At 40.2% G+C, this 144,179-nt stretch overlaps 4 protein-coding genes and 2 pseudogenes across 11 annotated transcripts; 3 read left to right on the plus strand and 3 right to left on the minus strand.

Moving 5' to 3' along the window:
* Positions 1-1,837: 1,837 nt before the first annotated feature.
* STAMBP (STAM binding protein) lies at positions 1,838-35,996 on the minus strand. Of its 2 annotated transcripts, XM_022563043.2 has the most exons (10): positions 35,906-35,996; positions 33,812-34,029; positions 14,347-14,422; positions 13,939-14,034; positions 12,439-12,802; positions 11,269-11,393; positions 10,249-10,386; positions 4,751-4,863; positions 4,059-4,158; positions 1,838-2,499 (listed from the first exon to the last, which is right to left on the minus strand). In XM_022563043.2, the coding sequence occupies exons 2-10, from the start codon at positions 34,012-34,014 to the stop codon at positions 2,443-2,445; spliced, it is 1,272 nt and encodes a 423-aa protein (XP_022418751.2). In that variant the 5' UTR covers positions 34,015-34,029; positions 35,906-35,996; the 3' UTR covers positions 1,838-2,442. The 2 variants fall into 2 exon arrangements, with proteins under 2 accessions (XP_022418751.2, XP_089779087.1); XM_089922961.1 differs by lacking the exon at positions 10,249-10,386.
* Positions 35,997-46,701: 10,705 nt separating this feature from the next.
* Positions 46,702-54,774, minus strand: LOC111169113 (uncharacterized protein C2orf78). The gene is given in 6 exon segments (XM_022563091.3): positions 46,702-47,506; positions 47,509-48,283; positions 48,285-48,652; positions 49,938-50,294; positions 50,297-50,683; positions 53,549-54,774. Coding segments are annotated over 6 exon segments (2,745 nt in total). The 5' UTR covers positions 53,649-54,774; the 3' UTR covers positions 46,702-46,748.
* Positions 54,775-58,208: 3,434 nt separating this feature from the next.
* On the plus strand, positions 58,209-86,039 carry DUSP11 (dual specificity phosphatase 11). Its single transcript, XM_089922962.1, has 9 exons — positions 58,209-58,437; positions 59,843-59,918; positions 60,900-61,031; positions 64,264-64,387; positions 67,724-67,784; positions 74,041-74,087; positions 74,703-74,778; positions 75,007-75,189; positions 85,548-86,039. The coding sequence occupies exons 1-9, from the start codon at positions 58,337-58,339 to the stop codon at positions 85,741-85,743; spliced, it is 996 nt and encodes a 331-aa protein (XP_089779088.1). The 5' UTR covers positions 58,209-58,336; the 3' UTR covers positions 85,744-86,039.
* LOC149747707 (RING finger protein 11-like) lies at positions 70,721-71,498 on the minus strand (annotated as a pseudogene).
* Positions 86,040-94,643: 8,604 nt separating the features above from the next.
* On the plus strand, positions 94,644-103,808 carry TPRKB (TP53RK binding protein). Of its 7 annotated transcripts, none has more exons than XM_022563095.3 (5): positions 94,644-94,855; positions 97,023-97,182; positions 98,090-98,212; positions 99,558-99,734; positions 100,645-103,738. In XM_022563095.3, the coding sequence occupies exons 2-5, from the start codon at positions 97,042-97,044 to the stop codon at positions 100,729-100,731; spliced, it is 528 nt and encodes a 175-aa protein (XP_022418803.1). In that variant the 5' UTR covers positions 94,644-94,855; positions 97,023-97,041; the 3' UTR covers positions 100,732-103,738. The 7 variants fall into 7 exon arrangements, with proteins under 7 accessions (XP_022418803.1, XP_089779091.1, XP_022418800.1 ...); XM_089922965.1 differs by having other exon boundaries at positions 94,652-94,855; positions 97,083-97,182; positions 100,645-103,808; XM_022563092.3 differs by lacking the exon at positions 94,644-94,855 and adding an exon at positions 94,902-95,126 and having other exon boundaries at positions 100,645-103,737.
* Positions 103,809-109,411: 5,603 nt separating this feature from the next.
* On the plus strand, positions 109,412-110,411 carry LOC111169117 (N-acetyltransferase 8-like; annotated as a pseudogene).
* The last annotated feature ends 33,768 nt before the right edge of the window (positions 110,412-144,179 follow it).

The following is a 144,179-nucleotide window of genomic DNA, read 5'->3' on the forward strand; positions in this document are numbered from 1 at the left end:
AGTTGTTACCCTTTCAATACAAGCTTCTTTCCTCAGGTTTTGTGGTCTGACTTCCTTTTATTCACAATATTCCTTTCCTCCTTTCCCTACAGTTCTGGCTCCTTTTCTCTCACTGCCCTATCCAGTCTCCCTGCTTCCTTGTGAGCTGGCTTGATAGCATGTCTCTTCCACAGATGTAGGGTGAAGTGAGACACTAAAGCTGGCCTGTGCAAAGTACCACTTTCGTGGCTAGACTGTAGCAGGTCTGAAGAGGACAACTGCAGACTGATTTCCCGCACCCATCCATTTACTGAGATTTCTTCTGCGCAGGTGTGGAGGCAAGAAAATGTGGCGATCTGGTAAACAGTAAATGATCAATGTGGTTGCAATCTATGATACAGTGCACTTTGGTTCAACAAACATTTGCTGAATGTCTATGATGTGCAGAGACTGACGGATCAGCTCAAAACTCCCCAGTATAAATGACTAATACAGTGGTTTTCAACCCTGGCTGCACTTGAGAATCCTAGCAGCTTAAAAGACAAAAACAGAAACAAACAATGTCTGGGGTCCCTCTCCAGAGACTTGGATTTCACTGGTTGGGGGGTGGTGGAGTGTGAGTATCAGTATTTTTTAAAAAGCTCCCCAGGTGTTTGAATGCGTAGTCCGGGGTAAGAGCTTTATGTGGCCATATGTAGAAAGTTTGGAATAAGGGCTAAATTTAGATTTTAAGCAGTGGAAAGCTATTGTAGGTTTTTGAGCGAGTGAGGAAACATGAGGATGGCCGTAATGTGGGAAACTTCTCCTGACTGTACTGGGCAGAAAAGACTGGAGTCAAGAAACACTAAAAACAAAGAGACCTGGTAAAAAGTCTACTGCAATAGTTCAAGTAAGGGGTAATAAGATCCTAAACTAAGCAGCAGCCTTGAGAATGGAAAGAAGGGGTGAATTTCCTGGAAAGTGCAGGGCCAGGCAATTGTAGGACTGTTAAGGGCAAAAGGGAGCAGTCCAGGCTGCCTCTGGGGCTACGGCAGGAAAGGAGGGCAGTGACCAGAGAGGTTCTCTTTCCCTTGCCCAGACCCACCTACCTCCACATTCCCACCTACTCTGAAACTGCAGAAGAAAGAACTTCTAGTATCTTTGGAGTTAAGAACTTATGAGAGGAACAAGAATACAGACACTTGGCTTTCAGGGGAAAAGTTCAAGGGCTGCTAACCTAAGCAATAAAGACTGAATATATTCGGGACACAAAATTTTAAGATGAAGCAAAACTTCATATATTTGCAAATTTTCTTTACCACAGAATTTTGATACAAAAAGAAATCATTCTCCTATCCAAGGCACTTACTCTCCTGCCCTGACCAGAGAGGACACAAACAATACCATTAATTTCTGGGCCACCTTATAACACTAGGCTCAGCTCATAGAAAAAATACAGAATCAACTGCAGCTTCAAACATCTTCCTAGATGTTGCCTAAGTCAGAAAGGAAGAGCCAACACAATAAAACTAGTAGGGTGGGGTGGCATGGGAATATAATCATTTATTTGGAGTGTAACCTGGTACTCCAAACAAAGGCTCTATTATCCTCAGCTGAAAGCTTTTAGGGCGTAAGGAGGAAGTGAATGGGGTGACCGACTTGAGATAGCACCAAAAGAACAGAGATGACTTCACAGTCCTGGAAGATGGCAAAAGGCAGAGAGAAAAGACTGAACAATTAAAAGTGAACTGGGACATACCTTCAATGTTGGTACATCTCAAATTCCATTTTCCCCTCACCTTTCCCCAAATAACCAGACCATTTAGTTAACCTCTCTAGACAATGCTTGATCCAACAGATCATTCTAGAGCACAAAAAATATATATAGTTGTTATTTTATTGTAGAAGAAAAAATATTCCTAAATATTTGTTAAATAACAATAACTCCTGACAAAATCATTCTTCAGGGTTCTTGGGCCTCACCATCTGGTCAAACACAGCAAGCTCTCCCTCAGCTTTATGATAAGCTTCATTAATAATGCCATAAACCACAGAAAAACCCAAAGATTTTCTAAATGGCTTCCAAATGTCTGCATAGATGCCCTTAATTAGTCCAAAGGTAAACAATAAACAAGTTGGCAGAGAAATCAGAAGGATCTCTGAGAGGGGAAAAAATGTTAACACTTGGTGAGTCTAGAACAAAGGGTATATAGGTGTTCATTACAACATTTTTTCGACTTAATTTTTTAGTTACAGGCAGACTGAAAAGTTGCTTTAGCATGATCATGCTATTTGCCAGATGTGCCTAAAAAACATATTCAATTATTTCTTTTCAAACCAGAAATAGAAAATCAGTTCTCCCCAAGGTGATACATTCTATTCTGTTTAAAAAAGCTTCCAGAGCTTTCTGGAAAGTTTAAATTAAGGGGCTACCAGTACACCGATATGGTTTTATAGTTCTTGGGAAGTGTCTGAGTCAAACTCTCATCGAAGGTCTGTGATGGTCACTGCTCTGTCCACAACAGTCACGTGGCTGCAGCTCTGCAACAGGGAAAAAGAAAGAAAGGGAAAGTCCTGGAAAATTCTGGAAAGTCATCTTTAAAACTCCTTACTTGTTGAAGTCATGGAAGATATCTTTTACTTAACTTCCTGTGTGTTTTCTTATCTTTGAAAAGCAAGTTTAAAAGCTATTTACAATAAGCAGTTCACTGCCTAACTTCTTATATCTTTTGTATATTGTCATGATATATAAATATATATGTTTTAAAAAACCCCAAACAAACAAAACTCCTATTTACAATGCTTATTCTGGCTAGTGGTTCCCAGGCTGGCAGCCAGACTGCTACTTAAATGGCTGTTATGGTACGGGGTCTGGGAATTATTACTTCCACCAACCCAGAATCAATAGGCTGTAGCCTGAATCAATGTGGGCCCATATACCTTCATTTATTTTTCAAATGTATGTATATTCTAGAGTCATTCATTAAATATACATTTATTTTAAATAACTGCTGGATTCATTGCAGTTTTTTGGGTTATTATGTCAACCAGATAATAAAGTACACCTACTCTCACATGGGGAATACTCCCTCTTGGCATGCATAAGGGTTCATCCTAACTGAAAGCCTAGGCATTTCTGGGGGATCGTATAGCCTCTGTTTCAACATCCTGGTACCTAGACATTTATTACAGTCCAAGGCAGGCTAACCTATTTGTGAACAAGTCTGTCAGAAAGTTCTTTCTCATACTCAGCTGAAAACTGTCATCCCACAGGGTCTTAAGTTTTAGTTCTGGGAGTCACACCCCGTACCTTTTTATACAACAATTCTTCTAACATTTACAGTCAGTTCTCAGATGCTCCCTGGGGTTCTCTCCCAAACATCCCCAGTTTCTTTTATGTGACAAGGGTCTGACTCCCTTTTCCATATTGGTCACTTTTCAGGGAACCCAAAAGAAATAATAACACTCCATGGCCAGCGCGGAGTGAAGCAATACTATCACATTAGATGTGAGGGGAAAAACTGAAACCTACTTATCAGCAACTGAAACTTTTTACTCACGGAATACCACTTGGGGAAAAAAACTTTCTATTAAGGTCATAAAAGTCCCTGTTATCTAAAATCAAATGAAAAGCAAAATTCCACAATTAAATATACTTAAGTGGCTTTTTCTTTTGAATTCAAACCTCTTACTGAAGTGCAGGCGTAGCAAGTGATGACGATGAAGGAAAAAACCTGACATTTAATAAGCAAGCTACTGCACTTGGTACTTTCTGTGCATCACTTCATTTAATCCTGTCAATAACCATATTCAAGTATGTATTACTATTATTGTCATCTGCATTTACAGATGAGAAAGCTGAGGCCCAGGAAGGCTAAGTAACTTGATCAAAGGCACACAGTCCTTAAGTAGCAGAGCTAAGACTCAAACTCCTTCCTATCCCACACCGCTTCCCATGTATGTTTTTATTAGGAAGATTTGGAAAAATAAGTGACAAGGCTGATCTTCTATGTGTGTCACAAAGGACAATGTGCCTCAGCAGCTCTTCCTGTCCTCCCTGGTTAAAGCACAGCTCCGATTTCTTCTACATAGATACATACACAGAAGAGAGGTGGATCCTTGCTGTGTGGATGAAATCCTTTCTGGCGACAGGAAGAAATCTCCTCTAGTCCGTGGTCAGTTAGTCTAAAGAATCCAGTTCTGAAATAAGAAAAAGCAGGTCTAGAATCAAGCAAAGGTGTCCCCTCAATCACACACATACACACACACACACACACACACACACACACACACACACACAGAGCAGTGAAGAGCTCACTTTGAGACAGCTTCAAAAGTATGCTGGCTCATAGGTCTCTTCTCTGGTGAATGAATCAGTTAGAGAATGACTCATCACCGCCACCACGCTACTTTTACTGGGAGAATTCATAGTAAATAACAGGATTTAGAATGAAAAAGAAGTTAACTTTTGGAGATAATCTGTTGGATTTTGAAATTTTCTAATCTGATATCAATCTCTTGAAATTCCTACTGCTTCAAGTCAAACACTTCAAATTTTTTATGTCCTTTTCTTAGAAAAGCATCTAGGTTGTTGCTTGGATACTTTTGTAAACAAGTTAGAGTAGGTTTATCAGGATATAGGACTTAAAAGGAAGCCTTTTTAAAAAGCCAATCAATACCACAATCTATATATTTTATAGAGAACAAGGTCTTAAGAATGGAGAACGTTTCCTCTGAGGCTTTTCCCCGGCTATCTCCTTGCAAAACCCTGAACCACACCCTATGTACTTACTCCTGGAACTTGGGGGAACAAACAATGGCTATCGACTCTGGCAACATCATCTGGTAGGAGCAGTGAGTGTGTAGGTCAACACTGGAGAGGAAGGCGGTCTGCGTGGGATGAGTCTGAGAAGAGAAAAAAAGGCAGGGACCCCTTCAGCAAGAATACACAGTCAAGCCTGGCCCATGAAGGAAGGTAGAGCCAAGTAATTCTCAATAACTTGCCATGATCTCCTTACATACAAAGCCATTAGCAGCCATGAGGAATATGCCTGAAGTTCATAATAAGTAATGAACCTCCTTCCCAGCACTGTAAACGAGTATAGTGTAACATGGGTATGTGAAGAGACTCAATTTCTAATTGACCATCAAGACTTATCTGGCTACTCACAAGCTCTCTCAACACAATGGCGTCTCCCATACTGGATCAGACAGTACATGCTGCCCAATACAACAACCTAGTAGAAGTCAAGGACTTAACAAAGCACAGTTAGATGAATGATTCTTCTTCCTGATGGAGGGGTTAAAAGGTCAAGCATGAGTCTGGGGCTCTATAGGCAAAAGTAGCAAAAGCTGTCCTGTGGTTAAAGCATATCTTTCAAGGATATGAGAGGCAGAGGGTTACTGGGATTTCAGAAGGGTAGTTAAATCACACAAAGGACCCTGTCTTATTTGAGAAAAAGACCAAGATATTGAATTTTGAGGGTAATCAGTTAAAGCACCATCTAAATTACATTCAGTTTATCTCATCTGTTTTCAGTTACTTAATGGTTTTTTTTTTTTTTTTTGGCCACGCCTCGTGGCTTGTGGCATCTTAGTTCCCCAACCAGGTATTGAACCTAGGCCACAGCAGTGAAAGCACTGAGTCCTAACCACTGGAATCCCACAGTTATTTAATGTTTCACTGATCACACTCTCTGTACACAAATGGACCATATAATGACTTACGTTCATCTCAGAGGGGGTGTGAGATAACAAGGATGGAAAAAGAAAGACCCAATATGACTCAAAAAGACCACCAATCTTTACTGACAGAAAATCACAGAAAATAAATATGTGCCCTTGACCAGTGTTTCCAACCCTGTTGTGCAAAAAATGAAGCTTCTGAGGAACTTGTCAAAAGCACAGGCTCCTGCACCCCACCCTGGAAATATCCATCCTGAGAAGGAAATTTTTTTCTTTAAAGCTCATTAAATGATTCTTATGTGCAGCCTCATCTGAGAAGCACAACTGCAAAGAATGCTGCGACCAGCTCATTGTGGAAGAGGCCTGCAATACAGGGACATGCTAGCTGAGTGCTGACAGTAAATCTACACGCAGGTCTGCATGGGGAAGGAAAGAACTTTCATGACCACAAGGGAGAAACAGTTTCTACCTAATAAGAATATGATCCTATAGACTGTTAGGGACAAACGGCCTGTGCCAACACCCTACACCCCATGGTTACAGCCTGAAATTTTAACTGAGAACAGATAAGACCTACACAAGCTGATGAAGGCCTCCAATCTAAAGTTGGGTTAGCTAGAAAGATGATATACAGATACATAGCAGGGGATCAATAAATAATTGTTAAACTAAACCAAAAAAATCTTGTTTGAGCCTCTGCTCCCCACTAACTACTGCACCTTCTCTCCTTCCCTTTACAGTCAAGTTTCTTGAAAGAACAGTTATGCTCACTGTGTCCACCATGCTGGTGACAGAGGCAGGCATTTTTATGAAGAGAAAACAATACACCAAAGGAGCAGAAATAAGTGAGGAGAGTGAATGTTCAGGGCAGCCTGGGTGCCTGGATGAGTAGGGCAGCCACAGGAGAGCAATGCCAGGTAAGACAAGGTGAAGGAGTGCCTTGAATACTGAGTTGGGGGTTACACAATAGTTGGTGATAAACATGACCATACAAAGTTTTTGACCAGGGAACCTGATTTATAGCTGGCAAGGTACAGAAGGAAGAACTGACCTTTTGCCTTCTCCTCTTGCCAATTTTAAGATCTGAGCAAACGTTATGGTCTGCTTTTGTTTGCTTTCAATCCCAAGTTAGGAAGGAATGCTACAGAAATATCATGGGGAAAAAAAAGCTGGAATACTATCAATTTAGGCTCTAAATTTCTTCCTAGCTAGGCCCCCACTGATATTAAAAATCCTTTTACTCATTTGTGGCTAAGATCTACCTGAAGTCTAAAGAGAAATTATTCCAAACTTTCCCCATCTTCTCCAGTTTTTAAACTTACCTGTCTCCTCCTGCTGGGCAGTGGATCTAGACTTCAACCTTGTTGATAGCAAGATCACCTAAAATGAGTTCCCTCAACCCCTCCAATTATAACCTCAAAAATCTCTCGGTATCTTTCTTTCTTCCTTCAATTCTGTCTCAGAGGAGTGAGTGTTTTCTCCCCCATATGAAGATGACTCCCTTTTTGTACTTCTGATTTAATACTTTCCTATCTTCCATTACCTTGTCTCTCCTGACCTCTGACATCTGCTGCACAGGCTCCACTATACTCCACCAGCTCACTGGGTTTAAAAACATGTTCAGGGACTTCCCTGGTGGCGCAGTAGTTAAGAATCCGCCTGCCAATGCAGGCGACACGGGTTTGAGCCCTGGTCCAGGAAGATCCCACATGCCGCGGAGCAACTAAGCCCGCCTGTGTGCCACAACTACTGAGCCTGCGCACCTAGAGCCCGTGCTCTGCAACAAGAGAAGCCAGTGCAATAAGACCATGCACTGCAACGAAGAGTAGCCCCCGCTCGCTGCAACTAGAGAAAGCCTGCGCTCAGCAACGAAGACCCAACGCAGCCAAAAATAAATAAATAAATAAATATATTTTTTTAAAAAAATGTTCAGACAACTATACACAAGAATGCAGATGAACCTTAAAAACTGAGTAAAAGGGCTTCCCTGGTGGCGCAGTGGTTGAGAGTCCGCCTGCCGATGCAGGGGACACGGGTTCGTGCCCCGGTCCGGGAAGATCCCACATGCCGCGTAGCGGCTGGGCCCGTGAGCCATGGCCGCTGAGCCTGCACTCCGCAATGGGAGAGGCCACAACAGTGAGAGGTTCGCGTACCGCAAAAAAAAAAAAAAAAAAAAAAAAAAAAATTGAGCAAAAGAAGCCAAGTACAAAAAAATACATATTATATAATTCTATTTACATAAAGTTCAAAACCAGGCAAAACTAAACTATTGAGTTTAGGGATACACACTTAGGTGGTAAAGCTATAAAGAAAAGCAAAGAATTTCCAGAAATGTCAAGTGAGGGACTATCTATACCAGAGAAGAAGGGTAACTGGGCAGGATATGGAGGTGGGAGTGTGCTTCTGGCAACGCTCTATTTCTTGACCTAGGTAATGTGTGCGCACAGATGTTTGTTTAATGATTCATTAAAGTGCACATTTATTTTATGTACTTTCTTATACACATTTCAAATATAAAGGTTTAAAAAAAAACCAAAATAAAAACAGAACTAAACCATAGTTTAGTTTTCACACTAAACCATAAATCAAGCAAACTCTCTCAACCTGGCTATTCCTTAAGCCACCATTCCATCTCTTTCCTTTCCTTTAGTCAGTGCTAAGCTCTTCAAAAAATCAGTATATATTTCACTATCACCACAACCTCAATACTCATTACTTCTTAAACCTTTTTAATCTGCATAAAACCCACTAAATTGAGGTCATCAATGACCTCATCAAATCCAAAGGGCTCATACAAGTCTTCATCTCTCTGCAGCATGTGACATAGTTAACATCCTGAAGCTTCTTCTTAAGATGTTCCTCCTCCTTTGGTATCTGTGCCTTAACACTCCCCTCACCTTTCTCTGACGTCTCCTCGCTTCATGACTGACTACTCCCTACGCTCCCCTAAGTGGCCTGTCCTTCAAGCTGCCAGTGAATCTCTTCCTGTTCTCCACCCTCCTCCAGTTCCAAGGCTTCCAAGGTCAGCTGTATGCAGAGGTCTCCCGGTTCTCTTTCCCACCTAGACCGTGTTCCCAAGTTCCAACTGCCTGATAATTACCTCCACCAATATAATGTCAAATCCTCACAACGGAAGACACCATTTGCCCCACTTCCAAGTAAGTTCTCCTGCTGGAGCCTCTGTTTCTGCTTTTATGGGATGATTAATCATTGCCACCCCCATGAGTCAGGCCTGAAATCTCTAAGTCATCACTTACTCATCATCCTCTCTTACTCATTCCCCACATCCTCTGAAATCCTACATTTATCTCTTCCTTCCCAAATGCACTGCCATCACCGTAGCTCTCATCATTATTAGATTTTATCATCACATTAACCTCTTAAATGATCTCCCTGCTTCAACCTCCTCACTAAAAAGCAGAACTATCCTGCCTGTCCACCCAAAACCCTCCAGAACACTGCTCCTAAAGTATCATGTGAAAGCTTACCTACAACTGTTTCCTGATATGAACCATAAGCCCCAGAAAACTGGACCACTCAATGCTGCAGGATCACAGTCTGCCTATTCCAGTGTTGTCCCCTCCATATGGAACTCTCCCTTGGCTCACCTTGTCAAAATTCTAGAAAATCACCCCAGGTGTGATCCTTCCCTCCTCTGAATTCCACAGGGCTGTTTGCACCTCTTGAGGCACCTGACACATTCTGCCTCACATGAAGAGTTATGACTTGTCTATATGTCAGTCTCCTTTGTGAGACTAAAATCATATCTTACTCAAATTTGTATCCCCTGGCGGATAAGGTACAAGTTTTCTACTCCCCATGTACGATAATGGGGGACACACAATAAAAGGCAAATATTTATGAAAGGACAGAGGCACACTGACTGCCTCACAGGTCAGTATTTCCCAAATTCTAACATACAAGTGTGTGCAATCTTCCCAAATCCAGAAATGAGCTGCCTTGTTTTTACGTAACCCTGTCACACAATATGGAAAACAGCTTGGTCTATGAGAATGAGGGGTTGAGAAGGAATAGAAAGAAAAATTAAGAAGTAATCTTTAGGGATGGAATTATATTTTACCTGAATATTACCAGAAGACTGTTAAGACATGCAGACACTTGAAAATCTCCAATATTCGTGGCCCTTCTGATTTATGTAAAAGTATAGGCTGCTTTAAGAAAGACCAGATGGAGGCATCTGAATTAATTTCCTTGGCTCATTTAAAGTATTTTGATTTATATACCTTTCAGGAACATCATTTGTACGAAGTAAGGCATAGCCTCTACCGTCAAGGTCCACATATACTCTAGGCTAGCATCCTATCACTGTTCATGCTTACAGGGGAATTGGGACTTTAGGGAAACAAGTTCATTTCCATTAAAAAATTTTAAGTTAAAAAGCCCTAAGTAATGCCCGGAAATCAATACTGGGGTGCAAGCAGTTTCGTATGCTAGGGAAGTCAAGTCTGCATCCAACAGAGGGAAATACAACCATCTAAATAGTCTGGATACAATTCACTCTGCTCCAAGAAAAAAATAAGCAGTGTGTTTATAATATCATGTGAGAAGAGGAGACGAACCCCTGGAGAGCTCGGAATTGCTTACGTGAATCCAGCCCAGTGTGATGAGACCCTGCTGATCCTGTATGAGGAAAAGCTCTTCTTCGTTCTCGGTGTTGCAATAATCAGACCCAGCACTTTGCTTGGGGATGAGGACATGGGTAATGGTAAATTCATTCCTCATCTGTCAAATGAGAAAACAGCTCATCACAATTCCCTGGCACTTAGGCAACCCCACTCTGTCACAGCAGTGGAAAGTTAAACATGTATACAAGCGAAGGCCCGTCCCCCCAGCATGTGTCTTCTAAGTGAGGTGAGTTCCTTATGTCAGTCATGTTCACAACCCTGACTGCCCAAGTACATTGCTTGGGGCCCTCTGCAAAGCCACAGATGCCCACAGCCCTGTGGGAATTCCCTGCTGCAGCCAAACAGGTCTACTCATGATTCTTAAGAAGCTCTGGGTATAGTACCATTTCTCTTCCTTTGTTCATGTCTAGAGTAGTTTCCTTTTACTATTTCTCTAAGCCCTTCCCATCCTTTAAAGCTCAGTTTAAGTCTATTCCACCTTATGTGTTTATTTATTCAGCAGTTAGTAATGGGTTCTTTAAGCACCTCCATTTAATGATCCTTCTTTCCTCATAATTCCTAGTGCTTTTATTGTACATACTAGTCAGCACACTATCTATCTTTTGGTGTATATCTCCCATCTCTCCAAAGTGCTTGGGTACTTTTTGCGGACACATGCTCCGTGCCTTACATATTTCATATTCCCAGGTCCTGCCATAAAGTCGGTGTCCAAAAGCTAATATACAGGATCTTCCTACCAAGTTTAGAATTAGGTATTTCTTACCACTGGCATTAAAATAATCAGTTCAGTTCAAGGGACTTTGAAAATCAATCAAATACAGGGTCACTAAAATCAAGGTGACATTGCATTACGCTGCCCATGGCTCTTTGGCAGAAGGATTGGCACAAAGAGTAACTGACCCTGGATATCTTCTCTGAGAGTCACAGGAGGCCAAGGGGGAAGAAACAGTCTCAGCTCAGGAAAGCATTTGTCTTTTACCAGTTTTCCACAGAGAATTCCACATGTCTCTACTCCCCGGGCAGTGTTGGCACTGGCCAACTGGAGAAACCGTGGGCAGAGCTTCCCAGGCACCACCACGTGGCGCAGTCCATCGATTGTAGGAGCTGTAATGGAGAAAGAAGAAACGTCTGAGATCATGGGGCACAGCCTCCCCAAGCAGACCTCAGAGTTGGCAGCCCTGGGAGAGCAATGCTAAATCACTGGGGTCCCGCAACTGTAGGTAGCGCATGGGGATCTCATCCTTATGGTGGAAGAAAAAGGGCTGTAAAGTCTCTTCTCCAACCTCTTGCTACAGCCATTGGGAGTATGTTATTTCAAGAAAAGAAAAGAGGCTTTAATCATTCAAGTTAACACAAAGGTAAACTACTGCTTAAAAGAAGTTTCTGAGCTATTCAGGAATAATAGTGAGACAATCCTGCCTAGTACATGGGGAGAAACCCTGAAGGCCAGGCTTCAAGAGTCCAGCACCCCTTGCCCACTCTTACCTTGTCCTTTTAAGTGGATCTTCTGCGAAGCTGAACTCCTTACATGACTACTTGAAAGACAATTCCTAACAAAAAGATCTATTCTAATAATCAAGGCATACTCATCATTTTGCCGCTATTGTTATTTTCTCAGATAGCCATACATTGGTGAGAGGAGGAAAGACTCAACAGTTTTTTATGGCTAGACTGAATTATCACTGACTACATACAATACTTACCTTGACTAAACTCCTTACCAATTAGGAACATTTGCAGGGCAAGCACAATTCAGTAGCTCTTTTTTATTATTTAAAGGTCAGTGGTTGAATTGTAAAGTGGTACTATAAATGTCAAATTTCCTTTACAAAAGGTCAACAGTGGTCTCTAGTTCACTGAACATTTCAAATCTCTGTATAACCCTTAAAAGCTGAGGGTCTGACTTTCAAGGACGTTATTAGCTCTTCAGAAAATCGACCTGGCCCAGGTAAACTATATGTCTTAAGCAAAGTCCACTTTATAATATAGCTGTGATAGAACACAGTATGGTAATACTAATCAAATGGATTTCTGTGACCACAGCCTAATGAGTGGTATCATGGAGGTAGTTGTAGCTGAATCTCCTGGAATGACACCCTGTTTGGTTGCAGCTGAGATAGAAGAGTACAGAAGCAAATGAATTCACTACCTTCTGAGTTGCTCAATGCTCCAGGTTTCAAGGATCTATCCACTACAGGTGGCTTGGCAGGCCTTACAGTTGTATTACAGTCCGAAGGCTGTGTGTATATAACAGGTGCCGTGGGGAACACATCTAGGGAGGGCTTCTCTAAGTCAGGTACCAGTGGGCCGTCCAGGCCAGGGTCCACCTTCCCAAACTCCTGTACAATTTTCAGTCGTTCTTTTTCTAGTTCCTGGTTCCGGATCATCTCCTCAAAGGCATGGAACTGTTCCTGCTCCAACTGTTGCTGCTTCTGTTGTGCCACCCTCTGTCTTTCCTTTTCCAGCTCTTGCTGGATGGCTACGTTTCGGGCAAATTCTTCCCCTTCCTTCTTCTACAAAGAATGAATACGAGTTAGAAAGAATGAATACTTTATACTCAAGTGACTTCACATCTTAGAAGGACAAGGCTTTTCAGCAGGGAGATTGCCCCAAATGTACTTCTGCTCTAGCGTGAGTTCCCAACACAGAATTCACGCTTCCCTTAGTACCTCTACACCCATGGAACAGCTGCCGCTCCTGTCTATCTAACTACCATACACCTATTCTTCAAAAACAGTTAAAGTCCTGATCCTGTTGGTACCCTTTCCCAATGACTTTAACTAATGCATTTTCTTCTTTACCAAAATCTCAAGGCAACTTACTGTCTGCACCTCATAATCTGTATCATACAATTTTAGCCTCCGGTGTGCCATGTATACATTCTGTATCCCAAGTAAGGCTGTGAAACAGAACCAAATCTAAACTTACAACTGCCATGTTGGGGGTCTCTATTGAATTTTGACCCTGAATGAAGCCTCTGAAATTTTTCTGGTGATTGGTCCAATATAGAGTGACATTTTAAACTACTAAGAAACATCAAGGAATAATCTCCTTCATGAAGGTTTTCACTCACTGGGTACCTTAGAAGTACATAGCTGTTCACCTCTCTGCTGATTTTCAACATCAGAGTCCAGAACAGAATTCAGTAGAGTGTACAAAAGAATGTGGAAGTGCTTGGAGTGTGTGTTCTCACCTGACACAGACCAATGACACTGTCTCAGAGCTTCTCATGTGTTTTAACTGACTCTTCCCAACAAGAATCATTTGAAAATAGCTTGAAAAAAAACCCCCAATTATTATAAACAGGTATATCCTATGTTGGATATAATCAAATGTGTATCAAATATCCCAAATTCTCTGATCTAAAAACCTTATACTTTAGTGCGATTTTCATTGTTCTTAGGTTCTAGCTCTAGACATAGCAGACAAGCAATAGATATTCTGTCCCTCAAGTCATCCTCTTAGATAAACAGGCTAAATCTGTATTAGCATCCTCAGCCTAAACACCTTTTTTGAGTTTCTGGTCTTTGCCAATAAAGTAAAATATCACATTAAAATCACGAGATCTGCTGAAATAACTATTAGAATCCTAGGTCACAGCCTAAGAAACCAAAATAATTTCCTTTTTTTTTTGCTATTACATACTCACTTTTTCTTCATTATAGTCTATATATTCTTTGGTATATCGTTTTAACAGTTCTGCTTTCAGCTCTTCTGCTTTGGGAAATGCAACCTCCTTTAACTTCTGAGACACAAAATCAAAAACTGGGAGTTAGAACAATTGCCAGCTAATTAAGCAGAGAAGCAAAAAGACTGAAGCCAAGTTGGCAATGGCAACAATGTTTCTAAAAACATTTAAATAATAATTTAAGTTTAAATAATTTAATTTAAAATACTCCCTACCGTACCAGATATTTTGTAACTGATCTAGTGAAATGGCCTCATCTCCTATTTGCAGGATATGATGCTCAGATGCAGATACTGCTACTTATATTTTGGAGTTAGTTTGTGCTTCTCTGAAGCTTTTAGATGGGCAACAGTTAAAGTGAAGACCCACCTTTACTGTGTCTTTCTTTTCAGGAATGACAGCCGATTTGTAATCTCGATGCTTTGGTAGTTTCTCAATAAAGAGCCTAAGGGAACAGATCAGATTGACTGTGATGCAAAGAAGATGTCCAAATGTCCAAAAGACTCTGAAGCAATGCAACTCCCTTACCCTGCAGAGACTACCTGATGGGTTTCCAGGCATGCAGGGATAACAGGAACACCCTGACAGGCCATGTTCCCCACTCATCTCTAGCCCTGTAAAGAGCAACAGAGTGTTTCCCTCTTCTCCCAAACCAGATGTGCAGCAGCACCAGACTCCTACAACAAAAATGATGGGGAGGAAAAAGCCTATCCTGCACCCCAAAATACACCTCCAGAGAGATTCTTTTCTTGTTGTGACAGTAACAGGCTTCCAAAGGAAAAGGCCTCTCGCAAATCATTCTTCAGAGAACAGTTTGGCAGCCAAGGACAGGAGGCTAAGAGAAAACCCACATTCTATTACTACTTCTAACTCTGTGTGACCTTTAATGCTGGCTTTTCTTCTTTGGGATTCATGTTCCGTCAAAGAAGAATATTCCTTGCACCAGATTAAGCACTGAGATGCTTAGACAGTTCACGTGTTATATGTGTGTAATATGTGCGCGTTACATGTGTAACGTGTATTATGATCTCTGATGAAAAGTGCTTAGAGAAACATTAAGTGCTAGATTTCCTCTTTCAGTTCTTGTCCTTGGCTGTAAAGCTCAGTGGGAAAAATAAACTGAATCAATTCATAGACCTCTAACATTTATGATGTCTACTTGGGGACGGTGAAAATAAATAGAAGTTCAGTAACTTGTCACAGCCAAAACGGAGGGTTCAGAATTCAATGCCAGCAGGCCAGTTCCAGAGTCTACTCTTTCAACCACTATATCGTACTGCCTCCTCATGGCTCCTGGAATGTCCAGAACTGTTGGAGGGGTTCTGAACAAAGATGTCTTTCAACAGAATTAGGTTGTAATAAACACAAGCTGAGGCCCAAAACAAATAAACTGAGGGTAGCTTGCCCACAGCCACAAAACACTGTTATGTAGTTGGGATTAACTGACTCTTTTTCACTTTCTGCCCATGGGTAGGAGGAAACAAAGGAGGAAGACTCAGTAAAGGGAAAAGAAGATCCCCACCAAAACACACCCTCTATAGATGAGCCATCCTCCTTCTGTTCTAATTAGGCACATGAAAATTTCATTTCAATCCAATTTCACAAGACCCCTCAGGCAGGGATGAACTCCAAAATCAAAACAATTCTAAAAATTGTCCTTTGGGTTCATGAAAAATGAATTAAAAGTTTCCTTGAAGTCTATACTTAAAACAAGCACAGATTCACTTTTCAACCATAAAGTCCTGAAGAGGATATTAGGATAAATAAGGCATAGATCTTGTGCTCAAGAGACCTATTATTCAGTAACTCGAAAGACCAAGGTACACATTCACTACCTTCAGCAGGCTAAGTGTGCTTTGTATTGAAGCCTCAATCAGTCAAGAAAGTAACATGTCATATAAACACCACACTTTATTTTTATTTATGCTCTCAGCCTGAAGAACTGTGAAGTCCCTGAGGCCAGAGATTTCTGTTTCATGCTTCTTTGTGTGTTCCTCTAAAGCCAGCACAGTGCCTTGTATAAAGAGGCACTGAAAAAATATCTGATGAATAAAATTGTCTTAAAACCTTTGGATGAGCTGAGTGAAAAAACAAAGTGCAAAAAAGTATATATAACATGCTACCTTACATGTAAGAAAGGGGAAAATTATATATAGGCACACCTCAGAGATATTGAGGGTTTGGTTCCAGACTACTGCAATAAAGCAAATGTTGCAATAAAATGAACCACATAAGTTTTCTCATTTCTCAGTACATAAAAAAGTTATGTTTACACTACAGTGTACTCTATTAAGTGTACAATAGCATTAGGTCTAAAAACATATACACTTTAATTTAAAATACTTTATTGCTAAAAAATGCTAAGAATCATCTGACAATGCAGGGTTGCCACAAACCTTCAATTTGTAAAAAATACAGTATCTGTGAAGTGCAATAAAACAAGGTATGCCTGTGTGCATGTATATATATTCATTTATTTTGTTTATAAGTATATAAAGTAACACAGGCAGTATATACAGAAACGAGCAAAAATAGAGGACAGGGGAAATAGAGTAGATGAGACAAGAGTGGGAGTGAAAATTTTCACTATATACCTTTCATTTTATTATTTTGATTTTGAACCATGTAATGAAAACTAACTTATAAGATAAAACTCCCAGACTTGAACATGAATACCTTTCTCTTGTTTCAGTAACTGCAGTCAATTTTCTGAATAGGGACATATGGGCAGAAGCATCTCCTGAAAACAGAATGGGCAGCATAACCCACTGCCCACACTGGAGGCAACAGAGCTTGGTGGTTAGGAGGGCAGGCTCTGGAGCCACGCTGCTTAGGTTCAAATCCTGGCTTTAAGCTCTTACTAGCTGTGTGATCTCCAGCACTATCCCTCAGTTTCTCTCTATATATAAATTATATATACAGAGACAAACTAGTACTACCTGATAGGGCTGCTATGACATTAAAATAGATTTTTAAAAATAAATAAAATGCTGAGCACAGTGCCTAGCACAGAGCCAACATCTGCTATATGTTTATATGATTGTTTTTACTAATAAATAAAAACGTGAGCAAGAAGAAGAGATGAAGATGTTAACACCAGGGTTAGAAATTTTCTAGGCAGAGAATAGCTGTGGCCCAGATGTATACTGTTCTCTGGGTTATATCTGGTTGCAGCCTACAGACAGGAAATGTACCAAAGCAAACAAAGATGCGTTGGCGAAACACAAGCAAAACAACCTAATGGAACAATAGAAAAAAAGAGGTACACAGAAAAGTAAATAAAAAGGTAAATAATTATATAAAATGGTACTCAACTTTACTTACATATGAAAGAAATTCAAATTAAGATGAGATATCATTTTCATCTATCAGATTGGCAAAGGCTTAAAAGCTGATTACAATCAGTGTAGGCAAGGGCATAGAGAAATGGGTATCCTTACACACTCTTAGCAGGACTGTAATTTGATAATACCTTTTTCCTTAGGAGAGGAAGGGGAGTGGGAGACAAGTATTCAAAATTTAAAATGTGTATATCCTAGGGCTTCCCTGGTGGCACAGTGGTTGAGAGTCCGCCTGCTGACGCGGGGGACGCGGGTTCGTGCCCCGGTCCAGGAGGATCCCACGTGCTGCGGAGCCTGCGCATCTGGGGCCTGTGCTCCACAGCGGGAGGGGCCGCAGCAGTGAGAGGCCCGCGTACCGCAAAAAAAAAAAAAAAATGTGTATATCCTTTAAACTCACAACTCCACATCTATGAATTTATCCTATAATAATACAAAAATATATGTATAAGACTGTTAAATACAGCATTGTTCATAAAAGTAGGGCAACCTGAAAACCTAAATGACCATCAGTAGGGGATTATTTAATAAATTATGGTGTACCCAAATGTGGAAAAACAACATAACCATTCACTCTTTCCTTCAACAAATATTTACTGAGAATCTACTGTGGGGTCAGGAATTATTATAAAGGCTGGCAATTTGGCAGTGAATGTCACAGTCACAAATTCCTCCCCACCAGAGAGTGTACATTACAGCGGGGGAACAGACAATAGACAAAATAAAAAGTATTATAGATAATCAGTGCTAGGAAAAAGTCACTAATAGGGAAGGGGAATAGAAGTGACAGGGAAGGGATTGAGCTTTTAGATAGGGCAGCTAAGGAAGGCGTCACTGAGAAGGTAGCAGTTAAGTAAGGACTGGAAGAGTAAGCCATGACGATATCTGGGATAAGTCTGTTCCAGGCAGAAGAAACAGCCCTAAGGCAGAATGAGATGCTGGATCAATGTGTCCTGATGCGGAAAGATATGACTGTTAAGAAAGCAAACTGTAGAAAATAATATATTGTATGATCTCATTCAGGCTTTAAGAAAAAAGGATAAAGACATGAGCCCATGTGTTTGCATGGGCATATTTTCTTAACAAACACATAAACACACAAGAAACATAACAGTGATTACCTCTGGCGGATGGGAATTTTCTTTTCACTTTAATATTTCCCTTGCTGTATGGTTTGAAAAAAATTTATTTTAATTAGGAACAAATATTACTTTTGTGTAAAAATAATTTAAAAAGTCAAGCAGAAATTCTATAACATGGATGTATTAAGGGCTCTAATTTCTTCCAATCTTAAAAGTTAGTCAGCAAAGTGAGCATGAGCACAAATGAAAACCCTCTTCAGCCCATAAGCCCCAATCCTGGTGGTAAACATTTTCAACACAGGTGACAGGCCATTTTCAGAAAGCAGGTCTGTGTTGTAGGGGGCTCACACAGCAGACAGGAATATCCTAAATCCTGTGTAACTCTCTTCTATGCAGCCTAGTCGATGACCATAAAAAGCTGCGAAAGAATCCACCGCCTGGATTACTGTCTGTGCTCACCATGAAAATATGCACTGATTTAATATGTTGAAGATCCTTCCTCTATACTGGGGTCTGCAAAAGGCAAAGCATTCCTACAGTAGGGGAAACCTCTGAGGGGGGAAATGTGCTTGAGATAATTAAGACGCCTGAACTGCTCAAGGGAAAAGAACAAACATGCCTTTAAAATCCTGAGTTAAAGTATGCAAAAGGTCTAGAACAATGACTCAATAGTGGGGGGGAGGCAGAAGAGTGGTGAGGTAGAGGCCTACCCTCTTCCCTCCTCTCTCCTCAGTGTAATAACTGCCAAAGTGAGCCGTTGTTAACTGACAGGAATATACCAAGTAAACTGCGGTAGAAAAACTGACCAAGAATACTGAGCTAGGAGTTTTTTTGCAACTCCTAGGGCTTGTCAGTTCACAGAATCAGAGTTAGGGCCTTGAAGATATCTGCAGGAAAAATGAAGGTAGCTACATTTATTGATCCTGGTCTAGCCAATCCAACAAAGTCCCAAATTAAACCCCAAATCTAACAAGTTAAGTAATACATTCTACCCTCCTCTCACTCAACTCTCCTCTAGGCCTAGTTCATCATGTTGAATGGTCCTATAAGCAGAACACCACATACAGGAACAGACTCCCCGTATCGGTCTTGTTGTTAACACTGATATTCATATCACTCAAAGTAACACCAAATCACAGAAAAAAAACAACTTCTTAAGCATCCGTGTACCATTAATCCTACTCCCTCTTGCCTATATAAGAGTTTATTTCTACACTGAAACTCTCTTTCCTGTACCGTTAGCCTCTCCTTCTCCACAGTATCCTTTCCATCAGCAAAAAGTATGCTCTAGAATCTCCGATCTTAAAACACACACACACACACGCACACACACACGCACATTCATGTACTCCTTGTCCCCTTCAATTACTTCCTCAGTTTTCCACTTTACTTCCTGTCCAACTTCTCCAAAGAGTTGTCTATGCCAGGGCTTGGCAAACTACGGCTAGCGGGTCAAATCTAGCTCGCCATCTGTTTTTATAAATAAAGTTTCATTGGAACACAGCGTCACCCATTCATTTGTGTATTATCAATGGCTTGCTTTCACACTACAAAGCAGAGGTTGCAACAGCGATCAAATTGCCTGCAAAGCCAAAAATATTTACTGGTGTTGGGTGCAGCCACTTTGCCCTAGGAACTCTGGTCTGAAGTGCTGGGGTCAAGACCTCTGCACGGGACACCCTGTGAGCAAATGAAACTAGATTAAGCACGAAGGAAAAGGAAACGAAGTATCGCTGACTGAAAAGCTACTGACAGGGAGGACCTTCAAGATGGCAGATCACCTTCCTCCCCACAAGTACATCAAAAATACATCTACCTGTGGAACAACTCCTACAGAACACCTACTGAATGCTGGCAGAAGACCTCAGACTTCCCAAAAGGCAAAACTCCCCACGTACCTGGGTAGGGCAAAAGAAAAAACAGAGACAAAAGAAGAGGGATGGGACCTGCACCAGTGGGAGGGAGCCGTGAAGGAGGAAAGGTTTCCCCACACTAGGAAGCCCCTTCGCGGGCGGAGACTGCGGGTGGCGGAGGGGGGAAGCTTCGGAGCCAGGGAGGAGAGCGCAGCCACGGGGTGCGGAGGGCAAAGCGGAGAGATTCCCGCACAGAGGATCGTTGCCGACCAGCACTCACCAGCCCGAGAGGATTGTCTGCTCACCCGCCGGGGCGGGCGGGGGCGGGGAGCTGAGGCTCGGGCTTCAGGCTTCAGGCTTCGGAGGTCGGATCCCAGGGAGAGGACTGGGGTTGGCGGCGTGAACACAGCCTGAAGGGGTTAGTGCGCCACAGCTAGCTGGGAGGGGGTCTGGGAAAGAGTCTGGAACTAAGAGGCAAGAGACCATTGTTTCGGGGTGTGCGAGGAGAGGGGATTCAGAGCACCGCCTAAACGAGCTCCAGAGATGGGCGCGAGCCGCCGCTATCAGCGCGGACCCCAGAGACGGGCATGAGACGCTAAGGCTGCTGCTGCAGCCACCAAGAAGCCTGTGTGCAAGCTCAGGTCACTATCCACACCTCCCCTCCCTGGAGCTTCTGCAGCCCGCCACTGCCAGGGTCCCGTGATCCAGTGACAACTTCCCCGGGAGAACGCACGCCAGCCTCTGCCACCATAGGCTTGCCCTGCATTCCGTACCCCTCCATCCCCCCGGCCTGAGAGAGCCAGAGCCCCCTAATCAGCCGCCCCTTTAACCCCCTCCTGTCTGGGTGAAGAACAGACGCCCTCTGGCGACCTACACGCACAGGTGGGGCCAAATCCAAAGCTGAACCCCGGGAGCTGTGTGAACAAAGAGAAAGGGAAATCTCTCCCAGCAGCCTCAGGAGCAGCACATTAAATCTCCACCATCAACTTGATGTACCCTGCTTCTGTGGAATACCTGAACAGACAACAGATCATCCTAAAACTGAGGTCGTGGACTTTGGGAGCGACTGTAGACTTTGGGGTTTGCTGTATGGAACAGACTAGTTTCTGATTTTTATGTTTATCTTAGTACAGTTTTTAACGCTTGTTATCATTGGTGGATTTGTTTATTGGTTTGGTTGCTCTCTTTTATTACTTATTATAATTTTTTACTTTAATAATATTTTTTAAAATTATTTTTTATTTTAATAACTTTTTAAATTTAAATTTAATTTTATTTTTCTCCCTTTTCTTCTGAGCCATGTGGCTGACAGGGTCTTGGTGCTCCAGCCGGGTGTCAGACCTGAGCCTCTGAGGTGGGAGGGCTGAGTTCAGGACATTGGACTACCAGAGACCTCCCCGCCCCATGTAATATCAATCAGCAAGAGTTCTCCCAGAGATCTCCATCTCAACGCTAAGACTCAGCTCCACTCAATGACCAGCAAGCTCCAGTTCTGGACACCCCATGCCAAACAACTAGCAAGACAGGAACACAACCCCACCCATTAGCAGAGAGGCTGCCTAAAATCATAATGAGGCCACAGACACCCCAAAACACACCACCAGACGCAGTCCTGCCCACCAGAAAGACAAGATCCAGCCCTATCCACCAGAACACAGGCACCAGTCCCCACCACCAGGAAGCCTACACAACCCACTGAACTAACCTTACCCACTGGGGGCAGGCACCAAGAACAGCGGGAACTACAAACCTGCAGCCTGCGAAAAGGAGACCCCAAACACAGTAAGTTAGGCAAAATGAAAAGACAGAGAAACACACAGCAGATGAAGAAGCAAGGCAAAAAACCCACCAGACCAAACAAATGAAGAGGAAATAGGCAGTCTACCTGAAAAAGAATTCAAAGTAATGAGAGTAAAGATGATCCAAAATCTTGGAAATAGAATGGAGAAAATACAAGAAATGTTTAACAAGGACCTAGAAGAACTGAAGAGCAAACAAACAATGATGAACAACACAATAAATGAAATTTAAAATTCTCTAGAAGGAACCAATAGCAGAATAACTGAGACAGAAGAACGGATAAGTGACCTGGAAGATAAAATAGTGGAAATAACTACCACAGAGCAGAATAGAGAAAAAAGAATGAAAAGACATGAGGACAGTCTCAGAGACCTCTGGGACAACGTTAAACACACCAACATTCGAATTATAGGGGTCCCAGAAGAAGAAGAGAGAAAGAAAGGGACTAAGAAAATATTTGAAGAGATTATACTTGAAAACTTCCCTAATATGGGAAAGGAAATAGTCAATCAAGTCCAGGAAGCACAGAGAGTCCCATTCAGGATAAATCCAAGGAGAAACATGCCAAGACACATATTAATCAAACTATCAAAAATTAAATAACAAGAAAACATATTAAAAGCAGCAAGGGAAAAGCAACAAATAACATACAAGGAAATCCCTATAAGGTTAACAGCTGATCTTTCAGCAGAATCTCTGCAAGCCAGAAGGGAGTGGCAGGACATATTTAAAGTGATGAAAGGGAAAAACTTACAACCAAGATTACTGTACCCAGCAAGGATCTCATTCAGATTCGAAGGAGAAATTAAAACCTTTACAGACAAGCAAAAGTTAAGAGAATTCAGCACTACCAAACCAGCTTTACAACAAATGCTAAAGGGAACTTCTCTAGGCAGGAAACACAAGAGAAGGAAAAGACCTACGATAACAAACTCAAAACAATTAATAAAATGGTAACAGGAACATACATATCAATAACTACCTTAAATGTAAATGGACTAAATTCTCCAACCAAAGGCCCGGTAATGTTAACAAAGATCCTGGGAGTCTCTGCTTCTGACAGGATCACTGTATTCCCATGTAGGGAGCACCAGAAGCCTGGGAGCCACCAGGGCCTGCACTGCTCAGTGCACCTCTCAGGGCAGCAATGCCAGGCTCCCACCTCACTGCTCCATTCAGCTGCAAGCCTCCCCACTGGGTCCCATCATGCCTTTTTAAAAAGCTTCTGTATAATGAGTGGAGAGCAGAGAGGTATATTTAGTGGCCTCACTCAGCACTCCAGAATCATCAATATGGAGCCTCTGGATCTCTCCCAGATGCCAGCTCCCCCCAACACCTGCACTCGTTCTTCTGTTACAATTAGGGTCAGGATGGGGGGTGTTAGGAGGGAGAGCATTCTGACAGAGTGTGAGTAAGGTCCCATAGTGAGATGCAATATGTATAGGACTGAAGGAAGGCCCAAGTGGCTAGAGCACAGAAAGCAAAGAGGTGAGTGCACGAGCTGAGGCTAAAGAGCCTGGTAGGAGCTACCCTATAGAGGACCCTATGCACCAGAAAAAAAGGGGTTCACATTCTTAACCTAAAATCAGTAGGAAGACTTGCAAAGATTTTTCAGCTGAGTGTTGACATGATTGCATTTGAAAAAGACCTCTGGATACTCGGTGAAGAAAAGATTGCAGGGTTTTTCAACCTCAGCACTATTGACACTTTGCGATGGGTAATTCTTTGTTGTGGGGGGCTGTCCTATACATTATAGGATGTTTAGCAGTATCCTTGGCATCTCCACGCTAGACGTATCCACACATGGAGTTCAGACAACCGAAGTCTCCAGACATTGCCAAATGTCCCCAAGGGGCAAAATCAACCCTCATTGAGAATCACTGAATTAAGGAAGAGCAAGAGAGAATGACGGAGACAACTGCTGGTTTCACCGTAGCCCAGGTAGCAATTATGGTAGCTTAGAATTGAGGAGGTGGAAAAGGAAGGAAGTGAACTGATTAGGGTTAGGATTAGGGATTAGGGAGATATTTAGGAAGTAAAGTCAATGATATAGGTTGCTTGGTTGAAATGGAAGGAGAAAGTGAGAGGAATTAAGGAGAATGAGTGATTCTGGCCTAAGCATACAGGGAGGTGCTTAGTACCATGAGCTAAGATTCCAGGTAGATCCTAGATTTTGAGCCAATGTAAAAGTGGAACAAGACTTTTGGAAGTAGTGGGATATGTGAGTATAATTGTATGTGTAGGAGGAACATAAATCATTAGAGACCAAAGGGCAAATTGTAGTATTCAATTACATTGGTAGCCCCCAGTGAACCATGCCTCCTGGCATTCATGACCCTGAGTAGTCCCTCCTCTTGAATCTAGGCTGGCTCTGTGACCTTTAACTAATGGAATATGGCAAGAAAAACATTCTGAGACTTCTGAGCCCAGGTATTAAGAAGGCCTGGTAGCTCCCACATTTGTGCCCTAGGGTGCCCATTTAAGAAGTTAGTGGCCATTTAAGAGGTCTAAGTACACTGAGACCACCATGCTGTGAGAGGCCCAACCTTGCTATTTGGAGAGGCCATGTGGAAGATAAGTGAAGCCCCTTGCCAGTGGTCCCAGCTAAGCTTCCAGTTTACAGCACCAATTTGCCAACCATATTTATGAGGCCACCTTGGAAGTGCATCCTTCAGCTCCAGTCAAGCCATCTATGTGAGCCGATGTGCTGGCCCCATCAAGCCCTGACCAAATTTCAGAATTATGAGCAAATAATTTGTTGTTTTAGGTCGGTAACTTTGAGATGCTTTGTTACACAGCAACAGATAACTGAAAGAGCCTCTCTAAGGCTCACTTTTGCCTACTGTAAATTAGAAATAATAATAATACCTACCTCAGATTTATTGTAAGGGTAAGTTAAATAATGCCTTGAACTAGAAGTACTCAAATATTGTTATCTTTATTCTTGCAGGCACCAAAAAAAGTACTTAATAGTTGATAATTTTATTGCACAATATTGATTAATACTGTTAATATTAACAGAGCAATTGTCACCTTCTCTGGCTGCCCTATATTGAACAGAACCTCTCAGTCACTCTGCTCCCTTCTTTGCTTCATAGCACTTAATACCACTTGAAAAATATATTTTTATTATCTGTCTTCAACACTAGAATAAAAGCTCCATGAGAGTTAAGACTTCGTTTTGTTCATTGTAATATCCCAAGTGACCTGTCACATATATGTGTTGAATGAGTAAAAAAAAAAAAAAAAAAAAAACCTCCAACCAAAAGACAGACTGGCTAAATGGACACAAAAGCAAGACCCGTATATATGCTGTCTACAAGAGACCCACTTCAGACCTAGGGACACATACAGACTGAAAGTGAGGAAAAAGATATTCCATGCAAATGGCAATCAAAAGAAAGCTGGAGTAGCAATTCTCATATCAGAAAAAATAGACTTTAAAATAAAGACTATTACAAGAGACAAAGAAGAACACTACATAATGATCAAGGGATCAATCCAAAGAGAAGATATAACAGTTGTAAGTATTTATGAACCCAACATAGGAGCACCTCAGAAAGTAAGGCAAAGGCTAACGGCCATAAAAGGGGAAAATCGACAGTAACACAATAATAGTAGGGGACTTTAACACCTCACTTTTACCAATGGACAGATCATCCAAAATGAAAATAAATAAGGAAACACAAGCTTTAAACGATATATCAAACAAGATGGACTTAATTGATATTTATAGGACATTCCATCCAAAAACAATAGAATACACTTTCTTCTCAAGTGCAAATGGAACATTCTCCAGGATACATCATATATTGGGTTACAAATCAAGCCTTGGTAAATTTAAGAAAATCGAAACCATATCAGGTATCTCTTCTGACCACAATGCTATGAGACTAGATATCAATTACAGGAAAAAACTGTAAAAAATACAAACATATGGAGGGTAAACAATACACTACTAAAAACCAAGAGATCACTGAATAAATCAAAGAGGAAATAAAAAAATACCTAGAAACAAATGACAATGAAAACACAATGACCCAAAACCTGTGGTATGCAGCAAAAGCAGTTCTAAGAGGGAAGTTTATAGCAATACAATCCTACCTCAAGAAACAAGAAAAACCTCAAATAAACAACCTAACCTTACACCTAAAGCAATTAGAGAAAGAAGAACAAAAAAACCCCGAAGTTAGCAGAAGGAAAGAAATCATAAAGATCAGATCAGAAATAAATAAAAAAGAAATGAAGGAAACAATAGCAAAGATCAATAAAACTAAAAGCTGGTTCTTTGAGAAGATAAACAAAATTGATAAACCATTAGCAAGACTCATCAAGAAAAAAAGGGAAAAAGACTCAAATCAATAGAATTAGAAATGGAAAAGGAGAAGTAACAACTGACACTGCAGAAATACAAAGGATCATGAGAGATTACCAGAAGCAACTATATGCCAATAAAATGGACAACCTGGAAGAAATGGACAAATTCTAAGAAATGCACAACCTTCCGAGACTGAACCAGGAAGAAATAGAAAATATAAACAGACCAATCACACACTGAAATGGAAACTGTGATTAAAAATCTTCCAACAATCAAAAGCCCAGGACCAGATGGTTTCACAGGCGAATTCTATCAAACATTTAGAGAAGAGCTAACACCTATCCTTCCCAAACTCTTCCAAAATATAAAACAGGGAGGAACACTCCCAAATTCATTCTACGAGGCCACCATCACCAAGATACCAAAACCAGACAAAGACGTCACAAAAAAAGAAAACTACAGGCCGATATCACTGATGAACATAAATGCAAAAATCCTCAACAGAATACTAGCAAACAGAATCCAACAGCACAGTAAAAGGATCATACACCATGATCAAGTGGGGTTTACCCCAGGATGCAAGGATTCTTCAATATATGCGAATCAATCAATGTGATACACCATATTAACAAACCGAAGGAGAAAAACCATATGATCATCTCAATAGATGCAGAGAAAGCTTTTGACAAAATTCAACACCCATTCATGATAAAAACTCTCCAGAAAGTAGGCATAGAGGGAACGTACCTCAACATAATAAAGGCCATATGTGACAAACCCACAGCCAACATCGTTCTCAATTGTGAAAAAACTGAAACCATTTCCACTAAGATCAGGAACAAGACCAGGTTGCCCACTCTCACCACTATTATTCAACATAGTTTTGGAAGTTTTAGCGACAGCAATCAGAGAAGAAAAAGAAATAAAAGGAATCCAAATAGGAAAAGAAGAAGTAAAACTGTCACTGTTGGCAGATGACATACTATGCATAGACAATCCTAAAGACGCTACCAGAAAACTACTAGAGCTAATCAATGAATTTGGTAAAGTAGCAGGATACAAAATTAATGTACAGAAATCTCTTGCATTCCTATACACTAGTGATGAAACATCTGAAAGAGAAATTAAGGAAACACTCCCATTTACCATTGCAACAAAAAGAATAAAATGTCTAGGAATAAACCTACGAAGGAGACAAAAGACCTGTATGCAGAAAACTATAAGACACTGATGAAAGAAATTAAAGATGATACAAACAGATGGAGAGATATACCATGTTCTTGGATTGGAAGAATCAACATTGTGAAAATGACTATACTACCCAAAGCAATCTACAGATTCAATGGAATCCCTATCAAACTACCAATGGCATTTTTCACAGAACTAGAACAAAAAATTTCACAATTTGTATGGAAACACAAAAGACCCCGAATAGCCAAAGCAATCTTGAGAAAGAAAAACGGAGCCGGAGGAATCAGGCTCCCTGACTTCAGACTATACTCCAAAGCTACAGTAATCAAGACAGTACGGTACCGGCACAAAAACAGAAATATAGATCAACGGAACAGGATAGAAAGCCCAGAGATAAACCCATGCACATATGGTCACCTTATTTTTGATAAAGGAGGCAAGAATATACAATGGAGAAAAGACAGTGTCTTCAATAAGTGGTGCTGGAAAAACTGGACAGCTACATGTAAAAGAATGAAATTAGAACACTCCCTAACACCACACACAAAATGAATTAAAGAACTAAATGTAAGGCCAGACACTATCAAACTCTTAGAGGAAAACACATGCAGAACACTCTATGACATAAATTACAGCAAGATCCTTTATGACCCACCTCCTAGAGAAATGGAAATAGAAACAAAAATAAACAAATGGGACCTAATGAAGCTTAAAAGTTTTCGCACAGCAAAGGAAACCATAAACAAGACAAAAAGACAACCCTCAGAATGGGAGAAAATATTTGCAAACAAAACAACTGACAAAGGATTAATCTCAAACATATACAAGCAGCTCATGCAGCTCAATATCAAAAAAACAAACAACCCAATCCAAAAATGGGCAGAAGATCTAAATAGACATTTGTCCAAAGAAGATATACAGATTGCCAGCAAACACATTAAAGGATGCTCAACATTACTAATCATTAGAGAACTGCAAATCAAAACTACAGTGAGGTATCACCTCACACCAGGCAGAATGGCCATCATCAAAAAACCTACAAACAATAAATGCCGGAGAGGGTGTGGAGAAAAGGGAACCCTTTTGCACTGTTGGTGGGAATGTAAATTGATACAGCCACTATGGAGAACAGTATGGAGGTTCCTTAAAAAACTACAAAGAGAATTACCATATGACCCAGCAATCCCACTACTGGGCATATACCCTGAGAAAACCATAATTCAAAAAGAGTCATGTACCACAATGTTCACTGCAGCTCTATTTACAATAGCCAGGACAAGGAAGCAGCCTAAGTGTACATCAACAGATGAATGGATAAAGAAGATGTGGCACATATATACAATGGAATATTACTCAGCCATAAAAAGAAACGAAATTGAGTTATTTGTAGTGAGGTGGATGGACCAAGAGTCTGTCATACAGAGTGAAGTAAGTCAGAAAGAGAAAAACAAATACCGTATGCTAACACATATATATGGAATCTAAAAAAAAAAAAAAATGGTTCTGAAGAAATAGGGGCAGGACACAAATAAAAAGGCTTGAAGTATTTTTTTATTGATAAACATTTTTATTCTAATATTATAGTAATAATTCAAGTGCAGTTCTCTTTGAAAAGTCAACTCTGTTAAAACAAAACTTGTTAAATATCTTTCATCAAACATAGGCATATTCTTTTCAGTCCCTCACAGCAGTCAGACCTATGTAGTGGAGGTAAGATTTTTTTTTTTAAAGCCTACTACATTTTGTTATTGCTTAAAAAATCTGAATCATTTGTCAAGGTCTCAGAAGCAGTGATTAATTGACTTTTGAAAGCTCTACCAGATACTCTGACATAAAATCATGAATCCAGACATCTGTGTCTGGCAGCGATGTGTCCACTAAATAGACCACTATTTTCTGGTCCCAAGGGTTAGTCTCTACGTAGACGTAAAGAATGGACTTGAGGACACGGGGAGGCGGAGGGGTAAGCTGGGACAAAGTGAGAGAGTGGCATGGACATATATACACTACCAAACGTAAAACAGATAGCTAGTGGGAAGCAGTTGGAGATCAGCTCGGTGTTTTGTGACCACCTAGAGGGGTGGGATAAGGAGAATGGGAGGGAGACGCAAGAGGGAGGGGATATGGGGATATATGTATATGTATAGCTGATTCACCTCGTTATACAGCAGAAACTAACACAGCATTGTAAAGCAATTATACTCCAATAAAGATGATAAAAAAATTACTAACTGGCCCTTTTACAGAAAAAGTTCTCTGATCTCTGGACTATACTCACAGTCTCTACTCTCTTACTGTCCATTCACCTTTCAACCCACTCCAATCTTTAATCCTTCCAGTGAAATTGCTTACCAAGATTACTGATCACATCATGACATCAAACTCAAATCTTGCCCATCTGACACAGCTGGCCACTGTCCTGCAAATACTGACCTCTTTTGGATCCCATGACAAAGTGATGGATTTCCTAGATTTCCTCCTACCTCTCAAACCTTCCTTCGAGGAAAGGTTTCTTGATACTTTAATACGCCATGGATCCTTCTGGCATCTAATGAAGCCTATGGACCCTTCTCAGAATAATTTTTTAAAGATATAATATAAATTATGAAACATTACAAAAAGCCCAATTCTACTGTAATGCAGTTTTCAAAATATTAAAAAGTTGTGATATGTGCTTACTTATTAATGCATTGTTAATACATTAAAAAACAGGATGTAGTTGTGGGTTTAATAACTCTGTACTGTAATTCTGAAGTAGTGATAAGTATAAATGTTATTTTGAGATACCAGCAACAATCATAATTTAATATGAAAATATCTTGATTTCTACTGGTGACAAAACTACAAATATTAATAATACTGTGGTTTGACGCCTATATTCAAAATTAAAGGAAGTGCTAAATTTCAGTTAGAGGTTAGTAAAAACAAGAAAAGTTTCTCCCGACCAAGTTCATGGACCCTGAATTTTATCAATGAATCCCTGTGGGTTCCTGGACCCCAGATTAACAACCACTGCACTACAAGGTCTCAGCAGTTTTCATGGCTTCAGAACCAACTATATGTTGAGTACTCCTGGGCTTGTATCTCCAACCCAGACCTCTCCTCTGAGTTCAGACTGCTACATCCAACCTCCTACTGGACATCTCTACTTGGATATCTCACAGATAACTTAAACTTTACACCTTAACAGGTCAAAAAACCAGGCCTGAACTCTTGAATCTTCCCATTACCCAACCCCTTTTCAACACCACTCTCCCCATCTCAATAAATGGACCAGCAAATCCTAAGTTACTCAAGGCAGAAACTGAGGTCAATCTTGATACCATCTTCTTTCCCAAATTATCAGTAAGTTCCATGGACTCTATCTCCAGAATACCATATCCATCTGCTCCTTTCCAGTCCACCATGTTCCTTCAACCTACCAGCCTCTCTCTTGACACTCCCTCCACCAGTTACCCCATAGCAGCCAAAATTTAATTTTTAAAATATAAGTAAGATTAGGCCACAACCTCACTTAAAACTTTTCAATGGCTTTCTATTGCTCTCAAGATAAAATGTAAACTCCTCACTGGCCTATAAGATCCTGTGTGATTTGGCCCCGCCTGCCTCTCCAACTTCATCTGCGGTCATTCTCCCTCTTCACTTGCTACACTCCAAACACAATGATCTTTCAATCCTCAGAACACACTAAGGTCTTTCCTACCTGAGAGCTTCTGAATACACAGCTGTATCTGTTTTAAATGCTCTGTTTTACGCTTTTGGAATGACCAACTCTATGGCATCCTTCAAGTCTCAGTTTAAATCTTACCTTCTCAGATAGATGTTACTCTATTTAATTAAATAACCTTGGTTATTCCCTGTCCCAGCACTCTCTGTTGCTTCCACAGCATTTTCCGCATTTTGTGAACTGTATATTTATTTGCTTACCTGTATACTGTCTTCTCCCATAAGTAGAATAAGGGCAGGGGCCAGTTTACTTACTACGTATTCAGGACCTACTGCAGTGTCAAGTAGACAGTAGGTATATGTAATATATATTTCTTGAATGAATATGGTCCTCACCCTCAAAGCACTTTCTATGTGGGACAACAAGACCCAGAGGGCCCTTCAGAAAATACCTGGTAGAGTGATTCCATGATTCTACTGAACTTTCTCAACTACGATTTCCCGAAAGAATTGTGTCCCTCATTCTGAGAGAACTACCTACAAGAATACTGGAAATATACAAGAATACTAATTCTACCAGCAGCAGAGTATATGAAGAGTGGGACAATAGCAAGAAACTTCTCAGGAAAATAAATTTTGTGCCCATTGTGCCTAGGAATGAAAAACCATAAAAGCAAAGAGAGGCAGAAATATAATTATAATTCTACGAAACTTTATCAACATTGAGGCCACATAACAGGACATTATGGTATGGATGGATGCAAGAACTCTGAGGAAACAGACACTATCTCTAAACTTAACAAGAAAACAATAGCAGTCCCTTTTCTCCATTCTAAAATTACAATATGAATTCTAGGCAATCCACTCTTACACCTGCTCTTCTCTAGAGTACTGGTTCTCAACTGGGTCAGTTTTGCCTCTTAAAAAGCATTAGTTTATGTCTGGAGACATTTTGGGTTGTCACAACTAGGGGGTAAAGGGTTCTACTGGCAATCTAGCGAGCAGAGAGACCAAAGATGCTGCTAAACACACTACAATGCACAGAACACTCCCCACAACAAAGAATTATTCAACCCCAAATGTCATTAACACCAAAGTTGACAGACTCTGCTTTAGAGTAGCATGTGATCAAAAACTTAATATCATATAATTGATAGGCATACATCATCTCTGGAAGAACATATAAGAAACTAATAAGGGGCTTCCCTGGTGGCACAGTGGTTGAGAGTCCGCCTGCCGATGCAGAGGACACGGGTTCGTGCCCCCGTCCAGGGAGATCCCACATGCCGCTGAGCGGCTGGGCCCGTGAGCCATGGCCACTGAGCCTGCGCGTCCAGAGCCTGTGCTCCGCAACTGGAGAGGCCACAACAGTGAGAGGCCCGCGTACCACAAAAGAAAAAAAAAAAAAACTAATAAGAGTGATTGTCTCTGGGGAGGGGAGCTAAAGGTTTGGGGGAAAAGAGGAGTGGTAGGGAGATTTAGTTTTTAAATATACACCCTTTTGTGCCTTCTGAATTCTGTACTACACATACATGTTACCTATTCAAAAACAATAAAAAAATAACCAAAAATTAGTGTGGCTCAAGACTATGATCTCAAAAGACTACCTTCAATTTATTAAACATTACCAAAAAGAAAACAAAAAGAACAGGACCTATGTTGTAGAATGAATCCTGAATTAAGAGTTAAGAAAATCCAGGTTTTGTCACTCCAGACTGTGGAACAAAGCCCACCACTAAACCTGGAGGGTGTTTCCTCATACGCAGAATGGGAGGATGATGTGCCTCACTCAATGTACGCAGAACTGTGAAGATCAAGTGAAATAATGCGGGTGAAATACTTTACAAACTATTTAAGAGCCATACAAATACACTGTAATTATTATTATTTTAAGATCCTGGTATCGTGAAAGAACAAAACTAGAAATTATAAATGAGACCCTTTAACATTATTCCCTTCCTAAATTAGACATCTTTTCCAATATCACTGGGGCTTTAGCAATTGTTCCTGTTAACTGAACTGAAATCTTCAATTTCTGCTGCAAGAGGCTAAGCAACTCAAGGGAAAGGTCTTATGATGAGCTATACAAACTGTAGGTGATCACTATTTATTTGATGATTTTTATGCTTATGATAAAGGTTAAGAAAAAAACTTTCTCCTGAGTCATTCAATTTGCTACAAAATAAGCAGAGGTGAGGAATTTTGGCTCTGTTAAACCTCAACAATAATTCTCTGATTGGCTGTCTTAATAGAGAGAGGACAGCGAAAAACATTCATCAATACAAAACATGTATAGTTTAAACACCAACTCTCTTGTCTAACAGCTGGGCCATGTGGGCACAAGCCAAAGAGCTAGGTCTCTTACTCATGAAATTACTGAGTCATGAAAACAACACTTTCAGCACTCATGTCTTTGAATGTCAAGGACAGCCAATATGTAGGAGCTGCTAGCAAAAATGATTAATGATAATGATGCTGTAAAGTTCTCTAGTTTTAGCAATTCTGAGCTGAAATAAATGAGCACAAGGACAGAATGAGTGAGGCATCAGTCACCGGAAAAGAAAATGGAAACTGGAGGCGTCTTACGTGATATACTTGTTATAGAGGATGAATGCATGTTCAATGTTGCCTTCCTCAGAGTAAATAGATGCCATTCGGATAATCTCCATTCCAGAGCGGAAGTACCGACGGGGTGGAATGTCTTCGTTTATCTCCACTGCGCTACCCATCTGGGAGAGAGCCCTCACCCGGTCTTCGGGTGGGAGGCTCACATCTCCACGGTCAGACATCAGGACCAAGAAGATCTGAAACAGAAAAAAAAAAAAAAAAAAAAAAGATGGCATCAACACCAAGGCCCCCATCAGCCGAGCACAGCCTAGTACACTGTGTTTTTCCCACAAACCTCTACCTTACAAAGAAATTAAAAGAAACATATCACATGCTGTAGCTCATATCAAATAAGGTCTCTTTCCCACAAGAAGCCTGAGACCCTCAAGGAAGCCCATATCACAAGGACAAAAGGATTGGCAGACTCAAAAACCCATAATCCCTGCACCATAATTAGGTGGTACAAAGAGTATAACTATAATGAGCCACTAGCGTTTCAATTCTCTCTTAATGCTAATTATTCCATGTCATTAGGTAGCCCTGCCCTTGGCATCATAAAAAGAGGGACAGTATCTTATATTTTTTCCATTATCTCTCCTCCCAGCTACCCACTTCCATCCACCCCAGTACCTGGCAGAGTATACTCAATGAACTTTCATGATGATAACTGACTTCAAGCTGATCATTTAACCTGAGGGTAACTGACTTGAGCACACGGTTAGTTAGAGGAAATGGTGTGGGAATGAATGTTCATAATCCCAGCTCTGCTCATGAAACCACTATTCCAGTCAACCTACAACATCATTCACCATTTCAGGGCAAGGAATTTAGACCTAGAAAACAATTTATTCAAATCTATCTCCAAAGACTAAGTACTCTCTGAATAACAAAAGGACACAAAGGTAACTTGAAATGCAAAAAACAAACCAACAAAAAACCCTGGAAGTTTTCCCTCCTTGGGTCTCAGATTGCAGTCATTCTATAATCTTTCTTGATATTGTTGCTGTTAGAATCAGACTCCAACTTCCAATCAGATACCACTCTACAATCATTTCCAAAAAGATTCTGGTAATTGGATACATACTTAATTACAGCACATCCTAACCAGCATGCTGTAGGATATACAAGCTACAGCAGATTTTGGAATTCAAGGCTCTGTGTCAATTGGCCTCATTTTGTCCTTTTAATCTTAAACCTTACTCATTCCCAACAGAGATCTTTTGCTTCAGTCGGGATTCTTATCTGCCCAGAAATCCTGACATTTCAGTTTCATTTGTCTATCCACTGCTTTTGTTTTCCATTCCAATCCCTCCCTCAGAGATGGTCTTCTCCGGGCCAATTCTATCTCTAGGTCACACTTCCTCCACCAACCTTCTTCTCAAACACCCTAATAGTACAAAAGTTGTGGGGACTACCAGGGATGTAGAGGTATTCCATCTCCTGTGGGAGCTTTTTTAGGGGCTCAGAAAGCTACTAGCAAATCTAAAACCTCCCCAAGTTGTCTAATTACTAAACTCAGGGCCAAGCCCATCAAAGCTAACGGAAGCAGAGCAAGCTTGTTGCTCTTCAGTCCCTCTTGGTAGAGGATCTTTTGGTAGAGAATGGAACCCCCTCCCGAGGCCAGGAAGTGGTGCCCAGAGCTACAAGGCTGAGCAACACTCCAGGGAGGAGATGCAGTATCCGTAAATAAGGGGGGAAGGTGGCGCAAAGAACCGAGGGGGAAAGATGAGGAGGAGGCGAAAGGAAGTAGCAGGAACGAGCGAAGGGGGCATATACAGTGGAGAGGGACCTCCTGACAACTGCGTGACGCCCCCTTCTCGAAGGCACTCAAGCCCAAGTTGTCAACACCCGGCAAAATCAGCAAAGGTTTTCGGGTCTTTCGCGTGCGGTAGGAGGGGACGCGCTGGGCCCGGCTGGGGACCAGAGCCGTCAGGGGCCTCGCGCGCGGCAGGCCGGGCAGGGGTCGCGGGGAGGAGAAGGCTGCAGGCCCCACACTCACGGTGGCCGCTCCCCGCCAGAGTCCGACCACGCTCAGCAGCCCAGCCCCACCATACCCCCGGGACCCTTCCCCACCTGTCCCCGCGGACGACACTCGGCGCTTCCGGAAACGTCACATCCGGCGCCCACCCCGCCCCCTCCCTCTGGTCTATCGGTTAATTCTCAAGAACTTAGGGCAAGGGGCGGCGACTGGTGGGCGGGGCTAGAGCTGCCACCTGCGGAAAAACCCACCAATGAGGAGAGAGCGGGTCGGCGGCCACTTTGGTAAAACAAAACCAACGGGGAAGAAAGGGGAAACAAATAGTTAAAGGACCCAATGACCAAGCTAACTTTTATTTTTAGGTTAGCGCGGACACAGTAAACGTCTGCGCTAACCTAAAATGTCTGCACTAACCACCGATGCATTCCACCATGTGAAACGCTACACAAGTTGTAATACAACATCCCTTAGAAAAGCTTAGAAAGTATGGAATCAGATAAAATCTATTACATAAATCATACATTTATTGGAATTAGACTGGCAACTTTCATGCTTACCCCATGCCTTCATGTCCTTCACATTTGTGAGGTATGTTAAATGATTATGTCAGTCCTAAAAAGCTACCTTGTCCCAGTTCTCTGGAGAAAACTGTATGAGGTTTATCAGAATTGATTGGGTGTTGAACACTATCCCACCAGCCTATCAATGCCCTATATATACTACTAAGTCGTTGGAAAACCAGGAGATGAGCTGTGTTTTTACTTTTATTTTTATTGCTAAATACATATCCTCGGGTCTTCTCTATGTGGAAATTTACTTTCTCTAAATTTCCATTCCCTTATTTTTTTTAGAAATTACTCAAGTCTCAGCTCTTGATTTCACCTTAATTTTGTTCATTGCCACATTCAGAAACTCAATGTCCTGTTCTGTTTTAAATCTTTGTGGCCAGAGAGGTAGGTCACATTAGACTCATTGGCTGTTAGGGTCCATCCTTGTTAGTGGCAAGGTTTCCAGAGGAAGAGTATTTGGAGAGCAAGCATTCTAGTGGTTTCCACTAGTAGGATCTAAAAGTAAATTTCATTTTGTAGACTTTAGCACACCACTTTAGCCCCTCACGTTCTTTTTTGAATACTGGTTAAATCATTAATTTTTTTTTAGCATATGTTACAACAAAATTTTACCCGTAAATTTGAAAAGCATATCTTCTACAACTATTTCCTTTTCAAACTGAAAGCCTTTCAAAGCTTCATTAAGAAAAGACTTCATCAGCTTGTTACTAGAAACTTCTCTCTATGTTTTCATGTATTAACTGATTCTGTTCATGGGGTTACCATCACATAAGAAGCAGGTGCACATTTGTTTTAGTTTAGCAATATTAGTTCTTGGTCATCATAATATTCATTAAATGTTTTAATATTTAAAGCTGTTTCAATTTCTAGTCTGAATTTTGTTAAATATTACCTTTGAATTTGTCCCTGCTCCAATGTATAGTATTCAGCTTTATAAATTTTAAAAAATATTAGTAGACTAAAGAACAAAGTTTAATATTTAAGATTGTCTAGAAATATTATATCAATATACATTTGTTCTTGACCACTATATAATATCAATGAATTTGCTTGCTTTTGACCACTGCAAAATTGTCAAGTACTTTTCTATTTATCTACACATACTATTTCATAAATGGGTGTGCTTAACAAGTACTAAATGCTTTAAAACTGAAATAGAAACCCGTTTGCTTTGGAGTCTGATTGTATTACCCAGTAATTGAATTGCTTTGTCCTACTGCTGACCAGAAGAATACCCACAATTTCTTTAAACTCTAAAAACAGTTGCTATAATAAAAAAGATCTTCTGCCTCATTGTCTTATTAACTTAAAATTTTGAATCTTATGAAAGAACTACTATTTTGATTTTGAGAAGGATTTTCCTGCCAGATAGCCCCTCTATCACACCCACATAAATCCAACATTCAAAGAGGGACTGCTGATCTGAAAACCTGGCTAAACTTACCAGGGTTTCTAAATCAGGGAAAAGAAAGCTCCTTCTGAAAACTTCAGTTTGTTTATGTTACTTTCTACACAAAATTGTTGGCCTGAGGTATTAGACAACTGTTTTTTGCCTAGCAAAGGACATAACACTAACTTTTTAATGTCACAATGCCAATAAAATTGTATTGAAAATGAGCGTTTAATCTCTAAGGGTCACTGTGAAAAGCAATGGGGACAAAAATATATGTATGACACATGTGTATATTATGAATGCATGGAAATTATGTTCCTTTTCAGTTGGAGTTGGAATTACCTCATGAAGAAGTTGTTCCTTGAGAAGGCTACAGTAAAACTAGTAACATTGAGGTGAATCTGAGGTTTGGGGCTCCACCTGTAGTTTGTTTTGAAGAATAGTATCTCCTATCACCAAGAAAAATATCTAGTTGGGAAAATGAGGTTTTGTTTTGTTTTTTAAAGATATATCATGCAAGCACAATGTTTATTTATTTATTTATTTATTGGCTGCCCTGGTTCTTCGTTGTGGCACGCAGGCTTCTCTAGTTGTGATGCATCGGCTCCAGAGCATGTGGGCTCAGTAGCTGAGGCACGGGTTTAGTTGCCCCGCAGCATGTGGGATCTTAGTTCCCTATCGAACCTGTGTCCCCTGCATCGGAAGGCAGATTCTTTTTTGTTTTTATTTGGAAGGCAGATTCTTAACCAGTGGACCACTGGGGAAGTCCCAGGAAAATGAGTTTTTAATGTATGCTTGTAAAGGTTTTAAATGTGTGTGTATTATTACAATTAATGCTTAAATTTGTGCATAAGCAGTCAATTTTATTTTAGACGTATTTTCTTCCTTTGGTACCTGCTAGTTAGCTGTGAGTTATACGATTTATTCCTAATAGCTGAGAGCCTTTTGTTTTAGGTAAGAGTGCCATTCTCAAGGTTGAAAATTTCAACAAGAGTTAAATGAGAAAAGAAACTTTAGGACTATTTGAGTTGTACAGTTTGGGTTGAGGGATTTTATCATTTTATATTTGGTTTACATATTTATTTACAAAAATATTGCCATATGACCAACCACTATAAGTTTGATTGCAAGATAAAGAATTGCATACTGCTGTATTTATACTCCTTGAAAAACATTCATTCATTCATTCATTTATTCAGTCAACAACTATTTATTGAGTACCTACTTTGTGCCAAACACTGTTCAAGGCATTGGGCATATATTAGCCAACAAAGCAGACAAAAAGAAACACAACCCTGCCTTCAAGGATCTTATATTCTAGTGATGGGTGAGGGAATGATGGATTACAAGCAATTATGTGATAAATAAGTAATTACATAGTATATTAGAAGATTCTAAATACCATGGGAGAAGTGGGCTCTGTAAAGGGAATCAGATTGAAGGAAAGGAGAAGTGCAGGGGGACAGTTGTAATTTCAGATAGTGCAGTCAGATAAACCCTCATTGGAAAGATTTGAGTAAAGACTTGGAGGTAACAGCAGGCAGGGAACAGCAAGTACCAAGGCCCTGAGCCAGGAGCTCTCTGATGTACTTAAGGACCAGCAAGGGCTGAGCGTGATGGGAGTGGAATGAGTGACAGGGAACATAGCAATAGATCATGTACATCAGGGCTCAGCAAACTACTTGTCTTTGCAAATGAAGTTTTATTGGAACACAGCCATGCCCATTCATTTACATATTTTCTATGGCTGCTTTCATGCTACCACTGCAGAGTTGAATAGCTGAGACAAAAACAATCTGGCTCACAGAGACTAACATTTTTACTGTCTGGCTGTTCATTTGTTGACCCCCGATGTAGGTAGGGCCACATAGGCCATTGCAGGGACCTTGGCTTTGACACTGAGAAAAATGAGAAGCCGTGGGAGGGCTCAAGCAGAAGAAGGACAGGATCTGACTAATGTTTTGAAAGGATCGATTACAGTGGCTGTGTTGACAAATTTTAGGCAGGCAAGGGTGGGAATAGGAAAGCCAGTCAGGACTGTGGTTCACAAGGTACACTGGGGCACCCCCCAGGACACCACATAAATTCACCAGCCTATAGCAGGATATTTAAAATTTTTGAAGGATTCACAGCAATATTTGACATCTGTTAGATACCATGTGAGCTTCTAGCTGGTAGGTAGTTCACAGTTTCAACATTAGGTTGTGCTATACTACTTTCAATGCTGTCATATGATTGTGAACCTGGGATTTTTGGCAGTAGTTGTAACAAAAGTCAAGTACTAATTGAAGATCAGTGTGGAGCAGGAAATGAGTCTGGCAGCATCCAATTTAATTCTAAGGTTTGAGATGTTGTACAGTGCCCAACAGTCCCCCACATTCCATTAGCAAGTAATTGTGGTTATTTCAGAGTGAAATAAAAATATTTTCCTTTTAATTCACATGTATTATTTTTCAAACGTCTACCTAGTTGTTGTAGCATTGTATTATTGTGCAAATGGAGCATTTTTCCTGTGGCTGCTCTAACAAATCACCACAACTGGTGGCTTTAAAAAGCAGAAATTTATTTTTTCACAGTTCTGGAGGCCAGAAGTCTGAAATCAATACCACTGGGACAAAACTAAGGTGTCAGTAGGATTTACACTCCCTTCAGAGCCTCTTGAGGGAGTTTTCGTTCCTTGCTTCTGCCAGCCTCTGGTGGTTGCTGGCATTGCTTGGCTGGTGGCTGCAACACTCCAGTCTTTGCTTCCATGGTCACTTTGCCTCTCCCTCTTCTGTCTCTATCAAATCTCGTTCTGCCTCCATTTTGTAAGATGCATATGATTACATTTAGGGCTCACCCTGATAATCCAGGATAACCTCCCCATCTCAAGATCCTTAATTTGATCACATATGCAAAGATCCTTCTTCTAAATAAGGTAGTAATATTTATAGGTTTGAGGAATTAGGATCTGATCTCTTTGTGTGGTCGTTATCCAGCCTACTGCAAACATAAATGCTTATTAATTATTGGCACCCAACTAGTTAATAAATGGGACTGTTAAGTATTGCTTTTAGCCTAGAGGCGAGACACCAAAGGCTCTGTAAATCTAGAAAGTTTGGGAAGCTTCTGAGTTAGGAGGCTCTCCTAGTAATCTGGGCAGGAAATGATGGGGACTTGGACTAACGTGGAAATGGAGGAAAGTGGTTAGAAGTGCACAAGTTCTAGATACAATTCAAAGGTAAGGCAGACAGAGTTTGCTGATGCATGGTTGGCAGGGAAGAAGAGGAGTCAAGTGATTTTGAAGGTCTCTGGCCTGAGCAACCGAAAAAATGATATTACCATGAACTGAGATGAAGAAAACTGGGCATGGACCAGGTCTTTTGCTGGGGAGGAGGGCAGATTGGAGATTCCATTTTGTACATGCTTAGGAAAGTCAATAAAAGAGAAGGAAAAGAGGGAAGGAAAAGATACACATTCCTGACCAGGACCTGCCTTCAGACTCTCCCCCTGCCCACAGGCTTACTCCACCTCTCATGGTGGCCAAATGTCCCCCAACCCATGAGCCCTTTAGGTTGTTGTGTTTTAACTTCCTACTCAAAACATGGACTGAGCAAATACACACATGAGACATCAGACAGAGGAGACTCAGAAAGCCTCTTCTGACCCAGAGTCCTAACGAGGGTAGTGTAAATGGGGCTCTGCTTCGGGAAACTGAAAATTACAGGACCCCACATTTCAAGTAATTATGGCAAATGATGGAGCAGAATTTCAGAAAGATGGAGGCAGTTGCACAGCTTTTGAATCTCACCAAACCCTCTCATGGAACTAGATCAACCAAAACCAAGTGCCCACGGGTAACACTTATCGAGAAACTAGAAACCCCAAAACAAGAGGGTGTGTCAGACCACCACCAACAGAGACCTGCCTGGTCCCAGCATCTGTACCAAAGGAAGTGTCAGACAGGAGCAAGCATCTGATGGACATGAAGACAGCAGTCCTTCAAAATGCCAGCAGGTATTCATTGGAAAGCACTGTGGGCCAATATGAGAACAGCAGCTGACTGGGAGAGATTTTACCAAACCCTAACGTGAGTAAGGACAAGGGGCCCAGAATAGTCTAAAGGGATGGAGCAGTCTAGCCCTTCTACATCTTCAAACTGAGCAGCCAGAGCTCCTTTCCAGGATGTGACCCACACAGAAGAGAAACTTCTGGGAGGAAAAACAGGCACAAAGGGAAATGTCTTGGTAAAAGTCAGGGAGGGCAGCAGAGCCAGGAAACCTCCGAAAGTAAGCCACTGTGTTTTTGAATACTACATTAAAAAAACAGACAAACAGAAATTCTGTGAAGTTAGAAAAGCGATTCTCAATCACACCTCCTTTTTATTTTTTTAATATATATATATTTTTAATTAATTAATTTATTTGGTTGTGCTGGGTCTTAGTTGCAGCAGGCAGGCTCCTTAGTTGCAGCTCCTGAGTTGTGGCACGTGAACTCTTAGTTGCGGCATTCATGTGAGATCTAGGCCCCTGACCAGGGATCGAACCCGGGACCCCCTGCATTGGGAGCTTGGAGTCTTATCCACTGCACCACTAAGGAACTCCCTTTTTTTTTTTTCTTCCTTCCTTCCTTCCTTCCTTCCTTCCTTCCTTTTTTTAAAGCTCCAAGTCATTTAAAATACATGACTTCTTACTAAAAATCTCCAGTTCATATAACCAAGGGGTTTATAACTTCTCCTTTAACTTATATTCCTGGGACTTCCCTGGTGGTCCAGAGGTTAAGATTTGGTGCTTCCAATGCAGCAGACATGGGTTGAATCCCTAGTTGGGGAGCTGAGATCCCACATGCTGCACAGCCAAAGAAATTTTTTTTTAAAAGTTATATTCCTGTATTATTGAATTTAGTGGTTTAGATTTTTTTTAATGTTTAGAAGATTTCAATTTATTTACCAGGAACAAACAAAACATAATGTAAAAACAGTTTTCAGGAAACTATTTCCATCATTCTTTTCTTCTCTTTCTCCTGCAGATTGGTGTATTATCCTTACAAGTTCTCCGTCATTCCATAAGAGAGCTGCTCTTCTTCTGGTTTCATAAGAGATGGTGAACCGTGTTAAAATATCCAGTTTACCTAAATTTCTAGAGTACACCTCAGGGAGCGAATGATGGGGTGGGATGTTGGGGCAGAGTGAGAGATACAGATTCTGGCGAGACTGAGAGTCATTCACAAAAATTACTGGGCTGTGGTGAAGGGAGAACAAAAATAAATCAGGTTCCTGCTGGTGGACAGGAAGCCAAAATGAAGAAGAATGGTGTGTAGCCGGGCAGTGTAATTAGGCCCATAAGTGCTGTGTCTTCTGATAGTAATTATGAACAGAAACCAACTAATAATTACGAATAACATGTAGGTGACCAATCCTTGAGAGCTGAGGCAGAGAGAAGGAAAGATGGCATTATACCTTGTCTCTGGTTCATTGAGTTTCCCAGGCTGGTTTGTGACCAATCCTGGGTGAAATCATAACTAAATCATTTTTGCTAAGGTGATCAGCTTTCGTGGGGTCGTTTCCCTGCACTCTGTCCAATGATAAAGCCCACTGGTTTATGCACCCTGGAAAAGAGTTATTTCAAAACAGTATAAGTGAAGCATTGATGAAACAGCCATGAGGAACACGTTTCCACATGGCCTCGCACCTCCTTTTCAAAGTGCTTTAAAACGTTTTTCATCCAAAAATCAATAAAAGAAAAGGATTGGGATCAAATCCCGTACAGAGGTAGTGTAAGAAAAAAGAGAATAAGGAGCAGAGTAGCATCTCTTCAGACAATAAAATCAAGTTGGAAATACAGGTCCACAAAACAGATCAAAACTGTAACCTATTATTTCAAAGTGGGCTAAAAGATGTTAGGAAAAACAATGGAAAAGATGAAAGAACATGGATCGAGGAGGGAATGGGAAGTTATTGTTTAACGGCTCTAGAGTCTCTGTTTGGGATGGTGAAAAAGTTCTGCAAATGGTAAATGCTGATAAATGCCACCTATGGGTGTTTGGTTTTAGTTGATCTTCTTCCATGAAAGGGTTTGGAGAGATTCAGAAACTATGCTGCTGCCTCCATCTTTCTGAGGTCCTGCTCAATCTTTAGACATAATTATTTTGAATTTGGACAGTGGTGATGGTCACACAGCATTGTGAGAGTATTTAATGTCACTGAACTGTATACTTGAAAATGGTTGAAATACTAAATTTTCTTTTATGTATATTTTACCATAATAAAAAAAACCATGAAAGAACAGCATAAATCAGAATTAGGTAAGATGATAGAACTCAAGACAGAATTCAAAATAAAAGAAAAAAATTTCAGAAATGAGGACTAAATTTAAAATAATACAAGAGTGGGGACTTCCTGGTTGTCCAGTGGTTAAGAATCCACCTTCCAATGCAGGGGATGCAGAGTCAGTCCCTGGTGGGGAACTGAGATCCCACATGCTGCAGGGCAACTAAGCCCGCACGCCGCAACCACTGAGCCCACGTGCTCTGGAGCCCACGTGCCACAACTAGAGAGCCCCCGAGCCATAAGGAAGAGCCCACGTGCTGCAATATCTGACACCACCAAAAATTAATTAATTAATTAATTAATTAATATGAGTGAATGAACATAATGGATAATGCCTTAAGAGAAACAAACAAGAAAAGGAAAAAAATTTTTAATCAAAAAGAAGATAAAAAGAATTTTAGAGAAATGGCAAACATAAAAGATAGGAAAAAAGAGTCAGGACAGCTCTGAAAAGAGTAATATAAATACGTATAAGAATCTATTATACCATAAAAGTGACATTTCAAATCAGTGGGACAGATTAGTCAATAAATTGTGATACATACATATTGGGGTATAAATATTTCTCTGGAAGGATCCACAGCACGGCAAAAGCAGATGTCTCTGAGGAGGGAAATGTGAGGCTGGGGAATGTGGGGAAAAGGGTGACTTTTCAATGAATACCCTTGTGTACCTTTTCTAATGTTCTGTCATGTGAAGTTATTACCTGTGAAGTTCACCTGAGTTCAAACTCCAGTTCCCCCAATTGCTAGCTCTTAATCTTGGGCAAACTCTTCACACTCTCCAAGCCTCTTTATCTGTGAAATAAGGTCAGTAACTTAGCCTGGTTCTGCCTGGCAGAGAATAAACTGTCAATAAGTGGAGATTATTAGTGTAAAAAAACCAAATGCCCATCAATGGATGAATGGATTTTTAAATGTGGTGTATATGTGAAATATTATACATTCATAAAAAGGAATGAAGTACTGACACATGCTACGACATGGACGAACTTGAAAACATTATGCTAAGTGAAAGAAGCCACACACAGTGGTCCCATTTGTATTATGTCATGAAATGTCCAGAAAAGGCAAAACCATAGCGACAGAAAGGAAATTAATGGTTGCAGGGACTGAAGGAGGAGGGGATGAAGAGGGCCTGCTGATGGTTACGGGGGCTTCTTTGTGGGGTGATGAAAACGTGATGGGTTAGATGACGGTGATGGTTGCATAGGCTTATGAATGTACGAAACGACGCTGAATTTGCAGTTTCAGAAGGTGAATGTTATGGCATGTGAATCACATCTCAAAAACTTAATTTTGAAAATGAACATTGCCAGTTTTCCCATGGTCACTATCCACTCTCCACTGTCTCCATCTCTCCCTTCTCCCCACTGCATTCCTTTGGACGCCCACCACTGCCGCTCTCTACAATCCTCACTCCCTCGACCTGCCCCACGAGGCCTCCCAGGGAGCCCGTGAACCACTGGGCGCCTGCGTCCTGTGGCTGTTGGAGCGGCTGCCCAGTGTGCGTGCCCCCACCGCTCTCACCCGTGAGAGTGGATGCTTCCGTCGGATTTTCTCATGCGTTTCAGTTGATGGTGATGCTTACAGAAGGCGGCACGCAACCTGGTCAACAGAAGAAGCCCCACAAGTTAATATTTAGGCCCGTCCAGAAGTTTGATCTCGTCGACCAGTAACCTCAGGATGCTGTCCTCTGAAAGCCAGGTTGGCCGCCTGCAGGCACTTACAAATACTGAGGACTTTGGAGGCATTTGGGCCTGCAACTGAGGCCTTGTACCTCACGTGCGATGTGAACTCAGCCCTTTGCTGCACCTCTCTAAGTGAAGTGGCACAGGAATACTGGCCTTGCCCGTCGTTGCCAGGATTAACTGAAGAGTGCATTAGCTGCCCTGGAGCTTAGGTGTTGAGTACATGGTGATTTACATACCAGGCCCTACTCGTGGGCCTCCTGATGCAGCAGTTCCCTTGGCTGTGCCCCTGTCGTCAGCTGCCCCTAGGATAACTCTGAGCCCTAGCCACCTCTCTGGTAGATTTCCCTATTCCCCCACTATAATCACACCTGAATAAGGCGACTCTAACCTTTCAGAGATGTGTCCTGAACCTCTTGTTTTCTTAAATACCTATCTGGTGGTTGTGAGACTTAAGGCCAACCTCCCCAAGAGACTTTTTCTGTTTCTCCCAGTAAACCTAGACTTACCTTCTGTCATCTTCAACTCTACTCAAATTTTGTTCTTTCACCCCTGACCTCTGACCCTGCTTTTTACTTCTTCCATTTCATCCTCACTCCTGCTTCCTTTCATAAATCCATAAATCTCTTCTGGCCTTCCTAGCCCTGGGCCAAGTTCCTTCCTCTTTCCTCAGTTTTTACCCCTTTCCTCCCCTTTCCTTCATTCTCCCATCCAACTTTCAGTCCTTCCTTTCTCATGCAGACTTTGATTCCAACCCCATCAAAAACAAACAAACAAACCGAAAAGCTAAAACACACCACAGTTAGCAGCATCTCAAGATTCAAAAGCTTTATTACTCATCTATGAATTCTATTACATTTATTTATTCAGTTTTATTGTTTTAAAATATATCAAAATAAATAGAGAAATTTATACCTATCTTATCTGTATATGGAAGAGCAGCTGGTCCCCAAGGCGGCACCAACACTGCTAGCAGCTCTTACTTTACATATCCGTAGTAGTCAGCAATTTCCATTTCTTTTTCCCTCTCAATGAAAAATTGCACTTTCCCCAAAGAGGTGTATTTGGCAGCATTGTAACGTTCTTGTTGAGCCCGTCTCTTCATGGCCTCCCGCTCTGGCCTCTGCTCGTGTTTGATGGGCTTTGACATTACTGGCTCGGGAACATTGGGTTCCCTCCATGGAATTGGTTGCTTGCTGAAGTCTTGGAGTAGAAATGGGGTTTGGAGCTTGGGTGGGGACTGGCGCTTAGTCATAGCAGGGGGAACAGGCTCCCGCTGGAGAGAAGTGCAAGATGAAGTTTTGTAGGGTGCAGGCCTAGCAGCAGCAGACTGAGGGACACTAGGCTGGGTATGGTCGGTCAAACACGGTTGGGTTGGTTAGTCATAGTTGGCTGAGATGGTTTGGCAGGACCCGGGAAAGGCAGGAGATGGCTGGGATGAACTCACTGCAGGAGGTTGAGCTGAGTTAGTAGAAGCAAGCTGGGCACGGTCAGCCACAGCAGGCCAATGAGAGGACAGAGACTGTGGCCTCCCAGGAGCAGGTCGAGATTGAGGTTTGTCCCAGGCAGAAAACAGCAGAGGTATCAACTTGACCTTCCCAGGAGGCGGCAGCTCATACTGGGATGGAGATGAACACTCTTTTTCAGCACTGCTGTCTGGTTTCTGGGCTTCGACTTGAGTTTTCTCAGGACTCTTACCCTCACGTGGGGTATGCCTCCATGGCTGGATAGCTGGGGGTGTTTAGGGTTGCTTGAATTTCCCAAGACCCAACAGGAAGATAGCCCAGTTTTCTTATCACTCTCCTCCCCCAGTGCATGAAAAACCTTCACAGACTCCAGCATGTGCATGCCTAGGGAAGTTCGAGGCTTTTTAAAGCTCTCTTGGATAAGCTCAGTTTGCTGCTTCTTTCGCTTCGTCTGGGGAATTGTTGGCCTCTCTTCTGCCTTGACTTTGTTCCCTGACTGCTTATTCTCTTCAGCCTTCTTCCTTCCTCTGGTCCTTGTGGTCCTTTCCTGCCCATGGCTCTTCGTTTTGCTGATCTTTCTGGATGCAGCTTTCTGAGGTTTGCCTTTAGAATGCTTGGCCGTGGTCACAGGAGCCCTGTCACTGACTGCAGCATGGCATAGAAGCACTTCTCCCCCTAACAGGCACTCTGGATTCTTTGGCTGGATTTTGGCCTTGGGAGCACCACTGATAGGCTCAGAGACTTTATGTTTGTTCTTCCTGGGTTGAGCAGAGGGAACCTTTATGACACTTGGCTTTTCCTGCACCTGATTCACCTTAATGGCTCTGGTGTCTTTGGCTTTGATCACGTTGGGACCTTTGGATTGATCAAGATCTTTCAAAGAATAAAAGAGCTGGGGAAGGTAAATATCCTCCGCCAGTGTAGTAATGTCTGCAAAACCACTGCTAGATTCCATCCCATTTTCAAGTGTCCCTACGTCCTCAAGACTCAGGCTGTTCTTTCCCAGATCAGCATTTTCAGAAGCAGGCTGCTCCTCTTGGCTGAGGGGATGCATCAGTGCAGGCCAGGAGCTGGTGAATATCAGGGATTTCTAAAGGGAGTAGTGGAGGCTCTTGGTTTTCTCTTGGGATCTGGTAGGCATCCAGAGACTTTGAAAGCTTGGTTTTAATATTCTCCAAGTGCTTACTCTCTATTTGCCCCTGGCTTGGAGCTGGAGGCAGGGCCAGGAGACTACTGGCACTCTGGACTGGAGCTGTCCCTGAAATGTCCCCAAGTTCAGGTGGTGGGTTACTCTCAAGTATCTGAATATTTCTGCTCCTGCAGGACTTGGGGAGTTCTTGAGTTTGTGTCACACAAGATGTCTGGCTTGGAGGTTGCAATCCCAGGGAATTTTTCATCACCAGGGAAGTCTCCATCCCTACAAAGGAATCCAGGTAGAAGTCAGTCCCTGGTAAGTGAGATGCTCCCCCTAAACACCAACACAGCAATCATGTACCTTTCAAGGTACATGATTGCTGTGTTGGTGTTTAGGGGCAAGATGGGCAAGGCATTTCTAGTAACTCTTCTTAAGGATCACGGACAGTGCCCTATGCTACGAGATAAGGGGTGACTGTTGGAATTCTTACTGGTGATCATTTCATGTCACCGATTCTTGGCTTTCTTTGTATTTCATAAGATTGTTATAAATCAATTAAAAATGAGTCTTATTTTTAAAAAATGAAATGTTTCACAAAGCCTAGCATTCTCATATAGAGTCCTTTCAATTCTCCCCACTTTCCTGAGAGGCTAAGAACACTTCACACCATGAGCTAGGAGAGGGAGTAGCGCCCTTCCTGATGAAATATATAAACAAAGACAGAGTCTTAGCCTGCTTGCTCTGGACAGGATCCCGGACCACAAGGTCTTAAACCCTGGTGTAAATTAGGGAAGTGAGGACAGTTAAACTGGCACTATGATAACAAGAGTTCTGAAACATCTTCCAAAGAGACTCTAGCAGTAGAACAGGGAAGGGAGTGAGACAGTGTGGTAGTACAGCGGGAATGATTGGCTACAGCAGTGAAAAATGTGGTACCTATTAGTATGCTCTCGGGGTTCTTGTACATGTAGCATAGATGACCTTTACAGTGTCCCTCCCACCTTCCCCCATGCATTACGTGTTCTTTTTTTTTGGTTTGTTTAATTTATTTTTATTTATTTATTGTTTGAATTTATTTATTTTATGTATTTATTTCTTTGGCTGCACTGGGTCTACATTGCTGTGCATGGGCTTTCTCTAGTTGCGGCTAGCGGGGGCTACTCTTGGTTGTGGTGTGCGGGCTTCTCATTGCGGTGGCTTCTCTTGTTTTGGAGCACGGGCTCTAGGCGCGTGGGCTTCAGTAGTTGTGGCTCACGGGCTCTAGAATGCAGGCTCAGTAGTTGTGGCACATGGGCTTAGCTGCTCCACGGCCTGTGGGATCTTCCCAGACCAGGGCTTGAACCCATGTACCCTGCATTGGCCGGTGGATTCTTAACCACTGTGCCACCAGGGAAGCCCTAGGTGTTCTTATGTGAGTCTAAAACCAGAGAGCCCTGAGCGAAGGTAGTGGTCATTAAAGGCTCAGGATCTAAATTCTACCTGTCTGTACACCACTTCCCAGCTGTAGATTTGACCCCATTTTTGAATGCTGACCTCATTGTTCAACTTTCTTGCTGTTTGTACTCACCTTGAAAACTTGTCTCTGTGATGGCTTGAGCAGACACAAGGTAGTAGATTCCAGAGGTGGAAGCTGGTGGTTGGATATTTGTGGGCTGAATCTCCTTTAGTACCATAACCACTTCTGGTTGCACAGGGGCCCTACATCCTGTGTATGACACAGAGCCATAGGATTGCAGGCAGGAGCCAAGTTGTCCATACAGTAAAGACCCCAATGTGCCTTGGTTATAGTAGCATACCTGGCTTCCTTCCTGGTAGGGAAGTGACGGGCTGTGTCCCTGGTTTGGAATCTGAGATGGTGTTCCCTGAGCAAGCCTGGCAGAAAGTGATGGATATAGAGGGACCCTGTTATTGGTGTCTGCAGTTTATCATACTGGGCTGCCATAAACATGGAGGAAGCAGCTGTGTGCTGGTCAGTGACTGCCAGAGTCAAGTGTCCGAGTGAAGGAGAATTCTTTTCAGTGCTTCCTGTGATGTCCCAGTCAAGGACACCCGGATAGGAAGCAGCTGAAGTGGAGGTCTGGCTCTGGTCAGTAACTCCAGATAACATAGTTGTGCTAGACTGTTGGTGAAGGTAGGCGCTACCCATGAGTGTCTGGAAAGAGGTACCAGTAGCTGATGCCGAACTGACGGCAGGAGCAGAGACTCTGGAGAAGTTGCAGACACTTCCTGTTAGGGAAGGTGCATTGCTCACCCCAGGAGGAGAGTGCTGCAGAGAATTCAGAGTTCCAAGCAGAGATGGATTTTGGAAATTTTCTGTAAGAACAGGAGGGTAATGAAAAGATCAGGCACATTGATAAATTCTCACTGTGTTTGAGGAACAACATTATCTTAAGGTTCTTGCTATCCGGACACCTGTAATGTCAATACTTACTGAGAAACCAAAAATCAGACCATTATGATGGTTGCAAGGACTGAGCAGTTTTACACTCTTCTGTATTAGCTGCCTGTGCTCCCATCTTGGACACAGATGGGCAGAAGACCCAAGTGGTATGGTTCAGACATTGTTCTCTAGGCTGGAAGCAACCTTCTCCCTGCCCTATCTTTCCTTTCAGCCTGCACTAGTATGGACTTCTATGCTGTTTCCTAGACTGGAAGCATTTTAGAACTAGGAGGTCTTAGAGAACTTCTATTTTCACAGTCTCATTTCATGAGGAAGGAAACTGAGACTCAGAGAGGTCGGGTTGACTTGTTCAAGTTCTCTCATTATGTTAGTATCCTTACCAGGTTTCAGAACCTAAGTATCCGGACTTCCTTGCCAGGACGCTACTCTGAGCATAATGCTGCCAGAAAGCAGGAGAAGTAGAACTTATAATATAGGCATTTTTTCTGTCCATTAGAAAACAGTACGGCTATTACCATTGTAATCTTCAGTGTCTCACTTTGCTTGTGGAGTTCCCATGCTATTACCTAGAGTTCACATGTAGCTCAGTCCAACTGGTAAATTTAAAGAGTCATTTTTACCCTCTTAAAGCCTGGTTTCTCATCCTACCTCAAAATGATTACCCGAAAGTGAATTTCTTAAGTGCTTTTGGAAACAAAAAAGCTATCTGCTTACTTCAGATTACTCATCCATAAAGTGGTTATAACAGCACCACCAATAATAATAGCAGTAATAATCCATGAATAAGCTGATATATAGTGTATGATTTATATGGAGGAAGATACAATAAGTTCTAGAAAGACAAAGAAAAATCATGAAAAACATATTACGTAACGTAAAAGAAATACATAGTTATGAAAACTGGGGTATGTGGCAAGTGTCAAAGCATAATGAGTTTACTAACAAATGACATTCTGTACCATACATGCAATATTATGAAAGTGAATTTTGCCCACTCTATTTTAGTGAATACTATTAACCAAAAAACGCGGTAGAATGTGATTTTGAATGAATTTTTAGCCAATACATACAGACACAGAAGATATATCAGTAAAAATGCATAACAAGCAACAAAATTCAATCAATGTGAATGTATACGTAGCCACAATATATGCAGACAAGTATTTCAATGAAAACTGGTACAAAGCAGACAGCAAAATAATAAGTGTAAAAGAATTTCATTATTGTGCTCATTCATATTTTTACCCAGCAAGTAACAGGTATTAAGCCTGGTAGAAATACGTATTTCAAAGAATAGAAATATACAATAAGCAGAAAGGAAGCTTAAAAAATATCAAGATGGTTTTTTTATTTATCCTAGAACTTAGATTATAATCATCTTCAACATCCAAGAAGATGACATCCCCAAACCTAAAAGAACCATCATCACTAGAATCCAATTAAAAAAGATTTTCAAATGTAAGAACATCGAAAGGCCTCCACAATATTGTTCTAGATAAATGTGGAATTTTTTTTTTTCTTGCTGCGCCACATGGCCCTGGCAGTGAAAGCACCGAGTCCGAACCACTGGTCCACCAGCGAATTCCCTCAATGTGGAATTAGAGATGTGGGGCTTGAATTTTTCTTTTTCTTCTTAGGTAGCTAAGATCTAAAAACGAACGATGGCTGTTGATCAATGTGCTCTCTGTGTTAGGAAGGAAAGAACTGTAAAGATGAAAAGCAACCTTGCCTTAGAACCTACATATCACACAAAGGAAATAGTCCTTCTGATTCAATTTAGAAGATATCATTTAAAAATTTTAATTGGTAAAATGTCTACATAGTTTAAAAATTAGAAAGAATCAAACATTGAAAAGCAGACCCCTAGATAACCACTTTGGTCTCTTGTATATAGGAAGCATCATTTCCAGGACATATTTCTAAAATGTTTATACTCAAAACTGGCAAGTGCCAACTGTATTCAGAGAGGCAATAAAAGAAAAAACACTGAGTATGACTTTTCTGGTAAGCTGCCTTTCCTGGTGATACCCTGTTCTGTCCTTACTTTCCTCTTAGTCTGTTAAAATAAGGATTTGCTACAATCAACTTTGTTTTGCCCTGCTCTGAGCAGATTTCACTCTATGCTCTTTCTGCTTTAATTTAAAATCTTTGGTTCCCATCAACATTCCATTGCAAACTACGTTTTTCTTGAGAGCTCCTCTATGCTTTCCCTCTTCATTCTTATATTTTTATCCTATCTCTTGGTTCCTGTTGGCCTGTGCTGATGAAAACAATCCTAAACTTCCTTACGTTTGACTCTGTGCCTCCCTATAGCCCAGTACTCTCCATCCTCTCTCCCTATTTTCTCTTTTCAACTAGTCGAAATATTAGTGGAGGGAGACCATTAGAGATGAAACATCTTGCTATATATTGCTAGTTTTCTATGTCACCTGTCTTTTCTATGTTTCTGTTGAAACACTCTTGAGAAGTCTCTGATTTCATTTTCTACATGGGTACCCTTTAAGGCTCAATATTGGAAAAAAAAGGGATCAGAGTGTACACTACAACCAATGTAGTGTCCTAACGTAACAGATAAGGAAAAAAATCAGGCTTTGTGAGACAGTCAATGATTTGTCCAAAGTCACACAGATAGTAAATGCCAAATTCAAAACTGAAATTAGGTCTCCAGACTTCTAGTTCAATACTTTCCCTCATTATTCCATGCTATTTTGAATCTACTAGTAAATTTAGGGGCAAAATAAATCTAACGAAAAAATTTAAAAAGTTTCTTTTCTTACCTGACATGGTCCTAGAAGAAAAGGAAACATCAACTGCAGATACAAGGGATGAGGAAACAACACCAGAGGATGTCTGAGTGGCTGCAGCTGAATGGCGCATGTGTCCAGTACAAAGATCACCGGTTACTGGTCACTTGTCACTGGTCACCGGTCACTTGTGATGATCCAAATTTATTTACAGACAAGTCCACGGAAACCCCAAGACTCTACCAAGTGGTAGTAGGTTTGGTAGGAGAATGATGTCACAAGGCAGGCAGTTTCCAGGTATGAGATAGCCAATAGGGAGGTCCGATCCCCAACAGGAAGGCGGGGCTGGGTGGAGAGAGTGTAGCAGAGCTAAAACAACACCTGAATTTCTGAGCTCTGGGCAGGAAATCCTAGAAGACAGATTTACCTCCCCCAGGCTCTTACATTAGGGAAATCGTTGCAACATTTCTTACAGACGTTCATTAATATCATTAACTAACAGTTACCTATATCCTGCAGAGTATTATATTTTATGTATCATATACTTAGAGCTATATATATCTTATTTAATTAATATCCTTAGGAAGGCAAGAGCCATCTAGTTGAACTATTACCGTTGTTCTGAAAACATTTCTGTCTAATTAGTGAACTTATAGCAGCTTTTAAGGAGAAAAAGTAGGGATTAAGAAGTTCTTCTTGTAACTTGGTTAAATAGTAGGGTGAAGTTTGTTGCGTGTACCTTGTGGAGAATGTTGTGGTCCAAGGCTCTTCTCTTTTAGTTTCATCTCCTTGACTCCTACCTTCCTTGGGCTGGGCTAGGCTGGGCCAGGTTGGACTTACATTTCTCTTCTGCTTTCTTTTTTTTTTCCATTATGGGCATTGTTTCTAGGACAAGCCTTGATCTTGCATTCTTACCCTCATGGATGTTACTTCCTGTCAACTTCCAGCAACAGGAGTCTTCTTTTCAGTGCTTGATGCTTCTCAAAATAGACTCTGCCCATTGGAAGCAAATACTAAAGAGCTAGAGACAGCTGTTTGCAAAGCTTTCCTCTTCCAGCCTTTGGTTGCAATTCTTTTGCCCATAATTTGCTGCCTCTAGTTCCTTGGGCCACACAGGTATCCTGCCATCCAGCTCCTTTATATGTGAGAGACATTCTGAATACGGTCCCTTTTTCTTTGCACAGAAGTATATACAGTGCGGCAGTTACTGTAATCTCCTCCCCCTTGCAAACAGCCACTCTAGAATCTTGGACCTCTAGGATTCTCTGTCTTGCATGCTTGGATGCAAGGCCAAGCAAAATGAAGAGGAGAATAATTAGAGAAGGGAGAGGACATTTCGTGGAGAACTGGGAGCAGATAAGGTGAAAGGGCACAGGAGAAAAGAGATTCATGTAGATTTTTTGGTTTCTGTGGGAAACAAGTTGCCACACTTTGGCCTCATTTTGTATTACCAGAACAGACAGTCACAGATGTAAGTAGCTCGATAGTGCAGCAACAGCCATGAATTCTGCACACTAAAGGGAACAGTCTTACATATATTTCTCATTTTGTTTTCTCTCATAGTACCTTATTAATAGCATTCACTGGTATGTTTGTAGAACACAGATTTTTTATAATGCTCTGGTTTTGTTCTCATGGTTCCTTGTCATATTTTTAAGCACTCCAACATTGTAAGACATACTGCATGTTTTTCTCTTGACGATTGTTTATCTTGAAGCATCATGAACGAACTTGACCTGTTGGATTTTGTGGAGAAACTTTAAAAAGCGTCTGTGAAAAAGGCATTGCGGTGAGTCGCATTATGCACCCAATTGTAAGGAACAGATATCTGCCATCAGCCCAACTTGGCCTGGGTTGCCTCTGTTTTAGTTCCCGTGGTTGGTGCTTTTCTCTCCAACCACTCTTGTGACTGTGATAATGTGAGTCAGGGCTGAGTTGCTAATGATTTATATGTGAGGTAAGCTGGTTTGAGGGAGGAAATCTATGGATCTAGTCATTTTCCTTGGTGGTAAGCTTTCAGGGAGGCGTGCAAAGATTGATCTTTCTGGGGACTTTTCTGGTACTAGGAAGATATCCCATAGATGGGACCTCCAAAGACACACATTTAATTTTTAGGCCTGTTTTTCCTATTATGAGATATGAGTTTTTTCACTGATGGGGATGATGCTTATCTGAGAAGAAATTGTGAAAGGTGTTGTAGTATAGAGATGTGGCTTAAGCTTTTAAGTGTTTTTCAAGGTTTTTCCCCTAAGCTTCCTACTTCAGATGGCCTACTCACATGATACTAGTATGTGATGTGAGGCTAACAACTTACTAAATACCTGCAAGCCAGATCAGTGTCTCTTTTCTCTATATTTCCATGGAAATCAAGGGACCCATAGCTACTGCAGGTTAGGGTGGGTGGTGTGAGATTGGGGGAAGTGTGGTAAGACACATTTTGGTATCAGTAAAATGTTTACATATTAAAATATTGAGCTCCAACATTCAATTCTATTTAAGCAAACCCTTAGTTAGGCTTTTCCTGGTTCCGAGCCTATGTAACTTATTTTCTCTCCCTAGTTCCAGCCGTTTAACTTTAGCTTGCAGGTTGAGCATCATCTTAACCTCCAAAGAATCTTACATGTAGGAGGAAGAAACTAAAGAGCTCTGTTTCAACAGTTAGGAACATCAAGCCCTACCCTGACCTAAACCTTTATTCTTACAGTTAGAGTATTGTCTTGTCCCGTATACCCACTTCCTGCATTTTGAACCCATCAGGTTAACTGAGACATGTCTTGGTGTAACATCTCCGGTTCATCTATCCCTGAGGCTCTCCTTAATTCTTCCCATTGTCACATTGTGATTTAATTAAATACTGGAATCCCTCAAACCCTTGCATGGTACCTGAGGCCCTATGGGATACTGGTAGATTTTGTTTGTGTCAAATATTTAGCTCCCTGATTCCCCAAATATCCCTTGCTCCTATATTTTCCATCCCAGCATACTACATACCCATTAAGGCATTGTTTTATTTCATGTTCGACCCACTCCCATCCAGAGGCCTACTCTTTGCTAGTTCTATACTTTCTGGAAACCCTGTTATGGCCAGGTCTGGATTTTTTTGTGTTCCCACGTAAAGCCTGTATCTTTTAGCAAGCTGGAACTATAGGACCAACATAGATTTTCTAGTTTCTGATAGATTTATGTCACAATTTGTACATTGTCATGTCTATAGATATTTGTATCATTTGTATTTTTTGGCCATTACATGCCTATTGGATATTTTTCATAAATTGCAAAAGAATATTTTATGATTTAGCACCAAATTGAATGTGCCTAATTGTAAGTTTGTAAACTATGTTGTGCTAACTTGTATCTTTTTTTATCCAAATAGTAATTTACTACTCTTGTCCCATTTGTAATTATGTGGAAATTTTCAGAATTGTAAATAATGCTTGTGGATTGAAACCTGATTAGACTATAACTGTCCCAGATATGTTAAAGCTAGTGGTCTTTTTACTCATTCATTCATTCATTCATTCAATAATTCTGACCTTCCTGACTCAGTTGACCCAGCTCAAATGGTTGTGAAGATTACTAACAGTGTATGTAAATTACTTTCAGAAATTTGAAACTGAAAAGTAAAACTAACAAAAAACATTTGTTATTATACATAACAGTGGAATTGAGTATGCTATTATACCCTCAGACCTACTGTAGGACATGCTGTTCTTTGCTGTTCCACTTGTGGCAGGATTCATAGGTTTTCTAACAGGTACAGATCCCTATGCCTGATAATGTGAGGAAATGTTATACCTGAGCTCCACTCTTATCTCTCTCAGGCATTTTTTGGTATTGTCTAAAATGTAAATCCATACTGTCAACCTCCAGCATGATACCAGGCACATAATAGAAACCCAATAAATGTTTCACTGTGAGTGGAGTATAAGTTGATAGAATTTTTTTTTTGTCACCAGTGAGTAACATTTTATTGTAATTATTTCTGAAGTGGGAAGAGAATTTTAAACATTGGAAAACCCTTTCGTAACTGTTATCCCAGTTGGTCCACCCTGATACAATATTTTTGCAAGGCTGATTAGGCAGGTTAGATTTATTGAAAATTTTTCAATTTTTTAAGTTTGCATCTCTTTCATTCCAGAAATTCTATGTCTAGAAATTTATATATAGCTATATACATGTATAAAGATGTTCACATTGCAGCCTACCTGTAACAGAGGACAAAAACAAAAAACAAAACCCCAGACTGAAAACAACTAAAAGTCCATCAATATTGGACTGGTCATATAAATTATGTAATGTTATGCAGCTATTAAAGAGAATAGAATGGATGTATGCAAAAATTGACCGGGAAAATCACTATCCAAGACAGATTGTAGACTATGTATAGTATGCTGCTCTTATATAAAATAGAGGATATCCGTTACGTACAAATACAGACAAGATACAAAAAGTGTGAATGTAAGCACTTATATATCTGAAACAACCACACAAGAAACTGGGAGAGTTGGACAGCTTTCCATGTCCCCAATTATTGGAATTCGGAAGGGTTCACACAAGAACTAATGGACCTCTGCTACCACCCTCCGGCTAAGGAGGGAATTGCAGCCATCAGAGTCCTCTTTACTAATCAAGCGCCTCAGTCGGCCGGCGTGATGACGTCATCTCGACGAGCGGTGGCGCATGCGCAGTAGAAAGAGGTCCGCGAGCTGAGAGGGCTAACGCCTAGGTGACTGTGGTTCGTGGACTTGTGCTGGCACTGGGGCGGCCGGGTTGGCGACTTTGGCACTCTTGGCGTTGGGTGGGCGGCATATTGGGGGTCACATGAGCCAGTGGCATCATGCCCGCGGGCGCTGGGGTCAGGGTCGCGGATATTCTGGACGTTCGTCGGCCAAGAAGAAGGGCGGAAACCACATCCCGGAAAGGTAATACGTCTTGGCCCCTGGGCGTTGCCGGTGGAGCTCAGAGCCCCTGGGCCTGGCCTTCGTTTCTTGTGCTGTCGCCTGTCACAGTGGCCCCCGCGCGCTGGCCTGTCCGCGCTGTGCTAGGGGGTGCTGGTCGTCTCGCGGCTCAGTTCACAGTAGCTGAAAGGGACGGTGTGTGATGTTCTGATTTCCCCCCATCGTTTTAAATGGGAGGCTCTGGCCATTGCTCCTCGGGTAAAATGCCGAGGGACTGCTTTTTAAGATGGGACTTTCAGTGTTGGGGACACTCCTTAATTACCAAAATGGAATCCCCTTCAATTCCTCAAGCTGTGTTGTTTTGGCACAGAAAATGTGAGTAATAGGAACTGGACCTAAGTTTGAGTGAAAAAATGCACCGGTACCGCCGAATTTTCCGTTGAAACAGTTGATTTGTTTTGTCTCTTGGAATTATAAAGGGCGTGCTGTTGCTTCCTAACCGGTGTTACTTGAGAGATCTACCTCTGTACGTTCAAATGATGAATTTTGAGACTTTGCTCATTTGTGCAGTAAACCCTTTAATTCCCTAAGACCTTCCTTTCCTCCGTCTCATACCCCATTAAGCCCGCTTCAGTTTATCTCCTGAATTTCTTCTGAATCTGTCAACTCTTCCTCAACATCCTAATACTGAACTTGCCTGTCTGTTGCAATTAGGTCCTAACTAGTGTCCATATATCTTGTTTCCTTCCAATCCATTCTTCACACAAGAAACCTTAAAAGCAAGTTGGAACATTGCTCATAAACATCGCTCAAAAACATTGTTTTGAGAATAGAAAACAAACCGTTGGCCTTTAAGAATGCGTGGTCTAGAATCCTCTCTGCTTCTCTGGCCCCATCTTGTGCCACTTTTGCCCTCGCTTTCAATGCTTCAGATACACTGAATTAACCTTAGTTCTAACTCATCTTACAGAAGTCAGTTCAGATATTATTTTTCACTGTGATTCCTAGCATTAAGGAATTTTATTATCAGGTTTTGTATGAGGACTAAAAATAAACTGTGAAGTGAAAAAATTGAGTTTAAACTGTTTCAGTCAACACTCATGTATTAATGATACCTTAGTATCCAACATTGGGCTAGGTTCTATTAGTGATACAGAAGTTCTGGTCATCTCTGGTTTTAGATATCCCTTATTTGTTGAGACCTTTGCATTGTTTCGTTACCTTTTATCTGTTTTCAAGATGGGAAAACAGGAACAAGGGAAGTATAGGTTATTACTAGGTGGGGTTGAATAAGTGGAGCAGCAAAATGCAAAGCAGAAAGAAGAGGGACCTACCCTAGAGGGATATGATTTCCATTTTCAAGGCACATCCATCCTATGCAGGGAGACAGCCTAACATAAAATTTGCCTAACAAAAAATATATTAACAGGTGGAAAGACTATCTCCCAGTTGGACAGCGGATGCCTGGGACTCGTTTCATTGCTTTCAAAGTTCCTTTAAAAAAGGTGAGCAAAAGTTAATACCAGTATTCTTCCAGAAATCTGAATTCACCATATAGAGCCCTGGCTCTCAACCCCATCATACTCCATTTTCCCTTTTTATAGCAAATACTTTTAAATACCTCTTTTACTATCCAGAAATGGGATTCATAGACAAATACAACCAACCTTTGTACTTAATTAAAAAACAAAAAAAAACAATGCAATGCCCTAACTATAAATAAAGAATAAAGTAATTTATAAGAAAGTAATATGTATCTCAGTATGTAAATGTTTGGGGATGACTATACTAGAAATAAAGAAATAGTTACTTGTACCATGAATGCAATAAACTATGGACTTTGATTGATAATGATGTTTCAGTGTTGGTTCATGAATACTAACAAATGAAGCACACTGGTATGGCATGTTGATAATGGGGAAGGCTGTGTGGGATGAAGGAGAGAGGGTATAAGTGGGAACTGTGTACATTTTGCTCAGTTTTGCTGTGAATCTCAAACTGCTCTAAAACTAGTCTACTAATTAAGAAAAAAAGTGTGTGTTGCTGACACTTGAATAACCAAAGAGATCAATGGAACAGGGTACATGTATAAGCCAAATACATGAAAGAATATTTAGCAGTGAAAGCCATCCTTCCTATATGTAGATATTCAAGAAGTTTATTTCTGTGTCTATTTTCAGGCACTCTGCTTGGAGCTGGCAATACAGTGGTAGGCAAAATTGATGTGGTCCCTGCCTTCTGGGAGTTTAGAGTCAGGTTAGGAGACCAACATGAAATAAACAAACCTAGAAATAAATATATAGAAGTGAGCTTATTTTCTTCCATCTAATCTCTCTGGAAGAAAGGATTGTAATATCGCTTGTAAATTCCAGAGGAGGAAACATTACTTTGAATCTCATATGTTAGCATCACAGGGTTTGAATAAATGGATAATATAATAAAGGATTTTAAACACATGTTCTTTCTTATTTTATTCTTTCTGACAGAGTTTTGAAAAGAATCTTGCTCCAGAAGAACGTTTTTCCCCCTTGGATCTTTTTAACAAAATCCAAGAACAGAATGAAGAACTTGGGCTGATAATTGACTTAACATATACTCGCCGCTATTACAAGCCAGAGGTAAATGGAAGCCGTAATTGAAAATGACCTTCTTTCTGATACTGTAATAATTCATAGTAGTTCAGTAGTTATCATCTTATGGTAAGGTGAGTCCTGGCCTTCTCTCGTGGGTTCAAAAAGGGAAGCTAGTGGTTTCCTTAAATACACATTTGTAATTGCTGTTTCAGAATGAGATTAAAGATATGAATTGAACTATAGTATTTGGCAGTAGGCTCTAGATATGCTTAAGAAATTCTATAAGCTTCCATGTTCTATATTTTGAAAATGAAGTAAACTTTTAGTAGTTACAGTAGTATCCTAAAAAGAAAGAAAGGTATGTCCATTATGTCTTTAGCACTTATGTTAAGCAGTTGCCTGAGCATGTTTAAGCATCAGTGTAAAAGACAATTGTTCTCTAAGTTTTATGCTTCCTTTTCCTGATGCCTTCTGATATAGTACAGAAACCCATCTATTCTCTTGGCCCATGTAGGACATTCCAGTGCAAAAGAATTATCCTTCTTCTGACCTGTTCCATGGCCTTGGGAGACAGTAACACCTAATGTCTTTTAATATTTGTAGAGCAGTTTGCCATTTAGAAAGTTCTTTCATATCCATTGACTTAGTTAATCTTCACAGCAATCCTTTGCTCTTGAAGTGGAAGTAGTACTGATATCTCCTACTGAGTGCTTACCCTGCACTAAGCTCAGAGGATAGACAACTACAATTACTAATTTTACAGACGATGAAACTGACTCTCGGAAAAGGAAGAATTGAAATTTCAGCTCTGTTATTGCTTTTTTTTTATTGTGGTAAAATATAGAGAAATCATATTTCTTTTAACCGTTTATAAATATGCAGTTCAGTGGCATTAAGTACAGTCACAGTGTTGTGTAACCATCACCGCTGTCTAGAACCAAAACTTTTTCATCGTCCTCAACAAAAACTCTGTAACCATCAAACAGTAACAACCCCATTTTCCCTCCCACCAACCCTTGGTAACCTCTATTCTATTTTCTGTCTCTGTGAATTGGCCTATTCTAGGTACCTCGTGTAAGTGGAATCTGCAGTATTTGTCCTTCTGTTTCTGGCTTATTGCACTAAACATCGTGTTTTCAAGGTTCATCCATGTTATAGCACGTAACGAAATGCCATTTCTTTTTTGGCTTAGAAAATCCCATTGTGTGTATATAGACCATAGTTTGTTATTCAGCGGTTGATTGACACTTGGTTGTTTTCCACCTTGTAGGTATTGTGAATCATGCTGCTATGATCATTGGTGCACAGATATTTGTTCAAATCCCTGCTTTCAGTTCTGTTAGATGTGCAGCGTAGGTAGTAGCAGAGTTGTTGGATCATAGCCTACTGCCAAATACTAAGCTCTACGCTTAACCTGTGAGAAAGTGCCAAACTGTTTTCTACAGTGTCGTCTTGTTTTTAAACAATTATCACAAATTTTAAGCATATACAAAAGTATAAAACTACTGTGAGTGTTCCTTATATACCCATGAACTCATCCAGCTTTCTTATTTACCAACTGATGGCTGTCATGTTTTATCTATACCCCCACCTGTTTCACCCCATTCCATATTATCTTGAAGCAGCTCTGAGACAACATGTAATTACACCTATACAGTTGTGGTATGTATATTTAAAATATAGGGCTTCTATTCCTTAATATGTTGTTTTTTGTTTTTTTGGGTTTTTTTGCGGTACATGGGCCTCTCACAGCTGCGGCCCCTCCCGCTGCGGAGCACAGGCTCCGGACGCACAGGCCCAGCGGCCTCGGCCCAGGGGCCCAGCCGCTCCGAGGCATGCGGGATCCTCCCGGACTGGGGCACGAACTTGCGTCCCCTGCATCGGCAGGCGGACTCCCGACCACTGCACCACCAGGGAAGCCCCTTAATATCATTTCTTAATATTTAATACCCAGTGAGTGCTCAAATTTGCAGTTGTCTCCTAAATGTCATAAAAAATTGTTTTTAAGAATTTTGAATTAGATCCAAATAAGGTCCACACTTTGCCGTGGATTGTTAGGTCTCTGAAGTCTTGTTTAATCTATAGGTTCTCCCTCCATGTCTCTCTCACTTTTCTTTTCCTCCTTGAATTTTATTTTTAAAGAAACCAGGTAATTTGTCCCATCTAGATGTCGATGATTACATTCCATGTGTTGGTAACATATTCTTCAGTCCTTTTATTTCCTGTAAATCGGTAGTTGATCTGAATGAAGCTTAAATGTTTTGTTTTGGCAAGACAGTTTCATAGGTGATGCTGTGTTCTTCCATGGAGACATATAATTGTCTCTTTCTGTGATATTAGCAATCACTGATGATTCATATCTACATCCATTAATTCAGTTGAGGCTTCAAAAAATGGTGAATTCTATTGGTTTTTTTTCACTTATTAGCTGGGTATATTTGTACGAGGAGAAGATTCCCCTCATCAGCTGTTTGGTTGCCCAGTTGTAGAGGCATGATTCTCTTCTTTTATTTAACAGTTTTCAAAATAATGAGTTGATTCACAAATATCCTCCAGTGTTGACCAGTTTTGTAAAATTTTATTTATTCCTATCACCGTGGACTCCGTTACAGTTATTATTCTAACTGAGGCCCTATCTTTGGCCAGTTGGAGCTTCTCAGTGACTCCTGAGTCCTTTTGAAATGACATCAGTTGTTTCTAGACTTTTTCAGTGGTCAGAGCTAGGAATTATGTATGTTTGTTTTTAATATTTTTAAAATAGGTCATAGGTTCCTACTGCTACTTTCCATTTAAATTCAGAACTAGAGAATTTTCACTTATCCTTTTCTGTCTTCTATTGATAGTCTACTTTCTCCCACCCCAAGAATACCAGTTCTCAACAATGCCTGAAATTTGCTTTGTTTCTTAATTCGAATCCAAGTTCTTCTGACTCTATTCTACTACTCTCCTTAAATCACAGCTGCTTTATGCCCTTGAAATGTAAGATAGAACATAAATGTAGGTAGAACTGTTTATATCATTTTGAGTTACATGTGCATTCATTCACATAGATTTGCTTTTCCTTTTGCATGCCTGGTAACTGTCCGTTCTGCAGTTTTAATGAAAATCAAGTGATAATTACTGGTTAAAGCAGCTTTGGAAAAAATGGCTCTCATCAGAATGACTGACATACAAAGTTTAATGTACTCTCCTGGTTTATATTCTGCCTTCTCTAATTAATTTTTTATTCCTTCCCTACAAAGGAAATAATACATATTTTCATGGTTTTGCCTTATAGGACTTACCAGAAACTATTCCTCATTTAAAAATTTGTACAATTGGACATCAGGTGCCAGATGACGACACTATTTTTAAATTCCAGTGTGCTGTTAATGGGTTTTTGAAGGAAAATAAAGACAATGGTGAGTTGTTGTTTTTTTTTTCCTTTACCTGTAATTTGGTATGCATTGTGAGTGGGGTTGGGGATTTTTAACATTTTTAATAGTTCTGACATTAGGCCTGTTGTGTTTGGTAACATTAAGGTGGAAATGTCAGATGGTGCTAATAGAGTACGGTGTTTTTCCTGTTTATGGTCACAAACAATTTAGTTTAGTTTGGAAAGTGATTTTTGTGAGAAATATCAACTGAACTAGCTTACTTATCTCTTTTTTAAAAATTTGAATGGAAAAATACATTTAAAAAAATGTTCTTTTGTCCTGTTTATTGGTTGAGAGGTGGAAGAAAAGGTTAAGACTCTCGGGTTCTTAGCGTACATAAAAGAGAAAACAAAAAGCAAAGGTTCAGAGTGAGACAGATCCCTAGAAGCAAAACAAAACAGTGGACCAGGTAGAGTGGCTTCCTCATCATATATGTGTTTAAGATATTTTTGCTGCTTTTACACTTCCGGTGCAAGTGAGGAAGAACACTACCACCTCTTACTCTTATCTTCAGACAGGAAGAACTTAAAAGGCTGGTGTTTTCTTGTTTCCGCTTTAAGATCTACTCTGTTGATAGTAGGTGTTAATAGCGTGTGAATTTTAAGGATCCACTTGCCTTTTTCTAGCATCTAACTATCAGAAGGAACATGGTGTTTGCCATGTTTTAAGACTGAGGAATCTTTTGTCTTTGGAACACCACTGACGCCCATGTGAAAGTGTTCATTTTGTCCTCTTTCTAAATTTAGCCTGAGGAGTGTGCACTTTATTAAATCAATGTAACAGACAGTAAATATTCCGTGTATATATAAAATGATGCACGTATATACATAAAACAGGGAGTAGGGGAGAGGGAATAGAGATGGAGGTGGGAAGATAGGGGATAGGAGGCGAGAGAGAGAGGGAGAGACTGGAATTTCAAGATAAATGTTCATTCTATAACCTGGTTGCTTAATGCAGGTACTAGCTCTTAAATATCTTCAGCCCTATTCACAGATCTTCCGTGTACTTTAGCTTTAAAACTTGAGAGGCTTGGCCTGTCCTGTGATAACCAGGGTGTCTAGAAAGGAGGCAAATTATCTGATTTGTTTAAACTGTAGTCACAGAAATGTTACCTCTTAAGATGTTAGGGCGCAGCTGCCGGCCTACTCACTTCCTCCAGGCTCCTTTGTGTGTGTTCTGTCTGTTCCGCGTGGGCTAGAAGATCCTTACAAGTGCATGAGAACACGTTTGTAAACCTTGATTGTTCACATGTTATACCAAGTGTAGTCCATTGCATATGCTGACTCCTCTGTGGGTCTTCTGCATGCAGTGGGCTAACTTCACCATGCTGTCTGCCATTGCAGTCTCATGACCTTAGTTATGATCCATTGGTGGCTTCCTCTGCTATAAGCCCCTCCCACAGATGCCAGGCTCACTGATAATGAGGAGGAGACTATACTATGCACTCCCTAGAATTGGTAGAGACTCAGAAAATGAATTGTTTCAGTAAACACCGAGAGCCTTATAGGTTTGTTGTTAGGGCACGGGGATACAGAGGTGAGTAGAAGTCTTTGTTCAGTAGCAACTTACAGTTATCTAAGAAGATAAACATGTAGTGACTATAAGTGGGTTAATTATAATAGAAGAATCAAGTGCAGCAGGAATATAGAGGAGAAACTGAGGAAGGCCTGACTGAGGAGACAGCATTTGAGCTGTGGGGGAAGAGGATTTTGAGTGCTTGGGGAAGAGGATTTTGCCAGAATGAGGAAAGGATAGCCCAGGTATTGGGAACAGGTACAAAAGGCCCAGGGCTTGAACTTGTGCTCTGGAGGGGCAGCCTCTGGTGTGACTAGAGGGTAGTGTGAAAGGGCAAAGAATTCATACATTCATTTCAGCAAATATTTGTATAACACCTTCTAAGTTGAAGGCACTGTTCTAGGAAGTAGGAACAGAACAAAGTTCTTGCCCTTACGTACTTTCCATTCTAGTGGGGGAGAGAGATAAATAAATAAGTAAATATATGGAGTGTCAAGTGGCGGTAAATGCTTTGGAGAATAACAAAAGAAGATGAAGAGGTGAGGGAATGTGGTAGGTGATCAGGGAAGTCCCCTCTATTAAGATGTTGATTGAGCAGAGCCTTGAAGTGAGAAACAAGCCATTGGATATCTGGGAGAGTGGAGATGGGGTGGGAGGGTGTGTTCTGAAGCAGAAGGAATAGTAGGTGCAAAGTCCCTGAGGCACGACTGTGCTTGGCATGTTTGAGGAATAGTAAGGAAGCCAGTGTGGCTGGACAGGGTAAAGTGAGTGAGGGCAGGGCAGTAGAGAATGAGATCAGGGGAGGCTGGCAGGGCAAAGGAGGGAGGTGGATGATGTAGGTCCTTGTAAGTCATAGTTTGAACTTATAATTCAGTTGGAGAGACACACTGATATTTGTTTATAAAGAGTTCTCATTGCTATGCTAAAAACTTGGGCTTTATTCTGTGCTAAGTGAAGATTTTTAAGCAACAGAGCAATCCAGCCAAGTTTATATTTTAGAAAGATAACATCTTCGATGTGGAGGATCAGTTGAAATAAAAGAGATTGCTAGAATTGTAGGGCGGTAGTAATCCAGGCAGGAGATGACAAATGCCAGACACCACCTAGTCACAGACATACCTTTTGCAGAGATCAGCTCCGTGTTGTTGTTTTTTATTTACTTTCTCTTATAATTTTTTTTAAGTGCTGGACCACGAAACACTGTGGCATAGTTGGAAAAATCTGAGACTCGATTCTAGTCTTTTTTCTCTTTGCCTGCTGTGCAGCTTGGGCTTACGTCTCAAGCCTTACTTTTTCATTGTGAAATAAGAACGGTGCTACTTAACCAAGGTCTCCACAGGCACATAGACCCGTGGCGTGTGAGGAGCAGTGAATGAGAGAAGGAATGAAAGTGCTTTGGGACCCCAAGAGCCCTTCAGAAACCGTTTGTACTTTTTAATATTGAGCATTAAAAGTGAAGGCATTCCATTTGTTTCACTCAAAAACAAATTCTCTTCTTCTGATAGCCTGTTTTTTTTTTCCACCCCCTTTTTCTGTAGTCAGATCAGTTCCTGATGGGCATTCTCCAGTCCACACTATTGCATCTGATTGGAGGCTATGCAAAATTTCCCAGAGACAATGAATTTTGACTTTATAGTAGTTAATTCTTCATAGTACATTCCTTCAAAAACACTCCTTCAGAGTTTTTCCTTTTCAGGATAGTGGTAGTGTTGTGGTAACTAATAAATGCTACTCTTCAGAAAATTGTATAACTTTTTTGTAGTGTATCTACTTCGCTTACTTAATTCCATATTCCCTGTTTTATAGACAGACTTATTGGTGTCCACTGTACCCATGGTTTAAACAGGACTGGCTACCTCATCTGCAGGTGAGTTGCCAACCCCAAGAGGCAGACCATGTTTAAATTGTTCTGTTTGCAATAGTAATGTAAGCTAATGTAAGCTGAATGCAAAAAATGCAGTCAGAAGGGCTTCCCTGGTGGTGCAGTGGTTGAGAGTCCACCTGCCAATGCAGGGGATACGGGTTCGTGCCCCTGTCTGGGAAGATCCCACATGCCGCGGAGCGGCTGGGCCCGTGAGCCATGGCCGCTGAGCCTGCGCGTCTGGAGCCTGTGCTCTGCAACGGGAGAGGCCACAACAATGAGAGGCCCGTGTACCGCAAAAAAAAAAAAAATGCAGTCAGAGAAATGTATGAAGTTTAAGGCAATTTTGCCCCCTACTCAGAGGTTACCACCAGTAATAATTTAGCACATATTTTTTCAGACGTAAAAAATGCAGATATAAGCATATACAATGGTCCCTTGGTATCTGCAGGGGATTGGTTTTAGGGCTCCCCATAGATACCAAAATCCTCGGATGCTCAAGTCCCGTATGTAAAATGGCGTAGTATAGTCGGCCTCCCATATCTGCAGGATATGGAACGGTTGGATATACAGAACTGACAGTACATGTGATTTAATGGTATAGTATTTAGACATTCTGGTTTATAATTTAATATATGGTGGACATCTTCCTATGAAAATATTTGGAGACCTCATTCTTATTTATTTATTTATTTATTAATATGTTTTTCCTCAAATTTGCTTTATGTAGTTGGATATAAATTAATGAACAAAAACTTAAGCAAGATACATGTAACAATTTAATAGAACCTGATACTCTAATTCTTTCAGTTTTTCTCAAACTCACCATGGGGCTTGTAAGAAGATTAACCAACATGGATACTACTACAGTTGAATGTCAAATCTTTAAGTGCTTATGACATACTAAATTCTTCTATAATGCACTTATGAAGAACCCTTCAAGAGACTTGTGTTTTGTACGTAGAAAAGTGTTAAGAGTCAAATATTCAACTCAGTATAAAATAATAAGAAACACTTCTGATTTGTTAGGTTGAGATTGCTTCTCCTTTTACTAATGAATGATTTTTTTAGCTATAATATCACTGAGCTGAACAAATATGTCACCTTCGAGTACATAAGGAAAAATAAACACATGCTAAATGGGTAAAACATTACAACTACATCTTTAGTAGCCCATCTGTACTTCTAACACTTCAGAAGCTTAGAGATTCAGAGTGTTCTTACATTAATTGCAAGAAAAGTATAAAGGAGAAATTCCTTCTTTTTTGAGATCACAACTGTGAAGTCGTGATTATACAAATTCTTCATTTGTGTGCAAAACATGAAACACATTTGTTTTAATTCTCCCTGCTTGCAATTGTCAGTCAACTAGCAGGACTTTCCTTCCAAGAAACAGACAGATGTGTTTTATATAACTTCAGTAACCTCAGCACTACAATAAGAAGACATGCAGTATCCTTTTGCTGTGGTTGAAGACAACAGGGAAGGAGGTCACAGGAAAGAATAAATCAAAATTGTTACAACTGAGAAACTTTTGTCAGTTTAACCATGGTGCCACTTTCATTTTTACATAAGCATGTTGGCATAACTCAAGCTCAATAAATCAGAATTCTTAGTATTTAAAATTTACCTTAACTTTTAATTATCACCATGTTAACAACCAAAATAATCAGATGAAACACATAAGAAAGGGTAATGTTAAACCCCACTTTACTAGAGTTAGTTTCTGGACACATTAACTCATTTTTTTATAGAAGAGGGACAGTGAATCTCAGTTTGTTTACAAGCTAGGAGATCACTTTGAACTCTGCATTTCTTAACTGCAAACAAATATAGCACTTGTAACAGGTTATAAATAAACTGGTTTTCAAGCACAGAGCCAGCCCCAACAGTAATAGTACACTATTTAAAAAGACCTAAGGCAATGAATTCCATTTCCAATGGAAAAAATGAATCATATGGTCTTGGACAAACAATTCTGATGGTTTACTTAACAGTCACTTAGTAGTTCTTCCTTGCTCATAGAACTTTATGATTTTTTTGAGGAGTGAAGCATTCAGCTTTAGTGGGTAAATCCTTGTTAGCCTAAGACAGTCATTATTATATCCCTCTTTGCCATGAATTGTCTTATGAATGGTCATATCAGTCTGTTTTGGCAAATGAGTAATTAGGGGAAGGCTGTTACTGTGCTTATGAGAATGATATTTTTCTCTGAAGAAAGATAAATATGCATTAGGAAAATGACCGTTGGGACTCTTTTTCTGCTTCCTCCTTGTTTTGTGAGAATATGATACTTGGTTTTACAGCAGCCATCTTGTGACCATGAGATGATTATATGCCAATAACGACAAATGGTAGATTAGAAAGAACCAGCAAAGACAGAAAACAGCAACATCAATAGTAACAACAATCACAGCAAAAGAACAATGGGACCTTAACTTGTGGAGTTCCTATAAAATAAAAAATAAATGCTCTATGTTTATTCTAAAAACAAAAGAACTGTGCAAACAAGCTTAAAACTACTTTTTTTGTGCCAGTGTTATAAAATGTAGCTTTTAATAAAAACCTTGACCCAAATGCCAGCAACTTCAGAAAAGAATTTGGGTAGGGGGAAGAAGAAAGTTATCTCACTTAGGAAAAACAACCACTATCTTTCTCCTAATCTTCGACACAATTGAAACACATATAGCTGCTGTAACACTTTACACAATTCCTATGTACTGGAGCAATAACAAGATCTAAATACAATTATATTTTTAAACACTGGGTGAAGGCTTTACATAAAAATAGCATCCTACTTTTCCCCATAAATTTCTAAAATATCACGTACTTTTCCCCAACATCTGCAGCCGTTTAGGAATTTTTAGGAAACTTTCATGCATTATCTTAATTCCTAATCCCTGGATCTTTGGGCTCAGCGAGAAAAGATCAAAACCACCAAAAATGATGGTTCATTTGAAGTCAGGTCAGAGACACTGGCTCAGTTAGTCTCGTAGGACAAAAGCAGTGCTGCATCAACTGTCTCCATGCAGGAGGGGCACGTGAAGGATCTCATCAGCCAGTCATCTGTACAGCCCAGGTGATCTGCATACACAGCAGAAATCAAATTGGGTTGTCATAAACAAAGTCCATCACACAGATCACACACTCCCGGATCTTTTTTTCTAATATTTATTTTATTTTATTTATTTATTTGGTTGCACCGGGTCTTAGTTGCAGGCAGTGGGCTCCTTAGTCGTGGCATGCAAACTCTTAGTTGCGACATGCGTGTGGGATCTAGTTCCACGACCAGGGAACGAACCCGGGCCCCCTGCATTGGGAGTGCGGAGTCTTTAGCCAGTGCACCACCAGGGAACTAGAGAGAGGCTTTTTTTCTGATCCATTTCTTCCAGGGTCATAAACTCCTTTAGGCTGATGCTGTATGAGGCCTATTCTTTCCTATTTTGTTCCTCTCAGCTGAGTTGCTAGGCGAGCCTGGCTAGGTGTTGGATGATAGACCAAAACTGGAACTTGATCCAGATACGGCAGCAACGGCTCCTGATCCAGCTCCGTCCCCTTGCCGAAGCTAGCCCAGTCGGACTGAGACTTGTGAGGCAGGGAGATGTCATCCGAAGTGGGGGACTTAAGGCATTTCCCCATCTTCCAGGGCTTGAGTGTGTGATCTGTGTGCTGTTTTGACAGTCTTCCAACCTCATTCTTTTTTAAAATAATTAATTTATTTATTTATTATTTTTATTTATTTATTTTTGACTTTTAAAAATTTATTTTTTATACAGTAGGTTCTTATTAGTTATCTATTTTCTACATATTAGTGTATATATGTCAATCCCAATCTCCCAGTTCATCTCACCACCACCGACCCCCGCCCTGCCCCTCTTTCCCACCTTGGTGTCCATACGTTTGTTCTCTACATCTGTGTCTCTATTTCTGCCTTGCAAACCGGTTCATCTGTACCATTTTTCTAGATTCCACATATAGGCATTAATATACAATATTTGTTTTTCTCTTTCTGACTTAGTACACTCTGTATGACAGTCTCTAGGTCCGTCCACGTCTCTACAAATGACCCAATTTCGTTCTTTTTTATCTCTGAGTAATATTCCATTGTATATACGTACCACGTCTTCTTTGTCCTTTCATCTGTCGATGGGCATTTAGGTGGCTTCCATGACCTAGCTATTGTGAATAGTGCTGCATTGAACATTGGGGTGCATACGTCTTTTTGAATTATGGTTTTCCCTGGGTATATGCCCAGCAGTGGGATTGCTGAGTCATATGGTAATTCTATTTTTACTTTTTAAGGAACCTCCATACTGTTCTCCATAGTGGCTGTATCAGTTTACATTCCCACCAGCAGTGCAAGAGGGTTCCCTTTCCTCACACCCTCTCCCGCATCTGTTGTTTGTAGATTTTCTGATGATGCCCATTCTAACCGGTGTGAGGTGATACCTCATTGTAGTTTTGATTTGCATTTCTTTAATAATTAGTGATGTTGAGCAGCTTTTCATGTGCCCTGTGGCCATCTGTATGTCTTCTTTGGAGAAATGTCTATTTAGGTCTTCTGCCCATTTTTTGATTGGGTTGTTTGTTTTTTTAATAATGAGCTACATGACCTATTTATATATTTTGGAGATTAATCCTTTGTCTGTTGATTCGTTTGCAAATATTTTCTCCCATTCTGAGGGTTGTCTTTTCATCTTGTTTATACTTTGCTGTGCAAAAGCTTTTAAGTTTCATTAGGTCCCATTTGTTTATTTTTTTTAAGGCTGCATTGTTCCTTTGCTTACTGATGAACATATAAAAGTCCGAAGTTTTTGATATTATAAAACGTCAAAGTAATGGACATTGCTGTGTGAACACCTTTGAATATATATGCTTTGTCTCAGTTAACTTCACTCAGAATGGGACTTCTGCATCAAAGAGTTGGTGCCCTTATGCTTTTTGTGGATGTTGCTACACTGTACCAATTTATGGTTGTTCACGCAGGAAGTACTTATTGAGCATGTGTTATGTTTAAGCGCTGTGCTGGGGGCTAGCAAAAAGACTTGTGACATTTTGTGAGTGAAGAGACTTGACCTGCCCTTTGTGAATTCTAACAGTCCAGAGAGGGAATAGATATTCAAGAATCATACACTGCATGTAGAATTACATCTCTGACAAGTGCCAAGGAGAGGAACATGGTTCCATGAGAGCATATTTTAGGGAGGATTTGATCTCATCATGGAGATTAGAGAAGGTTTATTTAGGGATGTTTCAGCTGATATCTGAAGGATGAGTAGGTATTAACCAGATAGGGAGGTTGGGGAGAGATTTCTGAGCATAAGGAATAGCAAAAGACCCTATAAGAGGAAAGCAAATGGTGTGTTGGAGGAACTGGCCAGGAAGGTGGGGCTGTTGGGGGAGCATGTGATTATAATGGAGCTACAAGTATGGGTAGGAGCTCGATCGTGCAGGCTTATGTTTAAGGTTTCAGACTTTAATAGAAAACCATTGAACTTTTTTTGTTGAAAGTGAGTGTGTGGAACATACCCAATTGCATTTTCAACCTATCATTTTGCTACCGAGTGGAGAATACAGTGCAGGGAGAAAGAGTGGAAGCGAGGAAACAAGTTAGGAGACTTTTGTAGAAATTGGGCATAATGGTGGCTTGGACCAGGGTATGGTGGTCATTTTGGTGGAAAGATGTGTACAGATTCTAGAGGTATGTAGGCAGTATCATTGTCAGCACTGGTGGTGGGTTGAGGATGAGGGTGAGGGAGAAATAGCTGTCAGTGATGGTGATTCCTAAGTTTCTGGCTCCTATGGTTGGTTAGATAGGGTTTTTTAGATATGATGTTAATATTTATCCTAATTTGTCTTTTGTTATTTGTTGGTTCTTGATGAATACTCTGTCATATTAAGTCTCCTGTTTTGAGTGTACAAAGCATTTTGATCAAAACTGAGTGTTGTATGTTATCAGATAACTTTTTAACATCTGCCAGTTTGGTCATGTATTTTATTCTCTTTCATTTATTAATTAAATTATTGTATTAATGTAAATAATTATATTAATAGATTTTCTAAAGTTGTGTTATCCTTGCATCCTTGGAATAAAGCCTTTTTGTAATCATGGTATATATCATTCTTTAACAATTATTGATTAGATGTGCTGATACTTTCTTAGGATTTTTATATCTATATTTGTAAAGTGAAATTGGACCTTTTTTGCAAAAACTTGATTTTCTTTTTATTTACAAATGACTTGAATTTTGTTGTTTTGTAGATACTTGATTGATGTAGAAGGCATGTGGCCAGATGATGCAATTGAATGTAAGTATAAGGGTTGTCACTACTTTTCCCTTTTTATAAAATTTGAAGGTAGAAGTGTAGGGGAATTTCTCAAGTTTTGGAAAAAGAGAAAAGTTTGTAATTCATTTGTTCAGACATAAGATAACCTTTTACCAAAAGTTTTGAAAGGGATATATCTGGAAATAGCGAGATATAACAGCCTGAATAATTAGTCAGTGGATTTCAGCATTTTTTTTCTTTTTTAAATTTATTTAATTAATTAATTTATTTTTGGCTGCATTGGGTCTTCGTTGCTGTGCGGGCTTTCTCTAGTTGCAGCGAGCGGGGGCTACTCTTTGTTGCGGTACGCAGGCCTCTCATTGCGGTGGCTTCTCGTTGAGGAGTATGGGCTCTAGGCACACAGGCTTCAGTAGTTGTGGCACACGGGCTTCAGTAGTTGTGGTGCATGGGCTTAGTTGCTCCGTGGCATGTGGGATCTTCCCGGACCAGGGCTCGAACCCCTGTCCCCTGCATTGGCAGGTTGATTCTTAACCACTGTGCCACCAGGGAAGTCCCTGGATTTCATCTTTAATCTGCTTTCTCTGGGAAAGATTTGCTTTTTGTACAGTTATCTCTAACAGTTCATCCGTTCCTCAGTATTCAATAGGAGCCGTGGACATTGCTTAGAAAGACAAAACTACATTGAAGACCTTCGGAATGGTCCCATCAGAAAGTAAGTTGCATTTTATACGTGATATTTGTGGTTAGGAAGATCTATTTTTATATAATTTAAGCTGCACATATCCCTTCTTCTTATAGCTTGTTTACTTGCTCGAGGAAACCTAAACAAATAGGAATGGGGGGAGGATGGAATTGTTATTTTCACGGGCCAAAATATAGTCACTAAATTGGCTACTGAATTTGCAGACCAGTAATATTTTGTGGAAACATTCTGTTTGAGGAATCGGGATTCCAGTGTATCCAGAACAAGTGGTTTTGAAGACTCAGCGCGTATGATGGAACCAGTTCACACAGCTAATAAGTCTGTTAACCAAGGACTGAAGTATAACCTGCATCAGACCCCAGGTTACCCAACATCTCGGCATTTCCATACCCGGACCCGAGATTTGCAGCAATCAGAAAGGTATCTTTCCCTTTTTCTAGAATTGAAATAGAAATTAATATTATAAATTAGTGCAGACACATTATAATGTGAAGAATTGGTGTTTTCTTGCTGATCAGTGTCAACCAGGAGGTATTGTTTGTTCCATATTTTGCATTTAGGGCTGGAAAATCAAGTACAGGAGGGGGAATAGGTGATTTTTCAGAGGCAGTTGGGAAGAGGACTTAGAAATTTTCATTGATTCTTAAACTTAGTTTAAGCCAATAATTTGATGTGAGTGTCAGAAAGGATCTTACATTCTTAGGCTGCAGTAATAGTGGTATAGTTTTCAGAATAAAGAAGGTTGCTTTATTTAAAGAGTAAATACAAATTATAGGGAAAATGGTAAAATTCCAGTAGAGAAACTTGCAAAGGGGTTGAACATATAAATCACAAACATACTTTTACATGGGAAACAGGAAAAACCTCAGTACAATTAAACAATACTTTTTGCTATTTTGCTATTAATTTAGCAAGTTTTTGACAAGGTAGTCCAGTGTATTGATTGTCAGGCTGGACTTGCATCCTGGCTCTGCTGTTCACCCTGTATGTGATCATTTTTTTTTTTTTTTACATCTTTATTGGAGTATAATTGGTTTACAATGGTGTGTTAGTTTCTGCTTTATAACAAAGTGAATCAGTTATACATATGTTCCCATATCTCTTCCCTCTTGCGTCTCCCTCCCTCCCACCCTCCCTATCCCACCCCTCCAGGCGGTCACAAAGCACCGAGCTGATCTCCCTGTGCTATGCGGCTGCTTCCCACTAGCTATCTACCTTACGTTTGGTAGTGTATATATGTCCATGCCTCTCTTTCCACTTGTCACAGCTTACCCTTCCCCCTTCCCATATCCTCGAGTCCATTCTCTAGTAGGTCTGTGTCTTTATTCCTGTCTTGCCCCTAGGTTGTTCATGACATTTTTTTTTCTTAAATTCCATATATATCTCTTAGCATACGGTATTTGTCTTTCTCTTTCTGACTTACTTCACTCTGTATGACAGACTCTAGGTCTATCCACCTCATTACAAACAGCTCAATTTCGTTTCTTTTTATGGCTGAATAATATTCCATTGTATATATGTGCCACATCTTCTTTATCCATTCATCCGATGATAGACACTTAGGTTGTTTCCATCTCCGGGCTATTGTAAATAGAGCTGCAATGAACATTTTGGTACATGGGTCTTTCTGAATTATGGTTTTCTCAGGGTATATGCCCAGTAGTGGGATTGCTGGGTCATATGGTAATTCTATTTGTAGTTTTTTAAGGAACCTCCATACTGTTCTCCATAGTGGCTGTACCAATTCACATTCCCACCAGCAGTGCAAGAGTGTTCCCTTTTCTCCAAACCCTCTCCAGCATTTATTGTTTCTAGATTTTTTGATGATGGCCATTCTGACCAGTGTGAGATGATATCTCATTGTAGTTTTGATTTGCATTTCTCTAATGATTAGTGATGTTGAGCATTCTTTCATGTGTTTGTTGGCAGTCTGTATATCTTCTTTGGAGAAATGTCTATTTTGGTCTTCTACCCAATTTTGGATTGGGTTGTTTGTTTTTTTCTTATTGAGCTGCATGAGCTGCTTATAAATTTTGGAGATTAATCCTTTGTCAGTTGCATCATTTGCAAATATTTTCTCCCATTCTAAGGGTTGTCTTTTGGTCTTTTTTTTTTTCTTTTTTGTTACATCTTTATTGGACTATAATTGCTTTACAATGGTGTGTTAGTTTCTGCTTTATAACAAAGTGAATCAGTTATACATATACATATGTTCGCATATCTCTTCCCTCTTACGTCTCCGTCCGTCCCTCCCACCCTCCCTACCCCACCCCTCCAGGCGGTCACAAAGCACCGAGCTGATCTCCCTGTGCTATGCGGCTGCTTCCCACAAGCTATCTACCTTACATTTGGTAGTGTATATATGTCCATGCCTCTCTCTCGCTTTGTCACAGCTTACCCCTCCCCCTCCCCATATCCTCAAGTCCATTCTCTAGTAGGTCTGTGTCTTTATTCCTGTCTTACCTCTAGGTTCTTCATGACATTTTTTTCTCTTCCATTCCATATATATGTGTTAGCATACGGTATTTGTCTTTCTCTTTCTGACTTACTTCACTCTGTATGACAGACTCTAGGTCTATCCACCTCATTACAAACAGCTCAATTTCGTTTCTTTTTATGGCTGAGTAATATTCCATTGTATATATGTGCCACATATTCTTAATCCATTCATCTGATGATGGACACATAGGTTGTTTCCATCTCCAGGCTATTGCAAATAGAGCTGCAATGAACATTTTGGTACATGACTCTTTTTGAATTATGGTTTTCTCAGGGTATATGCCCAGTAGTGGGATTGCAGGGTCATATGGTAGTTCTATTTCTAGCTTTTTATTTTTTATTTTTTTATTTTTATTTATTTTATTTTTGTGATACAAGGGCCTCTCACTGTTATGGCCTCTCCCGTTGCAGAGGACAGGCTCCGGACGTGCAGCCTTAGCGGCCATGGCTCACAGGCCCAGCCGCTCCACGGCATGTGGGATCTTCCCGGACTGGGACATGAACCCGTGTCCCCTGCATCGACAGGCGGGCTCTCAACCACTGCGCCACCAGGGAAGCCGCTATTTGTAGTTTTTTAAGGAACCTCCATACTGTTCTCCACAGTGGCTGTATCAATTCGCATTCCCACCAACAGTGCAAGAGGGTTCCCTTTTCTCCACACCCTCTCCAGCATTTATTGTTTCTAGATTTTTTGATGATGGCCATTCTGACTGGTGTGAGATGATATCTCATTGTAGTTTTGATTTGCGTTTCTCTAATGATGAATGAACTTGAGCATTCTTTCATGTGTTTGGTGGCAGTCTGTATATCTTCTTTGGAGAAATGTCTATTTAGGTCTTCTGCCCATTTTTGGATTGGGTTGTTTGTTTTTTTCTTATTGAGCTGCATGAGCTGCTTATAAATTTTGGAGATTAATCCTTTGTCAGTTGCTTCATTTGCAAATATTTTCTCCCATTCTGAGGGTTGTCTTTTGGTCTTGTTTATGGTTTCCTTTGCTGTGCAAAAGCTTTGAAGTTACATTAGGTCCCATTTTTAAATTTTTGTTTTTATTTCCATTTCTCTAGGAGGTGGGTCAGAAAGGATCTTGCTGTGATTTAGGTCATAGAGTGTCCTGCCTATGTTTTCCTCTAAGAGTTTGATAGTTTCTGGCCTTACATTTAGGTCTTTAATCCATTTTGAGCTTATTTTTGTGTATGGTGTCATGGATTTGATCTAATCTCATACTTTTACTTGTACCTGTCCAGTTTTCCCAGCACCACTTATTGAAATGGCTGTCCTTTCTCCACTGTACATTCCTGCCTCCATCAAAGTTAAGGTGACCATATGTGTGTGGGTTTATCTCTGGGCTTTCTATCCTGTTCCATTGATCTATCTTTCTGTTTTTGTGCCAGTACCATACTGTCTTGATTACTATAGCTCTGTAGTATAGTCTGAAGTCAGGGAGCCTGATTCCTCCAGCTCCGTTTTTCATTCTCAAGATTGCTTTGGCTATTCGGGGTCTTTTGTGTTTCCATACAAATTGTGAAATTTTTTATTCTAGTTCTGTGAAAAATGCCAGTGGTAGTTTGATAGGGATTGCATTAAATCTGTAGATTGCTTTGGCTAGTAGAGTTATTTTCACAATGTTGATTCTTCCAATCCAAGAACATGGTATATGTCTCCACCTATTTGTATCATCTTTAATTTCTTTCATCAGTGTCTTATAATTTTCTGCATACAGGTCTTTTGTCTCCTTAGGTAGGTTTATTCCTAGATATTTTATTCTTTTTGTTGCAGTGGTAAATGGGAGTGTTTTCTTGATTTCACTTTCAGATTTTTCATCATTACTGTATAAGAATGCCAGAGATTTCTGTGCATTAATTTTGTATCCTGCTACTTCACCAAATTCATTGATTAGTTCTAGTAGTTTTCTGGTAGCATCTTTAGGATTCTCTATGTATAGTATCATGTCATCTGCAAACAGTGACAGCTTTACTTCTTTTCCAAGTTGGATTCCTTTTATTTCCTTTTCTTCTCTGACTGCTGTGGCTAAAACTTCCAAAACTATATTGAATAAGAGTGGTGAGAGTGGGCAACCTTGTCTTGTTCCTGATCTTAGTGGAAATGCTTTCAGTTTTTCACCATTGAGGACGATGTTGGCTGTGGGCTTGTCATATATGGCCTTTATTATGTTGAGGAAAGTTCCCTCTATGCCTACTTTCTGCAGGGTTTTTATCATAAATGGGTGTTGAATTTTGTAAAAAGCTTTCTCTGCATCTATTGAGATGATCATATGGTTTTTCTCCTTCAATTTGTTAATATGGTTTATCACATTGATAGATTTGCGTATATTGAAGATCCTTGCATTCCTGGAATAAACCCCACTTGATCATGGTGTATGATCCTTTTAATGTGCTGTTGGATTCTGTTTGCTAGTATTTTGTTGAGGATTTTTGCATCTATGTTCATCAGTGATATTGGCCTGTAGTTTTCTTTCTTTGTGACATCCTTGTCTGGTTTTGGTATCAAGGTTATGGTGGCCTCGTAGAAAGAATTTGGGAGTGTTCCTCCCTGTTTTATATTTTGGAAGAGTTTGACAAGGATAGGTGTTAGCTCTTCTCCAAATGTTTGATAGAATTCGCCTGTGAAGCCATCTGGTCCTGGGCTTTTGTTTGTTGGAAGATTTTTAATCACAGTTTCAATTTCAGTGCTTGTGATTGGTCTGTTCATATTTTCTATTTCTTCCTGATTAGTCTTGTCAGGTTGTGCATTTCTAAGAATTTGTCCATTTCTTCCAGGTTGTCCATTTTATTGGCATAGAGTTGCTTGTAGTAATCTCTCATGATCTTTTGTATTTCTGCAGTGTCAGTTGTTACTTCTCCTTTTTCATTTCTAATTCTATTGATTTGAGTCTTCTCCCTTTTTTTCTTGATGAGTCTGGCTAATGGTTTATCAATTTGGTTTATCTTCTCAAAGAACCAGCTTTTAGTTTTATTGATCTTTGCTGTCGTTTCCTTCATTTCTTTTTCATTTATTTCTGATCTGATCTTTATGATTTCTTTCCTTCTGCTAACTTTGGGGTTCTTGTTCTTCTTTGTCTAATTGCTTTAGGTGCAAGGTTAGGTTGTTTATTCGAGATGTTTCCTGTTTCTTAAGGTAGGATTGCATTGCTATAAACTTCTCTCTTAGAACTGCTTTTGCTGCATCCCATAGATTTTGGGTCATCGTGTCTCCATTATCATTTGTTTCTAGGTATTTTTTAATTTCCTCTTTGATTTCCTCAGTGATCACCTCGTTATTAAGTAGTGTATTGTTTAGCCTCCATGTGTTTGTATTTTTTACAGATCTTTTCCTGTAATTGATATCTAGTCTCATAGCATTGTGGTCGAAAAAGATACTTGATACAATTTTAGTTTTCTTAAATTTACCAAGGCTTGATTTGTGACCCAAGATATCATCTATCCTGTAGAATGTTCCATGAGCACTTGAGAAAAATGTGTATTCTGTTGTTTTTGGATGGAATGTCCTATAAATATCAATTAAGTCCATCTTGTTTAATGTATCATTTAAAGCTTGTGTTTCCTTATTTATTTTCATTTTGGATGATCTGTCCATTGTTGAAAGTGGGGTATTAAAGTCTCCTACTCTGAATGTGTTACTGTCGATTTCCCCTTTTATGGCTGTTAGTATTTGCCTTATGTATTGAGGTGCTCCTATGTTGGGTGCATAAATATTTACAATTGTTATGTCTTCTTCTTGGATCGATCTCTTGATCATTATGTAGTGTTCTTCTTTGTCTCTTGTAATAGTCTTTATTTTAAAGTCTATTTTGTCTGATATGAGAATTGCTACTCCAGCTTTCTTTTGGTTTCCATTTGCATGGAATATCTTTTTCCATCCCCTTACTTTCAGTCTGTATGTGTCTCTAGGTCTGAAGTGGGTCTCTTGTAGACAGCATATATATGGGTCTTGTTTTTGTATCCATTCAGGCAATCTGTGTCTTTTGGTGGGAGCATTTAGTCCATTTACATTTAAGGTAATTATCGATATGTATGTTCCTATTCCCATTTTCTTAATTGTTTTGGGTTTCTTATTGTAGGTCTTTTCCTTCTCTTGTGTTTCTTGCCTAGAGAAGTTCGTTTAGTAGTTGTTGTAAAGCTGGTTTGGTGGTGCTGAACTCTCTCAGCTTTTGCTTGTCTGTAAAGGTTTTAATTTCTCCATCCAATCTGAATGAGATCCTTGCTGGGTAGAGTAATCTTGGTGACAGGTTCTTCTCCTTCATCACTTTAAATATATCCTGCCAGTCCCTTCTGGCTTGCAGAGTTTCTGCTGAAAGATCAGCTGTTAACCTTTTGGGGATTCCCTTGTGTGTTATTTGTTGTTTTTCCCTTGCTGCTTTTAATATGTTTTCTTTGATTTAATTTTTGACAGTTTGATTAATATGTGTCTTGGCGTATTTCTCCTTGGATTTATCCTGTATGGGACTCTGTGCTTCCTGGACTTGATTAACTATTTCCTTTCCCATATTAGGGAAGTTTTCAACTATAATCTCTTCAAATATTTTCTCAGTCCCTTTCTTTTTCTCTTCTTCTTCTGGAACCCCTATAATTCGAATGTTGGTGCATTTAATGTTGTCCCAGAGGTCTCTGAGACTGTCGTCATGTCTTTTCATTCTTTTTTCTTTATTCTGCTCTGCAGTAGTTATTTCCACTATTTTATTTTCCAGGTCACTTATCCGTTCTTCTGCCTCAGTTATTCTGCTATTGATCCCTTCTAGAGTATTTTTAATTTCATTTATTTTGTTGCTCATCATTGTTTGTTTCCTCTTTAGTTCTTCTAGGTCCTTGTTAAATGTTTCTTGCATTTTGTCTATTCTATTTCCAAGATTTTGGATCATCTTTACTATCATTATTCTGAATTCTTTTTCAGGTAGACTGCCTATTTCCTCTTCATTTGTTAGGTCTGGTGCGTTTTTATCTTGCTCCTTCATCTGCTGTGTGTTTTTCTGTCTTCTCATTTTGCTTATCTTACTGTGTTTGGAGTCTCCTTTTTGCAGGCTGCAGGTTTGTAGTTCCCATTGTTTTTGGTGTCTGTTCCCAGTGACTAAGGTTGGTTCAGTGGGTTTTGTAGGCTTCCTGATGGAGGGGACTAGTGCCTGTGTTCTGGTGGATGAGGCTGGATCTTGTCTTTCTGGTGGGCAGGTCCACGTCTGGTGGTGTGTTTTGGGGTGTCTGTGGACTTATTATGATTTTAGGCAGCCTCTCTGCTAATGGGTGGGGTTGTGTTCCTGTCTTGCTAGTTGTTTGGCATAGGGTGTCCAGCACTGTAGCTTGCTGGTCGTTGAGTGAAGCTGGGTGCTGGTGTTGAGATGGATATCTTTGGGAGATTTTCGCCATTTGATGTTATGTGGAGCTGGGAGGTCTCTTGTGGACCAGTGTCCTGACCTCAGAGGCACAGCACTGACTCCTCGCTGCAGCACCAAGAGCCTTTCATTCACACGGCTCAGAATAAAAGGGAGAAAAAGTAGAAAGGAAGAATTAGTACAAGTAGAAAGAAAGAATGGAGGGAGGGAGGGAGGAAGGAAGGAGGGAAGGAAGGAAGAAAAGAAAGAAAGAAGATAAAGTACAATAAAATAAAATAAGATAAAATATAATAAAGTTATTAAAATAAAAAAATAATTAAGAGAAAAAAAAAGAAAAAATAACGGACGGATAGAACCCTAGGACAAATGGTGGAAGCAAAGCTATACAGACAAAATCTCTCACAGAAGCATACTCCTACACACTCACAAAAAGAGGAAAAGGGGAAAAAAATCATAAATCTTGCTCTCAAAGTCCACCTCCTCAATTTGGGATGATTCGTTGTCTATTCATGTATTCCACAGATGCAGGGTACATCAAGTTGATTGTGGAGCTTTAATCCGCTGCTTCTGAGACTGCTGGGAGAGATTTCCCTTTCTCTTCTTTGTTCTCACAGCTCCCAGGGGCTCAGCTTTGGATTTGGCCCCGCCTCTGCATGTAGGTCGCCATAGGGCGTCTGTTCTTTGCTCAGACAGGATGTGGTTAAAGGAGCCGCTGAATCGGGGGCTCTGGCTCACTCAGGCCGGGGGGGGGGGGAGGGAGGGGTAAGGAGTGTGGGGCGAGCCTGTGGAGGCAGAGGCCAGCGTGACGTTGCAGCAGCCTGAGGCACGCCATGCATTCTCCCGGGGGAGTTGTGCCTGGATCCGGGACCCTGGCAGTGGCGGGCCGCACAGGCTCTCCGGAAGGGAGGTGTGGAGAGTGACCTGTGCTTGCACACAGGCTTCTTGGTGTCGGCAGCAGCAGCCTTAGCGTCTCATGCCAGTCTCTGGGGCCCGCGTTTAGCCTCGGCTCGCGCCCGTCTCTGGAGCTCCTTTAAGCAGCGCTCTTAATCCCCTCTCCTCGTGCACCAGGAAACAAAGAGGGAAGAAAAAGTCTCTTGCCTCTTCGGCAGGTCCAAACTTTTCCCCGGACTCCCTCCCGGCTAGCCGTGGTGCACTAACCCCCTGCAGGCTGTGTTCACACCGCCAACCCCAGTCCTCTCCCCTCGCTCCGACCGAAGCCCGAGCCTCAACTCTCAGCCCCGCCTGCCCCCGCAGGTGAGCAGACAAGCCTCTCGGGCTGTGAGTGCCGGTCGGCCCTGATCCTCTGTGCAGGAATCTCTCCGCTTTGCCCTCCGCACCCCGGTGGCTGCGCTGTGCTCTGCGGCTCCGAAGTTTTTCCCCCTCCGCCACCGGCAGTCTCCACCCACGAAGGGGCTTCCTCGTGTGTGGAAACCTTTCCTCTTTCACAGCTCCCTCCCACTGGTGCAGGTCCCATCCCTATCCTTTTGTCTGTTTATTCTTTTTTCTTTTGCCCTACCCAGGTATGTGGGGGGTTTCTTGCCTTTTGGGAGGTCTGAGGTCTTTTGCCAGTGTTCAGTAGGTGTTCTCTAGGAGTTGTTCCACGTGTAGATGTATTTCTGGTGTATCTGTGGAGAGGAAGGTGATCTCCGCGTCTTACTCTTCCGCCATCTTCCCGGAAGCCCCCCTGTATGTGCTCTTGAGTAAGATCTCTAAATTCCTATTTTATTATCAGTTAGATGGAAATTTTAATAATATTATAAATAAAATTTTAATAACATATACCTTGGGATTGTTGTAGATTATTACATGAGTTAATAAAGTACTTTAGCACATTGTAAACTTTCAGTTTTCAAAAAGATGTTTTGGCATTTTTAGCAGATGTAAACATTTCAAAAAGGTTGCTTGTGTTGCCAGGGGCACTGAAAAATGGTATAGCCCTTTTGAAACATAACTGTAATAGCCATAAAAATGTTCATACCTGGTAATTCCACCATGAGGTTACAGAAATACTTAAAAATATGGAAAAATCTATGTGCATTTAATCATTCAGCACATTTCTCAAACTCCCTACTATGTATCAGACTCTGGACTAGATGCTTAGGATACAGTTGTATATGTTCTGGGATGTTAATCCCAGCATTATTTATAGTAGTGGAAAAATTGGTAGCAGCTTGCATTTCTAATGATGAAGAATAGCTAAGTAAATTATTATATCCATACTATGATATTTTATAAAGCCATTGAAAGTGATAGCTTACTTATGATAAGTGAAAATAATAGGTTATGATTCAGCAGTCAAAAAAAGATGGTAGGGGGAAAAAGACCAAAAGTAAATATTAACCAGTTTACTTAGATTAAGTGGGATTGAGGGGTTTTTCGGGGTGTTTGCTTTTCTCAGATTTCCAAATTTTCTTTTGTATGATTATATTAGATTTACTGATGTTGCTTTTGAGACAATTAAATTTTAATTTTCCAAATTTGCTGCATGTGCCAAGGTTAGAATTTCTACATTTTATAATTAATTTATATATGTATTTACTTATAAAGTGAAAGTACGTTCCTGGTTTCAAAAATAAATAGCTTATTCTGTTTCATGTCAACCCTGCCACACTTGGAGAGAATGTATCTGATTAGAATAGTATGGGTATTTATAGGGAAAGATGGAAAGGCTTCTGGGAACCTACAGTGTGCCAAGGCATTGTGGTGGGTAATTGAAGTATATCATCTTAATTTACCTTCAAAACAATCCATGAAGATGGAAGGTATTATTAGCTCTATTTTATAAAGAACTACGAAATCCAAAGATTAAGCAATTTTATCTGCTAAAATCACACAGGTAGAAAACAGTAGAACCAGAGTACCTATGTGTAATTTTATAAAGCTTATTATTTATATTTATTAAAACTAATAATGGTGTATTACTTTTGTTTTGTTTAAGAAAATTTTCACAGAATCGGAACATTTACCAGAGAGGCCATATTCCTCCTCCTGGTCCCCACGGAGAGGACTGTTTACACAGGAGGTACTCTTGGAATGTGAAGCCAAACGGCAGTCAAGCAGTGCAGAACAGAAGGTGGTATCCTGGCAGTTACTACAGACTACCCTATCCGACCTATCATAGATGGACCAAGTGACACAAGCCTACCCTGGAGATCTACCTGGAGACAGAACAGGACTGAAGACAGCCAGAGTGACTTTTTATAAAATCAGGTCAAATGAGGTTTATAATCTATTTTAGTGCTCCCTTATGTGTTCAAGCTTAAGGAAAAATTATATTGATCCTTAGCTCCGCTGATAAATTTGCAGTATTTACAACAGTGAAGGAAATAATCTGTCATTCCAGTCTTAAATTTTTTTAAAGGAGGATGGTATTTTAGAACTGATAAAAGTAATAAAGAACATCCCTTGTAAATTATTTTTAAAAATTCTATCTTCCTTTTCTGGTGTATTTCCTTCTGACTAGACTTGTAATGTTAGTGTGTGTGTGTGTGTGTGTGTGTGTGTGTGTGTGTATGTGTGTGTGTATGTATGTGTGTGTGTGCAGAAAATTTATAGTGTTTTTGTCATGTTCTGTTATTACCCAATCATCAGGGTATCTCCCCCCACCACCACCCCGGCCCCAAACTGTTCAAGATTTCTATTAAAATCTACCTAGGAGATAATCTCTTTAGAACCTAATCACTATTTGTAATTAGTTGTAGTATTTTTGTGATTAGACATTTCTTTCTTTTGGCAGTCTATTGTTGGATTTGACCAATTTCCTTTCACTGAATTGTCAGATACGCCATCTAACACTGGATAAACCTTTAGGGATTGATTGTCAATTGAGCAGGAGAGACCAACTGATAAGCGTAAATGCTAAATGCTGGGTAATTTACCTGACAGGGTAATTGTTATCAACTGGGTGGAGCTACTCAGAAAACTTGAAAACTTTTATAGAATATAAAGGTTGCTTGATGAACAGAATAGGGTGCGACATTTAAAGCCTGGAATATCTGGGGAGACTTGCATGGCTCCTTGTGTTGTTGCTTCTTTGTTGAACATAACCTGCTGCAGTCTTTCTCCACTTGCCTCTCACAGTGGAATGGTGCCTTGACCTTGACTTTTTCTAAGTTGCCCCTTCTGCTAGTTTACCTCTGGAACACACAGCTGGATCATGTGGGAGGTGTTAATTATTTTTAGTTGCAGAGGAAGCCAGAAACCTTTGTTTGCTCAAGAAAGGGTCTAACTGTCAGGACATCATAAGCCTTGGTAAATATTTGATGAATACTTGGGCAAATTGGCTTCACTGTTTAAGTCTCTGATTTTGAAGTGTTGTATCCTGGAAAGTCTGATACTGCATATGATGGTTGTTTTCTCTGTTCTGTATTATAAACGAACATCATGTGGAAGCTGACCCTAAGGAAGTTCTCTAACTCAGCTACTCCCTGGTCTGTGTCCGATGAGCTCAGTCAGGTTGCTACCTTTCATCTAGGTGGTGGCTCAGAAAGTTTTTTTCTGCCAGCCACATTTAACAGAGATACAAGAGTTCTTCTTGCCAGAAGGCTGCTCTGTGGAATTGTTCCTTCGCATACATCGTGAACTCTCCCTTGGAAAGATACTGGCGCAGCAAGACAACTGGTGAGGCAAAAAAAGAACCACCAGGGACAGGCATGGGAGTCCAGCTAATCTAATAGTTTTAAGGAGTTCCTTGGCAAGCAGTTTCTGAGGAGGACATTGCCAGCAGAAGTGTCATCTTAAGCACTGCCACCTTTGAAAAACTTCTTTGATCGTGTTGTCCTCTCTGTCCCCATCCCATTTCATTTATCAACACAGCTTATTGAAAACCAGTCTCCTTTTGCTATCTCGTGTCTCATTTATTCTTCAACACACTGTGTTTCCGGCTTCTCACATCACACCACTGAAAGTCCTCTGGGTAAAGGGACGAGCAACCTTTTTTAAAGGTCTTTAGTGGTCTGTTTAAGCTTTTAAAATTTTTTATTTTTATTAAATAAACACAGGTAAGTATTGGGTTGGCCAAAAAGTTCGTTTGGGTTTTTCTGCAGGATGTTACGGAAAACCCAAACGAACTTTTTGGCCAACCCAATAGTTTAAAATTCAAATAGTTCTACCGAGATTTCTATGAAAAAGAGTAGTCTTCCCATCAGCACCCCTGCCCTATCCCCTGATTGTCACTCCCCAAGGGCAATCACTTTAAGTATTTGTGCATTATTTTCTACCCAAAGGCAACCACTTAAAGTATTTTAGCATTATTTTCTAATATTTGCCTCCATATTTAAATACTAGGCGTATATTACCACGTCTTGATTTTTCAGTTTCTGATACTGTCTATTGACTTCCTACTGTGGAAGATGAGAATTTAGCTCTTTCACATCATCTGTCCACATACACACTTCTGTTCCCCTCATCTTTTCAGGACAGTTATTTCCCAACTTTTGGTTAAATCAATATTCTAAGTTTATGTTATTTGCTAGGTAAGTATCATTCACCTCTGAACCATCGTGTACGAGTGTGTTTCCATTCTTACACCATTTTGTCCCCTTCATTTTTGTTTGTGTCTTTTCCTATGAACCTATCACTAATTTATCCTCCAGATCTCTAACACCACTGTAACATTTCTCAGTGTGGATAGGGTAAACACATCAGATTCTTTTTTGTTTGAAATCTTTCCTGGATTGATTGGACTTGTTCTTGACCTGTTCTAGGTTGGGCACTGTCTTTAGTTTGCCAGGGCTGCCATAAAAAAGTACCACAGACTGGGTGGCTTAAACAACAGATGTTTATTTTCTCACTTCTGGAGGCCAGAAGTCCAAGGTCAAGCTGTTGGCAGGGCTGGTTTCTTCTGAGGCCTCTCTCCTTGACTTGTAAATGGCCATCTTCTCCCTTGGTCTTCACATGGTCTTCCCTCTGTGTCTACGTCCAGATTTCCTTTTCTTATAAGGATACCAGTCATATTGGATTAGTGCCCACCCTAATGACCTCATTTAAACTTACCTCTTTAAAGACGCCATCTCCAAGTACAGTCACATTCTGAAGTCCAGGTGGTTAGGACAACTTCAACATATGACTTTTGCGGGAGCACAGCTCAACACATGACAGGCACGTTGGTTGTTCTCTACACCTGGGGCATAGCTCTTGCCCTGAGATTTCTCTTTGCCTTCACCCTGGTCCTTTCTTATACCCCTCTTCTGTTTCCTGGATCCACAGCTGCTGCGTTCATGGTTTACTTCCCTGTTTGGTGGAGCATATCCTTCCGTGGTTTCCCAAGGATTAATGGGATGTAAATTTTTTGAGGCTTTTGCATATCTGAAATGGGTTTATTTTATTCTTCCACTGCACTGATAGTTTGATAGACTGTACAATTGTAGGTAAGCACTTTAAAATGCATTTATTCATTGTTTTCCATAGTTCATTGTTGCTGTTTGAAGCCTTGTGCTATTCTGATTCCAGAACTTTTATTTGTGACCTGTAATTTTTCTTTCTGCAAGCGTTAGGATCTTTGTTTCAGGTGTCCTGAAAGTTCACGATATGACTTAGTGTGGGTATTTTTTAAATTCATAATGCTAGATACTAAGTGAGGTCTTCCAGTCTGGCAGGCTATGTGCATCAGTTCTGGGAAATTTTCTTTTCACTTTATCTTCTCTATCTTCTTTTTGGGAAACTTCTATTAGTTGACTATTGGATTTTCTGAAATGTACCTCTAAGTTAATTATATATATATATTTTTTCCATTTTTAATCTTTCCTTTCTTCTTTTTTTTAAATCACAAGAATTTTATCAGCTTTATTTCCACCCTTCTGTTGATTGTTTAGGTTTTCTGCTACATATTATATACATATTTTTTCTACTATATGTTTTTTTTTTTAAATAAATTTATTTATTTATTTTTGGCTGCACTGGGTCTTTGTTGCTGCACGCGGGCTTTCTCTAGTTGCGGGGAGCGGGCGGGGGCTCCTCTGCGTTGCGGCGCGCGGGCTTCTCATTGTGGTGGCTTCTCTTGTTGCCGAGCACAGGCTCTAGGGCGCGCGGGCTTCAGTAGTTGCGGCACGTGGGCTCAGTAGTAGTTGTGGCTCGCAGGCTCAGTAGTTGTGGCTCGTGGGCTCTAGAGTGCAGGCTCAGTAGTTGTGGTGCACGGGCTTAGTTGCTCCGCGGCATGTGGGATCTTCCCGGACCAGAGCTCGAACCTGTGTCTCCTGCATTGGCAGGCGGATTCTTAACCACGGCGCCACCAGGGAAGCCCCCTGCTATATGTTTTTAATCTCCAAGAGCTAGCTCTTCTTTTCTGAATGTTTTTTTCCCCAGGCACTTCATTCTTTTATTTTTTTAAATGAATGCATTATCTTTTCTCTCTCTAAAGTTATCAATTTTTAAGTTTCTTCTGTTCCCTGTGTCAGCTGTTTTTGTTTTTTTGTTTTTTCCTGTTTGTTGATGCCTTTCTCTCCTGTTAGATGTGATCTTGAAATATCTGGTGATCTTTGCCTGTCATTTAGTACTTAAGATTGAGGCACTCAGAGCTGATGGAAGTGTATGGTAGACTTGTAATAAGGTGGTCAGTCACCTTGACTTTTGTTTAGCGTCCTTGCTGCACACAATTAGGTTTTATTTTTCTCCATTCTGAGAGTTAATATCTTTGAAATTTTTATTGCTCTCTCTCTCTCTCTCTCTGTCTACCATTCATCATCCCCCCCATCCTCTTGTGAGTTCTTAATCTTTAGGAGTCTTATCTTCTTGGTAGGGTTTAAGTAAAGAGTAGAGATATAGGCATGAGTTCAATCTGGCCAGTGTAATGAGACTTTGCCACTTAAATTGGTTTTGGGTTTAACCTTAGTCTGGTAAGCTTGATTTTTATGCCTCATGTCCCAGGAGTGTAGGCCATTCAGTGCCCTAAGTCATGATTTGGACCCACAAAATCAACTACAAACACTCCTGCTATGGAGGTAGGCCCTATCTAGATCCTGTCTGAGCCACCTTTCTAATGTAATTCTAACAACTGCCCCAGAATTATGTCCTAAAACAAGCTCATTAATGTTATTCCCCTCTTGGAAACCTTTAATGGCTTACGGCCTTCAGAATCCATTTCCAACTCCTTGTCAGAGCCCTGTGTGATCTGCCTCCCAGCTGACTTTTCAAAGCCTCTGCTGTGTTCCACTCCATTCTTCAGTGTGCCAGCCGTTTCTTGACCACAACATTATACATGTTTATGCCACGGTATCTTTGTCTTTCAGGTTGTTCCCTTGGCTATAATGGCTCTCCTACAGCCTCTGTGAACAAATCATTCTTGAAGCCCCCTCTCCTCAGTAAAGCCTTCTCTCCCAACCCTACCCCCCTACTGAATTATGCTCCTTTTTCTACAAGGTACCTTGTATCACTATTTATTTCATTTATATCTCCTGTTATGTGAAACACAGGTTCTAAGAATGGTCTCAGATCCCCTCAACCTCCTCCTCCTCCCTGAAGATGCCATCTGCCACCTGGACCACACTCCCCGGTCTTGCCTTTGCCAGCAAACCTAACTAACACTCTCTAAGCTGACTAGAGCCCAAGTTAAACTCTGGGCCTCCATACCAAGCCCTTTCCATTCTCAGCCATCCCCCCATGTTAGAGTTGGAGGAAATGCTACATATCAGGCCACAACTCTGGCTTTCTGAACTGCCAGAGAAGGGTGAGATGATGAACAGAAGTGTAGAGGAGTTGGCTCCCATGGAAGGAGCCTTGATTAATGAAATGTGTAAGACAGGAGGAAGCCTGGCAGGCAAATTCCCGCTTCTTTCTCCCTTCTGTGGATTACTCTCAGGAATGGTTTTTCCTTTCAAGCCTCCCAAAGAAAGTCCAGCCTGCTGAGTGAACACATATACCAAACAACCTGTGTGGCTTTTTGTCTCATTGTGAAGCCTGTTCCTCACCCTCACAACTCTGTTCTTACATACCCCAAATAAAATACCAGCATTTTAATCCTTGCCTCAGGCTCTGCTTTCTAGAGGACCTCAGCAAGACAAATTTACATTTAAAATTCATTTAAAATTCATAAATGTAGGGACTTCCCTGGTGGCACAGTGGTTAAGAACCCACCTGCCAATGCAGGGGACACAGGTTCGAGCCCCGGTTCAGGAAGATCCCACGTGTCATGGAGCAACTAAGCCCGTGTGCCACAACTACTGAGCCTGCACTCTAGAGCCTGTGAGCCACAACTACTGAAGCCCGTGCACCTAAAGCCCGTGCTTTACAACAAGAGAATCCACTGCAATGAGAAACACGCACACTGCAACAAAAAGTAGCACCTGCAAGCCACAACTAGAGAAAGCCTGTGCACAGCAATAAAGACCCAATGCAGCCAAAAGTAAATAAATAAAATTTTAAAATAATAAAATTCATAAATTTATTATTTGTTAATAAATCTGGCAGTCATAGCTATTAATTTTTCAACCACACATATGAGACCAAGAAGTACCAGAGCTCTTCCACTGACTTGACATTGAGATCCTACAAATATTTATACCTTTTAGGAATACAGAGACGTCAAGTAACAGTTTATCAAGAAATACAGGTTTCATTTGGGGGGTTTTTTCACATGACACAGGAATGGTTCCAGTTGCTCACATTCTTGCCAGCACTTATATTGTCAGTTTTTTCATTTCTTTGAGCTGTTCTAATACAGATGTAGTGTTGTGATTTTTAAAACAGCTTTAGAGATATAATTGACATATACACTGTACAACTGTTAAAGTGAACAGGTTGATAAATTTGACATGTATACATCCATGAGACCATTACCACAATTAAGATAGAACACATCTATTGATATTACCCCAAAGGTTCCTAGTGCCCCTTTGTAATTCTCCTTTTCCACCCCAGGCCCCCTACCCAAGCCACTGGTGATTTGCTTTGTCACTATAAATTAGTTTTATATAAATGGAGTCATACAGTATACACTATTTTTATGTCTGGCTTTTTTCTTTCAGCATGACTATTTTGAGATTTATCTATGTTATTTTATGTAGCAATAGTTGATTTCCTTTTTACTGCCAAGTTGTATTCCATTGTATGGATATACAGTTTGTCCATTCACTTGATGAACATTTGGGTCGTTTCCAGCTTTTGGTGGTCACAGACAAGTCACTGAACTGAGATAACTTTTTTTTTCTGTGTCTATTTTTTAATTGACTTTACTGGGGCATAATTTTATAAAATGTACTCTTTAAAAGTACATAATTTGATGAATTTTGACAAATTCATACTCCCTTTTAACTAACACCACATCAAGATATAGAACATTGGGGCTTCCCTGGTGGCGCAGTGGTTGGGAGTCCGCCTGCCAATGCAGGGGACATGGGTTCGTGACCCGGTCCGGAAAGATCCCACATGCCGTGGAGCGGCTGGGCCTGTGAGCCATGGCCACTGAGCCTGCGCGTCCGGAGCCTGTGCTCCGCAACGGGAGAGGCCACAACAGTGAGAGTCCCACATACCGCAAAAAAAAAAAAAAAAAAAAAGATATAGAACATTGGCTTCACGTGAATGCAAAGGTTCCCTTGGGGGTTCTTTTCAGTCAGTGTCTCCCACTTGCCCATTCCTAGCAACCACTAATTTGCTTTCAGTCACTCTAGAATAAATTTGCAATTCCTATAGTTATAGAAATGGAATCATACAGCAACATAATTTTAGTTTCTTGCTTTTTTGCTGAGCATGTTTTTAGATTCATCCATGTGGCAAGTATTGTTATAAGTATGTTCATTCCTTTTATTACTGAATAGTATTTCATGACATTAGTTTACCACAATTTGTTTATCCATTGATGTGTTGTTGGGCACTGGGTTGTTTCCAGTTTGGGGCTATCATGAGTCAAGTTACTATGAACATTCACGTTCAAGCCTTTGTGTGGACACATTTTCACTTCTGGGTAAATACCAAGGAGTGAAACTGCTGGGTATGGTAAGAACACATTTAATTTTTTAAGAAACTGCCAAACTCTTCTCCAAAGTGGTTATACTATTTTATACTCGGACTAGCAACATGTGAGCGTTCTAGTTCTGCATGTCTGACAACACTTGGTATTTAAAAATTTTAAGGTCTTTTAAATTTTAGTCATCTTACGGGTATGTAGTAGTATCTCATTATGTTTCTAATTTGTATTTCCCTGATGAATAATGATGTTGAGCATTTTTTCAAGTTTTTATTGGCCTTTCATATATCTTTTGTGAAGTGTGTTCAAAAATGTCTCCTATTCTTAATTAGGTTGTCTCATAATTTTTGAGTTGGAGTTCTTCACATAATCTGGATACCAGTCTTCTGTCAGAACAATTTTTTTTTTCATATATATTCCCACTGTGCTCAAGCCACAAGGTTCTTTGCTCTTTCTTAAATAGGCTAAGGCCATATCTGTCTCAGCCTTTGAACACTCTTTGTTGCCTGGAATGCTGCTCTTCAAATACACACAGAACTTGCTTCCAGACCTCCTCCAGTCACTGTTCAAATGGCCCTTTTTGGTGAGATCTTTCTTAACCATCCTATTTAAAATAGTAATACCCACGGCCTGACATTACCTCATTTCCTCTGGTTTTTTCTCCATAGCATATATCCACCCTATTTTTTATTTACCTGTCTTTTTGTTTAAAGAAAAGTATTGACCAACATGAGCCCCAAGCATAAAAAACATGGAAAATAATTCCCTGCAGCCTGTTCAGCGGATTACCTCCTCTTTTAGAGGCTGATACATTTAAGGATGACAAGTCAAATCTGTGAGCCTGCTGAATGAAGAGGTTGACTCCATTAACGTACTGTCACCTCTCTCTGAAGTACCTCAGGTAGGTCGCCGACTGCGTTCGGCTCCAGGAGATCCTTCCCCAGTGAGCGTACCCAGAACAAGAAGCAAACTGAATCCCGCCTGCCTCGAAAAAGAACTGTTGAATCTCGAGCAGCGGAGACGTACGTAGAGCTCATTGGAGCCAATACTTTTCTTTGCACAGGAGGAAACTGAGGACGTCTCGTCCAAGGTCAAGGTGCTTAAGGACCGGACGGAGCCCCACACAGATCCCCCCAGCTTCCAGCCCTGCCGGAGGAGTCTCGCCTCCTCCCTCGCCGGAAGTGGTGGACGGAGCCCCGGCTCTCCTTCGCGTCCGCTGATGCGATTCAAGCCGGGGAAGAAGGGTGTGCCGGGAGGGCGGAGAAGGGGCGCAGCTGAGGACGATCTTCCGGAAGTTCAGGGCTTTGTTTCCGTGGGGAAGATCTTACGAGACGAACAGGGACGCGACGGTGAGTCCTCGCCGAGCAAGAGCTGGCCGGGCGGGAACGGAAGACGCAGTCCCGGCACCCATTTTTTAGACAACGGGTGTGATCCTCGGCTTCCTCGTTTATCGAGCGGCTCCCGAGGCCCGGCCCTAGGATGCAGCCCGGCAATGATCTGCTTAGTCTCTCCCTGATGTGTCAGCTGACGATACATCATCCTGATAAGGCCGCGACTCATCAAAGTTGTGACAGAGGAGCTCGTAGAATAGGGAGCTAGTCCTGGGTTCTGGGCGCGCTGGTAAATGGGCTCTTACCGGCGAGTTGAAGGGAGGGAGGATTGCATCAGGGGAACTGCCTGTCCTAGAGGGCGCGTGGGGGCGGGATCTTGGTGAATTGAAGCTGAGAAGTCAAGTGCGGCGGTGGCGGAATGAGCGCGATCAGGGGAGGGGTGCGCTAGGAAGCCGAAGAGGGAGGAAGGGTTCAGATCATAGAGTTTGGAACGCCCGTGGGTGGAGGTTGGATGATAGGAGGGCAGGAATGGTGAGGCGACCACTTCTAGGAGGTCACAGATGTAGATGAGAGATGGTGGCCTACGGTGGTGGCAGTGGGTATAGGAGAGAATTGGAGCTGTCGAGTTGATAATTAAAAATTGACAAGACTTTTGGATTAGATATGGGATTTGAGTGAGAGGTTAGTATCCAACGATGATTCGAAGTTTCTGACCTGAGTGAATTATATAAAACAAAACAAACCAATTTGACGTTTGCTAGGGGACCTTTTTCCCCTAGTGTAAAAAAAAAAACCACAAAAAGTTTTTTCCTCCCTGGTTATATGTACTCATTATATTTTGTGTGCACACTGCAGAAAATTCAGAACATACACACAAAAATATTTTTTATAGAAAACAGTAAAAATTACCTGCAATTCTGCTATCCAAGATGGCCGTACTTTGGTGTGCTTCCTTTATGTTTTTGCTTTCTGAGTGCATCCTTTTGTATAATTGGGTATACATTCTGTCTGTGTCTATTTTTTTTTTCCATTGGACGTTATCATGATAATAAAGGTTGAACTGCTGTGTGCTAGGACATTATTCACAAATTTTATTCTTTCCTGATTGTAACAGAAAAGATCAGATGTAATTCCAGCAAGTCAAGGATAACTTTTTGTTGTATTTTTCTTTCAATATTTTTTCTTTTTGTGTACCTTTTAAAAAACCCCACAATTTATGTCACATTTTGTGTTTTGTTTTCCAATCAGATGTGAAGTACTTAATGTTATTTATTGCTATATTTACACATCCTTAACTACTCTTCAAGACTAGTTTTTAGTGGTTGTTTTGTAAAAACCAATCCCCTGTTACTAGTTAGGTAGGTTTTCAACTTTTTACTCTTAGGATGATGAGAAGGACATCTTATTACATAAATCTTCAGATTGCCAATTTATTCCTTAAGAAAAATGTTAGCAATGGAACGTAGGTAAAAGGATAAAATGAACCTATAAAATTGCCTCACCCAAATATCTCATTGGGACTTTAATTGAAATTGTTTTAAAGATCAGATTTTTGCAGTGCTTAGTTTTTCCATTTCAAAGATGGATTATGTCTTTCCAGTTATTTGTATTTTATGTCCTTGTTAAATTTACGTCTATAAAGGGTCAGTATTATCATTTAAGAATTGTACCCTCGTGGCTAAATTCCCATGTGTGAAATGAATATCTTTGAGTTGTGTCATACTTTCTTCTATAAGATTATTTTCTTTATATTTGTGTCTAGGTTCTGCTAAAATATAAACAAATGGTGAGATCAGAAAGCTAAAAAGACCAAGTTAGAGTGAGTTTTCCTTAATGCTATAATTAACCTGTGGTCTAAACAATTTTTAGTTTTCTGCTCCTAGTTGTCTGTTGGGAAGCTGCCCTTCTTCCATGCATCAGAGCCTGCCTTATCTGCACAGCCAGGGGGCCAGGTGTCAACCTTGATCCTTTCCCAGGAATGGTAAAGGAAGCTAGAAACAGCTCAGCAGGGTTAGGAAGACAGTGTCTCATGAGAATGCCAAATGTTTTGGGGTGGATTTTTCTAGTTTAACAGTTCTACATCTCATTATTCAAGTTACTTTAATATATTTAATTGTTAGTAAGGATATTTGTTTGTTAGTGACTTACCGTTGTAAACTTTTGGTCTTTTGGTCTTGTGCAATAGAATCTTGCTTATCGATGAAATGCAGTTAACACATCAGCTGGACCTATTTCCCGAATACAGGGTGACCCTTCTGTTATTTAAAGATGTAGAAAATGCTGGAGACTTGAGGAAAAAGGCCATGGAAGGTGCCATTGACGGCTCATTAATAAATCCTACAGTGGTAAGTACTCGTGGGAATGAGTGAACTATATGGGGAGTTTAAGAATATGATGATTTTTCATGACGTTATAGGTTAGCCTAAAACTGCTATCTTCAGGTAAAAAGTTCTTGTCCAAGCTGTAGAGTGGAATCAGATTTGGCCAGCCTTGAATTTAACAGTGAATAGAAGCCGAAGTGCCAGGGCCTGCCCTTGGAGATGTGAAAGGTGGTCTAGCTCTGATGTGATGGCAGATGCCCGGATCTCCACCTTCTCTTCTGAACTAGAAAATCTCTGTAAAGGAGACATTGCATAGTGGTAGAATCAGCAGGACTTAAATCCCAGATGTGCCATTTATTATGACTTTGAGCAAGTGGTAGCCAACCTTTATATAGTGCTAATTTGGTTCCTGGCATTGTTCTAAGTTCTTTACATATACCGCGAACTCACTTAATCTTCATAACAACCCTGTGAAGTAAGTATGGTGATTATCTGCTTCTACAGATAAAACACTAAGGAATTTGCCCAGGTTCCCTCGGTGGTAAGTGACAGAACTGGAATTCCAACTCATCCTTTGCCTTGGTTTCCTCATCTATTGCATGTGAATAATGATACAGATATCATAGGGTCGTTTTGAGAAGTATAGAAAATGAAGGTAAAATGTTGAGAATATGGCCTTTCCCATAATAATAGCCCGCAATAAGTGTTGTTTTAAAACTTTTTACTATTTACCTAAGTTGCTTGCAGCTGTAAAATTCTGTGATTTTCTAAACACCGTAGGCCCTTGAGATTTTGAAAATTTTGAAAATGTAGTCCGTAAGAATTGCGATGAAGTAAAACAGCCTGACACTGGAGTTACCATGATATAGGGCATATGTCTTCAGAGTACTCCAGATTCTCTGTACGTAATTCTTTTTGTTCTCTTTGGTAGATTGTCGATCCATTTCAGATACTTGTGGCAGCAAACAAAGCAGTTCACCTCTACAAACTGGGAAAAATGAAGACAAGAACTCTATCTACTGAAATTATTTTCAATCTTTCCCCAAATAACAATGTAATTAATATGGAATTTACTTACTTTATATCTTTTGACCTTGTCATGGTAGCCTTTGTACTTATTGTTGGGTTGGAGCCTGTTGTTAGTAACAAACAAAAATAATAGTGAAGAAGGAATGCTGGACAGAGAGTTGAGGTTTAGTATTGCCTCTTACTAGACAAATAAGCTTTGGAGTCACTTCACATATGAGTAAACTAAAGTTTAGCTAAATTAAGTGAGGATAGTTTTATTTGTCCTTCCTGACCATAGAGAGTCAGGAAGATCACTCTAAGTGATATTTAAATCTAATGATAAAAATTAGGCATGGATATTTGTGTGTTATCATGTGTATCTTTCGTTCTCCCCATAAACTCTCTGAGGATAGAACCCATGTCTTTTCCATACACCAGAAGTCTGCCTGGGACCTAGAACAGCCCTTTAACACGTGCTCACACACCCAGTGCATAGGAAGAGTTTGTGGTTTGAGATACTGTTAGAAATCAAAGTTGTTGAGTTTAAAATATTCTACCAGGGGCACATTTGAAAAAAAAATGTAATTTTGCTGACAAAGTTTTAGTATTACTGCTACTATTAACAACACAATCAAGTGCTGACATCAAGAGAAAAGTTAGGAAACCCATGGCATAGTTCAAAATACAGATGTTTGAAAAGTTTATAAAATGTGTGGTGATAGAATTCCCCAGTACCTGGGGGAAAATTACTGGGTTACTATTGTTTCTTTGAGATCACTGAAATAACTCAGGAGACTGTACAATTCATAAACATCTGTTGAGCTTGTGTCTGTTCCAGCTGTAGGGGCAGAAGAAACAAATATGTTTCTGAGGAAGGCAGATGAACAAGACAAAGTCCAAATGCCCTAAGATAATTGATATAATGGGAATAATAATGCAAATCTGTGGGAACAAAGAAGCAATTCATTCTGTAAGGAGGAAAGTGCAAGGGGAGTGACATTTGAACTGGACCTTGAAAGATGAGGGCACTCCAGGCAGAGGGCAAAGTGTGAGCCCAGGCAAAAAAGTATGAAATGACGGGAGCCCCAAACAGTCCCGACTGGCTAGAGGGCAGGAGTGCATGGCTAGAGGGTCACTTAGGTCCAGGGGGAGTGGGTGTTCGTGCGCCATGCCAAGTCCAGGCTTGACTCTATGGGAATGAAGTGCAGCTTTGAGCAGGGAGTACTCAAGAGGCAGAGCTGGTAGATATTAGGAAGGGATTGTTGAAAAACTGTAGACAGAGAAAACCATTAGGATATGAAAAATAAGAATCTGACCAGGAAAGAGCACAAATGGGGAGAGGTTTCAGATGTTGAAACTACTGGTTTTATTGTCTTTTTTTTCCCCCTTAGATTTCAGAGGCCTTGAAAAAATTTGGTATCTCAGCAAATGACACTTCAGTTCTGATTGCTTATATTGAAGAGGGAGAAAAACAAATAAATCAAGAATACCTAATATCTCAGGTAGAAGGCCATCAAGTTTCTCTCAGAAATCTCCCTGAAATAACAAATATTACGGAAGTCAAAAAGGTTTGTAAGCCTGTATTTTTAGAAAGAGCATGATAGATGTGGAATAATACTGTTTGCTTACTGAACACCAATGCTTCTATATACATTTTTAACTTTTAAGAAAGGTTAATATAATTAAAAGTTACTTTAAAAATAATTATAGATGCAAAGAATTGGAAACGCAGGTTTATGCAACATAATTAAAAACTTAGTTGATGCATTCTTTTTTTATATATATAATTTTATTTATTTATTTGTGGCTACGTTGGGTCTTCATTGCTGCGCACGGGCTTTCTCTAGTTGCGGCAAGCGGGGGCTACTCTTCGTTGCAGTGCGCAGGCTTCTCATCGTGGTGGCTTCTCTTGTTGCCGAGCACGGGCTCTAGGCACGCGGGCTTCAGTAGTTGTGGCACACGGGCTCAGTAGTTGTGGCTCGTGGGCTCTAGAGCACAGGCTTTAGTAGTTGTGGCTCACGGGCTTATTTGCTTAGCAGCATGTGGGATCTTCCCGGGCCAGGGCTCGAACCCGTGTCTCCTGCATTGGCAGGCGGATTCTTAACCACTGTGCCACCAGGGAAGCCCAATGCATTCTTTTTAAAAGAATAGATAATTTTAAATATCTGTACCTTACACAGTACATTTAAATATCTATATCTTACACAATGTAGTATGAAGTTAATGTCTAGATGTATGCTTTTAAAACTGGTACAAATGTATTTCTATGTTTAGAGAGTTATCACCATAACTGCAATTGAAACTTTTGATGTAAGTGGTGAACTGTCATCTATTTTCCATACTTTAATCACATTGTGATTTTACACCATTATCCCAATAATTGCGTAATAAATTAATTCACATATACATGCTCGTGTAATGAAAATTAGTAGTACATGAATATGTCAGCATGTCATAATCTGTCTTTTATTTTTACAGATATATAAACTATCTACGCAAGAAGAAAGCATTGGGACATTATTGGATGGTATCATTTGTAGGATGTCAACAAAAGATGTTTTGTGAAATGACAGAAATATTAAAAATTTTCAGCAATTATAAAAGCCATTCATTATTTTTTCCGGATTATAAAATCTATTATGTTTGTTGTAGAAAAATTTAAAGCACGGAATGGTAACAAAGGAAAAAAAATAAAACCATTCCTGATCCTATCTCTTAATATTTTAAAAGATAACCGTGGTTACTGTTATTTGTTACTGCCTTCTAGTCTTCTGTTTCTGTTCAAATATATTTTATTTTTATGTAAGTGGAATAATTGCTAACATTTATCGGGTGTCTACAATGTACTGAGTTCTTGTTTTCATGACTTTATATCCCTCAGCTCATATTCCTGCACTTCCTTCTGGCTACTCCAGCATTGCTGTTCCAAGCCTCCTGGTTCCAAGTTTTTACATGCAAGAATTCATTTAATTATCACAGCATCATATGAGGTAGATACTGTTAATACTCTCATTTTACACAAAGGCAACTAAAAGGTTGTAGAAGCAATAAATAACTTGCCCGAGGTTTTACAGCTAAAAGTCATGTTTTATAAATCCTTTGGTTTTTTTTTTTGTTTTTTTGTTTTTCTATTTTGTCTTAAAATATGATTGTGTCAGTCAAGATAGAGTAGGTTAGGGGTCAGCAAACTTTTCTGTTAAGGACAAGGTAGTACGTATTTTCAGTTCTACAGGCCATATGGTGTCTGTTGCACCTACTCAGCTCTTGCTGTTGTAGTGCTGAAGCATCCACAGACAGTATATAAATGATACACACAGCTGTATCCCAGTAAAACTTTATTTACAAAAATAAGTGATGGGCAAGATTTGACCAGAGGGCAGTAGTTTCTGGACTCCTAGGTTAGATTAGGCTGTAATTTAGGGTCCCTAAAGCTCATTGGTTTCATACGACAAAAGATTGTCTTGCTCACTCCACATAGCCACTGTGAATCAGTAGGAAGACTCATTGCAGTGACTCAGGAATCCAGTCAGCCAAAGGCTTTATGTCAGCATGTGCTCTGTGGGTCACTGCACAGCTGGAAGTTATGCTGTGAGTTACATGGTGGCTCTTAAAGCTCCCATGTGGAAGTGACAGATATCGCTTATCTCATGTTTCACTGTCCAGTCACATGGCCATGCCAACATCAAAAGGGGTGGGGGAGTGCGATCCTGCACCATGATAGAGAATGGAGAGGTAGAAATCCTTAGGGGACAAACACATATTTCCATTGTGGTCATAAATAATAAGGTACCAAAGCACATCGTTAGCGTTTCTTGCATGTGCTGCGCTAAGCTCTTTATATGCACTGCCTCATATAGTCCTCTCTACAACCCTAAGAGATTTTACCACCTTCAAGGAAGCAAATTTAGTCTCTGAACTCTATTTCAAAAGGTTTCAAACCTACAGAACAACTGAAAATAATACAATGAACATCCATGTGACTTTCATGTGATTTCACTATTTGTTAACATTTTGCTACATTTGTTTGCTTTTCTGAAATATTTGAAAGTAAATTGCAGACCTTATGGCACTTCACCCTACATTGTGTTTAGTTGTTATGTCTCTTAGTCTCCTTTAATCTAAAACAATCTTTTTTTTAAAGATTTTTTTTGATGTGGACCATTTTTTATAAATATTTATTCATAAGTATTTTTATTTTTTTAAATATTTATTTAATTTGGTTGTGCCGGGTCTTAGTTGCAGCTGGCGGGCTCCTTAGTTGTGGCACGCAGGCTCCTTAGTTGCAGCATGCCTGTGGGATCTAGTTCCCTGACCAGGGATCAAACCTGGGCCCCCTGCATTGGGAGCACAGAGTCTTAACCACTGTGCCACCAGGGAAGTCCTGATGTGGACCATTTTTAAGGTCTTTATTGAATTTGTTACAGTATTGCTTGTGTTTTATGTTTTGGTTTTTTGGCCACAAGGCATGTGGGATCTTAGCTCCCCGACCAGGGATCAGATCTGCACCCCTTGCATTGGAAGGAAAAGTCTTAAGCACTGGACCGCCAGGGAAGTCCCATAGAACAATCTTTCTTTCTTTCTTTTTTTTTTTTAAGTGATGTTGACATTCTTTGACGAGTACCCTAGATGTGTTCCAGAATTTCAGAATGAGTTTGTTCATGATTCGAGTCAGTTTAAAAATTTGGGGGAATGATAGTAGATAGATTTTGTGTCCTTCCAGTTGTGTATTGTTGGGAGGCACATCATGTCAGTTGGCCTCATCATTGGTGATACAGTTTGGTCACTTCATTAAGGTGGTCCCCACCCCCTGCCAGACCTCTCCATTATGAAGGCATCTTTTCCCCTGAAGCTTAGGGAGTCAAAGCTGCTGTAAAGCTCAAAGTGCTTGTGGTCAAAATGAAGACTCAGATCTATCTGAGTGACCCCTGATTCTATGCTCCTAATGACTCCATCACACTGCTTCTTCCTGTGCCATCACTCAAACATGTTTTAATCAATGTGAAACATCACATATGTAATTCTATTTTTATACAATGACATTGCTTTCAATTTTTCATTTCGCTTTTGCAAATAAATCTCTGTACACATCTCTTTCTTTAGGATAGCTTCCCTGAAGTGGAGTTATTAGGGAAGAGGATATGAATTTTTTAATACCAGAAAGGTGCCATTTTGCACTTGTAATTGGCACAAGAGTGCCAGTCTCAGCAGAGTCGCCAACAATGCCTTTTAACTTTTCAACACTTTCACCATTTTGAGTTGTCAGACTACTGGTGAAGTTGAACTGTTTATTAGTTTGTTATGAAGAGTGTTTTGAAAGTGTTATAAATAGTTATTTCTGTAACTATTTATAATGTTTTCAACTCTTTGTGAGCCTTTGGCTGAAGAAGAAAAAAGAAAAAGTAATGCCATTTCCTGGGAAAGAAGGTAACGTAAGCTCCACAAGCTTTTTCTCTAAAATAATTGATGCAATTTAGGAACAACGTTCTTTGTTCCTAAATTAACCAGGTTGCTTCAGAGCCTAAAGGCTCCCCAGCAAAAGCAAGCTGTAATTATAGGGACTTTGGTGCTGGCAGAGAAGGGATGCAGTTTGGTAGGACACCCTTATCTGGCCCCCTAGTCAAGGGTTACATATTAAAGTAAAAAGCCAGCTGTCTCTGGGATAAGGTGAGGGAAGGGGGCTCTGTTACCAGGCAATCATTGTTGCTCCCCATCTCCCCAGTCTTGGGAACAACTAAGGCTGTAACTACAGTGAAATGGTCTTTAATCCCCTATTCCCCTCGCCACCACACACTCAGAAGAACTACAAGAACTGCTCCCAAGCCCTGCACCTTCTTTTTAGAAGGAGCCTCATGGCTCACAGGTTATTTCAGGCCTCCTGCTGCCATTCTCATTCTGCTTTTCCCCTTGATGACCTTTCTACTTGTCTGCAAACTACAGTAGTCAATTCCTCTGCTCTGGAACCTGTGCTGGGGTTGCAGCTGCTTCTCTGCTCCTGGCTTTGTTTTGCTGACTGACGTGCCATCTGTACTCCATGTTACAATATTGAGTAAAGCACAGCTCTCTAGGTTGATTGGGTGCAATGAACAAAGTTTGTATTCATCAAATTTGCCTGTTCTTGTTTTCATATCCTCTGTGCCAGTAGTGTCCCATTGTTCCCTCCAGGTCACCCTTCATCTTTCTCCACTCTTCTCTCTGCCCTGGAGGCTGACTTACCATGTACCCAGCAAGAAGTCCTCCCTTCCCCATGGCTTCTACTTGGGTTTGGCCAGTGTGTGTGAAGGGGGGAGGCTAGCAGGAGAACGAGGCCAGGGTATTTATTCTTCTGGCCCCTCCCTGCAAGGACCCCTAGGCTGGCTTTGGCCCTGAACCTCTCAGGGCGGTCTGCGCTACTCAACTCCTGGGTCAGGTTCCTGTCACCTCTCCCTCCGCCTCACTTCAGGCCTCTGAGCAATAACACGTCTGGTTCCCCTCTACCCATCCACACCTTCATAACTAGGCCCTCTGGTGATCTATATCTGTAAGATCAGCTCGAGTTATCCTAATTTGAGTGCTGATACCATCTCCCTTTTGCTAAATTTGTTAAAAGGTTAGGTTAGATTAGAAACATTTCTGTAGAGCTGAATCATTGTTCTAGGATTTCTGAACATCCTGCCAAGGACCTATTAGTCCACTTTCTTTCCCCTTGAAATAATTTGCTGTTATTTCCTCTCATTCTCACTAAGTTATGAGTTCTCAGTGGGAGACCAGGGCATTGACCTGAGGCTAGGTTATTGGGAGCCCCGATGAGAGATCAGGGGAGATGATGTTCTTTCCAGGTCATTTTCCTTCTCTTTCTGAGGCTTCTAAAACACTATGACTCTTGTCTACCTTCCATTTCATTGGCCCATTTCTGGACTAAGCTGGTCTATTAGGCAAATGTTCTTCATAAACGCAAGCATGGGATTTCATTGACATGCTGCTCTCAAGTCCCACAACTCTGGGAATAACAGTGATTTCAAAAATATAATTACCTATTATAATCAGCCTCCTATAGGCAATAGAAAAATAAAATAATTTATCCAGTTACTTGTAACTGTTTGTAATAAGTTAACAGTTACTTGTTAAGCAAGTAACAAATTAACAGTGATATTAGTGCTTAATGAGAAGTGCAAAGGCTTCAAAGAGGGAGCAGATACAAGATCCATCTGCTTGGGAGGGGTCAGAAGTCTTGATGGAGAAGGTAGCACTAAACTGGATCTTGAAGAAAGAACAGAGCCTTAGTCACGTATTGGAATTTGTTCAAGTATGGTCTGACCGCTGGTGATAGGGGCGTCATGAGGCTTGTAGGTGAATCTTGCATCCCAGCAGACAGAGCTGGTTCTCCTGGAATACAGTGCTTTACACTACTTAATAATTCACTTGTCAGACAGCTGCCTGTTGGGGTCAGCATGTGGTACTGGAAAAGCAAACTGTTCAGGCCTTCAAGTCAGAGCTGCCAAGGCTTGGGTCCCACCCTGCCATTTTCTATGGGGTTGTGGGTTGGGTATCTCAGGCTTGTGGGCTTCGGTTTCCCATTCGTAAAATGGAAACAATATCAACCTTAGCTCTTAGGTTGCTGCCAATATCAAATAGTACAGCATAGGAAAAGTGCTTTCTCACAGTGCCAGGCATCTAATATCTCAGTGAATAACAGCTGTCTCTCCTTCCCTGTATGTACCTGCATAGTGCTGAGGCAGATTAAAACCAAATAAGACTCACTGCTGGCGGGAAAGGAAAACTCTGGACAACAGTTTGGCAGCTCCTCAAAACGTTAAAACAGACTTACCATATGACCCGGCAATTCCACTCCTAGGTATATACCAAAGGAATGGAAAACAGTGGTTGAAACAACCACTTGTGCAGAATGTTCATAGCAGCACTATTCACAATAGCCAAAAGGTAGAAACAATTCAAGTGTCCATCAATGGATGACTGGATGAACAGATGTGGTCTATCCATACCATGCAACATTATTCAGCCATGAAAAGCAATGAAGAACTGATACATGCTAGGACATGGGTAAGCTTTGAGAACAAAAGTGAAAGAGGCTGAACTTAAAAGTTCACATATTACGTGTTTCCATTTAAATGAAACATCAAGAATAGGTAAATCCATAGAGACAGAAAGCAGGTTAGTGGTTTCCAGGGGCTCGGGAGCGGTGGAAATAGGGAGTGACTACCTACTGACTAACAGGTCTCCTTTTGGGGTAAAGAAAATGCTTTGGAACTAGATAGAGGTGGTAGTTACACAACATTGTGAATGTACTAAATGCCACTGAATTGTACACATTTAAATGGTTAATTAAAATCATAGAATAAAATAACACACCTGCCTTACCTTTAGGAGTTCACAATCTTAGCTGGGTCTCTTTAGACTCTTAAGAGTTGGCTGAGGGAACTTCCCTGGTGGTCCAGTGGTTAAGAATCCACCTTCCAATGCAGGGGACAAGGGTTCGATCCCTGGTCGGGGAACTAAGATCCCACATGCCGTGGGGCAACTAAGTCTGCGCCACAACTACTGAGCCTGTGCACCACAACTGGAGAGAAGCCGGTGCGCTGCAACAAAAGATCCCACGTGCTGCAACTAAGACCCGATGCAGCCAAAAATAAATAAATATTAAAAAAAAAAGAGTTGGCTGAGGCACATTTGCAGCAACATGGATGGACCTAGAGATTATCATGCTAAGTGAAGTCAGAAGGAGAAAGACAAACACCATATGATATCACTTATATGTGGAATCTAAAATATGACACAAATGAACTCATCTATGAAACAGAAACAGACTCACAGACATAGAGAACAGACTTGTGGTTGCTAAGGGGGAGGGGGTGTGGAGGAGGGATGGATTGGGAGTTTGGGATGGGCAGATGCAAACTATTATATATAGGATGGATAAACAACAAAGTCCTAATGTATAGCACAGGGAACTATATACAGTATTCTATGATAAACCATAATAGAAAAAAATCTGGAAAAGAATGTACATATATGTATAACTGAATCACTTTGCTGCACAGCAGAAATTAACACATTGTAAATCAACTATAGTTCAATAAAATAAATTTAAAATAACATAAAGAAGAAGTTGGCTGAGGCAGACAGGTAGATTCCCAAGCCTCAGTTTCATCGTCTGCATGCAGGGCCAAGAGTCTGGAATGTGCTGAGACTTCCAGACTTCATTTCTTACACAGAGAATTACCCATAATTCCTCTGTCCAGAGACAAATGCTGCCAGTGTTTCGTGTAACCATTCAGACTTTTCTCTGCATGCTTATGTGTATAAATTACTTTTGTTATATTTTTCCAAAAATGAATGAAAACATACTGTTTTATAACCTTTATAGCTTGGTGCTATATTTTGACAATTATTTTTCATGTCAATAAATCCTCCTCATTATTCATGGCTATGAGGAAGGTTGAAAAGCTTGAATGTAAACCAAGGCCATTGGGTGTTGAGGAAGCCACAGAAGCTGGTGAGAATACAGGAAAGAGAGGGCAGGGGCAGATCAAGGACCTCTGGCCCCTCAGCTTGACTATTAGCTTTCTGACTAGTTATTATTAGATAGACTCATTAGGGATACTTAGCTGTATTTTGGAGCCTTCTATTCCCTTTTGATTCTTACTTCAAGTTTTGCTTAACATTTAAAAAATATTAAAATGTACTGAAAACAATGTAACATACCCATGGCTCACCACCCTCCCTTCATGTTAGTTAAACCCTTGTGGCCTTTTTGCGTGCCAAAGATCTGGAGCCTCAGCAATCTCCATCACCAGCCCTGGATTCCAGCTGCCAGGATGGCACCTTTGGGGTGGTCATGATCTGTCTCTCCAAGTCTGGTCTCTCTCCAGCGTCTTCCTAGATGCTCTTGCCAGAAATCTGGCTGTCATCTCTGACCACTTCTTTATCCTCAGATCATCAACTCCTGCCATTTCTGCCCCCAAAGTGCACCTCCAAGTGGACCAGGTCACACCCATGGCCCAACTCCGGTCCAAGTCACTGCTTTCTCTCGTAGGACCCCTGCTAGCCTAGATGGCTCCTTTGTGAACATAGAACAAGGCACCCCCTTCACAAAGACACAACCTATTGGGAACACAGTTCAATGAGCAGCGACACCTTTGAGCAAATAAGAAAAAGGTGCCTTTTCCTTTGGTCAGGCTCAGCTCTGTGCCAGGGCTTATGGATTTTAGTTCCCACTAGCCTTCTTGGGCGAGGTGCTCTTTTACAGTGAGCAGCCTGCATATCTGTATCTGGAGGCCCTTCTTTTGCCTCGACTGCTGTGCTAGCCTCTGGGGGCAGGGGGATATATGCTTCCATTCCTGGCTCTTCCAATCCATTTTCCACATGTAGCCAGAGTAACAGACACACACCACACACCCCACCCCTACCTCTGGTTATGTTACTCCCCAGCTAAAAGCATAGCAATGGCCTCCTGGTGTTCTTAGAATAGAGTCCAAACTTCCTAACCTGGATGATAGGCCCTGCATGGCCAGGTCCCTGCTGCCCTCATCCAGCTGTGAAGCACCTTGTGTGCTGAGCCAGGGGACTTGGACTCTGGTCTGTGATGACAGAGCACAGGGTGAGGGGCAAATTCCCCAGGGTCATAGCAGCTGTGTGGACAGGCTGAGGGTGGACATCAGAGAGCACCAAGGTGCTGGGTGAACTGCCATGGTGTGGGGTGTAGGCCATCCACAAGGGCAAGGATTCCTGAGCTGTTCCAGACTCTGCGTACCCCCTCCAGGCTAATTCCCCAGTGATCAGAGAGTGCAGAATGGACTCCCTTCTCCATTGTAGCCCAGCTACTTGAGCCTGGGATTTATGATGAACAAATATCCAGGAGCTGGCCAATGAGGTGCCATCCAGGACCTGGAAGTGGAGCGTGCCCTTGCAGTCTCTCCTGGATGCCAGGTGGAGGCTGAGGGCAGCGGCTGCCCTGGGCACTCAAGGCTCTTGTGGTAGCAGGTGAGAGGCTATGGGTGGAAGGACAGTGTTCTTAGGTGTGGTCTGGAGCTCTGGACCCTCCTCTGGCTCTCAAGGCTGGTCTATTTTTGGTGTTTGGATCTTATGCCACCTCAACAGCCTGAAAATTTGCAAACAAGTGGGAAGAAGCCTTTGTTGAAACTTGTACTTGGAAACACAGGACTACTGCAGTGTATGGTCCCTGGGAGAGGGACACATGCTTGGCTGCTGCATGGTGCCACCCCAATGTATGGAGAAGCTGAGAGAGCCAGGGAAAGGGGAAAGAGGGAGAGGGGAGGGTACTTCATAACCAGAGATTTGTATATGTTATTTTATTAAATCCTCTAAACAACTTCAGAAGGCAGGTTCTTGGAGAAGATTATGTAACATGCATAATCATGCATGGAGACAGGATCAAATGCAGACCTTTTTGCTGACTCTACACCTTCTCCCAGTGGTTGTGGCCTATTTCGTCTTGGGTAGAAGCAGAAAGACACATCCTTGAGCAGGGTCATCCCCGGTTCTGGGGGATGGGAGGATAAGCCACTCACATGGCTTCTTCTCTCTCCCCCAGGGCTGCCAGGAAGTCATACAGGGACTCCTACCTCTCTCTTGAACTTTGAGATCCAGACACAGAAGTCTTCCATGGCTCCTTATCAAATCCACAAATACCAGGAAAATTATCGCAAATGGGTCGTGGGTTTGTTCTCCAAGGTGATGACCGAGCACCTTCCCACCACCTTCCACAACATCCTAAAGCTGCCCTGAACCCTTCTGCTCTTGCTTGCGGAGGCCCCTTGCCCTATTCCTAGTCTCTCGCTCCTGGGTCCTGGACTTCATGGCCAGCCTCGCCCTCCTTGTTGCCCTGAGGTTTCTTGCCGAACACCCCTGGATCCAGTTTGAGGTCATGTCTTTGCACACAGACACGTCTGACATCACCAAATCCTACTTCAGTGAGAGTGGCTCCTGCTTCTGGGTGGTTGAGTCTGAGGGGTAGGTGGTGGGCATGGTGGAAGTGCTGCCCATTCAGAAGCCCACCCTGTGGAATGAGCAGTTGCAGCTGCTTCACCTACGTGTGGCCCTGGAGCACCGTTGTCAGGTGATAAGTAAAAGCCCTGGTCAGGACTGTCTGAGTCTGTGTGGCACCAGGGCTACAGCGAGGTGGTCCTGAGCACCAGCACACTGCAGTATTCTGCCCTGGCCCTTTACCAGCACCTCGGCTTCTGGAAGATGGGCTAGTTTTTCTTCTCCACAAGCTATAGGCTAGTTGCTGTCCCTGCAATTCAATTTATCTACGGTCTCCCCTCTGCTCAGGTCTCTCAGGCACTGGAGCAAGGAGGGGGCCTATGATCTGTGTCGTTGTGGATTAGTTAGGAGGGATCGGCTCTGCTGCAGTAATAAGCAAACCCTGAAGTCTCACCGCGACGGCACAGTAAAAGCTTACTGCTTGTTCACATTGGAACCCAATGGCCTTGGTGGTGGGGTGGCTCTGCTCCATTCAGTTTTTGGGGTTGCTACTGTTTCATTTATCTAGTGCCACGAGAATGTTGCCTAAAAAACCACCACAAAATAATGGTAAACATTTTTTCAGCTCATGAGTCTGTGGGTCAGCAGCTTAGGCGGAGCTCAGCTGGGCCGCCCCTTAGATCTCCAGGTGTCATGCCCTGCCTCTTCAGTGAGAGGAAATGCAAAGTCATGTGGAAAGGGCATGGAGAAGGAGTGTGAGAAGAATCCACGTGAGAAGGATCAGGGCCAATGATGCCATCAGTCTGCTATGGCCCCCAAGGTCGCTGCTGAAGGGCAAGAAGGCAGCCGGGGACAGAGTGTGGGATTTGACATGGACTAGACCTAGAAGTGGCACAACCCACATCCCACTGGCCAGGGCCAGGTCATGATTTAAACCAAGCTTCTGTTGCCTCTTGAGTTGTGTCTACTAAAGGCTAATGGCCCCGAAGGAAGCTGGAATGAGGCTAGGAGGTATCTCTGGACCCAAGGCACCTGTGTCTGCTGAGAGTCTCTGGGCCCACCTGATGGCTACCCTAACCATACGCTGTCTGACACCAAGTCAACAAAAGGGCTCTCACCGTGTTATGCTGCATTTCTTTTCCTTGACTGGTGCTTTTAGATTGAAGTTCCCCACACACCTCAGGGAGACACTGCATAGCTCCCTGCACCTCTACAGATGGGAAATAAATAACCCTCTGCTGCTTGCTTTACTATGAGTCAATCAGAAGTTATTTTCTATAAAAACACAAACAAAAAGGGACTTACTCTTGCCTAGAATTAAGATAATACCATTGTAACAAACATCCCTGTGGGCAAGGCCACTGTGGAGAAAGTATTGCTCCTAAACCATTAATAATCTTAGTCATCATTCTACCCAAGACTCTTCAGAAGGTTACTACTTCTAAATTACACATGGACAACAAGATAAGTTTTATTAAACCAGACTCATAAAAGTAATGATTGTGCTCTTCCAGGCTGATAAAATATCATTCCAAGGCTCTGAGGAAAATACTCATGTCAGTTCCAAGGAACTTTTCTCCCCAAGAATTGATTGGTCACTTTCTGTGGAAGAAAAGAAAGGCAGGAAAGAAGTTAGATGCTCTTGCCACTAGAGGCAGACAGCCACTCCTCACCCCAGACGTGTGGCTGAAGGGACCAGTGTTGTTCTCCCCAAATCCTGTTTATCTTTCCCAGCTACAGAAACTATGGTAATTATACAAAAAATACTTCCTGAAGGGTTTAGGGAAGATGATCTGTAGTCTATTATAGTCTATACAGAAATATAATATTAATATAATCCTAATAGACTAATCCATCCATCAGTTCACAAACACACAAGCACAACAAGAGGCCTGGCCCTGTGATGCTGCCACACCAAACAGGCCATGTAGTGCCTGGGGTGTCCCCACTTGAGGGAGCCCAGCCTGAGCTGCAGTATGTGCTCCAGAAGCAGCTCTCCAATCCCACATCGGTCTGGTATGAACTCGTGCCTTGGTTTCTGACTTTCAGAGTCCTCTGGGGGTGAAGTGAGGGGGCTGGGGAAGAAATGAGAACACTGAAGGGTCTGGACCTTCAGGCATAGTAGCCCATCTGCTTTCTCAAGGAATTAATTGGTAGCAAGTCCCCTGGCCTGTGAGGTTCTAAAACTTGCAGTACCACTGATTCTACTGGGGCTGTGGGCAGGAAATGGTGGTGGCTTCAAGGCTCTGAGTACCCAAACTGCCAACTTGTATGCTACACTTGGACATTTTCCAATTTATTTAAAAAGGTCTAGTGGTATATGATTCACCCATAAGGGGCATAAAACTATCATTTGGGACTCTGGATGAAAACTCATTAGTTCTGAAAGATGTGGGCATTTCCAGCATGGCGTCTAAACTGACACCCAAGTATGAAATTTGGTTTCATTCCAAATGTATGCCTGGAAGGTGCCTTATTTATTTATTTATTAAACAATTTTAAAACATTAAAACAATTTTTGGGGGGGGCCGTGCCATGCGGCATGTGGGATCTTAGTTCTCTGGCCAGGGATCAAACCTGTACCCCCTGCAGTGGAAGCATTGAGTCTTAACCACTGGACTGCCACGGAAGTCCCTGGAAGATGCCCTTTTTAGATTTGCCTTTCTAGATTTTCAGATTTGAAGTCTAGTTACAGGTGCTTTTATCTTCTAAATTTTAGTAGTGGTACAATGCGTTATGAGCTTAAGTTCACTCTCCAAATGTGGTTAATTCAAACAGGTCAGATGTGTTTTTCTCAATTTCTCTTTCCCCTGATAAATCTCATCAATCCTGCTCTAGGACTGACTGACCTTTTTATATAGCTGGGCTTGCAGCCAGTATGGCTTATATTCCAATCTCCTCTTTTCCTCTTCTCTCTTTTTCTGTACTTCTGGAAGCTGTTCATAAATCCTTAGAAATGGCACCAATGGAAAAACAGAAAGCAGTGAGGCCACCTGACCACAGAGGCACACGATCACTCCTCTCCACATCTCCCTAAGCTCTACTGCTCTCCAGGCACTCAGTCCCTCAGACAGGCTGTGGGCCTGTTGTGTGCCCAGCTTCTTGTTAGACACTTGGACACAAAGAACCCTGGCCTGGAGTGCTCATGATCTGAAAAGGGATACCGATAAAAACATAATAAAATCCTGCTAATAGTGGTTACTTATGGGAAAGAAGTGGAATAAGGGGTGGAGATGAACTTCTTTTCACTCTATATGGAAAAATGTATGGTTTCAATATAAGATAATGACTTTGTATTACTACCATATTTTTAAGCATGAAAAATAATGGAAAAGAAAATACAATAATCGTCATATCTACAAAATGCTACATAGAGTTATAGGAAAAGAAACAGAACTTATTCTGATTGAAGGAGGTCAAGGAAGACCAGAGAAGAGACTAAGCTTGAGGTAGGTCTTGAAGAATAGTTAGGAGCAGAAAGGGGAGGTGGGGAGAAGGGAGTGTTGGTAAGAATGGAGTCAAGGCTTCACGGAGATAGTGTAGGGGAACAGGAGGGAAGCAGATGGGGTGAAGGTCTCGTAGCCATGTGAAAACCTTGGGCTCTGTCCTATCAGGGACTGGATGCCACTGATTTTAAGTAGGGAGGAACATGATAAAACATTCATTTGATAAATACACTCTAACTGGAAATAATGTAAATCTCCAACAGAAGAACAGTTAAACAAATTATGGGCTATAATAAAATTATTACAAAGCATAAAATGTTTCAAATAGTTTTTATGCTATGGGAAAACGTTCACAACACAATGTTAAGCAAAATAAAGCAGGCTACAAACCTGTATATATAGTATGATAAACAATCTGGGGAGAAAGAAGTGTGTTAACACAGGTCTCCGCAAAATCCCCATAGAAACAGGACTGGTGTTAGTTATGTTTAGATGGAAGAATTATGAATGACATTTATTTTCTTCTTTCTGATTTTTTCTATATTTTCCAAAGTTTTCTGTAATCTGAAAAAGAAATCATTGATAATGATGTAGCGGCTCTGTGGAAAAGAGATTAGAGAAGATAAAGAGCAGAAGGGGGAGAAGAGCAGTCCTCCAAGAGAGGAGGCTAAGCCCGCATCAAGGCAGTGAGGAGAATGGGTTCCAGAGCAATCATGAAGGCGAGTCTCCAGGACGCACTAGCCGGCTGCACGTACAGTGCGGGGTCATGGAGCTGGAGGCAATAGTTCCCCAGCTTTTCAAGTGGGTGAGTGGGTGGCCCAAGTAAGTGTGGGAGAGGAAAATGGGTAGTTCCACTTTGGACACAGTGAGGATAATCACTAAATGAAAACACAAAAGTGGAGGTCAGGAAAGAGATCAAAGAAGAACAAACATATATTTTAAAAAGTCACTGTTGATGAAAACCACAATGAGATAGCACATCACATCTGTTAGAATGGCTATTATCAAAAAAATAAGAGATAACAAATGCTGGTGGGGAGGTGAGAATGTGCTCCGTTGGTGGGAATGTAAACTGGTGCAGCCACTATGGAAAACAGAGTGGAGGTCCCTCAAAACATTAAAAATAGAACTGCCGTATGATCCAGCAATCCCACTTGTGGGTACATATCTGAAGGAGATGAAATCATGATCTCAAAAAGATATCTGCACCCCCATGTTCATTGCAGCACTATTTACAATAGTGAAGGCATGGAAACAACGTACGTGTCCATCGATGGATGAATGGATAAAGAAAATGTGATATATATATATATATCTAAATATAATGGAACATACATATAATGGAATATATATAATGGAAAATGTGATATATATATATACATATAATGGAATAGCCATAAGAAAAGAAAAAGATCCTGCCATTTGCAACAACATATATGGACCGTGAAGGCAATGTGCTAAATGAAATAAGTCAGACAGAGAAAGACAAAACTGTATGACCTCACTTACATGTGGAATCTAAAAGCATCAAACTCACAGAAACAGAGAACAGAATGGTGGTTGCCAGGAGCTGAGGGATGGGGGAATGGAGAGATGCTGGTCAAAGAGTATAAACTTCCAGTTTTATGATGAATAAGTTCTGGGGAGCAAATACGCAGCACAGTGACTGTAGTTAACAACACTGCACTGTATACTTGAAAGTTGCTATGACAGTAGAGCTTTAATGTTTTCACTATAACGACAACAAGAAAAATAAAACGGTAATTATGTGAGGTGAGGGATGTGTTAACTAACTTCATTGTGGTAAACATTTTGCAATACAAATGTATGTCAAATCATCACATTACATAGCTTAAGCTTATACAGTGTTAAATATCAATTATATCACAGTAAAGCTGGAAAAAAAGTCACGGTGAGAGAAGGGATAACAAAGGCCATTGGAAAAGGATGAGTTATCCCAAGGAGAACATGTGATGTGAAGAGAAAATCTGCTTGGGCCAGTAAAGGTTGTATTCTAGGGCTGGAAAGCTGGGAGTCGGGCTAATCAGAGTAGCCAGAAATTGCATTTTGTAAATGGATCCTTGAAAGCAATTACTACATACTATTGGAACTGTCTGTCTGCTCATGGTCTGGAGCCAACTATCTTTCATTTGTAGTACCTAGTCCAGTGCCTGGAGCATAGCCAAATATATGCATTAATAAGTTAGTGAAAACACTTCTCTTAAAGGACACACTGGAAGAAATGCTTCAAGTTAAGAGAGTCAGGTTCTCTCTTCTCCAAATCTTTTCTCTTATCAGAAACGTTTAAACATCTTTGGTAGAGGTAGGTGATGGGAAAAGATGATGACTAACACAGAGCTCCAGAGCTCCAAGTCCACCACATGATACAGTTGAAGGAGTACTGGGTGGTGAGCCTGCTGCCGAACTCTAACCCCAGCTCTGGCCCTGACTTCCTGGCAACCTCTCTCTGGGTTACAGTTTCCTAAAAGTTAAAGGTAGACTAGATGATCTTTAAGATCCCATTCAACTCTATGATTCTCACATGGAAGTAGATGGCTTCTTTGAAAGGGGGCCATATCAGAAATAAAATGGAACAGAAGTACTCTAACGAAAATATATCAATTTAAAACATGTCTCTTCCTAGAAGATGGGTACTTAATCCACCCCTACAACTATACTTATATTTTAAAGCACAGATACCTTTCAGAAGATGCCCTACCTTCTTGCAGGCAAGCTTCATAGTCCCATATAGCAAGGACTCCTCTTGCTGAGGTGAGAGTGTTATTAGCTGCCACACAATGAACACTATGTAATGTCCATTAATTAAATTTTGTGACATTCAGAATGGAGCAATAATTCTCAAAGTTTTTGGACTTTTGACACCTTTATACTCCTAAAAATTGAGGGCAATTTTGGTGAATGTGGACTTTATCTATTGATACTTACTATACTAGAAATTAAAACATTTAAAAAGAATTTTAAAAATACTTATTTCACAACCTAAGTGTCCATCAACAGATGAATGGATAAAGAAGGTGTGGTATGTATATACAATGGAATACTACTCAGCCATAAAAAGAATGAAATTCTGCCATTTGCAACAACATGGATGGACCTAGAAGGTATTATGCTTAGTGAAACAAGTCAGACAAAGACAAATACTGTATTACATCACTGATGTGCGGAGTCCAGAAAATAAAACAAATGAATGTATATAACAAAACAGAAACAGGCTCACAGATACAGAGAACAAACCACTGGTTACTAGTGGGGAGAAGGAAGGAGGGAGGGGCAAAATAGGGGTATAGGATTAGGAGATACAAGCTATGTATAAAATAAATAAGCAACAAAGATATATTGTATAGCATGCGGAAACATAGCCACTATTTTGTAATAATTTTAAATGGAGTATAACCTATAAAAATATTGAATCACTATGTTTTAGGCCTGAAACTAATATTGTAAGTCAACTATACTTCAATAAAAAAACTTTTTTCTTAATTTATTAAAAAAATAAGCCTGTTACATGCTAACATATAAAATAAATATACTTTCCAAAACAAAAATAAGAAGAGTGGCATGTTATACATATTTTGTAAATCTCTTTAATGTCTGGTTTAATAGAAGACAGCTGAATTCTTATATTTGCTTCTGTATTAAGTTTGCTGTTATATGTTGTTCTGGTTAAAGTGTACATTAAAAAAATCCAGTTTACATACATATGTAATTGGAAAAGAAAAGAGTATTTTAATATTCTTTTCAGATAATTGCTGATTTTCTTTTTTTTTGGCCACTCAGCTTTCGGGATGCAGGATCTTAGTTTCCCGACCAGGGACTGAAACTGCGCCCTCAGCAGTGAAAGTGCCGTCTTAACCACTGGACCACCAGGGAATTCCCTGATTTTCTTGATACTATACCAAATCTTGACAAGTGGTAGTTTAAATGTTGACATACTTACTTATATAATATGAAAAATATTACAATTATTTATGTCACTGCTGATCTCATCAGAAAAGTCTAAGTACTGGAGATAGTCAATCTCATATTAGTAGACACAAGTTTTCTAGAATTCTATTCTTTGCTTGAAAGCTCAGATTTTCTCTTTGGCAATAAATACTGTCAGCTGTTTTCCTGGAGAAGTGACAGATTCACTTCCTCATTTTCAAGAAAATATCTGTCATATACCCAATTTGGAATAATTAGTTTATCAGTCATTCTTTCAAGTAAAACCTATGTTCCATGAAAAAGGCAGCTAGTTCAGCTCAGTACACAAACCAAGGCTTTTCCTTGAACCAACCATCGTATCTTGGTATGCAGCAGCAGTTCTTTATGTGTACTTCCATTACACTGCTGCCATGTGGCTGTGAAGAATAAAATGCCAACTAGACTAGCACAGTTTGGTCCACTGTCTCAAATAATGCTAAGGCATCAGCAGTTTTAGTCCTCCTTTTATTACTTTTGCATCATCTGTACAAATGTCAATACAGTTAAAAAGACACATAATATCCTAGTAGTATTTTGAAATTTGTTTTGACCTGGCAAATTCCCTGAAAGGGCCTCAGCAACTTCCAGAGGCCCATGGACCACACTTTGAGAACCACTTGATTAAAGCATCCCTTTGAAATACCTATAAGGAAATGGTTTACTAAATGGAGAGTAAAAAGACTTCAAGAGGAATGCTTTAATTACCTAAGATAAATTGTTTTCAAGCACTATGCCAACTATAAAACTGTTCTTATTAAAGGAAGTCTCCAATGACCCCCTAAGAGGTAACCAACCATTAACTTAGTTATTCTATGGCAGTCTCATGAGCAATATATGCATATCTCTAATTAATTAATTGGTAATAAATGCAAAGGCACAAAATTTAAAAAGGTAAAAAATTAGTCTTTCTCCAACCTCTGTACCCCAGTCATTCAGTTCCTTGTCCCAAAGGCAACAACTATTACCAATTTTTGGGGTATCCTTCCAGAGATAGTCTATGCATATACAAATATATGTATCTATGTAAGCACAAATACTTTTTTATTAAAGACTACAAATGGTGGCAGTGTACACATGCTTCTGAAACTTGATTTTTTTATTAAGCCTAATTTACTGTGTCTTGGAAACTATTCCCCTATATCTCATTGTACTGGATACAATTCCTAGTAAAAGGATTGCCTAGATGTAAGGCCCCAGATATTTACTTTTATTTAAAAATTTTTTTTATTTATATTTGTTTCTAACAAACACAAGCCTGATTAAGGCAAGCAAATTAGTGGCGATTCTTTGCCTTTTTTATATATGAGGCATCCATACCATGATCTGCTATTTTTCATTTCATTTTTAGCGCCATAAGTGAGAAACTATTTTTATAACTAATTTTCTCATAATGTATTGTTTTTTGTTTTTTTTATCTCTCATAATGTTTTACCTAGAGCATAATGCCTTTATTCTGGGGCCAAGCTATAGCTCCTGACCATTTGGTGGCCTGATTTATACTTTTATAGTTACTTATTCTTTTGGCCTTACCATTTAGACCGCTGAATCATTTCCTTCTTTCCAACAGGCCTTTTCTTTTGGGCAGCCAGGAAGCCTAAGCAAAAGAAGAAGAGCGTTTTTTTTAGTGGATTGTGTCTTTTTTTTTTAATTGAGGTATAGTTGATTTACAATATTACATAAGTTTCAGGTGTACAACATAGTGATTCACAATTTTAAAGGTTATACTCCATTTACAGTTATTATAAAATATTAGCTATACTCCCTATGCTGTACAATATGTCCTTGTAGCTTATTTATTTTATCTCTGAATCCCCTACCCCTATCTTGGTCCTCCCCCCTTCCCTTTCCCCACTGGTAACCACTAGTTTGTTCTCAGTATCTGTGAGTCTATTTCTTTTTGTTATATTTACTGGTTTGTTGTATTTTTTAGATTCCACGTATAAGTGATGTAATACAGTATTTGTCTTTCTCTGTCTGACTTATTTCACTAAGCATAATACCCTCCAGGTTAACCCATGCTGTTGCAAGTGGCAAAATTTCATTCTTTTTTATGGCTGAGTAGCAGTGGTGTCACCCATACCAGCCCCTAAAAACTGAAGGAACTGTGACTTGATTTATCTCTCTGTTTCCATACCAGCCCCTGAGAACTGAAGGACACTTGCCCTGATTTATCTTTGTGTTCGTTTCAAAAGTACCTGGCATTTGGCAGAGATGTTTTGCAGCTGTAATTTGAAAGATACATGCTTTGAGAGATATATAGTGGTGAACTCCCCCAAACCAGTTCTGACTTGACCATAACAATAAGCGTGCACGGATGAAACCTGGAAGTGTCCAAAAGTTACCTTTGCTTCATTACCATGCTATGATCTCTGCTCAAAGGGGGCATTTGTACTCTGCTAGGCACAATCTTGCCATGTGCAAAGGACCATGGAAGACTGTGCATGCCCTGGCTGCCCCCGGCTGCCCCTGAAAATCTCCACCCCTTTCCTCAAGCCCTAATGACCTATCTGCCTCCTAACCCTTAAAATCCCTTGCTCTGCTCCCTTCAGGGAGAAAGTATCTTTAGAACATGAGCTCTCCTTTCTCCATTCCTTGATCAATGAATAAAGTCTATGCTCTGCTATGTCGAACCTGGTTCCTTTAGCATTTGTTGTAAAGCTGGTTTGGTGGTTCTGAACTCTCTCAGCTTTTGCTTGTTTGTAAAGGTTTTAATTTCTCCATCAAATCTGAATGAGGTCGTTGCTGGGTAGAGTAATCATGGTTGCAGGTTTTTCTCCTTCATCACTTTAAATATGTCCTGCCACTCCCTTCTGGCTTGCAGAGTTTCTGCTGAAAGGTCAGCGGTTTACCCTATGGGGATTCCCTTGTGTGTTATTTGTTGTTTTTCCCTTGCTGCTTTTAATATGTTTTCTTTGTATTTAATTTTTTACAGTTTGATTATCTTACTGTGTTTGGGTCTCCTTTTTGCAGGCTGCAGGTTCGTAGTTCCCATTGTTTTTGGTGTCTGTCCCTAGTGGCTAAGGTTGGTTCAGTGGGTTGTGTAGGCTTCCTGGTGGAGGGGACTAGTGCCTGTGTTCTGGTGGATAAGCCTGGATCTTGTCTTTCTGGTGGGCAGGTCCATGTCTGTTGGTGTGTTTTGGGGTGTCTGTGGACTTCTTATGATTTTAGGCAGGCTCTCTGCTAATGCGTGGGGTTGTGTTTCTGTCTTGCTAGTTGTTTTGCGTAGAGTGTCCAGCACTGTAGCTTGCTGGTCGTTGAGTGAAGCTGGGTGCTGGTGTTGAGATGGAGATGTCTGGGAGATTTTTGCCGTTTGATATTATGAGGAGCTGGAGGGTCTCTCGTGGACCAGTGTCCTGAAGTTGGCTCTCCCACCTCAGAGGCACAGCACTGACTCCTGTTTGCAGCCCCAAGAGACTTTCATCCACACAGCTCACAATAAAAGTGAGAAAAAGTGGAAAGAAAGAATTACTAGAAGTAGAAAGGACGAAAGAAAGAAAGAAAGAAGGAAGGAAAGAAAGGAGGGAGGGAGGGAGGCAGAAAGGAAGGAAGAAAGGAGGGAGGGAAGGAATAGAGAAAGAAAGAAAGAAGATAATGTAAAATAAAATCAAGTAAGATAAAATATAATAAAGTTATTAAAATAAAAAATAATTATTAAGAAAAAAAAACGGATGGATAGAACCCTAGGACAAACGGTGTAAGCAAAGCTATACAGACACAATCTCACACAGAAGCATACACATACACACTCACAAAAAGAGGAAAAGGGGAAAAAATCATAAATCTTGTTCTCAAAGTCCACCTCCTCAATTTGGGATGATTTGTTTTCTAAAGGAGGGAAGGAAGGAAAGAGAAAGAAAGAAAGAAAGAAAGAAAGAAAGAAAGAAAGAAAGAAAGAAAGAAAGAAAGAAGATGAAGTAAAATAAAATAAAGTTATTGAAATAAAAATAATTATTAAGAAAAAAAATTTTTTTTAAAAAACGGACGGATAGAACCCTAGGACAAATGGTGGATGCAAAGCTATACAGACAAAATCTCACTCAAAAGCATACACATACACACTCACAAAAAGAGGAAAAAGGGAAGAAATCATAAATCTTGCTCTCAAAGTCCACCTCCTCAATTTGGTATGATTCGTTGTCTATTCATGTATTCCACAGATGCAGGGTCCATCAGATCAGGTTGATTGTGGAGCTTTAATCCGCTGCTTCTGAGGCTGCTGGGAGAGATTTCCCTTTCTCTTCTTTGTTCTCACAGCTCCCAGGGGCTCAGCTTTGGATCTGGCCCCGCCTCTGCGTGTAAGTCGCTGGAGGGCGTCTGTTCTTTGCTCAGACAGGATGGGGTTAAAGAAGCCGCTGAATCGGGGGCTCTGGCTCACTCAGGCCGGGGGAGAGGGAGGGGTAAGGAGTGCGGGGCGAGCCTGCGGTGGCAGAGGCCAGCGTGACGTTGCACCAGCCTGAGGCGCGCTGTGTGTTCTCCCGGGGAAGCTGTCCCTGGATCAAGGGACCCTGCAGTGGTGGGCTGCACAGGCTCCCCGGAATGGGGGTGTGGATAGAGGCCTGTGCTTGCACACAGGTCTCTTGGTGGCGGCAGCAGTAGCCTTAGTGTCTCATGCCCCTCTCTGGTGTCCGTGCTTTTAGCCGCGGCTCGCGCCCATCTCTGGAGCTCCTTTAAGCGGCGCTCTTAATCCCCTCTCCTCGTGCACCAGGAAACAAAGAGGGAAGAAAAAGTCTCTTGCCTCTTTGGCAGCTCCAGACTTTCCCCCGGACTCCCTCCCTGCTAGCCGTGGCGCACTAACCCCCTGCAGGCTGTGTTCATGCCGCCAACCCCAGTCCTCTCCCTGCGCTCTGACCGAAGCCCGAGCCTCAGCTCCCAGCTCCGCCCGCCCCGACGGGTGAGCAGACAAGCCTCTCGGGCTGGTGAGTGCCAGTCGGCACCGATCCTCTGTGCGGGAATCTCTCCGCTTTACCCTCCGCACCCCGGTGCCTGCGCTGTCCTCCGCAGCTCCAAAGCTTTCCCCCTCCGCCACCCGCAGTCTCTGCCCGCGAAGGGGTTTCCTAGTGTGTGGAAACCTTTCCTCCTTCACAGCTCCCTCCCACTGGTGCAGGTCCCATCCCTATCCTTTTGTCTCTGTTTTTTCTTTTTTCTTTTGCCCTACCCAGGTACATGGGGGGGGGCGGTTCTTGCCTTTTGGGCGGTCTGAGGTCTTCTGCCAGCGTTCAGTAGGTGTTCTGTAGGAGTTGTTCCACATGTAGATGTATTTCTGGTGTATCTGTAGGGAGGAAGGTGATCTCCGCGTCTTACTCTTCCGCCATATTCCCCTCGTCCGGGAATCATATTATTGTACTTACTACATGAAGCCTCTTCAACGTTTTATTGTAATTTCTGTATGTGAGATTTTATATTTCCTTATTTTTTTAGAACAAGTTTGAGTTGTATTTTCTCTTATTGTCATCCGAAAGTATCCTAACTATGATAAGTAATATACATGATTTTCTTATTATGATACCTGAGTAAGGAAGGGTAGTTTCACTATTACCATTAGAGTTGGATTTTTTATTCCACTTCTGTAAAGGAAAAAAATTTAAGCCTTCAAAATCGCAGGCTACTGCTTCCTCTTGGGTGGGGTGAAGGGGTATGAGGGAGAGAGAAGAAGAGAGGGAAGACGAGGGTAAAGATAGAGAGATGGAGGGTGTGTGTGTATGTGACAGAGAGAGAGAGGGAGAGAGGGTTTTCATTTGTCAGTTTAGATATTAGAGGGAAAGAACTACTAATATGGATTCAATGGGAAAAGGATTTCAGTTCTGGTCCCAAGTGAGAGGGACAGTAAGTGCTTATAGTCCTACTGGCAGTCACCCAGTTATGGAAGAGGTTAACAGATGTAAAGACATGACTCGAAGGGAAAAATAATCAAGGGGCAAGTTGATTTCTGTGTTATAAAGTCAAAAGATATAGGAAGTCATAAAGTGAAAAGCCTCCTTCCCACTCTTGTTCTCCATTCATTAAGTTTATAACCCTGTGATTCCAGAGAATTTTTTGCACATATTTAAGCAATTCTCTTCCTTCCTTTGTTTTTTAAATACATGTAGTAGCATGCTATACACTATTTTGTACGTTGCTTTTTCTTTTTAACTATATATCTCGGAGATCTTGGCATATTAGTAGCAAGAGCTTCCTCATCCCATGTAGGACTTCATTATATGGATATACAATAACTTATTTAACAATTTGGCTACTGATGGACATCTAAGTTGATTTCACTTTCCTGCTTATAATAAACAATACTCCAGTGGTTAATTCTGTACACTTGCCATTTTACACATATGCACTTATATTTATAGGCTAAACTCCTAAAGTAAAAGTGCTGGGTCAAAGTAATTTTTTTTCTTTTCGGTACGCGGGCCTCTCACTGTTGTGGCCTCTCCCATTGCGGAGCACAAGCTCCGGACGCGCAGTCTCAGCAGCCATGGCTCACGGGTCCAGCCGCTCCGTGGCATGTGGGATCCTCCCGGACCGGGGCACGAACCTGTGTCCCCTACATCGACAGGCAGACTCTCAACTACTGCGCCACCAGGGAAGCCCGGGTCAAAGTAATTTGGATAGAAACTGCCAAATAGAGGTTGTACTCCCAACTTATATTCCTACTAGAATGTACCTATTTCCTTACAGGCTTTCGCACAAACATACTATCAAACTTAGATTTTTGTCAATCTGATAGCTGACAAATGGCATTTGAGTATAGTTTTCTTTTTTTTTAAAACATCTTTATTGGAGTATAATTGCTTTACAATGGTGTGTTAGTTTCTGCTTTATAACAAAGTGAATCAGTTATACATATACATACGTTCCCATATCTCTTCCCTCTTGCGTCTCCCTCCCTCCCACCCTCCCTATTCCCACCCTTCTAGGTGGTCACAAAGCACCTAGCTGATCTCCCTGTGCTATGCGGCTGCTTCCTACTAGCAACCTATTTTACGTTTGGTAGTGTATATATGTACATGCCACTCTCTCACATTGTCACAGCTTACCCTTCCCCCTCCCCATATCCTCAAGTCCATTCTCTAGTAGGTCTGTGTCTTTATTCCCGTCTTACCCCTAGGTTCTTCATGACATTTTTTTCCCTTAAATTCCATATATATGTGTTAGCATATGGTATTTGTTTTTCTCTTTCTGACTTACTTCATCTGTATGACAGACTCTACCTCCATCCACCTCACTACAAATAACTCAATTTCGTTTCTTTTTATGGCTGAGTTATATTCCATTGTATATATGTGCCACATCTTCTTTATCCATTCATCCGATGATGGACACTTAGGTTGTTTCCATCTCCTGGCTATTGTAAATAGAGCTGCAATGAACATTTTGGTACATGACTCTTTTTGGTTTTGGTTTTTTATGGTTTTCTCAGGGTGTATGCCCAGTAGTGGGATTGCTGGGTCGTATGGTCATTCTATTTGTAGTTTTTTAAGGAACCTCCATACTGTTCTCCATAGTGGCTGTATCAATTTACATTCCCACCAGCAGTGCAAGAGTGTTCCCTTTTCTCCACACCCTCTCCAGCATTTATTGTTTCTAGATTTTTTGATGATGGCCATTCTGACCAGTGTGAGATGATATCTCATTGTAGTTTTGATTTGCATTTCTCTAACGATTAATGATATTGAGCATTCTTTCACGTGTTTGTTGGCAATCTGTATATCTTCTTTGGAGAAATGTCTATTTAGGTCTTCTGCCCATTTTTGGATTGGGTTGTTTGGTTTTTTTGTTATTGAGCTGCATGAGCTGCTTTTAAATAGTTTTAATCTTCATTTCTTTTATTGTGAGTGAGGTTGAGTATCTTACCCTAGTTTTAAGAGCTACCTGTATTTCCATGGAAATGTTTAAATTAATTTACCTGCTTGTATGCCCTTATTTAACATATGTACATTTTGCTTGTTGCAAAGGGTAGAGCTCGAGCTCCAGAAACTACTGGTAGAAGACGAAACAGAGTCAGAAGAAATATGGTCTGTCACCTGGAAAAACAAGAGATCCTGTCATCATTACCTGTAGCCAATGGCACAGTTACCCAAGGGATAAGAAAATACTATCACCAAGAGCCCTTTCTAATTCAGTTCAAACTGTTGAGATGAGGTTGCCAGGAAGCTTGTGATGATGTGAACATGCTACTACACACTTCTGGATGGGGAGGGGGATGCTGCTGCAGTTGGATACGAGCCTGAGCTATTTTAAGAAGGCAGGAGAGACTGGCTATGCTCCCAGGACTTGAAAAAACTCTGAAGAGGATGCAAGAGAAAGATTAGCCTGGTGTGCCTTCAGAGTGAAATTCTGAGTTGACACCAGCATAAAATTTTGAAGAGAGATAAAGAAGGCAGGGGATAACTAAAGAGAGCGAATGATGAACTGCAGAGAGTGCTTTCCAATAAGATCTGACTTAGAAACTTAAAGGGTAAATGCCAAAGACCTGAGAGGCACCATGAGAAGTCCTGAATGAGTGGAATATTGCAAAAAGCACTTAAAGATTTGAGCCCAAAAGGTTGTTTTAGCAAGTAGAGCAATAAAGGGAGTTGATGGTGGAGTGTTAGTGGATGATAAAAAGATTACCAAAATATAGTCGAACAAATATGATATAAAATAGTATTTCTTAAACTTGTTCATCAGAACAATCTCCTGAGGGAGGGTCCTAACCCAGAACAATGAATTGGAGTTTCTAAGTGAGGGCTCTGGGCATCTATATTTTGAATAAATGTCAGATGCTTGTCTACTTAAGCATATTTGGTAGAGTAAATTCAAGCCCAAGTCAGGAAAGGAAACAGAATATCTGCTTCCCTAAACTAGATAAACTATATTTCAGGGTCTTCAGGGAATTTGCAACAGATCCTGGAGGAGACGGGGCTGGCTATGTTAGATGTCTAGGGACAGGAAATACTTTAATTTTCAAAAATATAAGCATTGCAAACTGCGGGGTTTAATAATGATGACCTGTAAAATTCTAGCATGGATCACACATTTGATAATTTGCAAGCATTTAGAAGTTAAAGAAAAGATGAGAAAATTTTAGCCAAGGTTCATTAAGCCTGGCAGAATAAGCCCTGCCAGGTTAGCCTTGTTTTTCCTAGTAGACATGGTCACAACTAGATTTGAATAAAACAACAAAATTTCTCATTACGTACTTGAGGGCAAGATGGAGTTATAGGTGTTGAAGGACAAGTTGGTGGAACAAGCTTTCCCATATAATGCACATCTGGGAGGGCCAAAAGTGCTGTCAGGATCCCAAATAATAACAGGCATGATAGGCCAAATCAAACAAGGGATAATTGTCAGGGCCTACACATCAGGCAGGAGGAATAGCAGCAACTCCGAGGCAGTAGAAAAAGCTCTGAGTCGGGTGTCCAAAGACCTACACCAGTCTCAGATCTTCCCTTTACTAGCTGTCTCTATTTGAGCAAGCCATAATCTCTGTGCCAGTTTCCCCATCCAGAAAAGGGAACACCTAAATTTCTGAAATTATAGAAGTGTTACAAAGAACAAATGATTTAGATTAAAAAATGTAAAAAGCTACTAATATAAAACTATAAGACTATGATGATGTTAAATCAATATGTATGAAAAGGTGGTGAGGAAGATCTGACTGGCAATCCACTATAATTTTTCTGCAGCTGTTTTTTTAAAAAAAGAGAGAGAACACTTTATGCACTAAAATGGACTTTCAATATATACTGTCAAGTACAAAAAACAAAGTTTGCTGCCATTTTTGTGAAAAGGGAAGAAAACATATGCAGTTACCTGCTTTTTATGTATAAAATATCTGTGAAAGAACAGAACACAGATTGGAAAGGAAGAAGTAAAACTTTTTATTTGCAGATGACATGATGCTATCAGTAGAAAATACTAAGGAATCCACAAAGTATTAGAACTAATAAATAAGTTTAACCAGACTGCAGAATACAAGATCAACAAGATAAAAAAATCAATTGTATTTCTATATTCTAGCAATGTGCAATCTGAAAATAAAATTAAGGAAAGAAAATCAGGGAATAAATTTAACAACATAAGTGCAAGGCTTGCACACTGAAAACTATATAACATTGGTGGGAGAAATTAAAGGTTTAAATAAATTGTGAGACATTCCACATATGTAATTTAAAAATGGACAAAAGATTTGAATACACATTTCACAAAAGAAGATATAACAGTGGCCAATAAACATATGAAAAGATGTTCAACATTATCAGTCATTAGGGAAATACAAATTAAAATCACAATGAGATACTACTTCACACCCACTAGGATGGCTATAATAAGAAAGATGGACAGTACTAAGTGTTGACAAGGAAGTGGAGAAACTGGAACCTTCACAAACTGCTGCTGAGAATGTAAAATGGTACAGCTACTTTGGAAAACACTGTGGCATTTTCTTAAAAGCTAAACATAAACTTACCATATGACCCAGCAATTCCAGTCCTACATATATATGCAAAAGAAATGAAAACATATGTCCACACAAAAACTTCTACAAAAATGTTCATAGCAGCATGATTCACATTATCCGAAAAAAAAAAAATCAAACAATCCAAATGTCCAACAACTGGCAACTGGATAAACAAAATGTGGTAGAGCCATACAATGGAATACTAGCCAGCAATAAAAAGGGGTACTGATACATACTATAACAAAGATGAATCTTGAAAACATCATGCTAAGAAGCTAGATGCAAAAGACTAGATATTGTATAACTCTATTTACATGAAATGTGCAGAAAAGGAAGAAGGCAGATTGGAGGTTGTCTGGGGCTGGGAATGTGGATAGATTGCAAACAGGTATAAGGGACTTTTCTGGGTAACAGAAGTGTTCTAAAACTGGATTGTGGTGATGATTGCACAGCTCTGTAAATTTACTAAAAATAATTGAATTGTATACTTAAAATGGATGTATTTTATGGTATGTAAATTATACTTCAATAAAGTGTTTTAAAAATCTCTGTAAAGATATGCAAGAACAAGTAACATTGAGTAGCTCTGGAAAGGAAAGACGGGTGCCTGGGGAACGGGAGAGAGAAGACACTTTATCAAATACTCTTTTATATATTTTTAATTTTGTACCATGTATTATCAGTTTAAGAAATGAGAATAAACAAAACAAAAACTTTAAGGAAGAGTGTGGCAGTAAAGGCTTTGGTGAGTTCAATGAGTGAGTTTAATGGCTTTGGTGAGTTCAATAGGAGTAAAACATATATTAGGCCATAGAAATATTCTAGCTTACAGAAAGGAAGATGATAAATCCTCTGTCACCTTCTGAAGCACAACATGCTTAGTTCAAAGGGACATGCTTAAAAACGGGATGTCAACAAATAGGCCCAGAAGCTGTCAACTTAGGAAAGGGGAGTAGAAAGGATGACCTGTGAGAAATGGTTCAGAGTGAAGGCCTGAGGGAAAATACTTCAGGGAAGGAAGTGGGGACCTGAGAGGTAGAAGATTAGATCTCTTTTCTGTGCCTTCAGAGAGCAGAACTGGAAGCAGAGCCAGGAAATCTAGTACAGGCAGATTTTGGATCTTTTTAAGTTTTAAAACCTTTGCCAACTGGAGGCTTAGACAAATGAAACAAGTTGCCAATGAGCGGCAAGTGAGTGGTGGAGCTGTTGAAGCAGAGGCTGGAGCACTCTGGGGAGCAGAGGCAGCAGAAGTGTTGATGGTCCCTTCCAAGAACGAGTCTGAGAACCTCTGGCACTTCCAAAGTACATGGTATGCACCGCTGGCTGTAAAGCATACATGTTTACATCGGATTAAATGAGGAACCTTGGTGTGTGTGTTTCTGCTTCTAGTTTCAATCTTTCTGATTAAGTTCATTCCTGCCTATAAAATGGTAAACATTTAAAAATAGAAAATAGTCTAAAAATAAATTCTTTCTCAACAAAATGTATCTAGTTAGCCCTCTAGGATGGTGAAAATCAAAAGGACAGACAAAAACAAGTGTTTTCAAGGATGTGGAGAAATGGGAACCTTCATACATTGCTGCTAAGAATGAAAAATGGTAACAATACTTGCATAACAGTCTGGTAGTTCCTCAAATGGTTAAATATAGAGTTACCATAGTATCCAGAGTATATCCATTCATAGGCATATGCCCAAAAGAAATGTAAAATATGTCCACACAAAAACTTGTACATGGATGTTCACAGCAGCTTTGTTAATAGTAGCCAAAAAGTGGAAGAAATCCAAATGTCCATTAACTGATGAATAGATAAGTAAAATATGTATATCCATACAATGGAATATTATTTGGCTATAAAAAGGAATGCATACATGCTACAATGTAGATGAACTCTGAAAATATTAAGTGAAAGAAGCCAGTCACAAAAGATCACATATTGTATGATTCCATTTACATGAAATGTCCAGAATAAAGAAATCTATAGTGACAGAAAGCAGATTGGTAACCACAGCCGGAGCAGGGGCTGGGGCAGGGGTAGGAGATTGGAGAAATGAGTGCCTGCTAATGTATATAGGGTGTTTATGGTAGGTGTTGAAAATGTCTTAAAATTAAATTGGGGTGATGGTTGCACAAGTCTCTGAATATACTAAAACACACTTAACTGTACACTTAAATAGGGGACTTTTATGGTATGTTAAAGATCTCAAGAAAGCTATAACAATGTGTTTATTCATGTACGCAAACTGAAATACATGTAGATTATGAAGCCTTATTTGGAGAAAAAAGCTTCTCGTGCTCTCTGTTCTTATATCTTCTGTTACTGAATCAGGGGTACAAGAACAATGGAAGGTGACCAACAGCGTCATTTCCATTTAACAGTAGACAGTCCTAACAAAAATGTGGGCGCTGGGTATTGTACATATGGTGCAGCGCTACACACACTACGGCTAGCGCTAAGTGCAAACTGTCAGAACCGTGCAGTCACGCTCTTTTGACTTCCACAGATTCAATCAATAACCACAATCCACAGGCCTGCACTGTGCCTGACAATTTGTGCTGAGGACCCACCATGGGATAGAACATAATTGTTGCTGAATTCATTTACAGATGCTGTCGATAAACCACAACAATCCAATTTCCTTAGTCCATGGGAGAGTCTCAGGCATTTCCTCTAATGATCTCATCATCCCTTAGTGCCTGGATGTGAATCAACCCACTCAGTTCTCTGCAACTGGGCTTACACATAAAGACTTAAGTGACTACAAGTCAACTCACATTATCAGCTACCATGGTTTAAGCTTTTTGTTGCAGAGAGTCTTGAAAGGACATACACACTGGCTGGCTTCTTGTTTTAATTTCTATTATTGTGAGAGTAAACTCACCTGTTAATGCCTTATTACAACTGGGGAAAAAATAACTGCCACCATCTCAGAGATGTTTCAGGCTTTTTGTAGTACTTTTTAGTTTAATTAAAATCTAGGTGAGGGCTTCCCTGGTGGTGCAGTGGTTGAGAATCTGCCTGCCAGTGCAGGGGACACGGGTTCGAGCCCTGGTCTTGGAAGATCCCTCATGCCGCGGAGCAACTAGGCCCGTGAGCCACAACTACTGAGCCTGCGCATCTGGAGCCTGTGCTCCGCAGCAAGAGAGGCCACGACAGTGAGAGGCCCGCGCACCGCGATGAAGAGTGGCCCCCACTTGCTACAACTAGAGAAAGCCCTCGCACAGAAGAAACGAAGACCCAACACAGCCATAAATAAATAAATAAATAAATTTTTAAAAATCTTTGTGAAATTCATTCCCATATTCATTGATCAGACAAACCATCACAGAAACCCAGAAAAAAAAAAGGTTTTCAATTAAATAATGACTTTTTAGGTGGAAACTGAGCTTAGGAAAACATCAAATATAGGAAAAAGGCTGTATTTTCTTACATCACCTTATACAGCTATTCTTCATGTGTGAAGATTGTTATTGCTGACATTCTGCCGGCAAGGTGCCTGCTGAAAGATGCTTTTCTTTCATAAAAATGTGTTTATGCTAATTTATTTATAACCACTAAAGCTTAGGACCAGAGATACACATTGATAAGACAGAGTCAAAATTAGAAATACAGTCAATGGCACCAAAAGACAGTCTTTTCTTGTGAAAAGTTTTTAGATATGCACAGATCAAACTGGCAACTGGAGTTTCAATACTAAAACTTACTAGCCAGTCTGCCCCCAAAATAACATTTTGACATAGATTTAATTCTGAGAGGCAAGATTAGAACTTATAAAAGCAGGAACTAAGGTGATAACTGTCTATTATTCACCATCAGAAAATCAGAACTGGTCAATTCTTTCTGCAAGTATGGTAGATGATAACTCTAATATATCCTCCCCCTCAAATAAAAAATGCATTGTGCCTGCAGAATGGTCCTCAGAAAATTTCTTTTCATACATGAATGAGTAAAGATTGCAGAGACATAACGAATCTGAATAACGCCAAAATTCAAAGTATGGCCATGAGACTGTATCGTTAAAATGTAATGGACGTACTTGTCATTAGAACCGAGGTCAAGAAACTAACAGGATGGTAAGGTTCCCAGATAATGGCTGGGTTTGGGATAGAAAAGAAAGAAAATCAAGAGCTAAAGTCCTCAATTAATATACAGGGAAAACTGGAAGGTTAGCAAATGATCATTAAAATCTTGTAGAGGGTGGTAGAGCTAGATGACATAAGTCCCAAAGGATTTTCTATCAGGTTTGAAAAATTATGGTCTGGAAGTGACCCTCTCACTCTCTTTTCTTCTCTGCATTCTCTGAAATCTTTCCTCTTAGCTTTAGTATTTATGAGGATTATGATCACCTTTTTTACGTGGATGGCTCTAAAATCTTTATTCCACTCATGACGTACTCATGAGGCCATATGTATCTATGTTTTTAGATATTTTCACTTGGATGTTTTGATCTAACTTCAAGTTTAATAAATAAAACTCCATATTTCAGTCAGAATTAGTTTCCTCTTACAGTCTCTCCATTTTGATAAGGTGTTTGCATAGTATTTTAGTTGCTTTGGGTAGAAATTTCAAAAGAACCACAGCTATTAATTACCAAGTCCAAGTGATTAGAGTCAAGCTTAGTTTCTTCTCATAAATTAATTTATGAATATCACTTTCTTATTTAAAAATCTCTACGGACAATTAGCTGAACATTTGGCAATAAAATTATATCTAGACACACAAAATAAATTCCATGTGGATTAAGTGTTTAAATGCATTTCCCTCCTCCCTAAATAAGTATTTAAAAAAAAAGAGGGAATACTTTTTTATAATCTTGTGGTTGGGGACATCTTTCTTAGCATGGAAAAAAGAAATAAAGAAGTTGAGTACACAACAATGTCATTACACTATTAATACAATATAAATAATGCTCAAGAATTAATAAGAAAAATTCTTCAGAGAAAAATGGGCAAAGGATATAAGCAGCTAATTCTCAAAGCAAGAAATGTAAAGAGCAACCTCTGAAACCTAATATTTAAAAAATGCAATTTAAAGCAATGAGTTTTTTCACGCATCAGATTAGCAAATACTAAAAAGACTGATACTACCCATTGTTGGCAAAGGAATGAAGAAACACATTCTCTCATACTTTTGGTGGGCACGTATATTTGTACAAAATTTCTGGAAGGCACATAGTTAGAGATGGGGAGGTCTACAGATTACTGACAGTCTTTTAAATTTCTATTATTAATGATCTACTTAGGATTTAAAACTTCTTGGTCAATTCTGTTAATTTATATTTTCTTAGAAAATCATCCATCTAATTTAGGTTTTAAAATCCATCAGCCTAAAGTTGCATACAGTAATCCTTTTAAAAAACTCACTTCTTTGACTATGGTTATACCCTTCCATACTATTAGTGTTGATCCTTTTCCTCATGGTCAGAATAACCAGAGATTTGGTCTATTTTTTTTTTTGAAAGAACCAGATCTTGGTTATATCGATCAATTCTGGGGACTGATTTATAGAATGCTTATTTCAATTATATCCTAGTTGAGTTTGTTGAACTAAAATATCATTTAAGGCTATACATTTTCCTCTAAATATAGATTTAGTCACATCTCGTAAGTTTTGGATATGTGCTTTTACTGTCATTAATGAAAAAAAATTCTATAATCTCAATTTTTAGTTCTCCTATAGCCCAAAAGTTTAGAGTGTTTTAAAATGTTTATTTAAGGAAAAAGTTATAGTTGTTAAATTCCAACCTTATTGTATTGTGGTTAGAGAATATAAGCTTAGTTAGAAATGTTCTACTTTGGGGATTTATCAACATTTTGCCTAAATGTACAGTTAATTTTTGCAAATATTCCATGGGCATTTGGAACAACTGTGGATGTTGTGTTTTGGGAATAAAGTTTTATATAGATAATTTAAATCAAATTTCTTAATATTGCTATTAAAATCTTCCATATCTTTAATCTGTTTTCTGTCAAAAAAACAGGTACTTTAGGCAGAAACTAGAACACAATGAAAAGCTTGAGAATTCTCTCTTCCAGCTCATAACTAATGTTTTATGTTTGATCAGTTTGGCTGAGGTCACTTTTTAATGCATGTCACAAAGAAATTTTTATGGTTTCATATTAGAAAAGATATGCTTCTTGCTTAAAACAAACATGAAAAATTAAAAAGAAAAAATGTATAATCCCATAATCTTAAAGTAATCTGCTAATATTTAATTTTGTTCCAGTCATATAAATACATGTAAATATTATATCTTGCTTTTTACCTCTTAGCATATAATGAAATTTATCCTTGGGTTCCAAGATACTGCTTTTGACTGTTGTTTCTCTCCATATATGTGTGATTGTGAAGAGTGATACGAAATTAGCCTGTTTTATAAAAATGTACAAAACACTGGTAAACATTTAATTGAATATTACTAAAGCTCTCATTTTGTTCTCTCATGGAGGTCTCTTTGTTTGGTAGTTAGCTTGTGTTGTTCATTTGCCCCACTGATGAAAACGTGGGCAACTGGAAATAATGAGAGGTCAAAATTACAGAGAAATCATTCATCTTCAGCTTTTTCTCCATAAACAAAAACTGAATAAATATGACCTCTTTTGTACTGACAGTAGTAAACTATCCCTTTTCTTTGATCCCAATATACACCCAGACATTGAGAGAAAAAGATGGGAGAGGGGGAAAGAAAGAAAAAACAGGGAGAGAGAGAAAGAACACAGAGACAAACACAGCAAGAACATGAGAGAAAGAGAGGAGAAAAGGAGTAACCAGAAAAACAAGAGAGATACACAGCAGAGACAGTGAGACAAGAGACAACATGGGGTGGGGTGGAGGAGAGCACAAGTGCACAGAATGCGGGTGCACAGAGGCAGAGAGAAAGAACACAGAAGCAGACAGGGTGCATAGATACTGTAATAAGATACAGGGTGCAAAGATACTGTAATAAGAGAAAAGCATGAACTATAGAGCCTGGGGACAGCCTGCATAAACACAGCAGAGAGAGGCACAGAAAGAATGAGTCAAAGAAAGAGTAGGTGTAATCAAAGGAAGAAGGGAAGAACAAGCAGGCAGTTGCACTTATTCCCTTATATTGACTCTTAACCCCTCAAATGTACATGTCCTAGGTACACATGTTCAGGGAAAAAAAGCATTAGCATATCTAAGGAAAGCTGGGTTAAAGATAAGATAGGCAGTTCAAAAAAGAAGAAATACGGTCGATGAACACACACGAGAAACTAAAAACTCGGTGCGATTAAAGAAATGTGGATCAGGATAGATACCATATTTCTGGCCTATGTGGCAAATATTAACAAGAATGCTATTGGCAGGTATTGACCAAAATATTATTACACATTACTGGTGAACAAATAATTTAATCAACATTTCAGAAGGACAATTTAGTAGTGTGGATTAAGCATTTTAAATGTGCACACTTGGTAACCCAGAAATTCCATGTTTAGAAATATTTCTCAAGGAAATTGAAAAATTCAGAAAGATGTAACAAGACTACCCATCAAAGTGCAGATTATGATAAAGAAAAATTTAAAAACCCTTAAATATCTGTCATTAGGAACTAACTAAATATTATATTTATACAATGGAACCCATAAAGATATTAACAATGACCACATAAATCTTTATTTACTGCATAGAAAGATGTCTATGATATACTAAGTGCAGAGCTTCAAAACAATATACATAGTATGATTTCATTTTTTTGGACTGTTGTTTCTCTCCATATATGAACATGATTGTGAAGACTAATATGAAATCAGCCTGTTTTATAAAAGTGTAAGAAACACTGGTAAACATTTAATTAAACATTAATAAAGCTCTCATTTTATGCTCTCATGGAGTTCTTCATTTGATATTTAGCTTCATTAAATTGCAGACCTAATAAAATAGATCCAAGATAGGCAGTAGGTATGTGAATCATAAAATATAAACCTGGAAGCTTATCTATAATGTTAATCATGACTATTTCAGGGTGGTGAGAATTATGGGTGATTTCCAAGGTCTTTATATTTTATATATTATCTAAACTCTTTATATTTAGTTATTGTTTTACTTTTATACTCAAAAGTAATAAAATACCTTTGACAAAAGTATTTAGTAATAAAGAGAAGAGAGAGATGTAAAGTGGTAGAAGCATCAACCACAGGCAAGTCCTCCACTCCACAGTCTATGATAAGGAAAGACAAAAGCATGGTTCTAGCTGAGAGGAAGGAGCCTACAGAAAAGGAAGAAATTGAATGTAAAAGAGAGAGAGAAAACAAAACTGAGAAAACAGGTAATGTATTTTAGAAAATATGACAGCACAGAGACCTTAATGAACCTTTTCTTTCATAACTGAAATACACAAACAAAAAGCATCAAAAAGTAAAAAAACAGGGCTTCCCTGGTGGCGCAGTTGTTGAGAATCTGCTTGCCAAGGCAGGGGACATGGGTTTCAGCCCTGGTCAGGGAAGATCCCACATGCCGAGGAGCAACTAAGCCTGCGTGCCACAGCTACTGAGCCTGCGCTCTAGAGCCCACGAGCCATAACTACTGAACCCACGTGCCACAACTACTGAAGCCCACATGCCTAGAGCCCATGCTCCACAACAAAAGAAGCCACCACAATGAGAAGCCTGTGCACCACAACAAAGAGTAGCCCCTGCTCGACACAACCAGAGAAAGCCCATACACAAAGACCTAACGCAGCCAAAATAACTAAATAAACAAATTTATTAAAAAAGTAAAAAAAAATATTCAGAATCTAGGGAACAGATTCAACTCACACCACAAAATTCCAGAAATAATATCTGAAGAAACAACTGGAAATAAATATAAAGAGCCACCACAAAGCTCTTCCCACACAAAGGACCATACAGAAGGGTAAAAGGTGAGTCAACAATTCAAACTACCCCACTGGTATCTCAGAAAGGGGACTGAGGTAATAAGTGGCCCAGGAGAAAGGTAAATGTCCCAATTGGAGACACGTTCCCTGTGAAAAAATAGCTCCTTATGCCCTTGCCAGAATGGTTTACTGTATGTCCACTCTGGCCAGGAAGAAGTCAGAAAAAGGGATGGAAAATAACCTTTTAAGTCTAAATATCTTAGTTTTATTACCAAGATTTTCTAGAAAAAAATAAGGCCTCAGCCATATCACTGCCCAAACAACAATGCTATGAAAGCAGCTACCAGGTGACTTTACAGTAGTGTAATAGCAAAACCCCAAGGGCATGTCCTATAGAACAAGATACTTTCCTCACCTCCACACTTGATAAGGTGGCTATCAATTTATGAGTTTGAAAACAATGGCAGAGAAAAATATCACCTATTGTAGCTGTCCAGAGTCCTAGAATCAGTTACTATCTTTCTGTCTTTCCCAAACTCTGAGGGGCAAAAGAAATACAAGCCATACACAATCAGCCTTCAAGTTCATGTCCTAGGAAGGGGACTCAAGCAGTATCTTGTAAATAGGTAATAAGGTCGTCAAATGTGATCAAATAAATGGTTGTGATCAAATAAATGGTTTCCACAGAACTGTTTTGAGACAAAGGTAATATGAAAACAAAAGAGAAGGATTTATGAAAATATTCTATAGCATTAAAGTGGAAGAAAGGGGGCTTCCCTGGTGGTGCAGTGGTTAAGAATCTGCCTACCAATGCAGGGGACACGGGTTCGAGCCCTGGTCTGGGAAGATCCCATATGCCACGGAGCAACAAAGCCAGGGTGCCACAATTACTAAGCCTGTGCTCTAGAGCCTGCGAACCCCCCCCCACAACTACTGAGCTCACACACCACAACTACTGAAGCCTGCGTGCCTAGAGCCCGTGCTCCACAACAAGAGGAGCCACGGCAATGAGAAGCTCATGCACCACAATGAAGAGTAGCCCCCGCTCACTGCAACTAGAGAAAGCCCGGGCGCAGCAATGAAGACCCAACGCAGCCAAAAATAAATAAATTTATAGAGAAAAAAGTGGAAGAAAGGAAGGAAAAAAAGAAGGGAAAGAGAAAGAATTTATTTTGCCAGAAAGTTTACCCATCTTAGTCAATAAAGAATTTGTACTCTCACTCTAGAGAAAATTTAAAAAGAACATGGACTTAATGAAATGGATCCAAGATAAGCTAGGACAATAGAGGGAGACTAAAAGGTAGTTGACAAATTAACACACTTCATCAAAAAATTAATGAATGTCTGCCATGTGTTGGAAAACCAAGGACAGGTACCAGAGGAAAAGAACTGACAGAAATGAAGGGAGACGTAGACAGTTCAATAGTAATAGCTGGAGACTGCAATACTACACTTTCAAAATGGATAGAAAAACTCGACAGACCAGTAAGGAAATAGAAGGCTTGAACAACACTATAATCCAGCTAGACCTAAAGACCTAAAGACATATACATAATACTCCAACCAACAGAAGCAGAATACACATTCTTCTGAGGGCACATATAATGTTCTCCAGGAGAGACCATATGCTAGGCCATAAAACAAGCCACCATACATTTACAAATTATACAAAGTATGTTTTCTGACCACAATGGAATGAAAGTAGAAATCAATAGGGAAATTTGGGAAATTCAAAAATAGAGAGAAATTAAAAAACACACTCTTAACTACAAATGTTCAAAGAAGAAATCACAAGGGCAATTAGAAAATACTTTGAGATGAATGAAAATGAAAGCAAAACATATCAAAACTTATGGGATGCAGTGAAGGCAGAGCTTACAGAAATTTGCATCTGTAAATGTCCATATTAAAAGAAGAAAGACTTGAAACTATAACCTCACCTTCAACCTTAACAAACCAGAAAAAGAAGACCGAATAAAACCAAAGCAGGCAAAATGAAGGAAATTATATAGATTAGAATGAAAATAAATGAATCAGAGAATCAAAAAAAGAGAAAAATCAAAGAAATCAAAAGTTGGTTCTTTGAAAACATCAACAAAAATGGACAAATCTTTAGCTAGAACTCACCAAAGGAAAAAAGGGGAAAACTCAAATCATTTAAATTAAGAATGAACCAGGGGATGTTACTACTAATTACACAGAAATTAAAAAGGATCATAAGGGAATATTATGAACAATCACATGTCAACAAATTAGGTAACCTAGATGAAATAGACAAATTCCTAGAAAAACAACCTACCAAAACTGACTCAAGCAAAAATAGAAAATCTGAACAGACCTATAACAAGGACAGAGGCTAAGTCAGTAATCAGAAAACACCCCCTAAAGAAAAGCCCAGGCCAAAACTGGTGAATTCTAAAAAACATTTAAAGTAGAACTAACAACAACCATTCACAAACTCAAAAAACAACATCATCATCAAAACAAAATGAGAAGAAGGATCACTTCCCAATTCATTCTATAAGGAGAGTATTACCCTGATAAAAAAGGCAAAGATACAGTAAAACTACAGACCAATACCCCTTATGAATATAGAAGGAAAATCCTCAACAAAATACTAGCAAACTGAATCCAGCAACACAGAAGAGGGATTATGCATAAAAACCAAGAGGAATTTATCCCAGGAAGGCAAAGTTGGTTCAATATATGATTATCAATCAATGTAACACACCATATTCATAAAGAAAACATAGGATCATTTCATTATACATAGAAAATGCATATGGCAAAACCCAAAACCCTTCCATAATAAAAATACTCAATAAAACAGGAATAGAAGAGAGCTTCCTCAACCTGATAAAGGGTATTTATAAAAAAAAAACTCACAGGTAACATCATGCTTAATGAACAGAAAGATTTCTCCTTAAAATTAGGAACAAGACAAGGATACTCATTCTTAACACTTCTATTCAACACAGTACTGGAAGTTCTAGCAAGGGCAACTGGGCAAGAAAAAGAGATAAATGACATGATATCAGAAAGAAGAAGGAAAACTATCTCTATTTGCAAATGACACAATATTTTACATAGAAAACACTAAGGAACACACACACAAACACAAATGACTAAAACTCACAAGCAAGTTCAGCAAAGTTGCAGGAACCAAAATAAATACAAAAATCAGTAAGATTCCTGTACAACAAGGAAAATTCCCAAAATGAACTTAAGAAAACAATACTAGTTACATTGGTATCAAAAAGAATAAAATACTCAGGGATACTTTTAACAACAGAGGTGCCAAACTACAAAGAAGTGGAACCCACAAACATGGTTGAAGAAATTAAACATGACCTAAATAAATGGAAAAACACCCCAGTTCATGGATTAAAAGATTTAATATCGTTATGACAGCAGTACTCCCTAAATTTTTCTACAGTTTCAATGCAATCCCTATCCAAGATTCAAGTTGTCTTTTTTTTTTCTTTTTGGCAGAAATTGACAAGCTGATCTGAATATTCCTATGATCTAAGAATAGATAAAACAATCTTGAAAAAGAAAACACAAAGTTGGAGGATTCACACTAATTAGACAGTGTGGTAGTGGCATAAAGAGTGACATATAGATCAATAAAATAGGGTTTATAGTCTAGAACAAACCCTTACATTTATAATCAATCACTTTTTTTTCATTTTTTAAATTTATTTTTATTTTTCTGATTTTTTTTCTTATGATCAATTGATTTTTGCCAAGGGTTCCCAGACAATTCAATGGAAGAAAGAATAGTCTTTGCAACAAATGGTACTAAGACACTGGATATCCACAGGCAAAAGAATAAAACTGTACTACCTCAATGCCACATACAAAAGTTAACTAAAAAATGATCATAGAACTAAAAGTAAGAACTAAAATTATAAAACTTTTAGAAGAAAAAAAGAATAAATATTTTGTAACCTTGGGGTTAGACAATAGTTTTAGATATGACATGAAAAGCACAAGTGACAAAAGAAGAAACAGACAAATTGTACTTTGTCAAAATTAAAACTTTTGTACCACAAATAAAATCATCAAGAAAGTGAAAAGGACTGCACAGAATGTAAGAACACGTTTGCAAAACATATCCTAATAAGGGACTTGTATTCTGAATAGACAAAGAAACACAACTCAGTAATAAAATGACAAATAAGCCAATTTTAAAATGGGCAAAGGATTGGAATAGACATTTCTCTAAAGGTAAACAAATGGCCAATAAGTATATGAAAACATGCTCAACATCATAGTCATTAGCGAAATTCAAATTAAAATAATTAAAAAGTGAGATACCTCTTCACATCCATTAAGATAGCTATTATCAAAAGACAGACAACAAGTGTTGAAGAGGATGTAGACAAACTGAAATATGATCCAGGTGGGAATATAAAATGGTGCAGCCACTTTGGAAAACACTTTGGCAGTTACTCAGAAGCTTAAACAGAGTTACCATATGATCCAGCAATTCTACTCCTAGGTATATATGTAAGAAAATTGAAGAAACATGTCCACACAAAAACCTGTACATTAATGTTTACAGCAGCATTTTTCATAATGGCCAAAAAAGCAGAAACAATCCACATGTTCAACAACTCATGAATAAACATGTTGTATATGTATTTGAAATTCTGTTTGTTACTGTTCATAACAAACAACAAGTACTGATTGTGCTACAAAATGGATGAACCTTGAAAATATTAAGTAAAAGAAGCCAGACACAAAAGATCACATATTGCATGATTTGCTTATATAAAATGTCCCCAATAGGCAAATCCATAGAGACAGAAAGTAGATTAATGGTTGAAGGCTAGGAAATGACTGTTAAGGGGCACAGGGTTTCTTTTTGGTATGACAAAAAGTTCTGGAATTAGTAGTGATGGTTGTATAACCTCCTCTGGATACACTAAAAACCACTGAATTGTATACTTTACAAGAATGAAATGTAAGGTATGTAAATTTTATTTTTAAAAAATCAATATAGATTGACCAACACTGAGACATACCCTGGGAAAGTAAGAAAACTTAGATTTTAAAAACCCAACAACAATCCAGGGTCCAATAGGGAAAAAATATTAGGGTTGCCTCTGGCACAGAAATATTAAATGTATGTGCCCAGAAAGGGGGAGCAAATCTGACTGAGTTTTGAATTAAAGATCATTATTCAAAAGTTTTATACCCAAACAAGTTGTTATTCCTATACAAAGGTTACAGAATGATAATCTCAAATTTATAAGAACTGAAGAGACGCTCACTCCTGAACAACTGTTGAAAAATCTAGCTAAACAATAAAATTATTTAAATTAATAAACTCACAAACAGTTACACTGAAAAGACTCATGATATTGACCCTCTTTAAAAAACACATAAAATGGTGATTTTGCTTATAACATGGATGGAAAATGTTATATTTCTTAAAAATGAAGCTAATCAGGGCTTCCCTGGTGGCGCAGTGGTTGAGAGTCCGCCTGCCGATGCAGGGGACACGGGTTCGTGCCCCGGTCCGGGAAGATCCCACATGCTGCGGAGCGGTTTGACCTGTGAGCCATGGCCACTGAGCCTGTGCGTCCGGAGCCTGTGCTCCGCAATGGGAGAGGCCACAGCAGTGAGAGGCTCGTGTACCGCAAAAATAAATAAATAAAATAAAGCTAATCAATACAATAGTAATACTACCATAATGAACTGAGACAACATTCACAAAATATAACGAATATTGTTATGTTGGAGGAAGTGTGTGTAGGTTGGGAGTGGGGAGAAGTAGGGCAAGTGCAACCAGTTTCTTAATTTTTCATATAATGGAGTCAATAGATACTATTTCGTATCTGGGTGACACATTGAGACAGTGGCTTAAGCATATTTGTTAATTACATGGCTGCTAAGTTAGCAAAAAAAACTCAAAGAAAATCATACAGCAATAAAAAAAATTGGAAACAGTAAGAAATCATTAAAAATCATAAGAAACCCTGAAGAACCAAAACAATTTTGAAAAAGAACAACAAAGTTTGAGGATTCACACTTCCTGATTTCAAAACAGTAATACAATAACAGTGTGGTACTGGCATACAGATAAATAGATCAATGGACTAGAATAGAGAGCCCAGAAATAAACCTTTGTGCCACATGGTCAAATGATCTCTGACCCTTGACAAGGGGCCAAGACCATTCAACAGGAAAAGAGCAGTCTCCTTAACAAACGGTGCTAGGAAAACTGGATATCCACATGCTCTTAAAAAGAATGAAATTGGAAAAGAAAAAGAATGAAGTTGGAGCCTTATCTTACATCATATACAAAAATTACCTCAAAATGGATTAAAGACCTAAAACCATAACATTCTTGGAAGAACACAAAGGAGAAAAGCTTCATGGCACTGGACTTGGTAATGACTTCTTAGATATGACACCAAAAGCACAGGCAGCAAAAGTAAAACTCGACAACTGGGACTACATCAATATTAAAAATTTCTGGGCATCAAAGGACACAATCAACAAAGGTGAGAAGGCAACCCACAGATTGGGAGAAAAATTTATAAATCATATATCTGATAGAGGTTAATACTCAGAATATGTAAAGAACTTCTACAACTCAATGACCAAAATATAACGCGATTCAAGAAGGAGAAAAGTACTTGAATAGACATTTCTCCAAAGATGATATACAAATGACCAAGGAGTATATAAAAAGATGCTCAATATAATCATGAAATAAATGCAAATCAAAAACATATCACTTCATACACATTAGGATGCCACTATTAAAAAAAAACAGAAAATAACAAGTGTTGACAAAGATGTGGAAAAAGTGGAACCATAATGTGCTGTTGGTGGGACTGTAAAATGGGCAGCTGCTGTGGAAAACAGTATGGTGGTTCCTCAAATAATTAAAAATAGAATTACCATATAATCCAGTGTAACAAACAGTTACACTGAAAAGACTCATGAATTGGTTGAGGGCAAACTTCCAGTTATAAGGTAAACAACTGTTAGGGATGTAATGTACAACATGATAAATAAAGCTAACACTGCTGTATATTATATATGAAAGTGATTAAGAGAGTAAATCCTAAGAATTCTCATCACAAGGAAAATAATTTTTTCTATTTCTTAAATTTTGTATATGTATGAGATGGTAGATGTTCACTAAACTTACTGTGATAATCATTTCATGATGTATGTAAGTCAAATCATTATGCTGTACTCAAACAGTGCTGTATGTCAATTAAATCAATAAAACTGGAAGAAAAATAAATAAAATAGAATTACAAAGAAAAAATGGTTAAGATGATAAATTTTGTTATGCATATATAATCACAATTAAAAATAATAAAGAAAAAGAAAACACCAGAATCAAATA

The sequence above is a fragment of the Delphinapterus leucas genome, chromosome 13, assembly GCF_059928025.1.
Source record: "Delphinapterus leucas isolate spDelLeu-1000000601 "Yukka" chromosome 13, BTC_Dleu_Yukka2, whole genome shotgun sequence".
NCBI classification, from domain to species: domain Eukaryota; kingdom Metazoa; phylum Chordata; class Mammalia; order Artiodactyla; family Monodontidae; genus Delphinapterus; species Delphinapterus leucas.

Coding starts and splice junctions, on each gene's coding strand:
- STAMBP (XM_022563043.2), bottom strand. CDS start 34,014: ATGTCTGACCGTGGAGATGTGAGCCTCCCACCCGAAGACCGGGTGAGG. Junction 12,803..13,938: donor TAGACTATAATGAAGAAAAA/GTGAGTATGTAA, acceptor CATTCTTTGTAG/AAGAAGGAAGGGGAAGAATT. Junction 4,864..10,248: donor TCACACTGGGCTGGATTCAC/GTAAGCAATTCC, acceptor TTCTCTTCTCAG/ACTCATCCCACGCAGACCGC.
- DUSP11 (XM_089922962.1), top strand. CDS start 58,337: ATGAGCCAGTGGCATCATGCCCGCGGGCGCTGGGGTCAGGGTCGCGGA. Junction 61,032..64,263: donor GCCGCTATTACAAGCCAGAG/GTAAATGGAAGC, acceptor TTTGCCTTATAG/GACTTACCAGAAACTATTCC. Junction 64,388..67,723: donor GAAGGAAAATAAAGACAATG/GTGAGTTGTTGT, acceptor CCTGTTTTATAG/ACAGACTTATTGGTGTCCAC.
- TPRKB (XM_022563095.3), top strand. CDS start 97,042: ATGCAGTTAACACATCAGCTGGACCTATTTCCCGAATACAGGGTGACC. Junction 97,183..98,089: donor CATTAATAAATCCTACAGTG/GTAAGTACTCGT, acceptor TCTCTTTGGTAG/ATTGTCGATCCATTTCAGAT. Junction 98,213..99,557: donor ATCTTTCCCCAAATAACAAT/GTAATTAATATG, acceptor TTTCCCCCTTAG/ATTTCAGAGGCCTTGAAAAA.